Consider the following 130497-nt stretch of genomic DNA (forward strand, 5'->3'; position numbering starts at 1 on the left):
TGTCTGTGGCGGTTCTCCTGGAGCGAGGGGACAGGGCAGAATTAAGTTGTAAGAAGCTTGGGGCCAGGTATGAAAAGATCATCAGGACCATACCTAGAAACTACTCATTTAAACCCCCAGATATGTAAGTAGATCAGGGAATGTCTAGGAAGATGCAATTAGGTTTATCCCTTTTATTTCTTTATCGCTTGTGGACTCCTCTGTGCTAACCCCAAATGCTTGTTTTGCTTGTAATCTTTTAAGCTGGACCTCAAGAACTATTCTTGATGCTTAATCTTTGTATTTGATCTTTTTAAATCTAGCAATAGCCTAAGTTTTCAGATATATTTTCTTCCTTTTGTTTTTTAATAAAATTTTACCTTTTTTTAAGAACAGAATTGGATTGTTGAGTCCTAAGAGGTTTGTGCATATGTTGTTTAATTAGCTAGTGGCAACAGCTGATTTCCTTTGTTTTTCTTTCTCAGCTCTTCCCTGGAGGGGGGCATGAAAGGGCTTGAGGGTATCCCACACAAAGGAATTCCAAAGTGCACCTTCCTGGGTTCTCAAAGGGGTTTTGGGCTTGGGTGATGGCAGCATCTACCAATCCAAGGTCAGAGAAAAGCTGTAACCCTGGGAGCTTAATACAAGCCTGGAGTGACAAGTAATAATTTTTTAGAGTCCTCGTAGGCCCCCACCTTCTGCCCTCGAAGTGGAAGAGTGGGGAATCAGCCTTGACAACAGGGATGGGAGGGATTCTCCTGTCGTTGTTAATGCAACTCCCTGAACGACGATAGGTCGACGAAAGAATTGTGCTGTCTGCAGTGAGGGTTAGGTTAGCTACATCTCTCAGGGATGTGGATTTTTCACATCTCTGAGAGACATAACTATGCCAGTGTAAATTTTCAGTGGAAACTAGCCTTAACTTGATGTGAAGCATCTTGTCAACCGGTGTGGGCATTAGGGTAGCATCAGTTTTGTTTTTCACTTGTGATGTTTTCTACATAAAAGGGAGAGGCTTACTTGTCATGCACATTGTGTAAAGAGTTGTCACTTTGGATGGGCTATCACCAGCAGGAGAGTGAATTTGTGTGGGGGGGTGGAGGGTGAGAAAACCTGGATTTGTGCTGGAAATCACTTTAGATAAGCTATTACCAGCAGGACAGTGGGGTGGGAATAGGTATTGTTTCATATTCTCTGTGTATATATAAAGCCTGCTGCAGTTTCCACGATATGCATCTGAGGAAGTGAGCTGTAGCTCACGAAAGCTTATGCTCTAATAAATTGGTTAGTCTCTAAGGTGCCACAAGTCCTCCTTTTCTTTTTGCGAATACAGACTAACACGGCTGCTACTCTGAAACCTGCTGTTAAAATGACTTTTAAATGCTTTACAGTGCATGAACATGCACTGCTGGCTTCAAACAATTTAATGTAAGAGTCAATGCTTCCCTGTACGGCTACAGTCCAATAAGCAATTATCAGCCATGCAAACTTCATGTTAAACAGGCAAGCTTTACATGCTGGTTTTCTTCTAACAAGCTCAAAGTAATATTAGATGAAATTCAAAATTGGATTGTGAGGATAAAGTAGTGAGGACTGTTGTGGGATCTTTAATACTCAAGGCCTCAAATGAGATCTTAAAGATTAGTGGCTGTCACACAGTCAGCCATAATAGCTGTGAAGGTAGTCTTGGCAGTGCAACAATAATAAACCTTGTAATTGTATAAGTCTTGTAGAATAAATTTCACAGCATTTTGGAGTGAGCCTCCCAGCCCTGTCACTGACTTGAGCTAGTGATGTTTTGGCTAATGCTCTTAAAAATAGCTGTATTGACCATACTTTAAAGTTGTGGCTTGGACTCTAGCCCCACCAGCTCAAGTTTGTCAACCCAGGCTGGGAGCCTCATTCCAGCTTGCTCCAAAGTAGTGTGCTGAGGGGCTGGTCCAGAGCCTGCTGAGCTCCACTAGGAGCCTTTCTTTTGATTTCAGTGGGCTTTGGCTCAGGTCCTTACAGTGTAATATACTGTGGCCTGCATGTTTGAATGAATGCTTGCAAATTGTTATCTGGCTCTTAGTTTTTGCTCAATGTCATACCGTATGTGTGAGAGACAACCCTTCGGACTGGAATAGCTGCCAGTTCTCCACACAATAAGCACCATTCCTTCAAATCCCTTTTTAAAACTCCACTCATTATTCCTCTCTGTGCTGATCTCTGCACCTTCTCAGGGCTGCCCTCTTCTCTCTGGTCATACTGAGGTGATGGAAAGGTCTTTGGGGTGGTATTTTCATGAAAATGTGATCTGCTCAGGCTCTCTTTAAAAATAATAGTGAGCTGCCAGCTCAAGGCCCCAGTACAAAATAGAACTTTCCCAACCTTAGAAATTAACTGAACAAAACACAATTAACTATAAAATGGAAACAGTATATGCCCATTGCTGAGGGCAACACACAGCTGGTGGGTGATAAGTCAGCTCGTGTCCTATTTCCCATTGTCTAACACATAAATTACTAATATGTTTCTAGCCTAGCGGGTGTTGCATTCCCTTTCACTCTAGCACTCTCAGCTTTGGATTTGCTCTGTCACCCATCTGGCTTGACTTGGTGGCACTGGTCTGTAAAGGGACTGATTTGGGGGAGGGGAAGAGATGATGGGAATTGGCAGCACTGGAGTCGTGCTCCTTAATTGAGTGTTTAGGTGTCGGTATTACCAAGCCTGTATCTGTTAGAGAACTGACCCTTTGGTATAGTCCTAGCGTAAGTGCCCATGATGCAATATGTCCACTACAGCTGTGGGGCTTCAGCCTAAGTTTTGTTTGATGTCTATGCTTGTACTGTACTGCAGCATTGCAGCTGCACTGCCCTCTTGGCATCTATTGCACAGTTCCTAGCACAACCCCCTGGGGCTCTTTCCAGATCTGGGGGATTGCAGGAATGTGCCCATCGTCTCCTGGTCCAGCTGTTCCAAACAGTTCATGAGGCTGGTCTTCTCTACATCCCTCCCCAATGGTGCTGTCCAGAAGCACGTCAGGCTGAGGAGGGAGGGAATGTTGTGTGCAGTCCAGCTCTCCCTAAAGGGAGAGGTGTCCTGTGCCAGGCTTGGCCCACTGTTATGGCAGTGATCCTTCAGTCCCGTCATCATTTCAAGATACTACTTGCCACGGCTGGTGCTCTCCTTCCAGACCAGTTATGCTGACACACAATGTGGTTAGAAGCGCAACCCAGAGACTGGCTGCGACACTGTTAGGAATGTGAATGTGTAGCATGTCCTAGACCTGCTGGGGGATCCCAAAGTGCCCAGCACACCATATTTCTCAGGTACAGATATGGCCTATGACCCGTCTTTTGTAAGGAGGATTTTGCTGGTGCTACCTTCTGCTCTTCTTTGGGAAAGATGATGGTTCCCAGCTGTCTGTTACTGCTGCCCTATTTCACAGGATCTCCTCCACCGAAACAGACTCCCTGGCCAGAGCACTTCTTCCAAAAAAGATTTTTCCTCAACCACAACTAAAATAGGGGGGAGAAAAAGGTTCATGTTTCATTCCCTGCAGCACATTTGCTGTGATCACACTGCACACTAATGATAATCCTCAGAAGGGGATTTTCCTGGTACATCTTAATTTAGGGTTTTTTTTAGTGATATGTGGGCAGTGCCCTTCCCCAACCCCACCCCCTGTCCTTAGGTGACTGTGGCTGAGCACCTTTTGGGGAAGGTTGTGAGTTGATTTTGGGCTTGGACCTTCTCTCCTTTTGCCAGGGGGAAATCTGCAAAAGTAATTTTCTGCAGGTGAGAAACAAATTGTTGTAAAAGGGAAATGAGCGCAGAGCCTCAAGGCGATTCAGGGTGGGATTGTGCAAAGGCTATGCAGGACCGGTTTCACCTTAGCTATGTCATGCTTTATGCAGCAGCCCCTATCTCTAGAGTCTTAAATCTGATGAACACTTGCTAACCCCTACCTCCCTTGCTACTAGGGCATCGAAGGAAAAACTGGGTCTTTTTTGCTCCACGGGGGATACGTGTTCAAACAATACATTTGGTTTTGGCTGCACAGATGCTTCCACAGCAAGGCTCATGTGTACGGCTCGACCAAATTCACGGCCATGAAAAATGCATCACAGACCATGAAATCGGATCTTTTGTGTGCTTTTATCTTACATTTATACAGATTTTGTGTGGGGAGACCAGAGTTTCTAAAATTGGGGGTCCTGACCCAAAAGGGAGTTGCAGGGGGGTCACAAGGTTATTTTAGGGGTCACAGTATAGCCATCCTTTCTTCTATGGTGACTTCAGAGCTGGGTGACATACCATACCATGCTACCCTTACTTCTGCGCTGCTGCTGGCAGTGGCTTTGCCTGCAGAGCTGAGCTCCTGGCCAGCAGCCGCCGCTCTCCAGCTGCTCAGCTCTGAAGGCAGCGCTGCCCCCAGCAGCAGCACAGAAGTAAGAGTAGGAGTAACACATACCGCCCCACCCAATAACCTTGTGAGCCCCAACAACTCCCTTTTGGGTCAGGATCCCTACAATTACAACACCGAAATTTCAGATTTAAACAGCTGAAATTATGAAATTTACCATTTTAAAAATCCTATGAACATGAAATTGACAAAAATGGACCATGAATTTGGTAGGGCCCTACTTATGTGGCTCAGTCCTTAGCGCAAACCTGGCTAACACACTGTAACCTACTAACACTGTTCCACCTCGGTTTGCCTGCACAGTACCCATGGAAGAGGTATCACTTTAACATCCTGGTTTAGAGTCACTTTTTGACCACAATAGGCAAGGACCTAGTCCAGGAACCTGCCTTTAAACACGGATTTGAAACACTTGTGTTTTCCACATGGGCCAAGCAAACACTGAGGCCTTGAATACATTACAACAAATGTTTGTGACTGAACATTGCCAGCAATCCGTGTAGCTGACAGTGCTCAACAGGCTTTCACTGTAACTGTAGACAAATCCAAACTCTGTTCACTGCCAGTTCATCTTAAACCAGTTGCCTGGCACCTGTGTTCAGTAACAGTTCTGTTTTTCAGTATAGATAAGGCCTGGTTAAACCAGTTTCAGTGTCAGTGGGGATGGAGCCAGTAGGGAAATGGCAGTGACCAGACCTGAGGGATCTAGTAGTACAAGAGTAGTTACTAGAATTTAATCATAGAAATGTCAGGTTGGATGGGATCTCAAGTTTATCTAGTCCAGCCCCTGTCATGGAGGCAGGACTAAGTAAACCTAGATTATCCCTGACAGGTGTTTAACCTGTTCTTAAACACCTCCAGTGACAGGGATTCCACAATCTCCCTTGGTAACCTGCTCCATTGCTTACCTGTCCTTTATAATCAGAAAGTTTTTCCTAATGTTTACATTCATGTTTTTAGAGAAACCCACCCTTGTGTTACTGCTTCTTCCAGCAGGAAGGCTACAGCCTGCTGCTGTCAAGGGTGACGAAGGAATTTCTAATGAAAGCAGGAGAGGCCAGCGATGGACGCAGCTTTTCTTTAAGCTATGGGTCACCTGCTCTCTTTTTCTGCATGGAGAGAGGGCACTATGTGGCCCCTTGTCAGCAAACAGGCAGGCTGGCAGCATCCTGTTTCCTTAGTAGGATAATGCTTGCGGAGAGCAGTTTTCCTTGAGGCTCTCTTATAGCTTCCAAAGGCTTATTTTTTTCTTTTCCAAAAGTGAGACCTCAGACCAATCATGAGAGGAGCCTGAACATCCCCTATTGCCAGTGGAGTGGGAGGGAGGGAGGACACTTGAGCAGCAGGTCATCATCTTGTTCGGTTGGGCCCAGCAAGTGGTTTACAGCTGCAATGCTGTGAGCTGTCCATCTTATTTACATCTCCCCGCCATGCTCTCATTTATCTTCCTTTAGGCCCCAGCTCCGTCCTCCCCCCCCAACACATATTTCTGTCAGTCAGAAGGAGTCCATAAGTGCTGTATAGTATTACTTTCTGCCTAAAATACATAGCTGTCAGGAAACCTCCTTCCAGAGGACAGCTGATTTCCCAAAACCCGGCTGCGGACACAGAAAGCGTGATGAAGTACTGCTGTTTGAACGCTCTTCATGCCAGCACTGCAAGTGAGGATCATTACAGTAACTGCACAGCACTTCAACGCACTTTAAGAACCCCAACTCACGCTCAGCTTGGCTGGGTTACTATACTTGAAGTCTGCGTGGGAGACATGGTGGGTCAGTATCAACGAAAGATCTAATTAACACTCCTGCCAGGACACAGGATGATACACCAGTGAGGTGGGGAGAAAATGGGAAAAGCCAGCTCTAAACAAGGACACCGATCAAATGTGGTGCCTGCTCTGATGTGTGCTTGGTTAAAGGAGTTGGCACCGGACCCTGTCCCTGCCTCCTCCTCACCCCCAATCCTGGCAGGGTGTGGAAAACCTGGATTTGTGCTGGAAATGGCCCACCTGATGATCACTTTAGATAAGCTATTACCAGCAGGACAGTGGGGTGGGAGGAGGTATTGTTTCATATTCTCTGTGTATATATAACATCTGCTGCAGTTTCCACGGTATGCATCCGATGAAGTGAGCTGTAGCTCACAAAAGCTCATGCTCAAATAAATTGGTTAGTCTCTAAGGTGCCACAAGTACTCCTTTTCTTTCTGCGAATACAGACTAACACGGCTGTTACTCTGAAACCTGATATTTATCAAGACTCCTTATCTCTCTAATAGTAGGGCTTCTCTCTGTTTTTGTATCCCCCACATGGAGGCTGAATCAAGCTGCGACTGTAGTAAAAAAAACTTTAGCAGAACAAAGTCATTGTCACTCATATCTTAGTTCCTCTCAATGGGCTGAGACACAAGAAGGGCCCAGCACTCCTTCTCTAAAGACAAAGCTTTTCTCACGTCTATCAGTGCACTGAAGGCTCTTCCATTCACGCTTGTGTTAACGTTCTTATCCTGGGAAGGTTAAAGTTCACCACTTTCCCAAGAAGCTTCTACACTGACTGTTCCAGCTTGGAACGTCCAAACAATTCTTCCTTAGACACAGCTATTGGACACTGGCAAAGAGGAAGGGAATGCACAAAATTCCCTCCCCCACTCCCTGTATTGAAAGTGAATGGTCTCTCATATGTGCAACCCCCTTCCTAAGAGCCGTCTAATCTTGTTACAAAACAAGCCAGGGCATCATGTACACAAGATAATATGGCCTTCTTTTGTATCAGCTTTTCCACTGCAAATATCAATCCAGCCACCACAAAAAAATGGCTTGTTTAGACTGAGTTTGGGATTGAACAATAACAATGATATTTTCCACCTGAAAAACCTATAGGTATGCTAATCTAAAAGTGCTTTACAAAATTGGGGAAGCATTATTATTCCCATGTTACAGCTGGAGAAACTGAGGCACAGAGCGGTTTAGTGACTTGCCCAAAGTCACAGTGCAAGTAATTTGTTATTAAAATAACAAAATAAAATTGGGTTCTTTAAATAGTCCAAACAGAGTTCTTCATTTGCAGGAAATTTTAGTTGGAAAATATGCTAGACTTTTTTTTCTAACTGTGCTTGTATCCTCAAATACAGAGGGGTGGGGAAGAAAGCTAACCTCTCTGCAGTCAAGTCAAAGGAAGTTTGATCAAACTAAAATACTAGTAAAGCTCTTACTTAATATTGACCATGCAGCCTTAACTCAGTTTGGGGGGCTAACTGAACTATGGCGCTGGTTGCATAGCTGTGACCATACAAGCTGTGTGTAAAATGCTTGTCATAGGACCTGATCCTGCTCTCATTGAACTCAGTAGTAAAACTCCTTTTGACTTCAAGGAGTTTGTTAGGGTTCTTTAGGATCCAAAGTGATTTTTTTAATAATGCACTTGTATGCTCTTTGGCCTAAAGAGGCCTGAGTATAAACAGATCATCCCACTCTGAGCAAAATTCTGTTTGGTATTTGGCCTTAGAAATACCTAGAATGTCAAGTCTGGTGTTTCCTGGAGAACATCTGAGAGGTCTCAGGAATGTTTATTATTAGTGTTAACATCTTAACTGAAGGGAGTCAACATGTTGAATCTATGACAAAGACTTCCTTTATCCAAAATGTGAATTGGTCATTGGACTTAAATAGTTGCCCCCAAACCAAAAACAACAGTTGAAATTGTTGTAACTTAAAGTTGCTTTGTCTTTCTTGATGCTTGTGATATCATTTCACTAGTTCAACAAGACATGAATTTCTAATGTAGAAGAATAAGCCAAAGTCCTTCCCCCTCTTCTTAAAAAACAAAACCAAAAACCCACACCACCTTTCAGCCATATGATTTACAAGAAGCAAAGAACGACCCAAGCCCAGTTTTTAATTTTCTTTTGCAGGTCACCTTTAGGCTTTAGTTCTGTGAAAGCCGCTCTCATGGCCCAAGGGAAAGTGAGGCAAAAGCCCAGCTCCTCTCTCCTTACTGGTGCTAACTATGCTGATCATGCTCAGTGCAGATACAACAGAACAGCAGCTGGGTAGCGTTTTTCCTTGCATTCAAAAGGGTGGTAAGTGGTGTTGGCAGAACAACAGTAACTTATCCTACCCCTACTTTCAGTTTTGCTAAGCAACAACCTGCAATGTCTTATCTCTAAAGGGGCTTAATTGCCCAGTGCTATAAGTAATACCTCCTATAGCAGCTGTAAGGGATAGTAAGAATAAAGTTGCTATGTAGGAGCAGTGGCTGATTTTTCAAGCCCTGACAACTTGTCTGTTTTATGCTCTTCAAATTTGGTACGAACCTGGGCTAAAGGCTAATGGTGACCTTTCAGCACAGGAGCAGACAGCAAACTGCATGAAGTGCACTTAGAGGAGCGTGGCTACTCTAAACTAGTACAGTTGAATCAGCTAGCTAGCTCTGATGAGAGGGACAGCAGCTCTACGCTAGCAGATGTGTGAGCAGCTGGCTGACACCATACTCAACATACGCCAAACTGCTGGATTTATGCACAGGACATCTTCCCTGCAAGAGAAACAAAGCAAATACAATCATACAAGTACATCATGCCCTGAAAGTGTGTGTTAATATCAGCTATTCCACCTGGCTGGTGCTCAGGCTCAGCTGCTCTCACCCCCCCTCCCCCTATTTTGGCCTGAAGTTGGCATCACCTGAGGCCTAGCTCATAATGAAATGTATGTTGATCTCCACCTGCTTTCACTTAAGCTGTATATAGCAATCAGTTAGACTGCTGATGCAATCAGGAATCTCCACTAGGGAAATAGCTTCTAGGGAAAGAATTCAGAAGCAGCAAGGATGCTTTTACTATGAGGGGGTAAATTGCTGGCCAACAAGGAGAGAAGACAGCTAAGGTAGGAGCTGTTTTTTGTTCATGTCTTGCTTGCATGTTCTGTTCTCACTAAAGCAGAAGGAAGCTGAGTGTTTTACCTGAAGCAAACCTGAGGGCAACATCTTTTGAGGTGGCAAACAATTGGGGTGTTTCATGCAGTTACCCTACTGCAGTTCTGCTAACTGTGTTCAACTAACTTGCTGTGCAAGGTGCTTTCTTAGGCAGTAAAAACTCCCTGGAAACCCCTCTAGCTCTGGGTGCTGTGACCCCTCAGCTAAAAAGAAACTGCTGGACCAAGCTGTTCAGGAGAGGGGCTGCCTTTACATTGTGTAGAACGCTGTGCATATTGTTGGTTCTTTAGTAATGGGAGTGATGGGAGCCTGCTGCTTTTTATTACTGTATTTTATAAGTTAGTGACAGTGGTTTTTCTCAAACCTAAACCCATTAGTTAAAGCATATGCTGCTCCCCCCTGACAACCTCTGTACAAGGACTGTTGTGGAACCATTGTGGTCAAGTACCTACTCCCTATTTTTTTTTTTCCTTTTAATCTGAACGTCCTATTCTTACTCTTTTTAGCTCTGTATCCATTTGAAACTAGTCATTACAAAGACAGGTCTGGCTGGCTCAATGTCCTATGTCAGGCAGGATTTGCCATGTATCAGTGAGAATAAGAGACGCGTGTGACTGCCTGTCAGTCTGGAATAGAGAGAGAGTTGGCTGGCTTCCTGGGAGCAGGACGGGGTTCCAGGAACCTGGACTCCTGTAGAGCTCTGTAGTCCCATGAGCTAGCTTGAAGATCCACCGGCTGCTGCGTGTAGGATCCCTAAAGCAGCAACTCTTCAGTTCCCACCTCCTTCCCTCTGGCAATAAGATGCCTGGCCTGGGGAAAGCCTGCTGGTGCTTTCTCTCTCTCGACAGCTACCCAAAAAGCCCAGAAAGCATGTATCTGGCCCTTTAATGTCAGGCAGCACCTGTGCAGTAATTGCCTCTGGCTAGCTCTGGACAGGTTGAAGGGGCCTGTGCCCATCTTGCACCAAGACCATGACCCCTATGCACACTCCTCCTAGTCTAGGGCACCCCAGCTGGGTATTGCTCAGAATCTAGTTCAGCCCTTCATTCCAGGGCTTGGAGAGCTGTGTGGAGGAAGCATGCTCAGATAGCCAGTATAGGAGAAGGTGCTTTCTGCACCTTCCTTTCAGCAGGATTTTATGGCCCTCTGTTGCTGGGTTTTCTGAAGGACTTTCATGTAGGTGACCTTATCTGGAAGGATACTGAACCTGCTACAAGGGAGACAGTAAAGAGGAGGGAAATATTAGTTTGAAATGCAAGAGGTGTAAGGAACTTCTGGCAATAATTAAAATGCAGTGGATGTTCTAGCTAAAAGACTGTAAGGGTATGTCTACATTGCAGTTAGACACCTGTGGCTGGCCTGTGCCAGCTGACTTGAGCTTGTGTCACTGTCTAGTTGCAGTGTAGGCACTCAGGCTGCAGCCTGAGCTCTGGGACCCTCCCATCTCGCAGGGTCACAGAACCCCAGGCTGCAGCCAAAACCTCAACATCTACACTGCAGTTAAACAGCCCCTTAGCCCAAGCCCCATGAGCCTGAGTCAGCTGGCATAAGCCAGCTGCGGATGTCTAATTTCAGTGTAGACCTACCCTAAGCGTGTCATCGCATTCCAGCTATGCAGAGTGATTGTGTGGTGACATAGTACTTATCTCACTGTAAAATCTTACTGGAGACAAGGTACATCATGTAGCTGGAAGAGATCAAAACTATAGCCCTACCCATGATTGAGCTTGCCTAGCTACATGACTGTCAAAACTACAGTCCCTGGTTTCCAGTAGGATTTTACAGGGACGGAGATAGTATGCAATAGTGATCCCATTGTAAAAACATGCTTTTGGCAAAGTGAAGACAAAGCCCAAGTTGAAGACGATGGGGGAACCTTCAGGTTACTGCTGTCTGCTAACTTGTGTGAAAACTACACCTGGCTTTGTCTTCAGTAGGATTTTACCATGTGATAGTTACCTTAAATTAAGAATATACCCTGTCTTTGTAGGAAAGACATCTGCATGGCTAGCTTGGAAGTGCTGAGAGGAGAGACTCAACAGGTTGTCAGTTGAAGTGCCCTAAACAGGGCTATTTGCCAAAACTTAAATTCAGAACCAAAAATCAACTAAATCCATGAGCTACAATTGGGCTCCATCCAGGTGTTCCTGGTATTTCTTGTCCCTTTGGTGGGGCACTGTCAGCTGGGTGGATTGGAGATGCCTGCAGGTTTCTTAGGGCCTGGTCAGGATATCTATGGTTAATAGTTACAGGTGTGAGAGAGCCCAGCCAAAAAATGAATAATATACTGTTGTTCAAACAGAACCCCACCCTCCAAAGCACAGTCTAACTCAGCTCAGTACATTTTATTGTGTACCTGCCCTTTAATTATACTAAAGGCTGCCGTGATGCTACTGGCAGTAGCTTGTGAAGCTGGGAACAAAAGCATGAGTGTTGGCTATTTCTCAGCCTGCATCTCTGAGAACAGATTCATGTATGTGAAAGGAGAACTCCACTCAGTCCCAGTCACACAGCTTACACAGTGAAATGTGTTGCTCGCTGCAAGGGTCCCATGAAACAAAAGTTCACTCTGAAACTATACAGCTTTGTCAATAGTTGTCATTTTGGCGCCTCCTGTTGGTGGCAGCCAGCTTACTAAATAGTGATGCTGTCCAGGTGAAACCAGAAGTTTAACAGTCCAGAACAGTTAAACAAGACGCTTTAAAGTTAGTTTAACAGTCAGAGAAAAGGTAATGATTAACACAGATGGCCAGAAAATGGGCAGTTTACCTGCAGGAATTTTTGAGGGAACAATCCCCTTTTGAAATTTTCCCATCAGGGAAATAACTGTTTTCCTAAAGGAAAACATCATGGGGAAAAGATACTTTTCTCCCACATTTTTACTTTACTTCTCCCCCATCCCCCCCCCATTTTTTGCAGTTGGGGGGAAATTAAATTGGCAGAAAATAGGATTTTTCTCCACTTTTAGTCACTGACTGTTTCCCAACTGAAAAACTTAGTGTTACTTTGTGCCGAAATGAAAGTGGTTTTTAATATACACTGTTAGGTTGTTTTTTTTAATTCTTTTTCCCCCTTTATGGGAATTTTATTTTTGTCAAGTGAGGGTTTTTTTGAGAGGGGAAAAACATCTTTTTTTGACACCGCTCCTCTTTTGGGACAAACTTCTTTTCTGAAAAGCTTTTTAAACATGAGAACTGGTCAAAACATTAAGCGTGACTTTTACTGAAAATGGCCCATTTCAAGCACATTCCTTTCTCTTCTCTGAAAATAGGGTACTATGCAGTTTCACAACCAAATGTGAAATATCCCTTTTGCTGAATGTTTGTTTTGCTGTGAAAGCACTGCACAGCTCTAGTGAAACTTTGTCTCCAGCCTAATGCAGCACCTGGACTTTAACCTTTCAGCCACTTTCCACTCTCCAGGTGTGGGTGATTCCTAGAAACTGCATGTGCTCAGGGGGCTGGGATATTTTGATTGGTTCCTCAGTGTTCTATTTCTGACACATGCTACCAAGGTTGATGGGGTGAACTGCATAGTTACAAATATTTTTGTAACCAATTATCAGCCAAGCCCTTCACTCTAAAGAAGAGAAGATAAATCATGAGACCATTGCAATTGCCTTTCTGCCTACAGAGCTATCCCAAATTAGCACCCAGTTCCCAGATACTGTAGTGATGGGTACATTATAGACTGAAGGGGTTATGTATGTAGGTATTTATAATTTATTTCACTTAATCAAGGAATGACTGGTGGAGATTGCAAAGTATAAAATGCTTTTATGGGATGTCAAGATGAGCCTGAGAGTAGCAGTCATCACAAAACTGGTAATGACCTCATGATCAGAGATGCAGGTAATAGCTTACCCACAGCAAGAGATTCTATAGACAACGTGGTAACCAGGAGGGGTGCTCCAATGCTTGGTGAAACTCTCTGAGCCCTAAGAGGAATATGGTCTTTACTGAGTACCTGTGTTACTTATTTACAGATTAGACAAGATCTTACTTTTTTTTTTTTATTGAAATCATCTACAAAATGTCTGCCTGCATCAATTCTGGCTGAAAGACTTGCTATTAAAGGAGGCTAGTATCTAAAATCACTCATACTTTAGGTTTCATTTCAAGATGGTTACAGTTGTTTGACTAGCCACACTGCAGATGTCAGCTGGCATACAGTACAGGCCCTAGTTGTGGCCCATTGCTCTCCATTCTTGGGTTATAAAATTCAGATCTGGCCTCAGAAGGCTGTCCCTGGCATCAGCAACCTGTAAGGAGCATTTTATTGTTACTATTTATACTGTGGTAGGGCTTAGAAGCCCTGATCAGGGACAAGCAAAACAAAGATAATCCCTGCCCCACAGAGAAGTTGTCATAGTGACTCAGGCTCTGCCTTTCCACAGCCAGCCCTGGGGAACAGCCCATCACTCCATCTCTTTGGTTTCTATGTTAATATGAAACTGTAAGTCTATTCAAGGCACTTCTAGACGTTCTGTGTACCAGGTCTTGGAGCGGGAGGGGGGGGGGCAAATTGTAAGGAAGCCTTCCTCAGAGGGGGAAGTACAAGGGGTGACAAGTGAGGGGGAACGCATGCGCAAGAGAGGATCCCCAAAAGGGCCGCACTACTTATTTTATTCAGTTTTGTGCTGGGAAACTCTGCTATGGGTTTCTCTGGACTGATTATAGTTCATTAATGTGCTACAGTCCTGTTAACTAAAATGCTGGAACAGTCCCTATAGATTTCTCTCTGGCTTTAAAAGCCTCACTCCATACCCACAGTGCCTCCTCACTTAAAAGATTTTCCTGTTAATGGTGATTATTTGTGCTTTAAATTGACTTTTGATTCGATTTTAAACTCTGAAATTTTAGCAGTTCATTCTCTCCCTAGGAAGTAGTCTTTTCCCCAAGCAAATTCTTGAAGGTTTGTATTGCATCACTAAATACTGAAGGAGGCTCTTATGGTCTGTATTGGATAAATACTGTGGATTTTGGAAGTATTTCTAAATACTAGTCACCTGATAGAATAGGAATGTTGTGGAGAAATTGATCTATGGTGTACAAAATAGCCAGCTTTGCTTATGAGAACTTTCATAAAGTGTAAAAAGAAAAGGAGTACTTGTGGCACCTTAGAGACTAACCAATTTATTTGAGCATAGCTACAGCTCACTTCATTGGATGCATTTGTTAGTCTCTAAGGTGCCACAAGTATTCCCTTTTTCTTTTTGCGAATACAGACTAACACACCTGCTATTCATAAAGTGTGAATGCAATGTGAGGAAGGGAAAAGGAACAAGGACAGACCCATGACAATGATCTCGGAGATGCAGAGGCTGCAGGAGCAGGATGGCTAGGTAGTCGGGAAACCGTAGGGGAGGGGCATCTGAAAGGGAAGGAGAAGATCATGTAGGCTGGGAGATGGGATGGGCAGAGATTAAATCAGGTAACATATAGGCCAATTGCATGTAAGCCTACCGAGTGATTGGCAGCTCCCTGATGAGCTCAAACAGGTCAGTCTAGGAATACAGCTCCAGTGAAAGCCTTTACTTAGCTTTTAAACATGACAAATCATATTAAGGTTATGACACAATCCATCAAAAAAAGGCAACGGCCAACAAAGATCAGGGTCAGGATCTATCCTTATCTCTTTGCCTTTGGATTCCACACAAGGCTGGAGCAATAGAGGACTTGGTGTTTAATAGCAGGAGGAGTTGGTGGTGGGGTAGAAGGGCTTATATTTTCTTTAGCTCAATGCATGTCACAATCCTTTTTAATGTTCTTTAAAGCAGCATTTCATCTTTACGATTTGCCCTAGTTGATCTGATGATAAAATAGGTGGGGAATCCTTACCCATTTCTCCCGTTCATACATTTTGGAGGGGAGGGGGACTGCATGAACTTCTGTCTCGTGTCATATAGCTAAGACCCCGGTATGTCTTCATCCTGAGCACAGCATACCTACACCACCATCCCCATATTCCACACCTCTGTCAAAGATGCTTGTGCTACTTATGCAGATAACGAAAGAGATAATTAATTGGTAGAGAATATGACTGTTGGCACAAGAGTGGCTCCAAGCCTGCCAGGAGGTGATACAGACTTACTGAGGGATATTTCTCATTTTCCATTTTTGTAAGCAATTTTTTTTCTTGAGGAGAAATTTGGTTTGTTGTTTTTCCATACTTTGTCGTAACTTTGAGGCGCTGATGGACTGTGTTCAATGCAATGTTGATGGAACAGTCAAAGGGATAAAAGCCCTTGTAAGACGGGAACCCCTGCAGTGTCTCTGGGAAAACTCCAGTGTGGAGAGAGAGAGGCCTAAAGGAAAAAGGCAGGGACAATTTGTTAGCCTCAAGTGATAATCTTAGAAGAAAATGATATGGCCTCCTCTTGGTGAGCCATTTTGGAGAATAAGGTATTTTTAAGGTCTTAAAGCAGATGCATCTCTTCGTCAAAGCTTTTCGAGGTAAGATCCTGGCACAAATCCTCGTTGACCATTCCTTTCTGCTGTCCACCAGCCATCCTCGCCTTCTGCGATGATTGCTATGATGTCCCCTGCACCAATATCCAGTTCATCGGTGTTCTGAAAGGAGAGACCCAACAGAGGGCGTGGAAATCTGGTTAGTCTCAGTACTCAGACTCTTCTGCATGTTGTGTGGGGGATTTTCCTAGCTCCCATGGTCCTAAAGCATATCTGTATGCATGTCACTGTGATAATGAATCTGAAATATCACACTCGCACTCTGTGTGTGGCTCCATTTTTGCTGAGTGGTCATACTGGGGCTATCAACTTTCTTCCCATCTCCAGAGTGGAACAGAAATGTACCCATCCTGCATTCAGTCCCTGTGCAGATTAGATCTTGTATCATAGTCCCTTCTGGCAGAGGTTGTTCCTAAGACCAGGTCTACGGTATAAATTTACACTGGTATAATTATGCCACATGGGGGTGTGAAAAATTCACACCCGTGAGCAATATAGTTATACCAACCTAACCCTCGGTGTAGATGGCGCTATGTCGACAGGAGAGCTTCTCCCACTGACATAGCTAATACTTCTCATGGAGGTGGATTAACTACGCTGATGGGCAGTACTTTAATTTGTAATGAAAGAGGTGCTGGGGTTCAAGCAATTTTTTTACATTCATAACAGACACAGAAAGGCTAGAGGTACCGGGGCTACGAACTGCCAAGCCTAGAGGTGCCAGGGCTCAGCCCTGGCACAAATTAACACTGCTGACGGGAGAAGCTCTCCTATCAGCATCTTCACTAAAGCACTACAGCATCACAGCTGCATGGGTGCAGCTTTTGAAGTACCGACCTGCCCTAAATGCAACTTCCTCCTGAACCAGCCAGTCATGCTCCTTTGTTAAAGCAATACAAGGCTACATGCTCAAGGGAGATAAAAATGATGCCTCCAATAATCGCAGTCTGGGAGAGGTTTCTCATCAGCACAACTGATCTCAGGTGACCTACATTGTAGTGCAGATCCCTGCTGCTGAGCAATAGTGGTCAACAGTGGTATAATGATTATTCATGGAACATGCTATTTCCCCCCAGAGATAGCCAGGCTGACTTGCAGTGATTCTATCAGCCCATTAAGTGATGCTGTCCTGTTTTCTGTGTGATGGGGTATCAGTTCACTGTCCAACGAGCAATGAAATTGAAACAGTGATAGCACAAGCCTCCAAAATTTGCATTCAACAGATCAGATCAATCTAATTTGAATATAGTGCTCAAGTGTGTGGAAGTCTACCCCCAGGTTAGGAATCGTCCATCTTCATGAAAGGAATTTAATAATTCCCCTCAAGGCAAAATGCCATGAATGCTGAGGTACATTAAAATGACCCTGAACAGGCCCTAAAGCAAATATCTCTCCAAACAATGAAAGAGTAGAAAAAAATATTTGAACACCCTGAACTGCATAGGAAATTCTCATCAGCTGCACTGACCTAACCCAACTGTTTGGCTTCAGTTGGAACAAGGGTAGTCTTATTTTATTTTATTTATTTATTTTGTCAAGGTCCAAATGTTTTGGTCAAGGAGTAGTCCAGGTCCAGACTCCAGATAAAATGATGATGATAAATAAGTTTAAACATTTTTTGGGATCTGTTGAAAAGCATCTGGTGGTCTGGATTTGGCCCATGGGCTGCCTATTGACTACCCCGAGTTAGAATCTGACTCATGCTGACCTCTTACGAAGAGTCTCCTAAGTGACACGTTTTCAGTGTGGGTCTCCTAACACAAGAACTAGGGGACTTTCAATGGAGCTTAAAGGTGGCAAATTCAAAACTAATAAAAGGAATTTTTTTTCAAACAACATGTAATTTGACTGTGGAACTCTTTGCCAGAGGATATTGCTGAAGCCAAGAATGAGCAAAATTCAAAGAGACTGGCCATTTGTATGGATAGCAAAATTATCCATAGTTCATGCTAAGGAAAATATTGGATGGGAGGTAAAACCCCGTGTTTTGGGGTGTAAACCTATCTCTTTCTAGTGGGGATTAGGATGAGATCATGGGGGCAGAATATCCCACATCTGCTTCCTGTGGGGCTCTTTGGAACATCAGGCCACTGTCAGAGGCAGGACTGTAGACTAGGTGGACCTGGCCAGTAGGATGACTCCTATACTTCTGTTTCCTGTGTAAGAGCATAAGAGCAGTCATAAGGCGAAAGGCTCTTGGGCTACTTTGGCATTCTAATCTATAAAGTGGAGATATTGTTTACCTCCTTTGTAAAGCAGTCTGAAATCTACAGATGAAAAGGTGCGTGGTGTTAGTAAACTCTTGCTTTAGCAAGTCAGCTTGTCTCTGTTGTGACTTTACTCATGATGTCTAACGGCACTGGGTCTGAAGTCAGGAACATTACAGTTCCCTATTTGAGGACGCAGATTGCTCATCAGCAGTGTCTTCAGATTCAGTAAGCATGTCAACCCCAGCTCCTTGCTATTTGCCCAAGGGGCCTGTGTTGGGACTGGCGCTTGGCAGGAGCGATCAACGGGGCACAGCATATTTACATGGAAAAATGTGAGGGAGGGCTGTGCCGTCTGACTCCATCAGAATATCAATGTGTGTGTTGTATCGGTAGCTTTTTCATTAACATATTTTTTCCTTCTCTTGCATCTGTCTAATAAAGCTGGAATAATACAAGCTCATAGTATTTCCACTATGCAGGAACTAGAGTAGCATGACCAAGCCAGATCTCCTATTGTTGTTTCAGCTCCATTTAAAAAGTGCCTCAGAGGGGTTATTTGTATCCATTTTCCACTTAAATATTTCTATTATAAACCCCACACAAAACCATAACTAAACTGAGGCAAAGGCAGAAGACAGGCTGGGAGTCTGTATCTGGCAATAGTTATGAACAGGAAATCAGTATGACTTGTTCTAAAATCCTTTTGTGCAATGGAGATTGTGTTGGAAGTCTGCCCCTGCTATGGAATACAGACAACACATTAAGGTCTTGGGGTAGGATTCTCCAGATGAGGATGGGGTCAAATGGAGAACAGCTTTTAGATAATATTTGACAGACTCGCTCTCCTGTTTCCAGGCTGAATAAAAGCCAGGGAAGATTTTATAACATGAACTGCAACCATATTCCCTTGGGCCGTAGTCTCAAATTTCACAAGTGAAGTAGAGTCAGAATGACTCGTTACTTGGATGGGAGATCATAAAGGAAAACCCAGGTGCTGTACAAAGTGGTGGTGCCATTCCCTGCTGACCTGCTCTAGATTGTGTCTTAGCACAGCACCCTCAGACACCATACTATGTGGGGTGCTGTTTTCCCATCAGCTGTAAAACCGGGACCTGATCGTTTTGTCAGTAAAGATCCTGTTGTCCTCTTCAGCAAAAACAGTAACAGGGGACTAGTCCTGCTGTACTCCAACTGGAATCTTGGCAGTATATGCATTCATCTACCCTAAACTCCCTCTGCATTTGAAACTGGATACAGTATTCTTCATCATTTCCTGCCCTAAATTGCTATCCAAATGTTCTGGATTCCAATCGTACATCAAGATCCTCTAGTGTGTACCTCTGTAGAGACCCATTGATTCACAGGAGTAGGGGTTTGCACTAGCAAATCTTGATGCTGGATCAGGGCCTTAACTAACTTCTCTTATGTTTTTATTGGGACTATTTTTATACATCTTCTTGTAAAGCCAGGTGGTTCAGTTACCATCAGTCAAAATGTACAAAGCTTCTGTAGTGAATGAGTCTCTCCTATCCCTAAAGAGACAAGGGTTGGGATGGTTTGGCACTGTTACTGATGAAACACATTTAATGTACAGCAAATTGAAATAAACTTTTATATACTGTGTTATCTTGGGGGGCAGTATGGTCTAGTGGCCAGAGCAGAGACCTGCGAGTCACACCTCTTGGCTGCCACAGACTTGCTAGGTGACCTTGGCTAAGTAACTCTGTTCCATTCATTTTCCCATCTATAAAATGAGGATAAAACATAACCCCTAGGGGTGTTGGGAATTAATGGGCTTTTTGAGTCAAAGGTACTATTTTAAGCCTAGTGCATTACAACGTTCATTTTTTAATCCTTTGACTACCTGGGCTGTATAGTCGTAGAGCACTCTGTAATCCTGTGATGGTGTGGTTGCTGCTTGTTCACCCACATTAATAGATGCATAGACTCCATCCACTTTCTCGTCTAGAAAAACAAGGAAACAAAGAGTTCACAGACTTATAAATGCAAGGAAACATTTGCAAGTGTTCACAAACACAAGGGTGTCTATTCTTCTCCCTGTGCACTGGGATGTGTGTGCCTAGAGAAGCTGCTATTGCCTCCAGGTAAAGCTATGCAGAACAATTGCCACTGTCTAGAGGAGTCAGAAACTAGCTTTCGCTCCATACATGGTAAGACTGCAGGGTAAACATTTTCCCTGCTTAAAATATAGTCCCAAATGATCTAAGGAATAATAAAACCAGTTTGTGGTGGGATCTGTGATTTTTCTGAGGGGAAAAATAAAATCTAAAATATAATGCAGGGAAAGAAAGGTTCAGTGAGCCTTAGTAGTAATTTAGATGGTGCCATGATGGAATATATTACTGGAATAGTGGTTTTGCTGAGGTCTAACCTAGTCAGTAAACTGCGCCAGTGAGCTTTTACATGTCCAAATGCACACTCTACCACCATTCTGCACTTGCTCAGCCTATAGTTGAACTGCTCCTTACTACTGGCCAGGGTGCCTGTGTTTGGCTTCATAAGCCATGGCATTAAGGGGTAGGCTAGGTTCCCCAAGGATAACTATAGGCACTTCAACATCCCCCAACAGTTATTTTCTGGTCTGAGAAGTAAGTTCCTTCCTGCAGCTGTTCAAACGGACCAGAGTTCCTGAAGATGCGAGCGTCATGCACCTTTCCTGGCCATCTCCTGTTGATGTCGGTGAAATGTCCCTTGTGATCCACCATTGCTTGCGGTTTACGTACTGGCTGCCAAGGTGGTCTGGTCCCCAGATAGGGGATATGCATTCCATCTATCGCCCCACCACAGTTAGGGAACCCCTTTGCAGCGAAGCCATCCACTAAGACCACATTTCCCAGAGTCCCTACCCTTGATAGCAGCAGCTCAGTGACTGTGTTGGCTACTTGGATCACAGCAGCCCCCACAGTAGATTTGCCCACTCCAAATTTATTCCTGACTGACTGGTAGCTATCTGGTGTTGCAAGCTTCCAGAGGGCTATCGCCACTCGCTTCTCAACTGTGAGGGCTGCTCTCATCTTGGTATTCTTGTGCTTCAGGGCAGGGGAAAGCAAGTCACAAAGTTCCATGAAAGTGCCCTTATGCATGCAAAAGTTTCGCAGCCACTGGGAATCATCCCAGACCCACAACACTGTGGTCCCACCAGTCTGTGCTTGTTTCCCGGACCCAGAATTGGCATTCCATGGCAGGAACCTGCCCCATTACCACCATGATGTCCAAACTGCCAGGGCCCATGCTTTGAGAGAACTCTGTGTCCATGTCCTCATCGCTATCGTGATTGCGCTGTTGTTGCCTCCTCACCTGCTTTTGCAGGTTCTGCACATACTGCAGGATAATGCACGAGGTGTTTACAATGCTCACAATGGCAGCGGTGAGCTGAGCAGGCTCCATGCTTGCCATGGTATGGCATCTGCAAGAGAGCAGAGTTGCAGCAGAAGCAGTGGATGATGAGAGATTCCACGAGAATAGATATTTATAGAGAACAATGAGAGGACCTGCGAGGTGGATTCACGGCACCAGGAGAGCAGAGTTGCAGCAGAAACTGCGGATGACGACAACGGTTAGCAGTCCTACTGCACTGTCTGCTGACAGCAGTATGACATCTGCACGGAAAAAAGGTGCGAAACAATTGCCGCTGTTTTCACAGAGGGAGGGGTGACTGATGACATGTACACAAAACCACCCATGACAATGTTTTTACCCCATCAGGCATTGGGAGCTCAACCCAGAATTCCAATGGGTAGCGGGGACTGTGGGATAGCTACCCACAGTGCAACACTCCAAAAGTCAATGCTAGCCATGGTACTGTGGACGCACTCCGCCGACTTAATGCGCTTAGTGGTGACGCACACAACTGACTTCTATAAATTCAACCTAATTTCATAGTGTAGACAGTCTACACTAGCACTTATACTGGCATAACTATGTTGGTTTAAAAAAAAAATCACACCCTTATCTGCCACAGCTATACCAGTATAATTTTTAAGTGTAGACCTGACCTAAGGATTGCTCAAAAAGAGCTTGATCCTGCATCTCTGCAGCCAATGAGAGTTTTGCCATCAGTCCAAAAACCCCACCAAGGCACTCTTTCAAAAGCATTTAGCGCTGACCTAATTCTGCTCTCATGGAAGTCAATCCTCTTGCTTCATAATAAATAATGGACATTAAGGCAAAAGAAAGAGGCAGTGTTTTAAACAGGCAAATATCACGCTATTGTTAAGATAAAAATCTCACAGTACAAACACTATGACTTTAGGTGTTTGCACTTAGCCAAAATTTGGAACATAATTTAGTCCTGGCTGGTTAAAAGAAGCTTATTCGTAACATTACAGCATTCCTCCACAATGCTGTACTTGCAGGGTCTGTCCTCCTGCTGAGGCATGAGGGAATTTCCCATGTAAACCACCTGTACATCCATGGGGTAACAGAGCCCTTGCAGAGACAGGATCCCTGTAACCCTTCCCACAGTAAATCCTGATCCCACTCCCAACAAGTGATGTGTGGGTTCTTTGATTGGTGTGAGGGGAAAAAAATTGACTTGGATTCTTCAGATGACTGAAAGAACAATGTAGCAGGAAGTGAAGAAGCTGAATGCATGTAGATAACCATGATATGCACAAGCCTCTGAAGGCCTTGTCTTCATTCGGAACAAAGTTGTGTTTTTAACTTGAGTTAATTAACTTGAAATAAAATTTTAAAGTGAAGATCAGGCCGTCTGTAATTTTCACACAAATTGGTAAATCAAGGTAAACCCTAGGCTCCTGCAGAGTTGTGTTATCAGCCTGCAAACTTGTGTGAAAACAAATTGCCTTGTCCTTGGTAGGATTTTACCTCATGTTAATTACCATGTGCTCACTAATATGGGCTAAGAATTCATGTTTTTTTCCTAGTGAAGACACACCCAAAGAGTCTCACGCACACCTGGGCAAACTGCAAGAAGAATGTAGGTACCAAAATCCCATTAGATTACCATACATATTCTCTCTAAATTTAGAGGCATGCTTCTGCTCCCTAGAAGTCCATGCCAAAACTCCCACAGATAGCAGTGGATGCAGGATCTGGCCTCAGCTCATTAAATGAGACCCATTCTGTCAATGGATATGAGCACGGGGTTCCCACAGGCACCCCCAGAATCCATCTGTGTATAGTATTTGGTCCCAAGAGTAGCATCTCGTTTTACAATGAGCCTGCTCTGATCCTTCAACAAAGTCACAATCCACCCTTTGTGACATAATCGCTTCCACAGTAGTAAATTCTGATGACAATAATGATCCGATAGTGGCCTTGATAAATAGCATGATCTAAACTGGCAGAAAGGAGAAGTTTAATATAATGCAGACACACAAACAGCTGTGAGCAGATTGGGGAGGCATTAATTGTGACCAAAGCTGTTCATATGCTACTGTATAGACATGTGGGACCCAATCCTGGGGGGCACCAAATGCCTTCAACTCTCATTCAAGTTGTATTCATAGGGACACCATTGAATTCTATAGAAATAGACGGCACTTAGGCTCCTTTAAAAGTCTGAGCCCAAGTCTCATTGAAAGTCAGTGGAACACAGACTCCTAAATGCCTATTTCACTCTTGAAAATGAGACTGAGGCTCCTAAATCAGTTAGACATTGTAACTCTGAGCAGAGCAACATCTACATAACTTTAAAAACCCAGTCCTCTGCTCCTTGGAGTCTTTAAACCACGATTTGAGGACTTCAATAGCTCAGACATAGGTGAGCAGGTTTTTCGCAGGAGTGGGTGGGCAAGATTCTGTGGCCTGCGTTGTGCAGGAGGTCGGACTAGATGATCCTAATGGTCCTGTCTGACTTTAATATCTATGAATCTAGCCTGCATGAATGGCACTGAAAATTTCCACTGTTCGGGGAGTCAAACAGAGGGGATTTAGGAGAGAAAGTATTCCATTTCTGGGTGGCTGAGTGGACAGGCAGATGTAGTGAAGGATGCATTTTTTTTCATTCGGGGAACATCACAGTTTAAATCTCCTTAGCTGGTTTTAAATTGAGCCAATAAAAATGTCTCAAACCATTATTTCCTGTGCTGTCAAAATATTATGCTTTGGTGCCCTCTAATGAGAGTGACACAAGTGACCTGTGCAGGGCCATCCTTACGCATACCGCTTATGCGGCTGGGCTGTGTAGGGCACCTGAAAATTTGGGGCACCCCTGGGTCTTAGTGTCCACCTTGCCGCCTCTTCCTATCCCTGGTCCCTATTCTGACCCTTCCTGCTAGCTGCAGCAGCCTGGTGAGTCTTCCTCCAGAGGGGATCTAGTACTTAAAAGTGAAAGTGCCTTCCAGCCTGCCAGATCTATTAGCACAAGATTGAAACTATTAAATAACCTTCCAAATGGTAATGAAGTCATTTAACAGGCATTTGCCAACCCCCAGGTATATACTATCAGTTTCTGAATTTACTGACAAAAGCAGTTGTGCATTACTGTAATATTTACTCAGAACATGTTAGTCTACAGGACCTTAGCTTTAAAAATATTTCATTAGTGTTGCAAAAATTACATCTTTAAAAAATCCTTGCATAGATTTTTTTTTTTTTTTTTTTTTTTAGATGCACAATCTGAGTATTCATCTTTAGCCTTAAATGCTTGGATCTTCAGACACAGTTTTTAAAATAAATCCTTCAAAAGACCACCCTTATCTAAAATACACATGTGAACCTGGGCTGAGGCACAGGGGCACCAGTTTAATATTACTGCATAGGGCCCCATAAATCCTAAGAACGGCCCTGGACATGGGATTGGTAAGGCAACATAACATTTGAAGCAGAATGGATGCCTGTGTTCCTAGCGAGACCAGGCTGGGCCACTGGAAGGCTTGGGAAGGATTCCCCATGCTCTACGTAAGTAGAGGAAAAAACTGTGTTCCTAGACCTTGAGGTCTCAGTCAGAATTTAAACTTCACACATCCACAGGACTTCTTAAGAATAGTACAGCTCCTATTAGTCCCCATGGTGGGGGAAGCTGCTTGCTACATGTTTGTGCCATACTGATGTCTAGATTATAGTCTCATGCTAGCTCATAAGATAGATAACATGTTAATGTCTTATCACATAGTTTATTCTCCATGCAACATGCATGTAAATGATTGATTAATAGGACCAGATACATTTTTTGATTTACATTTGGTAAAACCTACCAAAAGGAGGGGCTGTGGGAATGATGGTTTCACTGGAGTTTCTGCTATTTCCATGTAGCAATCCGGAGAATCTGTGGAACCAAAAGAAGCTGGTGATGGAATGTACAGAATATGTTGTATATTCCTCAAACTTCCAGAGCGCTAGTCCACTGCCATGTAATCTTCCTCATTCCTCCCATTTGTCACCAACTTTTTTGGCCAAAGGTTTCCTCTTCGGAACCTTTTTGTTTGTTTTGCACTACAGCAAACCCATTTAATTTTCATTTAAAACAAACCCTGGCAAACTAGTAAATCTTTTGAAATTTGCCAATCACTAAACTGTACACAAAATATATTATACATTTATTATTTTGTGATAGTTTTATCTTATAGACAATTCAAGATATAAAGACACATGAAGCAAAGCTTAAACCATCCCATCGTGACAACATGATAGATCTGTTGACTGGTCAATTGCAAGGGGTGACATCCTTTTCTTTCCTCCTCATGATAACACACTTGAATGTAGAAAATGCTGGCTTTTGGAATGTTGTAGAATATAATACAGTTTTAAAATATAGTGAACTATTTATATTTTTTTTTTCCCTGGATGTTTCCCCAACCAGCATAAACTGTACTGGTATAAGCAATCTTCTACCGATATAATTGGGTCCACATTAGGGCTTTCATCGGTATAAATATTCCTGTATAAATCTCATCCTTAACCAACAAGGCTAGACTACTGAAACTTTTAAGAGCAGATCAGGCTTAAAGCTATTTGCTAATCTGTGGCACGGTAGTGCACTATGGTTTAGCACAGAAGGTATTGCTGGAAAAGACAACTCTGTCTGTCCCCTTCTCCCCACTTAAGTTGTTTTTGTCACTATATGTCCTGGTGCTATCACAAACCAGAATTAAGTGTACCCCAATTACTTGCTGGCTGGTCAGTTTCTTTTAAAGTTGTCCCTTCCCCTCCCTCCCTTCCCGCCAGCAACAATGTGAATAGCTAATCTTGCTCCACTTTAAATTCTGTTAAATTAATTGTTGGTATATGTATATGATATCACATATGCCTTTCACCACGATTAAGGAAACAATTACTTTCAAGATCCAGATTTGTCACTTGCATGTATGTAACCATATATTGCTTTATACACAGAAAAGCATTTCCACAAGGAACCAATATACTCACCTTTTCATCATCCCACAAGACTGGACTGGGCTGTTGCTACATCTAGGAGATTCCCTGGCATAATAATTCTCATATCCTATTGGAACTACAATGGGATAATTGTTAAAAGCAAGGGTGTAAAGAGGCAGAAGGTACCAATTTTTCCCCTCTACCAGCAATGCAATTGATTTGTTTCCATAGCATGGTGGTTAGTCTTCTAGAGCAGGAGTGGCCAATGGAATTCTGCAGTGTAACCACTCTCCTCTTTAATATATAGGTGCAGACCTGTGAGCTCATCTACACTAGGAAAACTACTGATGACAGATATCAGTAATGGGTACTGCTGAGCTGATGCTTAATACAGTTCTGCTGCAAGTACAGACCCATCCACACCACATTCAGCACCATTTCAATAGTTATGTTCCAATTCTAATCAAGATGGCTGCTGCCTCAATAATAGGACTTGTGCCATCTTGTCATCCCATCTTTGTTTAAGGAGCAAAAGCTAATCACCCTGCAGCTCTCCGCTACTAACTGGGGATGATGACACAGTCAGCTCTTCTGGGTTTTTTAAATGTATAGACAGAGATTCAGGAATTCCAGCCACATCTGGGGAATTTTTTGGCCCTACTGTCAGATGCTGTAAAGTAGGTATTTCCTGGTCTCCATTTGTACATAACTATCAGCCTACCTCTCTCGTCCCCAAAGAGAGAGAGAGAATTTGCTATTGACCCATAAATACTTATTCTTTTTCAAGTAGTGTCCCTATGGGTGCTCCACTTTAGGTGTCTGTGTGCCTCTGCACCTCTGATCAGAGATTTTTGGTAGCAGTGTCCCACTGAGCCCGCACATGTGCTCTCCCTCCCTCGGGGTCTGCCTCAAGGCTATTTAGCACTGCACGGGCAAATCCGCATCAGGTCCTTCTCTACCGCCTTTGGCCTCTGAGGGAAGGAGCAGTTGTCCCTTCCTTATCTGTGTCATTAGCATAAGTAGTGTTTGTTTTGTTACCTTTGTTCTCCCTAAAAGTACTCAGGCTAGTGTTTTTTGTTTGTTTTATTCCTTTGGTTTAAAAAGAAAAGAGAAAATGGAAAAGAACTTCACTTTCCTTCCCTGTCTGGTGGCATTCCCCTCTCTTTTCCCCCCCCCCCATCTAGTAGACTCATAATTATTTTCTTTCAGTTTAAAAAAAAAAAGTAAAGACGCTGTTCTTCTGCATATTCCTCCCTGCTAGAGCATGACACCCCCTGCCAAGGGGCTTGCCTGGCTCTCTCTGCTCCAAGTGGTGCCTCTCCTGCCAGGAGTCAGTTCCTGTAATGGCCAGACACTCACTGTGCCTGGGAGACCCTCACAGACGTGCTTTACCTGCCACACCTAAAACTGCAGCCTCACAGGAGCTGGGAGCTGAAGTAAAAATTCCTCCTATAGAGAAAACACTTCAGTCTGCAGGGGCCTCCCGTGGGTGTTGACCCCGGATCATCCCCGGAGCCTTCACTTCAAAAGGGGTCGAGTGGTGAAGAGGAGAAAGAAGAAGCCACCAGCAGACTCCCCCCAGAAAGGCTCCTCCCAGCAACTGGCCAGCCAGAGGGGTGTTCCCCAGGGCGGCTGTCTTGGCCCCGATCCCCGAGTAGCTGGCCAGCCAGTGGGACTCCCCAGAGCGGCCACCTCGGTGGGACAATACCAGCAGAGGAACCTCCTGCTGTGAGCTCAGCTGCCGCTGGGCTCTGCTCGGGGTGGGCACTGGAGCTCTGGAAGCTGAAACCTGAGAAGGGGCTTCCTGCTCTGGGCTCTGCCCTGCTCTGAGCTCCGCTCCCGGCACCCCAGAGGGCAGTTACCCTACCATCTCTAAAAGAGCAGCATAGAGAAACCCTTTGGTACCAGATGCAACAAAACTCCCATCTAGGAAGTGTTCTGCCCCTTCCTAGCCATTGATACTGACTACAGACACTCCTCTGGGGTTCCAGAGGAGCCCATGGTAACAGGTGCTCTGATACTCTGGAGACCTGTGGCCTCAGTACCCAGGGAGAGACAATTACCATACCGTCTCTAAAAAAGTGGCACCAACAAACTTTTTGTACTGGGCAAAACTCTCATTTAGGGAGTGCTCTGCCCAACTATCGGTACTGACAATGTACCACGGACCCTCCTCTGTGGTACCAAATGAACCCATGGTACTGCATAAGCTCTGGTACCCTGGAGACCTGATGACTGGGGAAGAACCACAATCCCCATTACTTGGGACCAGGACCCCGGTATCGAGCGCATCCAGAATCGCTCTTAGCACTGGGCTGTATACTGCCAATACCCCAGCCAGCGGCACCCTTTCCCACTGACGAATCTGACACTGGCCAGGAGGAGATCATTCCCTGGTCCCTCAAGGTGGCCCACCACCACACTACAAGGGTCATCCCCAATTCCATCATGCCAGCTGCTCGTGCCTGCCTTCCTGCCTCTCCCTCCCTAGGCCATATTGTAACTCTTCAGGTACATATACACACACACACACACACAGCACGACTGTCTCTGGTGTCTCTCAGGGAAAGTCCACCAGATGGTTTGCTACAGCCTGGCATCTGAGCCAGAGCAAGAGCACCTGAGCCAGGACAGGAGAGAGCTTTTCAGAACAGGAAAGAAGGGGGGGGGGGGGAAACACACCTGAAGAGGAAGCTACCTCTTCAGCACACTTCTCCTCATCTGGGAGAGATGAGGAGACTGTGCTGCCCACCCCTCATAACTAGGTGAAGATTTTAGAACTTTCTGGATTTTATCAAGAGGGTGGCAGACAAGCTGCAGATCCACATCACAAGTTGGTGGAAATTCTGCACGCTACTTCTCATCTAGAACTGTCCTCCCAATTAATGAGCTGATTCTAGATCCCACCAAAATCATCTGGCAAAGCCAGCCTCCATCACACCAACCAGCAACAGAGTGTAAACAAAAACAATCCTACATCTCTACCCAAAGAGGCAGACTTTGTTTTCAACATCCGCAACCCAACTCCATCATAGTGGATGTGGTTAATGCATGAAGCAGGCAACATAATGCCAAGTCAACTCCATATGCTCAGGCTTCGCAAGATGACGTATTTATCGACAACATTACTGTTTAGAGTCATAAATTACCAAACTGTCATGACCAAAACAATTTTGTTAATCTTGGGGAAACCCAGGATGTTTCTGAAACATTACTGGAAACACAAAAAGAACAGATTCAGACCATTCTTAGAGAAGGTCAGTTAATAGCCAGACTGGTCTGAGAGACACCACTGGATGTACCTGTTACAGCTGCCCGCCCAGTCTCCATGACAGTGCTACTGAGGTGGCTTGTGGGTTTTTGTTTTTTTTTTTGTTTTGTTCGCTACACTTCTCTAGATTGCCCAAAGAGCTACAGACTTCCAATTTGAAGGGCCAAACTCTTTGAAGAGAAGACAGATTTTCTCTCCATCTCCTGAAGGATTCTTGGACCACACTACACTCCTTAGGAATCTACACTGTGGAACAGAGAGAAGATGTACCTCTCTACCACACCACAGATCACAATCTTCTCAATACTCACCATCTCTGTGCTCTTTTGAGCCACAGTGTAAGAGTCCCAGGGCTCAAAAGTGAAAACAGTCTGCACCCCAGTCCATGACCTCTCAAACTGCCTCTTATAGGCACTTTGATGAGCTGGTAGGGGGCCTGAACAATGATACCTTACAGCATCAGCTGCCATCTGTGCACCTGTCACACCACTCAGAAGTCACCTTACCTTACTTCACAGCAGTTAGGCAGAGCAAAGAGATTGATTTCTAGCCCTGAACTTACAGGGTGCCTACTTCCATATCTCAATACAACCATCGTACAGGAGATTTCCTACTGCTTACCTCTGGGGCAGGATCATTATAGGTACAGACTGCTCCACACAGGGTAGTCTCCAAGGTTCACTTCATTGTAGTGGCATACTAGCCCCGGTACAGTGACTGGACTTTATCAGCACCAACCTGATGCAGTATAAGCGAGAGTGCTCCTTTCACTACCCACATTCACCACCCTGGGACACATGTCTCCCTAATATGCTGGGGAGCTCACCTACACAGCAACAAGGTTCAGGACAAATGGCCTTCCACAGAAATGACCTTCCATATCACTCTTTTGGGGCTAGAGGCTGTCAGGAGTGCCTGTGCACAAACTCTGCCTTTCATCAAAAACAACACACAACGGTTATGATGGACTTAATGTGACCTGTATATTTTGTATAAACTGCCAAGGAGCTGCCAGATCTCCCTCCCTCTGCAAGACAGCATTCAACCTTTGAACTGATGCACCCATCACAATGTGCTCCTCTCAGCTGTCTGTCTACAAGGGATACAGAACAGGACAACCAACAGTCTCAGTTGGAATTTTCTCACGACAATGAGTGTATACTGAATTCACAGGTGCTTCAAAATATAGCCACCCTTTGGGGAAACATTCACTGGCAGTTGCCCTCTCCTTCCCAGCGGACAGGGCCCACTTGTAGGTCTTTTCCCAGTTTCCTACCCTATCCAAGATTCTGTTGAAAATTCAATGAACCAAAGCAAGAGTTATTGTGATTGCCCCTCTTGACTATGACAGGTCTGGCTCCCTTACCTGACGCAGATGGCAATATGCCCTCCTGTTCCTCTGAAGTCAGCCCATTCCTCACCCACGCTCTCAAAACAACGGGCTGACCCTTCACCCCAACCCATGGGTCCTCCACCTCCAGGCTTGCATCTTTCTTTGTTCCAAGGCTTAGAAGCAGAATGCTCTGACAAGCTGAAACACATGTTGCAACACAGCCACAAGTTGACCACTCCACATACCTATCTACAGAATGGAAACAACTCCAAGTTTGTACCATTCCAGATGGACAGACCCAACCTCATCTTTCCTCCCTCTGATTTTGTACTACATTTTAAACTCTCCCTCAGCTTCCTTAAGGTACATCTCATGGCGAACATGGCTTCCCACTTGGAGTTTGCTCAACCACTAATGCGTAGACTCTTTAAGGTCATTGGGACTCTCTTCCCCCATGTGACACCACCCGCTCCAGCCTGGGACTTTAATCTAGTTCTCAGGGCTCAGACTAGACCTCCCTCCGAGTCCAAGGCAACTTATTCTCTCCGATACCTGTCCATGACGACAGCATTTCTAATTGCCATCACCTCAGCTAAGCACATAGGAGTAACAGTGGCCCTGATGGCACACCCATCATTCACAGCCTTTGTCTTAAAAAAAACCAAACCAAACCAAAAAAAAAAAAACCAACCCACCACCACTCTAAGGCCATATCCCAAGTTTCACCCTATTTTTTCTGCACTTTCCATATGAATCAACAGATCCATCTCCCTGTTTTTTCCCAAAACCACATTGTGACAACTGGGAGACAATTGTGCATATGCTAGATATTAGAAGGACATTAGCATTCTACTTGGACAGGACTAAGGACTTCAGGGAATCCCCTAAATTCTTCCTTTCATCCACAGAAAGATTGAAAAGCTCTGTGATATCTCCTCACAGATTATCCAAATGGGTCTCTAGCTGCATTAATCACTTAGCAAGGGCACAACTTGCTTCTGTCCATACACACTCCGTGAGATCAGTTCCTACCTCAATCACATTCCATAGGGATGCCCCTATCTCCCCAATCTATAGAGCAATGATTGGGGCCTCTGTCCATACTTTCGCAGAACATTATGCGATCACTGAAGATTTGGCTGCTGACACCATCTTCGACTCCACAATATTCTCTGTAGTAAAAGACTCTGCTCTGAAGTCACCTAAAGTGGAGCACCCATAGGGACACTACTCGAAGAAGAAGAAGAGGAAGTTACTCACCTTGTGATGGAAATGATGGTTCTTCGAGATGTGTGTCCCTATGGGTGCTCCACAACCCGCCCTCCTCCCCTCTACTTCAGAGTTCTCTATAGGGCTCTGTGGTAGAGAAGGAAGTGAAGGGAGTTTGCTCGTGCAGTGCTAAATAGCCTCGAGGCAGACCACGAGGGAAGGAGAGCACATGCGTGGACTCAACAGGACACTGCTACCAAAAATCTCTGATTAGAGGTGCAGGGGCACACAGACTCCTAAAGTGGAGCACCCGTAGGGACACACATCTCCAAGAACCATCGTTACTGCACAAGGTGAGTAACTTCCTTTTCATTCCCCCTTACTTCTCACTGTCCACCAGGGGGCTAGTCAGGGCTCAGACTGAGAACATTTCAAGATCTAGCTTCTTAATTATTATTATTATTTTTTTTTTTTTATGGCCTGCTTTTTTTTCCCCCCAGACCTGCTGCATGCTCTCAGCTCCTGCTGGAGTCAGTTGTGGTCCGTAATTAGGGTGTTCCTTGACTGTGTTGAAAGGTGTCCCTCTTTCACCTCTGTAAACTGTTACCTCACAAGACTTCACACTCACAACTCACATCTGAGTTAGTTTGAAAAGAGAATGTTTGTTTATTTTTAACAGCGAAGTCCTCGTCTCTGCAATGGGGTTACCTGTAAAAAGAAAAGGAGTACTAGTGGCACCTTAGAGACTAACCAATTTATTTGAGCATAAGCTTTCGTGAGCTACAGCACACTTCATTGGATGCATCTGATGAAGTGAGCTGTAGCTCACGAAAGCTTATGCTCAAATAAATTGGTTAGTCTCTAAGGTGCCACTAGTACTCCTTTTCTTTTTGCGAATACAGACTAACACGGCTGTTACTCTGAAGCCTGAGGTTACCTGTGGTTCTCTTACATAACATCATGCATGTGGTCGCCTCTGTGTCTTGTACTTTAAAATACTACAGCTTGCAGGCTGGAAACTTGCAACAAGCTATGCTGAGAAGTAATGAGCCACAACAGAGGGTGAAGAGTACCATTCATACTGAGAAACTGCTGACATGTAGAGGTAAAGAAACATGCCTCTGTGCCTCTCTGTGTCTCTTTTCTCTATAATGTTTAAAGGAGGTCTGAAATCTTTATATATATAGAGAGAGAGAGAGAGAGACAGTCAGTCTCTCTATCTATCTATCTATCTATCTACATCAGGGGTGGGCAAACTACGGCCCACAGGCCACATCTGGCTCTCCAGCTGGTTTAATCCAGCCCTCGAGCTCCTGCTGGGGAGCAGGGTCGGAGGCCACTCTGTGTGTTTGGCGAGGCTTGTAGAAGCAGCCGCATGTCCCCCTTCCGGCTCCGAAGCTTACGGGCAGACAGGGGGCTGCGTGGGCTGCCTCCACCCCAAGCACCACCCCTGCAGCTCCCATTGGCCGGGAACTGCGGCTAATGGCAGTTGCAGGGGCAGCGCCTGCAGACGGGGCAGTGCACAGAACAGCCTGGCTGCACCTCCTCATAGGAGCCAGAGGGGGGACATGCCACTGCTTCCAGGAGCTGCTTCAGGTAAGCACCACCCGGAGCCTGCACCTCTGACCCCCTCCCCTACCCCAGCTCTGATCCTTCTCCTGCACTCCAACCCCGTGCCCCAGCCCGGAGCCCCTTCCTGCACCCTGAACTCCTCATTTCTGGCCCCCCCCATGCCCCAACCCCCTGCTCCAGCCCTGATTTCCCCCTCCCACCCTCCAAACCCCTTGGTCCTAACCTGGAGCACCCTCCTACACCTAAATCCCTCATCCCCAGCCCCCACCCCAGAGCCTGCACCTCCAGCTGGAGTCCTCCCCCTCACCTGCTCCTACACCCCAACCCCAATTTTTTGATCATTCATGGCCCACCCATACCCATTTCCATACCCAGATGTGGCCCTCAGGCCAAAAAGTTTGCCCACCCTGTTCTACACTGTTTTTCATAGAAGACTGACAGCTGGAAAGCTTATTCATCAGAAATACTAACGCCAGCCAAACCTAACTGAGAGGGGAAGCTTAATTTTACTCAGGGCTTGTCTAAACACAAAAGTTGTAACAGTTTAACCTATACCAGTGTAGATAAAGTAGTACAACACTTTTTGTGCTGAGTCTGTACAGTACCTAGCACAATGGAATCCTGGTGCACAACTAGAGCATCTAGGTGCTATGATAATAAAATAAATATCAATAATAAAAGTGTGCACGGTTATAGCAGTGTAAATATACCACTATAGCTTGTTTCCCTATGAGAAGAGGAATAAGCTACAGTAGAACCTCAGAGTTACAAACACCTTGGGAATGGAGGTTGTTTGTAACTCTGAAATGTTCGTAACTCTGAACAAAATTATGATTGTTCTTTCAAAAGCTTATAACTGAATACGGACTTAATACAGCTTTGAAACTTTATTATGCAGAAGAAAAACGCTGCTTTCGCCTTTATATTTTTTAGTAGGATTGTTCCATTTTACCACTGCTGTCAGTTCCACTCCACATGTCATCACCAAAGTCCTGATCAAACGCTCATTGAAATCAATGGCAAGACTCCCTTAGACTTCAGTGGGTGTCAGTGGGCAGCCCCGCCCCCACCCCCCGAGTTGTAGGACTGTATCTATATTCTGGCTCTCTCCAGCTGAGGAAATCTTCCAATGTCTTTGATGATAGGATCTAGCGATGTGCCTCTTCAAAGCCTTCCATAAACACCATCTATTTAAGCTGCCTACTTTCCTTGTGAGGTCCGTACGTATTATTCCCATTTTACAGAGGGGAGAGAACGAGGAACAGAAATTTAAGTGACTTTCCAAGGCCACAATTAGAGAGGCAGCATTTCTGTCATGGGGACTTTACTTCTAATTGGTAACAAGGCCAAAAAAAACCTTTGAGGTTTATTACCTGGTGGATCTGTTCCTGTCATTTTATTCTTAATGAAGTAATCCATGTCTGATTCTACGTTACAGTTCTCTAGGCTCAGTCGAACCTCTTCATACATCTGCAAAACAGAAAAGAAAGATTTTAAGTTTCAGCTTTTTGTGATGAGCTCTTAACACAGAATCCTCCGCTAGTATTTCTCTCCTTCTTAAAGGGACACTGTCCATTTTAATCACGTTGTGTATATAAACAGCTTTCTCTACTTATACTGTGGACAACACCTTAGAATATGAGGAAGTTGGGAGACCAGGTTTAAAAGCTTCTAAACCCTGGTACTAAAGTGTTCTTTTAATCCACTGGAAAGAGGCATCACAAGAACCAATGATTGGAAGTTAAAGCCAGACAAACTAAAACTAGAAAGAAGATAAATGTTTTTAACAGTGAGAATGATTAGAACAAAGGAAGTGGTGGAATCTCCATCTTGAAGTCTTCAAATCAAGGCTGGTTGCCTTTTGAGAAGGAAGGCTTGAGCTCAGTAACTTGTGCTGACTAAATACAGGGGTAACTGGGCCTGTGTTAGAAAGGGGTCAGACTAGATCATCACACGGTCCCTTCTGGCCTTGAAATCTGTTAATCAGTTTCAGCAATTTGTTATTTCCAAAGAACCAGGTCTCCCCCACTGAAGTCAGTAGAGCTCTGCGGCTGTGCAGACCTGTGTAGGATTCCACCCAGATGGATGCGGGAGTGGGGGAGGAAAAGATTACTGATTTTTCCCACACTCTTAAGAAAACTGTATAATGCAAAAAAATTCCACGGGACATGCCTGAAATTTCTCATCCAAAAAACTCATGGGAGCAGGAGAAGAGAGGAGACAGTAGTTTGATGGGTCACACGCATGTAAAGATTTTCATTATTAAAATGGAAGTCGTCAATTTTTCCCTATATAAAAGGAATAACAATAAAAAAATCCTTATTTAAAGCTGACTTGGAGATTTGAGATTCTACCCCATAGCTTGGGGAGAGGGGACAGAAGCTTGGTGGCACCAAGTTTGCTATAGAATCTCAGAGTCTGTGCCGGCCTAAATATTCATTTTTAATTCATTGGGGAGGGCAAACCTGGCTGGTAGCTTCTTGCCCTGGCCAAGTGTGGTAAAATGGACATCACTATTGCTGGAGTCATTTGATGAGTGTGGAGAGGGGTGAGCCAGTATGGGGGCTTTAGAGGACATATTTTTGTCCATGCACAAGGACTGGGATTTCTTGGGGAAAAGTTTGTACCTCATCATCCTTCACACACTGCATGGACAGCTGGTTACAGTGAACCCAAAGGGAGTTCCGGAGGATGGTGATACGATCACATTCCTGGAGCTGAAAGGCCTAAATCCAAAAGAAGAGATGTCAAGCATCATGGTTGTTATTATTTATTATGTGCAATGCGGTAGCACCAAGAAGCCCAAGTCATGGATCAGGATCCCACTGTGCAATGTTTGTACACCTGCAAACCTTTCTGAAACACGCTACAGTCAGGATGCACTATCAACTATAGAAAATAATCTTAAAATAAATCTACTTTTACGTTTAGTCACTCAAATTGCAAACAGCACGAGGGGTTTTTACCTTTTCTAAATTCACTCTGAGTATCTTTCCCAGACCTGAACACGAGCTCTGTGTAAGCTCAGAAGGTTGTCTCTTTCATCAACAGAAGTTAGTCCAATACAAAATATTATCTCACCTTTCACTAAATTAAGGATTGTTATCCCTTTTGACCCAAGTGGCTAGCTAAATATTCAGGGTCTTATAAGTTGCAAGTTGGGAAGAAGAAACGATGGTGGCATTAGATACCTTAATGACGCAGTCCTGTTTCCCTGAACACAAGAGGAACGAAACAGGAGATAATATCCTTGCTCCAAACCTCTTTTAGCCAGCACCCAGCCCAAAAGGCCCCTCTCTCGTCTGTTCTAGGACCACACATACTGTGCTTGATTAGGCTGTGTTTGACTTTCTGCTCCTTCTCTGAGCTGGTCAATACTACACAAGCTTTGTTGGCATAGCTATGCCAGCAGAGTTCCCTAGTGGAGGTGCAGCATAAACCGTCAGAAGAAGTTCTGATGAGATATACACACCGCCTCCCTGAATGATACTAGCTAAGCAGACAGAAGCACTCTTTGTCGTCATAGTTGCGTGTACTCCATGGGTTTCAGCTGCATAGCTATACCAGCAAAACTCTGTAGTGCAGACTATGGCCATGTCTACACTACCGGCTAAATCAGCACCACTGCAATCAATGCAGTGGTGTCGATTTAGTGGGTCTGGTAAAAACCCACTAAGCCAATGGGAGAGCACTCTCCCGTCGACATCTGTACTCCACCTCCCTGAGAGGCAGAAGTTATGTCAACAGGAGAGCATCTCCCGCCAACATAGCGCCATGAAGACACTCCTGTAAGTCGATCTAAGTTATGTTGACTTCAGTTATGTAATTTACATAACTGAACTGGCATAACTTGGATTGATTTACAGCATTAGTGTAAACTAGCCCTAAGCCTCTATGGTTGTTTCTGTGCTGTCTTGCGTGTGTCTCTGTCACATGTACCCCTTACCCAAAACAATATCCAGCAAACCTCTCTACCCATATAGCTCAAATTCCTGAATGGCCTTTGTGGCATTACACCCCATATTCTTCATTGTAATATTATTATGATGTATGTTGTGCAAGATGGGTCATGTGAGGTATCATTGAAAAGGTCATGATTATGATTATCCTATTTGTATGTAGGTGGTATTTTTGTATCTGAAGTTATGAATATTGTCTATTGCATCTATTACAAATGTGTTTACACCTGGGGAATGCCCACTAGACAGAATGCAATCAGTCTAGATGGCTAGCTGCGAAGGGCCACTAGGGAGAACAATAGGTCTTAGAAGATGCTAATCTCCCACGAGGGAACCTTCCTGGGGACACTGAAAACAGCCTCTGAGTCATGGCTGCAGTGGCCCTACAGAGACATGTGACCAAGTCACCTGGTACTGGACTCCATCATAATGCCAGTGTTTTTCCACTAGCTGGGGGTGGAAATCACACTGGGAGTCAAAGGGTTCTTGCCTATGCTAAAACTATTTAAGGCAGGGAGTGACATTGTGGTTCGTTCTTCACTGACTCCCCACCCAAGAAAGAAGGCTGCTGGAAACACCTGAGAAACAAAAAGACTGAGTTGGGGGAGAAGAGCTGAACCCAGGCTAGAGCCTGTGAAAGGAATAACTGGAGTTTTAAGCTGCAAGCAAGTGGAGCTTGCCTTCAAGAATCTCTACAATCTACTTAAAACAACATTTAGGGTGAGAATTTGCTACACATATGCAATTTCTTTGGTATATTAAGCTTAGTTGGTGTGTGTTTTATTTGCTAGGTAATCTGTTTTGATCTGTTTGCTTTCCTTTATAATCACTTAAAATCTATCTTTATGTAGTTAATAAACTTGTTTTTTTTGGTCTAAAATCAGTGTGTGTGGAAATCATAATTTGGGGCAGAAAGCTGTGTATATTCCTCTCCACACTGAGGGAGGGGGTGAATTTCATGAGCTTGCGCTGCACAGAATTCTGTCCAGTGCAAGATGGTATAATTTTGGGTTTACCCTCTAGAGGAGGGTGTGCACTTGAGTACCGGGCAGTTCCTCAGCTGAGCCTTCCCATGCAGAGCTGATCTCAGCATCTGTGTGAAGCTGCAGCTGGATATGTCCCAACCTTTATGTGTGCTAGTAAAGTGCATTCGAAAGCCTGAGGGAGGGCTTGGCAGGTATGCACAGCAATACAGAGTAAAAGGATCCCAGGTGAGCTCAGTGCTACCCCAGTTCCAGATGGCACCCTGAGGTGGGGGACCCATCACAGCCTTAGGTGTGCCTTTGGTGTGGGCGGTGTCACATGCCTATATTTTGATTTGGAGACTGCTGTTATTTCACAAAGGAGCTTAACTGTTCCCGCTATCTTTAATGAAGGGTAGTGGGTTACACTCACAAGCTTCAAGAAAGTTTAACCCAACCTTTAACAATATGTTTCCCTGACAAAAAATAAAGGGGGAAAGAGGAGAAGGGGACAGCACTGTGATTTGAATAGCAAATGATCCCAAGGATTTAGAACCCAGAATCCTGTTGTAACGGGGGGGGGGGGGGGAAACAAGCTTTTTGGATTTATAATACAGGTAATCCCCGAATGGAAAGCTTTGGGAAAATACTCTATGTAGAAACTGTTGGATTCATGCATTGTTGTTTCTAAGGCTATTTGTGTAGTAGAACAGAATTTTTGTTTCTTCAAAGTTCACTTGCTCCTCTCTTCCTCTGCTTGAAATACTAATACTTTAGCAGAGCTATTGTTGGGGGGTGGGGTGGCTTTTGGTGTGAATTCAAGAGGAGAAACGGGCAGGTGAATTTTTTAAAACTATTTTTACAGCAGTCAGAAATAAAATTGATCTCCAAGCTGAAGTGTTCTTCTAAATAGAATGTGCTTATCTGTTTTCCGTAAGGTGTGGAAAGCTTGAACTCTTCTAGCCATCTGCTCCCCTCTTCTTTTGTTACTATTTGCATCCATACAACCACAAAAGTACATGTAATGTTTTACAAAATATTGAGCAAGATACATTCCCTGTCTTCTAAAGATCTCATCATGTAAGAAATAAGGAATGGCACAACAATTGAGGGAGGGTGTGGAGAAACCAGATGGTGAAAAGAAAAGGGTAGGAAGCATTTCTGGGAGAAGTAGCTTTTAAGGAGAGATTGAAAGAGATGAGAGAAAGTATTTCATTTGGGGCAGCAACTCAGCAAAGTACTTAAGCATATGGCTAAAGTTAAGCACTATAGGGACTTCTGAACACAGGAAGCCATTTGCAGTGCATAACTACCATTCTATTGCTCACAAGTGCGTCAGTTCATTAAAACAGACACTATTATTCTGTTGTAGATGGTGAACGTAACATGCCAACTACATATGCACATGTCCACATACTGGTTTTTATACATTTTTATAATTTTCATAAATTGCTAGCTTAGAACCCCCTTAGAAATTCAGTAGTCCTAGATTTAGCTACAAGCACATCTAGAAGGGACTCAATAACTCCATTCACTGAAGGGTGATAAATCTGTATTAACTGCAGTGGGCAGGCTCTGGCAGGGTTCTGAAGAGCACTTCCAGTCTGGGGTATGTATTGTGGTGATGGAAAGGGGGGAGGGGAGGAAATCTGAATCTTAGGGGAAACTTCAGATTTTTTACACCATTTCTGTAGAATGGTTGCCATGCCAGCTATGGGACAATAACAGAAAGTGAAAGCTACAGGGAGGCAGGCATGATGTAAAAATACCTGGCAAGCATACAGAAGCAGACCACAAACAGATTTTCTGTGGGCTAAGACGAGTTGGAAGCTCCTGGACTTAAACTGGTGTTCAGGCACTTTTAAAATGTGCACTTCTAACCAGTCACTTGGGAAATAGGTTTAACTTGGCTTTGATTTAAATAAGGCAGCCCTAAAACTATCAGGATTTTGTATTCCACCCTGGGTTAGATCCTCAGCTGGGGAAAATGGGCAGCGTACTGCTGTAACTATGCCAATTTAAACCAGTTGAGGATCTGGTCGCCTAAATTTAAGGGCAAGCAAGAAAAGCATAAGCAAGTCAGAAAGCTAACAGCTATACTTTAAATCCATGGTAGTGTCAAGTGTACTCTTGCAGCCGTCATCTCTGGATCTAGCTCATCACAGACCATCAGAAGTATGTTTCAGATCCCCTCAGTGCTAACACTGCATCTGGGACTGAGATCTGTGAGTGAGTAAAATAAGAAAAATGCACAAACAAATGGTTACAAAGGTCAAAATATTTACCTCACAGGTGCTGATATGTTCCTTCTCCCACTCCATTCTGGCCTTATCCAGCTGTTCTATATACTGCTTGTACATCCTCTCTGTAAATAGAGACGTGAAACAGAAACTTCCCGACTGAGACAAGATAATGCAGGGCCTCACATCTCCTCCTGTTAAGTATGGTGTGACTTTACTTTGGTAAAACATAGCCCTAACCTATATCCTACAGAATATAGTACAGTAGAACCTGGTTAAGTAGAACAATGACTGGGTTAGCTCATGGTATTTTTACTGGAGAAAATGATCTCTCTGACTTGCCACAGGTACACCACAAGCATCTCAACTGGACAATGTGTATGTTGATAGCAATAATGGGCTCTTAGTCTTGAGTGATATTTTAGGATTGCATTGTCCAAAGTAAACAAGGTGCCCAAGGACACAGAAGGACCCACCCAACTGGCAGAGGGAATTTCTTGAGGGCTTGGGGGTGGAATGCTCTATTTCACAGTCCCAGAGTGTATGCAAGTTTACTGTGTTTCTCATAAGGATGTGTATACATGGCAGCGGGGAAGTATGACTCCCAGCTTGAGACAAACACGGGAAAGCTCTGCTTGATTTAGCATGCTAAAAATCACACTGTGGCCACGGTGCAACAGGCAACAGCTCAGGCTATCTGCCCAAGTACAATCCAACCTGGCTCCTTGGGTATGTACTTGGGCAGCTAGCCCAAGCTGCCACCCATGCCACTTCAGCTACGCTGCTATTTGTAGGCTGAGCTAGCGCACATCCATCTCCTGAACTGGGAATTATACCTCCCTGCTGCAGGGTAGATGTACCCTCCCTGAGTTTGGGCTCATAGCCGGATCCGGAGAACATCGCCGTACTAGCTTGCCCACATGTAAGAGTGCATGCCTACGTCTTCCTTGCCCTGGGTTAGGGTGGCGAGGACCCAAACAATGTTAAAGAGCAAACAGAAAAGAAGCCCCAATATTAAAGTGTTTTAAATAAATTGTAGAATACATAAAGGGGATCCCCTAAGTATATGCAGCATCAGATTTATCTTCCTTTAGTGGAATGTAAATTTGGGGCGGGGGGTCTAAGGTAGCTGACAGTTGCCTTTAACGGCACTTCCATTAGTTTAGGAGTCTTTAGGAATCTGCACTTCTATATGTGTGGAGTTTTTTTCCCTCTTGATAGCATGCCGTTAAATCAACTGGGTGTTAGACTTTACGTGGAATGGTACCTGCTTCATTTGCTGTGTCTTTGCATTGTTTGGCTTTGTTCTGACTCTGAAATATAAAAAGAAAACATTGAAATTAAGCCCTTTCCATTTTCATATTTTTTTCCTTAGGTCACAATCCCCCTAGTAAAATATTAAGTGTCTGTCTCTGCAAAGAATTGCTACCTAGTTTATTGCTATGAATCATCCCATTGACTTTGCATTATTCAAAATAGGGGCCAGATCCACAGCTCTGTAAATAGTCATTGCTCCATTGACTTCAATATAGCTATGACAGTTTGCACAAGGGGAGGCCCTGGTCCTACGTACTGCACTTGCAAAGACCCTGCTTTCTTATTTTGTTTTTAAAATCTGTGTTTGCAGTGTCTGGCCCCATGTTTGTTCCCACTGATCTAAACCTTCTATAAAAGTTATCTATATACTGCTGTGTAACTTGGAAGTTTTATAAATAGAAATAAATGGCAATTGAAATTCTTTATCTCCTCAGGTACCATTCAGAGATAAGTAACCAGACTTTTTAAAGGAACACTGTCAAACTTTTACAATATGTTGTGAACGCTAATGTTTCCTGGCTGTTTCCAATAACACATTCATGATTTCAAGGCCAGAAGGGCCCGCTGTGATCATCTAGTCTGACTTCCTGTATAACACAGGCTAAGAACTTCCCCCCAAAACTTCTTAGAGCAGATCGCTTAGAGAAAAACATCCAATCTTGATTTTAAAATGGCCGGTGATGGAGAATCCACTATGACCCTTGGGAAACCTAAAAGCAAAATAGAAGCTCTTCTCTTACAGCTTTTAAAAATTGTAAATCTGGGCAGCCTATTAATATCCTGGGACTTCCTGGCTTGCCTGGTGATGACAACACATTAATGCCCTGAGCTTGAAGGATGTCTAACATGCTCTCCCATTCAGTCCTTCAAGGTAGTTTTCAGATTACAGATTCTTCTAACCATACTCCTCAGGGCTGCTGGATAGAAAATGCATAATGTGTTGGGAGCACCGTATCTTCCTTCTTAGTCATTTCCTGTCCTAAACTGTTTGCTGTTGCTCTGCAGAGTTAAACAGCGGATGTGTTCCACCCGGGGTGTGTGTGTGTGTGTGTGTGTGTGTGTGTGTGTGTGTGTGTGTGTAAGTAATCACCCTAAACTGTTCTGGGTGAAATCCTGACCCCATTCAAGTCAATGGGAGTTTTGTCATTGACTTCAATGGGGCCAGGATTTCACCCACTGTAAATAAGATCTAATTTGTTACTCATGGAAGACTTTTGGAACACCGTGGGTATAAAATGTATATTTCCGAAATTCATTTTTAGATTGCTCCTCCCCTCTCCCCTGCAAAAAAGATGATTTTGGATCTCTGCTTTTGCTGTGCTGAATTTATGGAGAAAAAGAGAGTTAGTTTATTTTTTTTCTCCATCTGCTTCATTGTAAAATGTTCTCATGAAAGGTTAGTAGGTTGTCAGCTAAACATGTAAGATGATGCAATGAGGGATTGAAATGCCTTGCTTTTCAATTATTTATTTTTAAGTTTGTAAATTTGATGAAACTAAACTACCTACCAGGAGAAAGATTGATAAAGAAAGGGCATTTAATGTAAGGTACTGTACCTACTTTGGTTAACATGGGATCCAAAGGTGGAAACAGCGGATTAATACGGTTCAGACTTTTTCTTTCATTTTTATGAATAATCTGAGGCTTAAAAAAAACCTATTCAGTTTTGCCTTAGGATTCAGTAAGAAACTGAATTTGCATTCTAATGATAGGCCATACCAATTGCCTCACTAAATCTCTCCGCCTCCCATGCTTTTTAAAAACACAGGCAACTATGAACTTGTTCCAATTCTATTGATTCCTTTGTGGAGGAAAATTTCCTACTGAATTTTACAATGTTTATTAGAACAGAGAGCAGCCTCTGAAATGTGCAAACTCTGATGCAAAGTGGATTGTCCAGGAAAACTACAGAACTCTCTGCTACCATGGCTTAAATAGCACAATGGTCTCATATACCTTTTCTGTTTGCTTTTGGTTGCCGGAAGCACTTATCCTCTTGAAGGCCTGCTCAGCCTCATCCGCATCCTTGCACTTTTGCTCGTAGGTCTTCTTTGACTGCATTAAAATAAATTCAATAGAATGTTTTCTTTTTGGGCTAGATAACCCTTTTTTGGGGGTGGGGTTGGGGAGGGGACTAGATAACCCAGTCTCTTCTGCAGGCAAGGGGAACAAATCAGGCATTAGGTTAGAACAATTTACATTTTAAAAACTTTTAAAAATTAATTTAAATTTTAAAATTGAATAGGGAACAATTTTAAATGGATATAAGAATGGCCATACTGGGTCAGACCAAAGGTCCAGGTGCCCCAGAGGGAATGAACAGAACAGGTAATCATCAAGTGATCCATTCCCTGTCGCTCATTCCCAGCTTCTGGCAAACAGAGGCTAGGGACACCTTCCCTGCCCATCCTGGCTAATAGCCATTGATGGACCTATCCGCCATGAATTTATCTAGTTCTTTTTTGAACCCTGTTATAGTCTTGGCCTTCACAACATCCTCTGGCAAAGAGTTCCACAGACTGACTGCATTGTGTGAAGAAATACTTCCTTTTGTTTGTTTTAAACCCGCTGCCTATTAATTTCATTTCGTGACCCCTAGTTCTTGTATTATGAGGAGGAGTAAATAACACTTCCTTATTTACTTTCTCCACACCAATCATGATTTTATAGACCTCAGTCATAGCTCCCCTTAGTCATCTCTTGTCCAAGCTGAAAAGTCCCAGTCTTATTAATCTCTCCTCTTACGGAAGCCATTCCAGACCCCTAATCATTTTTGTTGCCCACCTAATCACAGATGGACATAAAAGAGAGAAGAAAAAGCAACCTGGATGCTGACATATCAAATTAGCAGCACACTAAGCAACCCTCTCCAGCATCCCCACATATGGTACTGCCACTAGTCACTGTAATTATTTATTTTATGACAGGATGCCTTGATGCCCTATTGAACAGAGCATTGTACAGCCACATAGCTCTTCAGGGCAGGGATTGTTTCTCATTAAATGTCTAAATACTAGAGCAGGATGGGAACTAGATTTTCCATTTCTTGGGAAATTCTGCAATTTTGGGGGGGAAAGTTCCATTCCAAAATGGAAAAAAAACAAAAAAAAATTTAAATTTCGGGCAAAAGAATATTCAGGGGGAGGGAGAATATTGTTTTGGGTTGATAGAAATGTTTCTTTTTGATCAAATTGGAACATTTTATTGTAAATTTAATTTTTTAAAATATTTTAAATATAAATTAAATTTCTAAATGAAACACTGAAACACACCATTCCAAAGCTATCAAAAGGAAACGCTTAAAAAAAGGCATTTTGATAAGGTCAAAGTTTCATTTAAACTATAAAGCTTCGTTTTTGAAGAATCAGCATTTTCCAACAGAAAAACATTCCATCTGAAAACTTCCAGTCAGCACTACTGAACACACAAAACAGACGAAGAGTAGGAGGGGAAATGACTTGCCCTAAGCCCACACCAGGTGAGTATTAGAACCAGAACCCGGGTCTCCTGAGTCCCAGTGACCAGTGCCCTATCCAGTAGACCACACTGCCTCCCAGGCATTCCACAGGGTTGACCATGACCAGCTTAACACATTTTTAAACATGACTTGCCCTGTCCACATTAGGTGCAAAGTCTTGTTTAAAATGGTTGGTGGTTATTTGCCTTACAGTAGCATCTAGGTGCCCTACTCACAGAGCAGGACTCCATTGTGCTAGGTGCTGTACAAACACAAAACAAAAAGGCAGTTCTTCCTCCTGCCCCCCAGGACCTTACAATTTAGGTAACAAGAAACACCAGGTGGGTATAACAAAGATGCGGAAGCCTAACAAAACAATACTAGTCAGCATGGTAGGCAGTGGCCTCAAAACACCAGCTGCCTGTCTGTCATCAAGTTTTTTGTGGCATCATGGAAAAGGAGAGTTGTAAGAAGGGATCTGAAGGAGAATAAGGAGTTAATTCTATGGATTTGAAAAGGAGCACCTCCCATGGATAGAGGCAGCATGGGAGAAAGCACAAAGGTGCGTGTTTTGAAAACTGAACGAGTGGGTCATGGCAGCTGGCATCATTATCAGATTGGAGGTTAAAACATGACCATTTTTCTAGTTCTAGACATGGCACTACTTAATCAACAGAGCTGCTCTCCGTGATTATCCGAGTTATAGATGCCAACCTCAGCCACAAAAATAGGTTTTCCCTGCTTGTCACTCTAGTTAGCCCTCCAAAGTTAACAACTCCAGCAGAGGGTGCTAAATTCCATTGTTGCCCATGCATCATCATCATCATCATCGTTGCCATCTAAGTTCAACAGCTGAGGCAAATTCTCCAATCATTTATACCATTGGAGTTGCACAAGTGATCCTCAGGTCGCATCTGGCGATCATTGATGGTGATGATGCATGAGACCGTAGGAATTCACTTGACTTTCAGATCCCCAGGCTGAATGGCAGAAAAAAAAAATCTTAGCCTGTAAGCTGTTGAAAACAGAAATAGGGCTGGCACTAACTCTAAGTTAACCCTCAAGGTGCTGTCAGAAACCTTTAACTGGGCGTGGCAGGGAAAACATGCTTCCATGTGTTAACGTCATGGCTTGGAAACACATACGCTTTTTACTTTATTTCATCATGTTCTTGACATCCCTTTAAGATATTGTCTGCGATGAAAATTTCACCCTCCCATTGTTGGTGAATTGTCCACCATTTGCAACTGGATGAATGTATTATTAAACCACAAAACTTACCTCCATTGTTTTCTTATAAAGGGACACCTTGCTCTTTTGCGCACGTTCCATTGCAATCTCGTACTGTAAGAAACACACAGGACGAAGCATTTCTCCTTTTAGTGTCAGAACTAGAAGAGCAATGGTTGCACCATTTCTAAGAAACACGTTCCTGTGCGGAAAATGCCTTGACATTGCTTTTGTAACTGATGCCCTTCTAAATAACACAGAGGGCAACAGTGCAAAGCTAGGAAAAATTAATCCAAGACAATTTTGCTTCAGTGGCTTCCATTAATAGCCAAGAGGATGTGTCTTCATTTTCTCTCCTTATCTTAAGAAGCTTAAATAGCATAACACCCAGTCACGCTGTACATAAGCTTTGCCAGCCGAGTTCTGTGTAACAGCACAAGCCCTGGGATAGGATCTTGTGCTGCTGCTGTGTTTGTGCAGTGCCCCACCTTGCTGAGTAAGGACTTCTATCCATTACAAATATGAGCAGATCCACTGTGATTAATAACAGATCCCTTTACCTCTGTCAAGTGATTATATTCTACCTAATTTCCATGGGCATCAGCAGGTTAGCTTGAAAGGGCATTGGCCCAGCCTCTTCTTCAATTTGACATGGTTTGAAATACCCAGCTCCAAGCTTAAAAACGAGAGCCTTTCCTATTCAGCAGCCAGACATGACTCTGATCCCATGACACAGTTTTTTTTAACAGAGCTTGATCTGAACACAGCTGGCTTTGTTTCAGATTATGAAAATTCAATATGTGTAATGCTTCTCTCCCAACATCCTTGGCTGATCACCAGAGATCCTAGTTTTCCATGATAAAAAAACCGCAAAATTCTCTGATTTAAAAAAAAAAAACCACCATAAAAATACACATTTTTCTGCGCTTAAAATGAAACGCTGAACTTTAGTTTCCCTAGCCACAATATATACGAGTATCAGCTGAACACAGTGCTTTATTGATATACAGTAGAAACCCGTTTATCTGAGCCTCCATTATCCGGTTCTCCACATTAACGGAACCAGCAGCTGCCCGGGGCTGACAGCGACAGAGCTCGGGCAGTCAGCTTCAGATGGCTGGGGATCTGGCCGTCAGCGACGCGTGAGGCTAACTGCCCAAGCCTCCCCTCCCCTATCTTAAAATAAGGGATAGAAAGGTCTTTGTAAATTCTCCTGATTATCCCAATTTTTGATTATCTGATCTGGCCCCAGTCCCAGTTAATCAGATAAATGGGGTTCCACTGTAAATTTGAAGCACATTCAAAAATCAACAACAAGAGGGGGAGATTGCATGCACTCAGTAAGTGACGCTGGTACTTTTAGTAAAATGTAGTTAATTTTTAATATGTTTTTATTTTTTCACAAAATTTAAAAACTATAACGATGCTCTGTAAAAATGCAAATTCTGCATTTTTCCGTGGGAAACAGATTTCTAGGGTCCCTGCTGATTACTGCTGTAAGTGTTTAATCCCTTTTTTTAACTTTGGCTAAGAGGGCTGCTTCTATAACATCCTGCCGGAGCACTAAAATATACCGCAAATGAAGTAGTAGCAAAGAGTTTGAGCCTTGTGTTGAACTCAATGCCTAGATCATCTCATCTGTGATGTTGGGGAAATGCTGGGAATCAGGGTTTCTTCCCTGGAGAAGATGGTGGGGAGAGGGGCATGGACGGTGGGTGTCGAAGGCCGGGGAAGGCTGAGCCTCCCAAAACAGTCTTGCATGGCCCTGCCCATGCTCCATCCCCAGGGCCCTTCCTGCTTCCCGGCACTGTGCTGTGGGGGGCTCTTTCCCCTGTGGCCGGAGCTAATGGGGGCTAGCCTGTGCTCCAGGGTTAGGAGGAGGGGTGCTGGTGGCCGTGTAGGGGGGACCCTCTGGGCTTCAGCAGGCCGGGTGGGGCCTCTGGCAGAAGGGGCGGGCCGTGCTGGAGGCTAGCCTCCCCAAGCTCAGGGTTCACCCACTGCCCATGGGGAGGGGAGTCTAATTCTGCCGTCTTTAGACCTTATTCAAGCAAATCTCCCCCTGGTGCCAACAGAAGTGTTGCCTGAGTAAGGGCCAAATGGTGCAGTCCAGAATGCTGCTGTTGCAGGGCTAGCACAATGCACAAAGACACACACTGCTGTGTTTTGGGAGCTCACCGGAAATGCTGGCACGGTTTGCTCTAGTGCTACTTTCTCGGCAGCCAGCCACATGGGCGACTGAAAGAAAAACCTGCAACAGACACGGAGAATCCAGAAGAGGTCTCTGCCTTGCTCCCAACTCCCAGTAAAGGTTTCTCTTGAAGGCTTCAAATGTAGAACTATTGCAAGAAGATACAGCCCCTGTTTCCATGCAGCTCTCCAAGTAGTAAATGGGATGGTAGAGGAGATAAATACTGATTCAAATATGAAACAGACACGGAATTGTCTCTAAATTGAATGTGCTTCATGAAGCAGCTGCGGAGCTTGAAAATCAGACAACAGCACTGTCAGAAACAGGATTGTTTTTACTCACCCTGAAATCCTGGAGTGTTTCATTGGCTGGGTTCCCATCTGTCTTGTGCTATTGAGATGGTGAGGCTGGTGCACTTGGAACTACCTGGATCTGTTCTGTTTTGTTTTAAAGGGGCATGGGATGTGGAAATTTTGCATGGCTGTCAAAAATCATGGTTGTTTTAGGTGACAAGTAGCCAAGCCCTTTACTTATTCCCAGATAGAACCAGAGAGGGTGTAAAACATTAACATTAACTCAATTAGCAGATACCTTGTTCAAAGGATGCTGAATTTGGGAGGATCAAATGGGATGATAGCTGGTTTGAACATAGTTGTTTTTTTTAATACAACACCTCTGGTGAATACTAGATTAATATAATTTATATTAATATAATTTATCCCGGGGATTTCCAACACCCTCATCATCTTATTACTTAGGCTTCAAGTTCAACACAATGCACAAACCTTTGTTACCACTTCAATTTCGGTGTATTGCAATGCTCTTACAGGATATTTACTGAAGCAACTTGCTTAGCAAGAATTTTGAAAAGGGATGAAATACTTACAGGAATAAGAAAAGCATCTGCAGTTATATTAGCTAGAAAGTGAAAGCGACAAGGGCTCTGAGTCTTCATAGTTCAGAGCATTATCTCATCACAAGGTGGGATCACAGAGAAACAGAGAGATTCTGCCCAGGATCAAGTTAGCTAGGAACTTGGAGGAAGGAGGGCAATTGTCGTGCTCTGAACCATCCACAGCACACTGCTGGAGACAACCTATCAGAATAAATGGGCCATTGGTCTGACAATTCTTATCTTTCCTCACCTTTTTTCGTTGCTCCTTCTGTCTTTCTCTGAACTCCTCTATTCCTTTCAGTTCATCCTTCAGCATCAATGCCAGTTGGATATGGGAGTTTCCAACATTTTCAATTTCTAAGGCAGATGAGAATTTATAGACAGTCAATGAAAAGGCCTCTAATAAAGACAAAGTCGGGTTTTTCAGCAGGTATTTACTGGGAGGTGGCATGAATGTATTACTTACATGCACCTGGCAGTCTCAGAAACTTAAGGAGGGCTTTTTTTATTCAGATCATTGTATTATCTCATTAATTAAAGGAGGATAGGACTCATCCCAATCCCCTTGATGTCTGCAACATACATGTGGCCAGAACTGCTGCTGTTTGTGACATGCCAAGATTATGCATGGCAGGAGAATGTAAATAGAAATACTTTTATCTGGCCCCCTTTCACATCTTCATATTCCCACCATGCACCTCCAAACTTTCCCCTTTCTTTTTAAGGGCTCTCTCTCTTCCCCCTCCATGCCTACGTTTAGACCTCCTTATTGACCCCAGGTTTCTTATCCACATTGTGATCACCTTCCCGCCCATCACGCTTCTTGACATCAATCTCTCTTGCCAGCCACTTCCCAATTACAGTCAGGCTTGTCCCAGCACTACCATCCAATGAGGGAGGCTGAAAATGGGTAGGGTTCAGTAAAGATAGAAAATATCTTACTCTTGAGTCTAAATTTAAAATGTCTGGCCAACATTTTCAAAAGTATTTAGTGATTTTGGGGTGCCCAACTTTGAGATGCCTTGAAAAGGGCCTGTTTTTCAGAAAGTGCTGAGCAACCATCTCTCTGAAAAGCAGGCCCCTTCAAACCAGGAATGATCTTAAATCTCTAGCCACATTTGAAAATCTTGACCTCTTTATCTAAACTGTAGGCAGTGTGTGCAACTGCACCGCCCCATTGTATACTAGGTAACTATGCTATTACATCCTAGGTGTGTAAACATTTTAGCATTTAGCCCTTGGTGCACAAGAGAATGCATATCCCGCTGTCTTGATGAGCCTGGGGCTTAGATGAGGGTTAGTCATCTGTGACTCAAACCAGATAAGACTGAGCAAGTATTGGGGAAGATGCCCAAAAAGTTGGCAAAAATTCCATTATTACCCCTAACTAGGGAAGCGTGGCCACTGTCTGTAGCACAGATGGACAATCTGGGTGTGTTAGACTCTGGGGCGTCTCTGAGTGTCCAGGTTGTGACCATGGCGAAGAGTAATTTCTGCCGACTGTGCTGGTGAGATGGGTGTGCTTTTGCTTACTGTCATTCATCTGGGGGGATTTGAAGCACTTTACAACTGTAGGGGTATATGACAGCCCCCATTTTACAGATGAGTGAACTGAGGCATAGAAAACTAAACATCCTGATTGCCGGAGATGCTGCCTTAAATAATTTGGCCACGGTCACACACAAAATTAGTCTGCTAGGCGTCACTCATTGGCCAGCTGGTCCTTTTTGATTTTGTTTCAGCCATGTGTGGTCAACTCATTGGTGCGGGGTTGGGATCCTGTTACCAAAAAGAGGAGGAAATCCCTTTCCTTATTAAGGGGTTGGGCTGGGAGGGGAAGCATAGTTCCCAGTGCAGAGACCTGAGGATCTAAACTGGAGACAGTTTTAAGGCTCTTTGGTTTCTTAGGAACTCAGGAGGAAGGAGGGTTAGCAAAGGCACTGCGATGGCAGCTTGGCTGTTCCTCTGCTAGTGGATTATAGTGGGTACAGTGAATGCTATTGGGGAAAGGGAATTTGGATTAAATGTGGAGCTATTGAGGAGGAATGTGACCCCTGTGGATTAGAGTTGTAAAGAGTGTAAATAATGGGCAGTAAAACACTTGGAATAGAAAATCTGTCTTCTGCAGTGATGGGTTGGCCCCAGGACAAATCAGCCATCAATGAAAGGATTCCAACAGGGATGGGAAGAAGGATACAAACTTACGTTGCTTTAGGACCTCGAATGCTGCCTTCAGAGTGCTGAGAAAACAAACACATACTTATTGGTATAGTGTCCTAATGACAGACTGTGAATCTAAAAAAAAAAAAAGTCCACTACCGGACTTTTACCCTCAAAGAAACACAAAAATAAATAAAACCTTTAATAGCCCAATCCAAAAATAATTGACCATGCAAATGGGAGAGAGATTACATTTATAGGTTTCATTAGGCCATGCAATCAAATGCTTCATGAAGCAGGGAATTAAAGACTTCCAAACTCCTGGTGCACTGGACTCTTTAACCCCTCGGTATTAGTTATTACACGTGTTAATATAAACTTGTCTGTACCAATGTCTTGGTGAGAACATGAATACAGGGAAATACAAATGACCAATATAACTGATGTTTGGAATAGTAGTCGAAAAGGGGAGATCTCTGAGGACAGAGATAGGCAAGACCTCTGTAGTCAGAGATCAGTGCTGTACAGTATATCTTGTTTTTTCCTCCTTAATAATCCTCATAGCAGGAGCAATGCATTGGCTGTGTAACATTACCTCCCTCCTGCACTTCTGTAGCACCCCCTTGTGGTACTGTCTCCAAATTCTTTAAAGACACCAAATTAAGACCAATGGTTTTCAGAGCCATACACTCTAGGGGTCTGAAACGATGGACCACAGTGGCTATTCACAGTTACACAGTGCAGTATGAATAAGCTCTGCCACCAGACGGAGCCCTCAGCACCAGGCCATGAAATACAGGTGAGACTAGCAAGACAAAACGTTACACTGGTCAGTATGAGAAGTCAGATGGAGCTGGATCAAAGTAAAAGATGGGGTCTTATAATGGTGTTTCACAGGGGGCTGGTAAAGGGCAGTAGTATATTGTCTGTTGTTGTGCTGGGTTGAGTAAATGATAATCAGTCAGGCAGATGAATAGGGAACAAGCTGCAAACGTTTTAATGAAGCAGCAGAAAGAACAGCAAAGAGGTAGAGGAGTAATTCAGAGAGAGATGCCAAAAACCCCACTTTCCCATTCTGTTGCAGCATTGCTGCTCCAATTGCACCCAGTTCTGAAGAGCCTGGGCATCAGTGGTTTTACTGGGGGCTGTACTGTGAATTGAGAAGGTAATCTTTCCGGGACACCGACTGTGCGACCTCCCAAAGGTCTGTCCAGGGGCTTGATAAAGAGAGAGCCTGATATGGCTCATGAGAGGGGAAGGAATATTCAGCCAAGCCCGTGAGTGGCACTTCTGAAATACTCAATGGCTAAAGGCATAAAGTTTGGCCACGCATGGAGTGGGGAGGGATGTGTGTCCCTGCCAACCCCTGGGGGACAGAGATCTGTGAGGAAATTATGTGCATCCTGGGCCACCCAAGGAGGCCAGAGACACACATACTGGAGCGCACATTCTCTGTGGTACTTTGGGTGAGGTGCAGCCTCCTGATGGCAGCCTGGCTTCCAAAGGAGCGGGCCTGCAGGCACCTGGCTCAAAACCCACACTTTGTACCCTGTCTGGTGCAGCCTCCTACCCTCTCCAATACTGATGCTTCCTGGGGGAATTCCAGGTGCTATTCCTTTGGCTGCGACTTGGAGCTGTGTTTAAAAACATTCTAGGCATGGCCTTCCCATCAGTTTTAACGACAAAGCAAATCCCTGGCTTCTGCCTTGCTGTACTCCGGTTTCATATTAAAAACAGCACCACCACCACATGCAATCTTGGCAGAGCTGGTGCTGAACTAGCCAAGTGGTCGCCCTTATTCTTCCATGTCAGCATCTCCAGTGTCTTTAGCATTGACCTCTTTGAACACGTAATCCAGCCCTGGAGCAGAGGAGTTGCCATTTTCAGTCCTTGGGTGGACTGTACTTGTTAACACCATTTGAAGGCAGCTATCGCCACCAGGGCAACAATTAGGTTTACTTCATCACATATACCTTCATTCTGCTCTTGGATGCATGCATGCAGCTCTCATTGACTTCAGTAGAGCACAGATCCAAGGGCAGAAACTTGGCCTGCTATTGGAGAATTTCCCTTAGTACAATCTGCCTGTGCTACTGGACCTGATGCTGTCATCTTTAAAGATGTGCTGCCTCCCCATTCTTCGTGGCACATGCTTAGCCAGAAGGGCAAGAAGTATGGTCTATATACCTTATGCCCTTCCAGATGGGCCTGTTTAGGGTTTAAATTGGACATAAAGCAGCAAAGAGAAATAGGACCCTTTTTCAGGTCTTGAAGCACCTTGTGGACTCTTAGGGGAGAAATATAAAGGGAAGTGGACACCATCATGCAGGCCCCAAAGAACATCACGAAAACCTGGAGTCTTGATTCAAAATTTGCTAGCACGGCTACCTGTAAAATGTGTGACCAAAAAGCCTTTCAGCCATAAATGATCAATATACATCTTATTTTCAGACTGTTTCAGCTTTTTGTGTATAAACCAACAAAATAGTTTCCCTGAAATGAGTTATGAATAACTGATGGCGCTAAACAAAAAGATTATTTAAAGGCTTGAGTTGGTGCTCTTAAAATCCTCTGCTGTAAAAGCGGGCTCCAAGCCGGCCTGTAAAAGCCTGTGAATCTCCTTGGATCACTAGGATATAGCATAAAAGATTGAATGTATTTTAAGATATGCGTCTTTGTTGTTTTGAAGGTGCCCTTGCATTTCATTTTATCCCTGTGTTCCCAAACATGTATAACTTGGCTGGTGTAAACTTTTGATGCAAACTTAAACTTGGAGCATAAGGTCTCAGAAATGAAGGAGTCTTTTTAACCAAATTTGAAATCAAATAAGCCACCCACTGTACTAAATTTATTATCCATTTTTGTTCTAGATGACATGATAGGGATTTTTTAAAAAAGTAAATATAACTTACAATACATATTGGCCCTTGCTTTTGTATATATCTTACAGTGAGGGTGGGGCACTTTATTAGATACCTCATCAGAGTAACATACAAATATTGAAATAAAAAACAAACCCAGGACATTTACTGTTTGCACAGCATGTTGATCTATCATTTCCAGAGTTTTTTTCCTCCAGCCTGAGGTGTCAGTTCCTTGCTTTTGTATATATCTTACAGTGAGGGTGGGGCACTTTATTAGATACCTCATCAGAGTAACATACAAATATTGAAATAAAAAACAAACCCAGGGCATTTACTGTTTGCACAGCATGTTGATCTATCATTTCCAGAGTTTTTTTCCTCGAGCCTGAGATGTCAGTTTCTGCCAGATGTAGTTAAATTGCCATATTGGATACTGAAGAAAGATACATTCTCAATACAAGGGGAAAAGGAGTTTACTCTCTTTAGTTTTGAAGTGGTCTATGCTATCAGAGTGGTTTACGAAAGGAAGCCAGATGTTGTGATTTACTTTCTTCTACGGTCCCTTTGAGTGGAGGAGGGTTAGTCTGTCTTCCAGTAGGCTGTAATAATGCCCCTGGCTACAAGCAGGTGGGAGTAATTGAATCTAACCTTTTTTGTGGGGTTTGGGGGAATAGACATGCACATAAACATTGTAAACAGATAGGAGGGAGAATAGGCAGGTCAAATTTTAGGCCTAAGAACCTTCAAATATCTCTTTAATCACTTGAGTGCTGCACAATATACCAGGTACAGCCCCATGTATCAGCTATGTATCACCTTCCGAAGCTCTGACATGGATGGAACATCTCATTCCAGTACATCGGGGTATAGCTGTGTGGGTGAAGGAAAGTATCCCATTTGGTAGAGATGTATGTGTGAGATGCTTGTAATTTAATTTTGCTAGTACGCTTGAATGAATGGTGACTAAATAAAGCATCTCATTTCAGAGTCCCTCTCTATGTGGGTGTGATTTCCTATTGAGATTTGTAATGTTTTTGTTCTGATGTCTGTGGGTGTGGGGATGCCTCAGTTTTAGGCCATTTGAACAAAATTCATTGTCCCCACACTCACGTTTTTAAGGAGGGGAGGAGGAAGTACCACTATTTCAAGTCGGGAGGGTTGTTAAACTAAGTTACAGGCAAAGTATCAGCCTTCACCTTGAACCTCCCCACAGCAAGCCTGCTTGCTAGCATCCGTGTGAAATGTCTATAGAAATGTATTGTGTGTAATTAAAGTCTTGCACTTCGTAAAGCATGGATTTAAAGACCGAGTTTTCATATGAAACTTTGGCAGAGAAATGAAGGACCTGTACTTGGGGTTAGAGTCAAGGGAGCTCTGGCAGATTGATCAATAACCAAGCACCAACTTCAGGTGATTTTTGCCATCTAGTGGCTGAAACCTTTTCCTGTTAACCAGGCTACAGACATGTACTAGAGATTTCATTCCTTGCAGTATTTTTAAGAAAAGGAGTACTTGTGGCACCTTAGAGACTAACCAATTTCTTTGAGCAATGTCATGCACATTGTAGGGAGAGTGGTCACTTTGGATAAGCTATTACCAGCAGGAGAGTGAGTTTGTGTGTGTGGTTTTTGGAGGGGGGTGAGGGAGTGAGAGAACCTGGATTTGTGCAGGAAATGGCCCACCTTGATTATCATACACATTGTGAAGAGAGTGGTCACTTTGGATGGGCTATTACCAGTAGGAGAGTGAGTCTGTGGGGGGGCGGAGGGGGGCGGAGGGTGAGAAAACCTGGATTTGTGCTGGAAATGGCCCAACTTGATGATCACTTTAGATATGCTATTACCAGCAGGACAGTGGGGTGGGAGGAGGTATTGTTTCATGGTCTCTGTGTGTATATAATGTCTTCTGCAGTTTCCACGGTATGCATCCGATGAAGTGAGCTGTAGCTCACGAAAGCTCATGCTCAAAGAAATTGGTTAGTCTCTAAGGTGCCACAAGTACTCCTTTTCTTTTTGCGAAGACAGACTAACACGGCTGTTATTCTGAAACCAGTATTTTTAAGACTTTTAAAAAATTCAGCACACGGTTGAAAGAAGTAAGTGTTTCCTGAAATATTTTGAAATGAGCATTAAAAAAGGAGCATTGCTTTTCCTGGGTACTTGCTCAGGAAGCAATCACCATATGCGTTTCTTTCCTAAATGAGCTTATACCTTGTGTGGAAATATGAAGATGCGGGATATGGACTTTCACTATAATTTATAATAATACCTGGCTCTTATATAGTGCTTGTCATCAAAGCGCTTTACAAAGAAATGAAGTGACTTGCCCACGGTCACACAGCAGATCAGTGGCTGAACCAGGAATAGAACCTAGGTCTCCTGAGTCCCACTCCAGTATTTTATACACTAAACAACACTGCTTCCCCTTGTAGCTTTCTTGACTGTATAGACATTGCAGGGATTGATCACTTGAAAACTGACCCTGGTTTTCTTCCATCAGGGCCTGTTCTCTTTGCTGTCCCCCCTTTCAAGGGTGGCCCTTGTTTGGTGACTAATTTCCCATGGACCACATGGAACTGCTGAGAAGAATTGGATCAGATTATAAATCTGTTTTCAAGCACTGATCATGCAAAGTATCCATCGATCAGAAGCAGGATTTTGTACTGGGATGTGGGATGGCGATCCTTAAAACTAAGCTCTGTCCCTTATTTGTCATATAGATGTCCTTTGTTTCCTTGAAGGTCAGGTGGCTGCTCTGCAGCCCTTCTACTCTCGTCCTTTTGCCTTATCTGCTGTTAAGCAGGGAGAGAGAGAGAATGCTTTATAGACCTAGCCTGCACTAGCAAAAGTGCAGCTGCACCAGCGCTAGCAGCAATGTGCTTTCGAGGGGACTCAGGATGCTTTCACCACTGTGTCATGAAAGCCTGGCTTCATGATAGAGTGGGTAAAATCGCCTGCATCCTGTCAGTGCTGGTGTTTGCACCCTTGTTAGTACCAGTGCACGCTGCTGTGAAACAGCTACAAAACCTTCTAGTGTATACTAGACGCACTTCCTGTCGCTAGCAACCCATCTCTCTGCTTAGCTTCTCCCGAAGCTGCAACCTCTCACTCTTTCTGCTCCACATTCTTTTCTCTATATCCACTAACAGTTTTTGTCTGTGTTGTGTTTTACCCCTGCCTGCCCACTGAAGTGTGTTCAGCTGCATGTGAATCAACTGTGGCTCAAAGCCCCAGTTCCCTTCCTCACTTGTTAAAGGAACAGAATATCTCAAGAAATGCTGGATTCAGACGTGGTTTCAACTGAAAAGTGTAATGTTTGCTGCGTCAGTTTGAGTTTTTCTGAATGTCTTGTCCCCTCCCTGAAGCTCAGAATAGTCTAACTCAGTAATTTATGAAGTCCCTTTACTACTGATGTACAGGAAGATACGAGTGACTCTTCTGACAGGAAAACCACAGCTTATTTTTTCCTTCGCTTAGCAAATAGGCGTGGAAAATACCACCATCTCAATCTTATTTCTTATAAATAACAGTAACACAATGCACCATGTTCTCTTTATAAAAAGTGTGACCTTTTTAAAATGGAGAGTGAGAGACTATGGCCTCTACTATGCACTCTTCAGCCCTAAGGAGAACACTCCCCACTGGCTGTGTGTACTCTCTGCCCCGGGGTGAAAGTAACTTCACAGATTTACCAGTACACAGAGCAGCCGGGGTCCTGGGCAAGGTGGGGGGGGGGGCAGCTCTGGGCCGAAGGGGCAGGTCTGGGGCCAGACTCCCCAAGCCAGCCCTTCAGCGCTGCCCAGCCCGCGACGCCTGGGGTCCAGTGGCAATTTAAAGGGCCCGGGACTCTGGCCGCTGCTGAGAGCCCTGGGCCCTTTTAATCGCCGAGACCCAGGGCAGCTGCCCCTTTTGCCCCCTCACCCCCCAACAGCAGCCCTGCCGGTACAGTCGGCTGTGTACCAGCAGCCACCTTTCTTACCAGTATGCCGTACTGGACCATAGCGGCTTACTTTTACCTCTGTGTCCCAGGTGAATTAGTCCCACCTACATATCTGGAGACCAGTTAAACATCAATCCCCTCTCTTCCTTCCATGGCCATGGTTAACATCTGGCTTGGTTCTAAACTACCAGTATTTGGACTAAACTAGGTTTTAATTCATAGATTCCAAGGCCAGAAGCTGTAACCTCCCGTATAACACAGGCCATAGAACTTCCCCAAAATAATTCCTAGAGCAGATCTTTTAGAAAACATGCAGTCTTTATTTTAAAATTGCCAGTGATGGAGAATCCACCATGATCCTTGGTAAATTGTTCCAGTGGTTAATTACCCTCCCTGTTAAAAATCTATGCAGTATTTCCAGTCTGAATTTGTCAAGCATCCGGCCAATGGATCATTTTGTTCTTTTCTCTGCTAGACTGAAGACCTATTTTTAAATATTTTTTCCCCATGTAGGTACTTATAAACTGTGATCAAATCACTCCTTAGCCTTCTCTTTGTTAAGCTCAGTAGAACGAGTTCTTTGAGGCTATCACTATAAAGCACGTTTTCTAACCTTTTAATCATTCTCTTGGCTCTTCTCTAAACCCTCTCCAGTTTACCAACATCCTTCTTGAATTGTGGATGCCAGAACTGGACACAGTATTCCAGCAGCAGTTGCACCAATATCAAATTAAGAGGTAAAATAACCTCTCCACTCCCATTTAAGATTTCCCTGTTTTATCCCTCCAAGGACTGCATTATCTTTTTGGTCACAGCATCACACTGGGAGCTTGCATTCAGCTGATTATCCACCACAACCCCAAAATCTTTTTCAGAGTCACTCTCACCAGAATAGAGTCCCTCATCATGTAAGTGTGGTCTACAATCTTTGTTCCTAGGGGTATAAATTTAGCCATATTAAAATATATCACTTGCTTGGGCCCAGCTTACTGAGCAATCCAGATTGCTCTGTGTCAGTGACCTGTCCTTGTCCTTATTTACCAGTCCCCAATTTTTGTGTCATCTGCAACGTTTATCCAGCAGATTCTCATGGCTGTGTTGTAGCAGAAGTGGTGAGTAGAATGGACTTTCACTTTGAATGGTTCCTAACAAGTTGTCTTCCCTCAACAAAAGTCAGTAATGGGACAATTTAGGTTTCTTGAACCCCTCAAAATTGCATCTTCCAATCTCATTTATGGTCGGCCTCATGCTCTACTTCCGTCAACATCAGCTGTATAAGTCTCCTGTAAAAATGTAGCTTCTTCTGCATGTTGGATGTGACCCCACCATTGTAGTCATCTTGGTCTCAACTGCTGCAAGACTATCTAAGTATCTCATCATTTGTCATTAAATCAAACCAATGGATGTTAAGAATATTCTGTAACTTTTGACATTGAAAACTATTTAGTTCCCTCTCCAACCATGTTTCTGCTCCATATAATAGAGTTTTCATCTCTACTGCACTGAACATTCATATATTAGTTGTCACACAAACATCCCACCCAATGCTTAATTTGTGCCAGGGCTGAGCCCTGGCATCTCTTGGCTTGGCAGTTCATAGCCTTTCACCTCCAGGCTTGCCGCATCAATTATGAAAGTAAAAAAAACTGCTTGAGCCCCAGCACCTAAATGCTTTGAGCCCTGGCACCTCTTTCATTACAAATTAAGCACTGATCCCACCACCCAAACAGAGGCCTGTGAAGATGCTGCAATGCCACTGACGCAAAACCAATCCGATGTGCGACTTTTTTGGGTAAGGAAGTCCTGCTGTCAAATAACTATCCAGATAGATAATGACATTGAATGGGTGAATAGTTTTGCAAGTTATATGCAGCATTGGCAGGTTATTGGTTTCTGTTTTATAGGAGGCATGCATAACTTGGTTTTATCACCACTGAACTTAAGTCCCATAGATTCTGCAGTTTTTCGCAACTCTTCCAACATTAGCTGTTGTTGGTCAATAGTCCCTCCAAGTAAAGCATCATCATCTGCATACTCGAGATCCTCTAAAGATGAATCTTTAAATTTCATGCCTCCTACTTTGGCCTGAGTCAGCTTTGTAATCAGATAGTTGATCTTTATCAGTGATGATTTTAAGTTTTCTTCCAGGTAACTGATGAAAATGTTAAATAGTAACATTTAACAGCAGCTGACAAGAATGACCCTCATTTGTGTGACTTCATTGAAACTCCAAGAACCGATCCTTGCTGGACCCAGCTGGAAACACACCTGTTCAGTGATGATTCCCTGTTTACAGTTACATTTTGAGACCTATCAGTTAGCCAATTTTTTAATCCATTTAATATGTGCCATGTTAATTTGATATTGGTCTACTCTTTTAATCAGAATACCATGAGATACCAAGTCAAATCCCTTACAGAAGTCTATAAGTTTATTATTATATCACTTCAACACTATTATCTTTAATCAAACTTATAATCTCATAAAAAATCATTAGTTTGACAGGATCTATTTTCCATAAATCCATTTTGACTGGTATTAATTGTATTACTCAACTTTAATTCTTTATTAATCGAGTCCAATATCAACAGTACATTATCTTGCCTGCAATCAATGTCAGATTGACAGACCTATAATTATCCAGGACATGCCATTTACCCTTTTTTAAATACTGCTACAAAATTAGCTTTTTTCCAATATTCTGGAACTTCCCTAGTGTTCCTAGACTTGTTGAAAATCAATGTTAGCCATCCAGAAAGTTCCTCAGATAATTCCTTTAAAAAGTCTTGGATATAAACTACCTGGGCCTGCTGACTTAAAAATGTCTGACTTCAGTATCTGCTGTTTAACATCCTCACGAGATACTAGTGAAATGGAAGGAGTGATAGCCTCATCGTATGGTATGACTACAACATTCATTTTTTCTTCAATAAATATTTCTGTTTTGTATTTAACATTTCTGCCTCTTCTGAATTATTATTGATAATTCTACCATTTCCATCTAGTAATGAACCAATACCATTGTTAAGATTCTTTCTGTTTCTAATACACTTTAAAAACTCCTCCTAAATGTCTCTAACTCCGCTGGCAATAGATATTGCCTTGAGTCCCTTTGCTTCCCTTATCAATTTTTTACAATTCCTAGCTTCTGATTTATATTCATTACTATCACCTTCCCCTTTCTTCCATTTTTATTTATTTATTTATTATAACTGCCTTCACTTCCCCTCTAAAGCAGGTCAGTTTTTAAACCAATACAGCCTTCTTCCTTGATTGTGGGATTGTGGCTTTTGGGGCCTCTAGTAAAGTGTTCTTAAACAATTCCCAACTATCATTTACATTTTTCTGGTTAAACTCTTCCCCTGCAGCTGAAGTGTTTTCAGGATTGTGAAACTGGCCCTCTTAAAGCCCCAAGTACATATGTTACTGGTCTGGACTTTATTCTGTTTGCACTTTACAAATGTGATCAAGTCATGATCAACTGTACCTAAGCTACCATTTTTAGTTCTGTGATCAATTCCTCCTTATCTGTCAAAAGAAGGTCAAATATAGAATTTTCTTAAGAAACTATCATCTATAATATTTAGAAATTCCAAGGATGTTTTAATACTGGCAGCATTTGACTTCCAACATATGTCATTCAAACTGAAGTCCCCCTTGATCATGCAGCTTTTGTTCCTACCCATTATAAATAGGTGCACAAGGAAGTGGTCATCCTGTTCCCTAGTGTAGTTTGGTGGTCTGTAGCAGACAACAACTAATACCCCATCTTGTGCTTTATTTATTAGGACATTGATCCATATTTGGTCAAGGTCATTTCTTTGTGAGTTGCCAGTGACTCGGAAACAGGTAATGCCATTTTTGACATAGTGCCACTCCCCCCCCCCCCTTTTTCCGACATGATCCTTCCTAAATAGGTTATAACCGTTGATTTTAACATTCCAGTCATGTAACTCATCCCACCAGGTTTCAGTAACACCAGGTAAATCAAATTTGTGCTCATAAATAAGCAAATCCAATTCCTTTTGTTTGTTACCCAGGATCTTGCAATTGGCTTACATAGACAATTAAAGAATTTTTTCGCTTCATATCCTTCAGTTCCTTGGCTTAATTTTGTTCTCAACAGTCATGGTATTCTTTTGCAAAGTCTAATGCTGTAGCATGGTTTGGGAAATGAGTTAAAAGGCTGTTTGTTTTGTCCTATGTATTATGAATCTGGAGCTATGTCTACACTGCAAAAAGAGGTGTGTTTTTACCTAGTAATAGTTATCTTGAGGTCAGGTCTACACTTTTTCTGGTATAATAATGTCAGGGGTGTGATTATTTGTATGCAATTTTTATATCCGCAAAAGCCTTAACATACAGCCAAATATACCAGCAAAACCCTCTTTTGATGCTACACCTCAGGAAACTGGTATAAGCACAGTTCTGCCAGTATAAGCTGTGTTTATACTAAGAGGGTTTCCCAGTGTAGCTGTTACTAGCAAACCTTTTCTAGTGTACACTAGATCCTACTGGGGACAAGGCACAGAAAACTTTTATTTCCGTGCAGCTAGTTGAGGTCAACCCTATATCCCGCACCTGGGATTGACCAAGCTACGCCAGGTTAAAAACTATGTTGGGGGAATGCAACTAGGCCCCCAATAGGGGAGCTTAGTCAGGACCAAATCTGATGTCAGGTTAGAACAGGGGTAGGCAACCTATGGCATGCGTGCCAAAGGCGACACGTGAGCTGATTTTCAGTGGCACTCAAACTGCCCGGGTCCTGGCCACCGGTCCTGGGTGCTCTGCATTTTAATTTCATTTTAAATGAAGCTTCTTAAACATTTTAAAAACCTTATTTTACTTTACATACCACAATAGTTTAGTTCTATATTACAGACTTATAGAGAGAGACCTTCTAAAAACGTTAAAATGTATTACCGGCACGCGAAACCTTAAATTAGAGTGAATCAATGAAGACTCGGCCCACCACGTCTGAAAGGTTGCCGACCCCTGGGTTAGAACATACAATTAAAAAATGTGGAGACCAAATTTGCTAGTTCCTTTAGGTGTATTATGATCCATCATAAATTTAGCAAAGACTTTGCTTCTGATGCCATGATGCTTAGTTGTATGCGAACTATAAGAAAATACAAACACCCTCAGAATCACTTATAACATTTGTATCATAAAGTTGAAAACAAAATAAAGCAAGTAACATAATGGCTTTAAACATATAACTAAGGTTTTTAACTCATTTTTATTTAGGTAGGTGGTAAATCCATTCATCAAACCCATAATGAGAGCCATGAAAATATAGGTTAGTTGAAAGTCCACAACTTTTCAACAGGTAACTGTGACTGAAAAAGTACACTTCATTCCTTAGTCTCTCCAACAAGACCCATATTCCTACACCAGCCTAACAAAATCTAAACTACAAAGGGACCTACGCAGTATAACCACTTCTGCCCTCTATCGTCTGACAGCTTCTCACTGCCTCATTTCATGTCAATTCTAATCTAGTTATAGATCCTATAATGGGATCCATGTGCATGGTCCCTTACTCTTTCATAGAGTCTTGCTGACTTCAAAGTACAATGTGCAGACACTTTCAAAGATCAGGGCCTTAGAGTGGAGAACAAGAGCTCTGCTGTAAAGTGACCATGCAGGAAAGCAACTTTTCAAATCATTTGAGCAGCAAATCAAAGAGCAACTTGTTGATGTGCACAATACAGAAAAATTCAACATGACCTGTACTGTTCTATATGTATGTTCTTATACTGTGCTTATCAACGAAGTATCTGAGCTCCTTCCTTTATTCACCATGTATAAATATAGCACATCTTTCAAAGTCTGTTATGAATTTTGCTTTGTATTTGAGAGACTCGAGTATATGCTCAGTGCAGGACTCTCAGTATTTTAAGCACTGCAGAGAAATGCATGGCAGATGTGGGTTTGCAGAAGAGGATGGCAGAATGGGACGGGGGGAGGAAAAAAGAGGGGAGATAGCGTACATGAGAAGAGACAAGGAAAGGAGAAGCAGAGGCAGGCAAAGAATAAAAAGAAAATAAGCTAACCTGCTAGAAAAGGCAGGGCTTAACCCGCTTCTGCTGCTTCTTTATTACAGGACAACTCCCCACTTTAGCTGGAGTTGTGAATGCTCAGCACATCTGAAAATCAGGCTCTCCAACTCATTTGCTGAGTGTAACTCTGTGGTCCTGAGGAGCCGGGGAATACTCCTGAGTTCAAGCATGGATCCACTTTGCAGCACAAAAGGACTGTTTCCCTTAAACCTCAAAGGGCACATGTTTGGCTGTGAATCAGCCATAACGTGCCAAGGCACCATCACTGTGCACGTCACCCAACCAGGACAAGGGCAATCTAGCCTGGTGGTCGTGGTGAGCGTCAGGAATCAAGGACTAGGGTCAGAAGCTGGAGCCAAGGGTCAAGCAGTAGGTCAGGAGCTAGATACCAGAGTCGAGTCTATCAAGCTGGAGTCAGTAATCAGAGCCAAGGGTCAAACCAGAGGTCAGGAACTGGAGCAAGCAGAGTAGCAGGCAAGGAGGATTCAAGGCAGAGGAAGGACAGAAGCAAGGCTGGATGCAAGCATCTAGGACCAGGTAACACAGGAGCAGGCACAGTGGTGGGCATGAGCATTGAGCAGCCAGCAAGCTGCTGCTGATTTACAAGCTGGCCTGCTGGCCCTTCTAGCCAATCAGGTAGCCTGCAGCAGGCCAGCTGTAGTGATGAGGCTGCCTGGAGACTAGCTCTACTGCACGCCCTGAGTCCTAACAGCAAACCACCATTCAGCACTTGCAAACTCAGTGTAGCTTGTTATTCAGTTGAAAAGCCTTGCTGTTTTTAAAAACCTTTGGGGACATCCTTTCCCACTTGTGTGAAACGTACGGATGTTTTTCATATCTTTGCCACTTTTGCCCAAATATGACAATCTGGTCTCTCAGGCTTCAGAGCGATGTTCAAGTCCAAAGCCTGGAGAAAGTTAAAAGTCCTAAACCTGTCCTCTCTCCTCCCCAATCTAACATTCATGCAGATGAGACTTTGACTACAATTTTAGGTTGCAGCCATGCAAATATCTCAAGCTTTATTTTAATTAAAAGCTCTGAAAACCTTGACCATACTTGCACTGATATACCCTACTCCTCCCTTTGAAGTTCTTGTCTGGTGGCCTCTTTTTCCAGTTCTTTCACTAGGGCCTCCCAAACCCCTGCATCCCAAATGCACCAATGATGGGAGGTCCCAAAGTACACTAGAGGATAAAGGTGATTAAAATATAAGGGGAGGCCAGCCAGTCTCTCCACTCCTTCCCTGTCATAAGACCCAAGGTGGACAGTTGGGATTCTAGGGTGAACATGCTTGGAGAAAAGCCCATTGTAAGGGAGATGGGCTCAGTCTTCTGTTTCCTTTAATGTGTTGTAACAAATTAGCCAGTGCCCTGGCTAAAGCCCCCACCCAACCAATGAGTTAAATTTGGACTACAAGGCTAGAGAGGGATACACTCACTCCACCCCAAATCGGAAGTAGCTTCCACAGCTGCAGAGCTCCAAGAACAAGCAGCTACAGTGCCTAAATTTGCCTGGATCAGGCTATCTGTATAAAATAACTTTGTGCAGCTGAACATTAGCCAACAGTTTGAGAGGCTACTTATTATTTTTAAGAAGGAAACTGGACTGTTTGCTTGCTATTACCATGGTAACCAGCAGCAACTTCTCTTATACTAGGAAATGGAATTGCCACAGCAGAGCCCCCTCAGATCTCTGACTGCGAGAGGCTTCACGATTAGTGTAGGCCAGACATGGCCATCTTCAGTACCAGTTCACAAAGAGTGATTGGCACTTCCTGGAGCGCATTCCCACATAGGCCAAGTCTCAACTGTGCTTTCTGAACTAGTGTTGAAAATGTTTTTGTTTGTCCTTCATTGACATAAATACTGAAGTCAGTACCAGAACAGGATAATCTACTGATAAAAGCCACTGTTCAGGGTGCTACTGCCAATGGGATAAAGATGGAGACACCATGTTTTCATCTTCTTGTTGCTTAACCGGTTTTGTTACTAAAATCCTGTTTAGCTCACTGAGTGCCTGTAGTCAGATCTCATTCAACATTGATGCTTTATTATATGGTTGCCCCCCTGCCAATCAGTAGCAGATGTTTGGGAGCGGGGGAGGAGGAGGGGAGAGAGGCTTACAGATCAGTTTCCCAATGGAGGAGAAATCAGTGATGTGGAGTCTGGGGAAATTCTAAATATGGCTTGTCTTATTGAGACATATACACCAGCCCTGGGACAGAAGTGGTCACAAACTGTATGCAGGTTCTCTCTTCTTCCAGGGATCATTTTAACGCCAATGCCAAGGTCCCAGGGAGTAACTGCCACAAGAATTAATTCTAATCAGATACCAATGCAGTGAGTACTCTTTGCTGCTGGCACAGCTGCTTCTACCTAGAATCTTGTGTTACCAAAACTAACAATGCACAGCATGTCTTCTTAAGACAGAACATCTGCTCTCACGCTAAGACACAAAACGTGGAAGACTGTATAACAGCACCACTTGGCGATAACTGCCCTAATAACGTATTTGGGTACACACAAAGCAGTGGGAAAAGCTGCAGGGTTGTGGTTGTATTTGAATAGATGGCTACACCTTCTCTTGGAGTCATGGAGCAGCAAGTGGCTGGTACACAAGTAGAAATAATTGGAGAGGGAAGCCAGACAGAGATTAGGGATGCAGGTTGCTAGGCCACTGGAAGAAAAGGACAATAATCTAGTTGAATAATAGCAGGGAGTGTTTAAAAAAGGGAATGATCTACAAGCAAATTCTTCTCTTCTGTTGATAACAGATCTACATTATTATGATTTATGTTCTTTCAGAGGTTTTGTACCTTTGTACAATTTTTATCATTTTGTTTAATTATTTCTACTACTGAAAATATAATAGCTTTAAAAAGTTGGTAAAATTGATCTGACAATTGTCACTATAATTCTTAACACGTGCACAGTGCTTTTAATCTTCAAAGGGCTTTCCCATCTCCACTGCACCCCTCTGAGCAGCAGGGAGGGGTCAGTGGGCCAGCAGGCCAAGTACTGATTTAAAGTTGTGGGGACCACAGAGAAAATGGCAGGTTTGCTAGGGAGGGGTGAGGTACTGTTATATTCCCGGCTTCGATTGCCAGCCCCTTGGGGGCAGAGGTAAGGTTGTGCAGGGAGCATCAGCGTGACTCTGTGTTCCCAGCTTTTCAAACTGTTCTGTTCTGGAAGGGTAAGTGGAGCACAGAGCGCTGCTGAGTACCTGCAACTTTAACTCCATGTTAATGATGGTTTTCGTGGGTAAATTAGATTAGAACTTGTGTGGGAAAGGGTTAGAACTTGTGTGGGAAAGGATTAGAACTTGGCATTTCCTGACTCCTATTGCCTGTGTTCAGACAGCATTCTTCTCCGGATTCATTTATAAATAATATTTTTGAACTAAAATGACATTTAAAAAGCTAATACTTTTTTTTAAAAATCATCATACTTTCTGGCCTTGGTTATGGTAACTTTTCTGTTGTACAAATGGTGCCATTGAGTTATTAGTAATAACTCAACTAAGTTTCAGAGTAGCAGCCGTGTTAGTCTGTATTCGCAAAAAGAAAAGGAGGACTTGTGGCACCTTAGAGACTAACCAATTTATTTGAGCATGAGCTTTCGTGAGCTACAGCTCCGATGAAGTGAGCTGTAGCTCACGAAAGCTCATGCTCAAATAAATTGGTTAGTCTCTAAGGTGCCACAAGTACTCCTTTTCTTTCAACTAAGTTTATGTCAAAATTCCTCTTCCTACCATTTCCCCAAACATGGCTGCTTTCCTCATTGTACAGCCTTAGAATCCCCACTCAAGCCTTCTCACTGGCCAAGTAATTTGTTTGTGGTGAACCTGAAACAGCTATGATATTGAGTATCTAAGAAACCATTAGTTGTTACTTGTGATGCAGACTCCTGAACGAATACTGCTGCTAAACTCAGGCAAAAATGATTGAATGGGGTATTAGAAGGCAAGAACGTCTCCATTATCACTGGAGGCCAGGCCTTCGTTGTGTTGGATCCAATTTAGGAGAGGGGAACCTTTTAATTTTACCAGGGAATTATCACAGCAGACTGTCCTAGGCATGTGATGCACAGGCAGGCTGGTTTGGATAAAATACGAGTAACTTCATCCAAAACTTTACTGGAGGCTTGAAAGAGTTTGGTTACCCCTTAAGAGCTAGCCTTGAGTCTCTTCCTTTGGGGCTGAGTCTCTTCCTTTGGGGCCCAGTCTCTGCATGAATCTTTGGTTCTAAGGATCCATCTCTTGGCTGCTTGGTCCTCCCTCAAGCCTGAACTGGACAGCCAGCCATTTGACCAGTGAGTTGCCAGCCCTCCGCTCTCCCCTCTCCATGGCACACAACAGTTAGCTGCAGGCTGTACACCTAACAACCCAAGGTAGCTGTTGTAGAGAAGAGGCAGCTAGCTCATAAAGGTGAATCCTGGTGGCTGCTCCCTCTTGCCGGTGTTCACTGGTGCTGCTTAGTCTCCTGGCCTTACTCCTTTCCCGTCCCAGCTGGGCTGAGGTGAAGACCTGATCAGGCTTTCCTGTACTGCAGCTAGTTTATTCTTGCAGCTCTTCTTTAGTTCCCAGGCCACTTCTCCAGGTAGAGTGGACGTTAGAGAAGATCCCAGTCTCTAAGCTCCCTTGGGGGCAAGAAATGTGAAGTGCCCAGTGGCAACAATTGACTGTGAAGTTGGGCAGAACTGGTAGAATCGTAGAATCATCGATTTTAAGGTCAGAAGGGACCATTATGATCATCTAGTCTGACCTCCTGCACAATGCAGGCCACAGAATCTTACCCACCAACTCCTGTAACAACCCCCTAACTTATGTCTGAGCTATTGAAGTCCTCAAATTGTGGTTTAAAGACTTCAAGGTGCAGAGAATCCTCCAGCAAGTGACCCGTGCCCCACACTGCAGAGGAAGGCGAAAAACCCCAATGGCCTCTGCCAATCTGCCCTGGAGGAAAATTCCTTCCCAACCCCAAATATGGCAATGAGCTAAACCCTGACCATGTGGGCAAGACTCACCAACCAGACACCCAGGAAAGAATTCTCTGTAATAACTCAGATCCCACCCCATCTAACATCCCATCGCAGGTCACTGGGCATATCCAGTGATGAGCTGCCAGAAGCTGAAGAACCAGTTCCTTCAGTCGCTCCAAGCCTTCGGCGGCACTTCGGTGGCATGTCCTCCAGTCGCTCCGGGTCAGACCCACCGCCGAAGTGCCACCGAAGGCCTAGAGCGAGTGAGTAAAAATTCACAGGAGAGCCTCCCAAGCCGACAGCTCAGGTGGGACGGACAGGACAGTCTGGTGGGCCGCATGTGGCCCGTGGGCCGGAGTTTGCACACCCCTTTAACAACTGGTTCTAAACCGGCTTCAAAATTTAACAACCGGTTCACATGAACCAGTGCAAACCAGCTCCAGCTCACCACTGGGCATATCTACCGCTAACAGCTGAAGATCAATTAATTGCCAAAATTAGGCTATCCCATCCTATCATCTCCTCCATAAACTTATCAAGCTTAGTCTTGAAGCCAGATATGTCTTTTGTCCCCACTGCTTCCCTTGGAAGGCCGTTCCAGAACTTCACTCCTCTGATGGTTAGAAACCTTTGTCTAATTTCAAGTCTAAACTTCCTGATGGCCAGTTTATATCCATTTGTTCTTGTGTCCACATTGGTACTGAGCTTAAATAATTCTTCTCCCTCCATGGTATTTATCCCTCTGATATATTTATAGATAGCAATCATATCTCCTCTCAGCCTTCTTTTGGTTAGGCTAAACAAGCCAAGCTCTTTGAGTCTCCTTTCATAAGATAGGTTTTCCATTCTTCTGATCATCCTAGTTCACACTGGCATGGGCATTTGGGGGTCTATTAGGCTGTTTGCTGCATGTCACAGTTCTGCTTCTGTGATTTGGCAGATGCAATTGTGTCTGGGAGGAAGGTTCCCTTGGCTGCTTTTCTGTCTGCAGTGTAGGTCTGCCAGTGGTTCTTTGTCAGTAGGCCAACTGTTCTTGGACTGGGGCTGTGTAGGTTTTATGCCCCTTTTGCCTTCCTGCTTCATTTCATGTAAGTTCTTCAGAGAATCACTGTGACTTGTGGGAGCCATGGGGGTATTTTTCAACTAGTTCATCAGTCACTTCAGTCAGCAGTTGTTGGTAATGTTCCATCAGATTTAACATCTTGGCCTTGCCATTGTTTGTCTGGGGCGTTCTGGATGTTCTCTGGGATTGGGTATTTATGGGGTTAAATTTTCCTCCCTTGTACCAACCTAAAAAACTAGGAGTAATGGGATGAAATTAAGAGAGGGAACTCTTAGGCTGAGTATCTGGAAAAGCTTCCTGACATTGATCTCTACTGGAATATGAAATAATCTCCCAAGAGAAGTGATGGAAAGCCCCTTCCCTAGAGACATTTAAAACTGGACTGGATAAAAGACTAGGGCACAATCTTGTTCTGGCAGGAAGATAGACTGAGTGACCTGTGATGGGTTTTTGGTTTGGTTTTTTTTTTTTTTTCCATCTCTAGCTTTTATGATTCTATATATGGCATGACACAGGAAGTTCACTGAAGTGCTCTGCAAGAAAAACTGAAGCTGTTTTTCCTGCTAATTGTTGAATATGAGTCACAAATTCAAATGCTTAGCAAAATCCTTAGGTTACATTTCAGATTTACTGTTGCCCAGATGCAGCTTCAAAAGCTGCATTTGAACACGCCGAGACATTTTATTCCTGGTTCAGTCTAAATTTTGGAATACTATTGGGCGTGACCGGATGACACTATTTCAAATAGATTTAAAAGTTTTGTTTCATTTAATGGCTAGGCAATTAGAATGTGGAATGTGAGGTTAGTTGTGGTGCAGTTCTTTTAGAAACTTTTTGACTATCACTAGTATGTTTGTTTGCTCTCTGAGTCTCTCTGACTCTGTCTCAGCTTCTTAGGTGCAGAATTGCTGTCTCCAGCATATATCCAGGCAAGCAAACAAAAACATGACATGGTGTCAAAATATAGGCTATAAAAACTGTATATTATATTTTCATTAGTCATGCCATTATGTGCCATGCTTAGATCTCAGTTTTGTCTGGTTTATACCCCAATATCCTGAACAAGAGTCCCTTCTCAGTCAATCTGTGTAGCTCTTTAAACAATCAGAGAGGATACTGAGTGATGAAAGGTACTTTCTCTCCTTCTCAACACCAATATACCACTACATTGAGACATCTGGGACAATATGCATCATAGAGAAGAGGATCACTACCACTAGGCTGGCCATGGTTTTATAGAAACATTCCTCTTTAAACGAGCTTTTCAACACATTGTGCCAGTGTATTCACCTCTTTGTCCATGACAAAGTAGTATAAATACCAGTGTAAAGTAGAGATGGGCCTGAACCCAAGCCCTGGATATGAACATCCCCAAACTTTAGGGAAATTCAGATTCATATCCCAGTGCTGAAGCCTGGGCCCTATCTTTAGATCAAATTTCCATAGGTTATCTACTGAAGTTGTAGAACAGCAGCCAAAGCCCTCCATTTCTCTATGCACGATCTCTGCTGGCCCTACTTTGCCAGGAAGGAAATTTTGAAGAAATTTTCTTGTAAGTCCTGCACTTTTAAAAGGCATACAGATTTACTGGAGACGAAACAGTCCATCATTAATCCACTCTCTCAATTCTGAAACCACTAGTCTTTTTTTTTTCTTTTTTCATTTTCACTCTATGAAATGAACCATCAGAATGTTTAAAACCATCTTCAACGGAAATTGCAAGAAACTGATTTTCCCAGCCAAAAGAATTCTTCCATATTCCTTTTAACTTACTGGATTTTCTTACAGACCCACAGCAAAGGAAAGGGAGAGCATGTGAAGAAAAATAATGCCAGACATGTCCCTTAGTATGAGCCTCAAATCTTTCCGCAGCTTTTTACTGGGCTCATCTAAGAGTTCAAATTAATGGCCAGAGTCAAATTCAGCATTTCCCCATAGGCCCTTTAATCTGGGATATGTCACAGCATATGAGGGCCAGTGAAACAGGTGATTGATTGGTACTTGCATGCTGTGATGGTGCCCAGGAAATAATCCATGGGTTTGAGGTCAGATTTTTCATTAAAAACTAACAGAAATTCATATGCACATTGAGGGAAGTGAGTGATAAATTGACCAAACCAGTAGGATGCAATTAAGAAATCAGATCTGGGCTGGAGGGGGTGAGTGACCCTGGGGATCTTTAATGCAGGTTTGTATAGATTGGAGTCCACTCTTTCAGCCCTAACTACTGTGACCCCAAATCTTCATCCTCTTCCACCTTAATACGCCATTACTACTACTTATTACTTATGGCTGTAATGACAGGATGTCTCATTACTGCCGCGTCAATCAGTAATAGCATCAGTCTTGCAGCACTGTTTAGGAAGTAGAATTCCCTGCCGACGCATACCTCTCCTCCTTCCCCGCATCTTATACATACTGTCAGCAAACAGTAGAGGGCATGGAGAAGCACCATGTGTTGTTTTAGCATGCTGCAGTACATTAATTAATAGATCTGAAGCGTGAAAGCCTTTCAAGTGGCTCTAGAACTTGGCCTATATTTTTAATATAAGCTTTACCAAGATTTCTAGATCTGCCCAAGTCCCAATCTCTCTTCCCTTTCATTCCTTCACAGACCAGTTGCAGAGGTCAGTAATACTGAAAAAAAACTTGTTCAGGAAACTCCCAGTAACAACTGCCATTTTATTACCAAGCTGCCAAGAGGGGCCAAATGGAGAAAGAATGTTTCATGAGATGAACTGAGCTTTACTAGATAATAAGGCTTCCCAATCCAACTGAAACGTTCGCTTAGTTCAGTGTGAAATGCACGTTCCTGACCCTTTCTACAGTGAAGCCATGTATCTGATATATCGAACAGGAGGCACTTTAATGCAACGAACTTGAAAAAGACTTACTTGATTTCGGTTTGTCCCCCTGCTTTTCGGGCAATTTGAACCAGCTCTTTCCCATATCTCTCTTCTGCTTGTGCCCTGTTAACAAAATTCCTTAGTTATTTTCTTGATTGATTCTTGATTGATTGAAACATTGATTCTATTAACAACTCCTGTAAGTCCCCTCCATCTTATCAGTAGTCTTGGTCAACCTATGCATAGATCCAGCACTCACCCCAGCCCCCAAAACCATGAGGTTTAAAAAAAATGCATTTTGCCCTCTGATTTTAGGACCTTTAAAGGTTCAAATTCTGTGCAACTTTCATTAAAAAAACATGCATCTGAAGAAGTGGGTTTTTTACCCATGAAAACTTATGCCCAAATAATTCTTTAGTCCTTAAGGTGCCACCGGACTCGTCATTTTTTAAAAAAAAACACTTAGAAACCCAAGTTGCTTTTGGAAATGGGACTGAGGCTCCTAAGTCAATTGGGCACTTTTGAAAGTTATCTCCTTTATCCAAAAGGAATTCCCAGACAAGTGTATGGCTATTTGGCCTAACAGGCCCCATTAATCTTAGCCTCATTTCCCTGATTTGTCACTCTGTCCTTTGTTGTTTATCTGGCACAAGTAGTACACCAGGTGTTCTCCATATGGATTCAGACAAGTCCCTGCCACAATAAGATTATTTGATTGATTGTGTCTTTAAAGACACCTAGTTGCCTTTCAAATACTTCTCTGTACATACTTGCTGTGATAGGCCTTATTTTACAACCTGCTGCACTCGATTTCAGATTTTGAAAACATTATTCTGCTGACATTTCACATCTTTACCAATGCCTTCTATGGTCTGCCCGTTTATTGCTGCAGTCCACCCCAAAGGTGAATGCCCTTTCAAAGTGGTGGTTGATGGGCACACGCAGCTGCGTATGTGCAAGTGGTTTTGGATCCTCTGGGACAAAAGGGAACTAAATATCAAGTATGGTCCCAGCAGCACTTCACTACCTTTGTTTAACAGGGTAGATTTGCAAGAGATGCCTTCAAAGTGAAACTGACTAGACTACTTTAATTGGATAAAGTGAGAGGAAATGCAGAGTAAAGAGTGAAAAGTAAATTCATTTTTTATTTCTCTTTTAAAAATAAGAGATGGTGTCATTGCCCTAGATAAGGACTTCGGCTCCAATCCTCACCTGCGTTTGGGCCTTTTGCTCCACTGGAGCAGCAGCATAAAGCAGCCCCACAGCCAATGTATCCAGCCCTGGGATGATCACCCAAGTGTAGGCGAATCCTCAGGTAGCATAAAACTTGCATAGGGGCTCTATGCCAGAGGCCCCTCCTTGCATCTGGGGGAGGGGCATGGCTAGGGAAAAGGGTTGTAGCCAGGGCTCCCCAGTAATTCTCCACCTGCTGCAATGGCCCCTCGGGGCTAGACCTGCACAGGATCAGGGGAGTGTACAGCCATCTTTCTGCACATGCACCCTGGATGCACTGTGTGTTTTATGGCCCCAAATGAGGACTGGAGCCACTTTATTATTTTTTAAGATATTAATTTTAACCTGGCCGTCTCTCTTTTTTAAATACAGAAAATATCTAAGTTTTCATTTGTAATTGCTGCCTTAATTCCACATACAGGAAATTGGCTCAAGCAAATGTGTATATTACACACACTCCTTGTGTTTTAAACTTTTGCAAAGCAAAAACCACAGCACAGTGCATTGCAAAACTACGAGTGCTTATGCAACTACTAGAGGCCCTTGGCAGTAATGCCATGTCAGTTTTCAAAAGAGGGTGATGCCTGGACTACCAAAAGCATTTTAAGTGAGAACTGGAGTTGCTAAGGAAGTATTGAAAACAGACATCTAAGAGCTTTGAGCCTTTACTGTTTGAAGTGGGATCTTATCATACATTAGCTTATTGTGTCCCCTTGTATATGTGCAGCTCAGAGAGCAGATAATTTTTTTACATGGTGACAAGAGTCTTATTCTCTTCTCTCTAATAATGTTCTTAGAAGCCAGTTGGCTTATGATTTGTATGCAATACATGTCTGTTCTGAAGAAGGGGACTGTGTTTGAATAATAATAGTTGTACAGCAAGGAGCAGACAATTAGACAGTTTATAGTTCTCCTCCCTGCACATAGGAAAAGAGTGATTCATCTTTGTTCTGTTAAAACATTCTGATTCTTCTGTGATTATAGGCAAGAAAAACTAGATAATCATCCATGAACAAAAACTGCATGGTAAATTGGGGGGTTTGTGATAGGGCTCTTTGTTTGTTTTGAATTGGAGATGGGGAATCTTTTAAACTCAGGTGGTGCTATGGTGACCAAAGAGTTTTGCCAGCTCTCATGATACTGCTGTTTTTCCGAAAGCCCCAGGTCCTGCAGTTGGGTGATTTGCATGAGACTCTCAGCTTACGTTTTTTTAATGAAAGTTGCACAGAATGTGAACCTTTAAAGGTCCTAAAATCAGAGGGCAAAATGCATTTTTTTTAAACCTCATGGTTTTGCGGGCCGGGGTGAAGGAATGACTTATGACTTTTGAATTTCCATGTTTGACAGTGCTGGATCTATGCATAGGTTGACCAAGACTACTGATAAGATGGAGGGGACTTACAGGAGTTGTTAATAGAATCAATGTTTGGGCCCCATAAAGGAGAACTGCAGTTCTCATTTAAAACAAAGGGTAGGTTTCTAAGCCTTTGTGAAGAGAGCCTGAAAACATAACCAGACTGAAAGGAACAGGGATGGAAGGACCTAACAATCTTACATGCATAGCATTTATGTAAAATGAGTGAGTTATATTTGCTGTTTGTCCCAAAGAAACATTGTCCTAATCCTCCCCATAACCTTATGCCATCCTTGTGCATAGAACAGAATGTGAACAGAATTTGTTTGCATTTGAAATAGGTGGCAAAATTGCACCCGTTGTTGGTGTCAACAAGGCCCTTTCAACAGCTGCTGTGATGAAATCACTGACTATGACTCATGTGGCTTCCAAGAGTAAAGGTTTGGTTTGTCCCATCCCTCTTCTGTCCTTCTTACCAACATGCACTTGCATCACTCTTGGGAGAGGCAGCTTCAATGCATCTCTAGCCAAAAGTAGAGAGATTCTGACAGCTGCCGCAAGTGCACACATACTTACACATACAGGACTATGGGTAAGAGGAGTGGGTTGGAGGAGGGTGAGAATTCATGGAAACAACAATTCTGACAGATTTCTTCAGCTACTTGTTTCAGAATGGCTTTGAGATCAATCTTTCTCCTCCTTTGTGGAAAGTCCTTTTTGCACATACTGCAAGCCATGGTTAGGCTTATCCTGCAAATGATGGAAACCCCCCACCTCCACCCCTCCATAATCTCAATCACATATTATAATTCCTAGCTACTGCAGACACATGCAAGAAAGGGTTTGATCTCCAGAAGTTTAATGAGCCACAAAAGTCACTTTAAATGGGTACAGTTCACCTAATGCCGTTATGAGACTGCTGCGGGATTGTGTGACACAGTAAAAGACGCTTCCATTACTGATCAAGGAAATCAACCTAAACCACTTAAATGTTTGTGGGAGACTATTTACATTTCAGTGAGTTAACAGCCTTTGGGGTAGCATGATACAGCGTATGTGGTGGCTTCAAGATGTTAAATACAGCCAATTAAAACTGGAACCAAATACTGAACAGAACTTTTCTAAGTCTCAGCTAAAGATGAAGGAGAAAAATGAGACTGAAGAGTGGCCTCTGTTTCTGTGTATTTTCTAAACCAAGAACCTAATGGCAACTACCACACGTTTCTGTGGGACAACCTGTGAGAAACAGGCTGCAGATGGACACACATGTGCACAGTACGTTCAAAGAGGGTCTAGGAACAAGGATCTAGTCCTGAAAAGATGGATGAATAATATGGTCAATCCCAGAATGCCTGGGAAAGGTCTACGCAGAGCTACCATACATACCCCTGGTTACACCAAAAGAAAGATCAATTTTCAGTAATTATAGGAAATTGACCCACTGAGGCTAATAGCATATTATAATATGTGTAAGCACTGGCTTTCTGTGAACGAGGGAAAACAGTGATGTTTCGCTTCTGGATGTTAATAAAGAGGATTGATGCTTTAGTCAATAAATTGGGCGTGTGCAGTTAAGTATGTATTTACAAACACAGAACTGATTAGAGATGGGTCTGAGTGGAACTCAGGATGAAAAGTCCTTCCAAACCTCCTCCTATTGCACCCACCTCAAAAAAAATCTTGGGGAAAATTTGGATCTTAACTTTGAAACTCAGGTCTATCTCTACGTATAGTGCAACGGGAAAAATCCTGCATTGGTAGAGAGGGCTAGATGACTTAGTCTTTCCTCTTGCTCATGTCTATGATTCCTCCTGCAAACATTGTTTAACTGCATGACAAGGTGTAATTCTGACATTGTTTATTTTCATTCATTTCATTTTTGGAAATATGTCTTAAATTAGCTATGCGGAGTGTGGGGGAGGGGGATGGGTCATCATTCAAATGATTCATATGCCAGCGTGGTATCTGACTTTGCTGCTAAGAACTCGTTGGCTCTCAGATCATTTCTGTACAGACTTCTCTATTAAAAACATGTATGACTCTACTCTCCAAATCAAATTCTGAAGTGACCCGCAGAATCCTCCTGCAGCTCCTGCAAGAGTGATCAGGAATAGGCGAGATGAGTTCATAAATAGTTTTTCATACCTCCTTCACCATCACTTCTTACCTCTGTTTGAGCAAGTCCTCCACATCTTTTGCCATCTTTCTCCCATCCAACACTCGCTGGAGAAGCACCTCATAGCCCGAGTGTACAGTGAATTCCTTGCACTGAAATCACAAAGGCAAACAGTTGTGTAAGTTGATTAGCAGACACCATTCTCAAGTGCACTCGAAACCTACTGTAAGTAGTGCTAAGCAAATCAGTTTGGAAAAAATAAGAACTAACTTTAACCTCTGCCCAGAGTGTAAATCAACAGAACTTAAACAAAGTAACTTTTCAAAAATTATTTTTCTTACTGCCTCTCCATATAACGTTCTCACAAAAGGTGGGTGTGCTAACTTAGTACGAGAGAGCCTATTCTTATGTTATTGTTGCTCTCCTGCACAGCAGCAGCAGATGTCCCCAGGGTCTTGCAGGTCAGTTTCGAAGTGGTGGAGAAATTAGTGACATGGTGTTTGTTTTATTTACACACATATATCAGTCCTGGAACAAACATGGTCAAAAGGCATGTAGGCAATTTCTTCTTTCAAGAATCTCAGCCCAACACCAATGCGTAGTTCCCAGGGAGCAACTCTACTCTAAGAATTGCCGCTAATTATAGACCAAGTCAGAGAGCAAACTCTCCTGCTGCTCACAATGTTCAAATATAACAATACACAGCATGTCTTTCCAAGACTGAACATTTGCTCGTACTCTAAGAAAGAACTTGGAAGACTAAATGTAAGAGTGTCACTTGGTGACACCTGCCATAACATGACATCCCAACCCATCCAGATGCAACAAGTACTGAAATATCCTAAAGGGAGGTAGTGCATCAGATCTCCAGCCCAATTTAGCTGAATGAAAAGGTCTGACAAGACCAGAATCTGAGATGTTTCTGAAATGTTGGCATTTATCAGAAAGGGAGAAATGGTTTTGAGCACAGATCTGAAAGTCAATAGTTCCTCTGTCCTATCTCTTACACAGACACCTGTTGTAACCTTCAACTGGTCATTTAACATCTTTGCCTCTGTTTCACCACATGTAAGATAATTCTTAGGTTCCTTCCAGGGCTTTTGTGTGAACTTTCTCTGGTTGTCAGATAAGAGTTGAAGCTACAAAGTGCTATATAGAAGTTAAGCATTAATATCTGAATTTCCAAACATTCAGAGGCTCACCCTTCAGTATCTATAAGGAATGCACATTAGAAGCTACATAAATAGAATTTTCAGGAAAATATGATTATTTTAGTCCTTATCACAGTCTGTGATGATGGCACATAAGAACGGCAATACTGGGTCAGACAAATGGTCCATCTAGCCTTGTATCCTGTCTTCTGACAGTGGCTGGTGCCAGATGCTTTTAGAGGGAATGCACAGAAGAGGGCAATTATAGAGTAATCCACCCCCTGTTGTCCAAGCCCAGGTTCTAGCAGTCAGAGGTTTATTGTCCAAAGTCAACTGGATTTTTTTCTAAAGCTTACCAATGGATTAGAGAGCTTAATTATCCAGCCTAACTCAGATGATCAACCAAGTTTATCGAATAAAATATTGAATTATTTTAAAGCAAAGATGTAATATAAAAATGAACCTAGTAATAGCTCCACTAACAAGCAAATAATGCCTTTTTGTGTTTGTTTTTGGTTTCTACTCTAGCTTCATGGGGCAGGTTTTATTCTGGAAATCTGTCAGTTCTGACCCTTAGCCCTTTGGAAAAGGACTTCATGATTTGTCCTCATTCAATAATACTGTAGTCTAAAACTTCCATCAGCTAAGCCAAGAAAGTGATATACAAACACTTTCTCCAAATCAGCATTATACCTGTGTTTTAAACATTAAGGGTGAAATCCTGGCTCCATTGAAGTCAATGACAAAACTCCCATTGACTTCAGCAGGGCCAGGATTCCACCCTAGCTATGTAGTCAGAATTTCATAACCTTTAAGTATATTTGGAGTTAATTTTTATGCCAGCTATATAAGGTATTTCATTTGTACCTCGGCACATTAGATGTACTATTAGGGTGTTTTTCCTCCTTTTGAATACGTAATTTAATTATTTGGACGTTGATTTTGTGTTTGTTCCAATACAACCTCAAGCTGTTTGTCATCAGAGTATTGGTGGCATGAGAACCCATGGCATTTCCCTGTCTCTCTCCAGGAGGTCTCAGATATGCTGAAAAGGTGGAGAGACTATACTGATCACTGGTGGGTTACATTTTGAGTACTCTTGTGGAAGAGGAGCTAATGCGCACATCAGTTCTCTGAGAAGAACAGACAAAGGCATACCACTCCCAGACGATCCACTCCTGCCAGGGCTTCCCTGCAAGACAGCAACATTCTGTAATGCACTTTGTCTATAGAAAATTGATAGTCCAGTTGTAAAAGCCTGAAGAACTTGTTTCACAGCCATGAGGTTGCACTAGTGATTTTGGCCCATCTTAGTTTTTGCATGGGAGGCTCCATAACATACCATTAAAGCCTACACAGGAGAACAGCTGAAGTATTTTATCATCATCCCAACGTATCAGCTACTCTGTTTGAGCAATTCCAAAGATAATGCACAAGCTGTGAAGAATCTTCCCATCCCTAAATCCATCTCTCGCTAAAGTAGATGTGGCATCATAGGCTCTAAAAAGTTGCTGTGATGCATGGCTATGCAGTGAAATTGTAAGTGTGCACAGGGAACCTATGGAGTATTAAATTGGTCTGAAGCACTGAAAGTAGCTACCAAGAACCAGCTATTCCTTCACTGTTGCATGCAGTGATTATTTTATTTTGCATTTTTTAATTGGAGGCTTTGTAGTACCAGGGTCATTTTTACTTGCATTTGGCCACTTCTTACTGACTTGCAGATTTGTATGGAAGTGTCAATGGGGAATTAGATTCACAAAGATATGGAGGGCCACCAAGCTAGGGAAAGTCCAGAAACCAAAAAAATGTGGGAGGGAAACGGGGTCTATAAAACTGTCAAATGCTTAGAGCATAGCCCTGGGAGCCAGGACTCCTGGGTTCTGTTTCCTGGTTCTGCCACTGACTCATATTCTGGGCCCCATTTTAACTTTGAGTACTTTGGTTTATCTATCTCTAGAATGGCTATAGTATAAAAATAGGGTGCCATACACTACATGAGTATTACAATAATTAAATAGTAGTATTGCATTATGTAGCATATAAAAGCTTAAATGAGCTGGTGTACAAGCACATACAGGACATTACAGGCCCATCCCCAAATTGCTTACTGTCCAACATTAAGTTTGCAAAAGTATTCATTACCAAGGTGACCATATTTCCCTATGCTGAATACGGGGCACCTGGTAAAATTACTCGTATTCAAGCGAGTTCAACGGCAATCAATCAGAGCTATGCAGTACAAACATTTAAATTAACATCAAGTTGACTGAGCCCCATTAAAAAGATATACTGTGTAGTTGGATTCTTTTTATTTACCTTCTTATCTTTAAGGCTTTAGGGGTAAGCCCTAAGGATGCATTGTGCACCAGGGCCCAGGGGGCGGCTCAGCAGGGGAGGGTACCTAGGGGATGGAGCAGCCCTGCACTACCTGGGGGCAGGACCCAGGATGAGGGGGGTGGGTGAAGAGGGAAGCCCCTGCCTGGGGGCTGCTGTGGAGCCTGCAGGGTCAGGGCGTGAACAGGCTGGAAATCGCTTCCCCCTTTGCCCCCCGCTGCCACCACCGCCACTCCAGAGCTGAGCTGAGGGGCAGAGAAGCTTCCCCGTGCCAGCGCTCTGCGGGGCTTTGACACATGCCGGGCTCGGCTCCTCCTGGTCAGCACCCTAGGCCAGAGGGTCTTCGGCTTTCCTGGGGCGCCAGCCCAGCCAGAGGCAGGGGGGAAGGAAGGAGCCCGCCTAACAACCAGGCTGTCGGTGAGCTGCGTGCTCCAATCAGTGGCTGGGAGTAGGATGTAGGGTGACCAGACAGCAAGTGTGAAAAATCGGGACAGGGGTGGGGGGTAATAGGAGCCTATATAAGAAAAAGACCCAAAAATCGGGACTGTCCCTATAAAATCAGGACATCTGGTCACCCTAGTGAGATGTGCCCCACTGGAGGGGATATGGAGGAGCAGCGGGGCTGGGGTGGTGAAGGGGCAAAGCAGGGAGAAATCAGTGAGAGGGGGAGCACCCACTGGGTGGACAGCAGAGGCAACACGTAACTGCACTCACCAGCCACCGCAGCGCATAGCCAGCACCAGCCAGAAACAGTATGGGGGCAGGCCCTGCTGGCCAAGACCCGGCACACAACAGGGGCTACATTGACAGACCAGCAGTGGGTGTGGCTGGCCCCACGAGCTGTATCCTCACTTCGCCACCAGCCTTACACACCCACACCCATCGTTGGCCACTGGACTCCCCGCCCCACTCACCACTGGTGGGTGGGCAGCTGGTGAGTGGGATGCAGCCAGCAGCAGGACCCACCAGTACTGATGCAGGGTGAGCCAGAAAATACAGGACAATTTGCTCGTTTTTATGAAAAAGTCAGGACATCTGCAGGAGGGCTTAAATACAGGACTGTCCCTTTAGAAGCGAGACATCTGGTCATCCTATTCATTACTCTTTTAGTTCATCATCTATTCACAGACCTCAAAGGATTTATCATTTTATAAATGCCTTGACGTATTGCCTTCCTACCAGAACTACCAAGAACTAGGTCCCTTTGGCAAGACTTGAGACTCTGGAGGAACCATCTGGCAACTAACAGCCAGATTCTTACGTTTCATTTTAAAGCAAATATACAGAGGCTTCAGCTACTGACTTTAAGAGAAGGGAATTGAGCATCCTTCAGGAATGAACATCACAGACTGATTACTGGCTTGTAGCCTTGTGCAGCTGCTGTTATGCTTCTAAACTAAGGACTCTGGGTTTCAGTGGTTCTGAGCAGCATGTGGCTCCATGGATTCGGAAGCTTTTATTTCCCCCAGTGCTAAGTTTAACTTCTGTGGTTAATCTTTTGCTATCACTTGCACATTTACAAGCTTCCAATGCCACAGCTTCCTGACAGCGGCAGCTCCTTCCTCTCTAATGGAAACTTACAGTGAGCCCCGGGGTTAAGCGAAGGAGAGGAGGAGGAGAATGGCCCATACTAGTCCTAGACAAATGCCTCTACCAGCAAAATACACATCCTATAGAAACTGAGGCAAAACAACAACTTACATAGAAGATGCTGGGAAGGGGATGGTGAATCCATCCATGCCACTGGTGTAACCACAGGAAACTGATATTGTTAAAGATGCCCATCTGATCCTTGCCAGCAAGCTACACCCGCCCACACACTAGCATTATTTCTGTTCTGCTGTTGTGGAAATATGTTTAACACCTCACATCTATTGAGTAGATAAAATCCTGAGCCATTGTCCCACTTATTAAAATAAAGAACAAAAAACAAACCTACACTTGCCATTTGAGGACCGAAGTAGGAGAGATACCTAGTAACCCCACTGACAGCTGATTGCCACCTGCTTTCGTGCAATGTCTTGAGAATTCAGGTCCTGATGGAAGCTTTTTTGCTGCTGTTGTGATAGAATCTCATTTATCCTTCCCCTGGTCTATGTCTGATAGCAATTGCTTCAGTCATATACTCCATACACAAGTCATAGCCCACAGCTGATTGAATTTTTCCAGGGAAGTTCCATCATATTCTGGAGGAGCCTTTCTAGGTGGGTTTTTTCTCTCCATTTAGTTTTGTTGCAAGCTGCTCATTCTAGTGTGGTCTTAGGGCTAGTCTACAGTCACTATACAGGCTCTGCCGAAACAGCTACACTTACACAGCTATTTGTGACATAGCCCAGCATCTGGTGACAGATGGATTTTTTCTGCTGGTAGAGTAACACCACCTCCCCAAAAGACATTAGCTATGCCGACCACAGCACTCTTCTGTCAGCATAGCAGCGTCTACCCTGGGGGTTTGCCTGCATAGCCATGTTGACTAGGAGGTGGGGTCCCTAACAGGCATAGCTGTGCTGACAAAATTTTCTAGTGTGCATTGGCCTTCAAATTGCCGCTGGAGCCCCGGGCAGCGTGGGCCAGGCAGCGCGGAAGGGCTGACTGGGGGACACTGACCCCTCCCCCAGCCCCGCCCCTTCTGCCCAAGGCCCTGGCCCTTCTGGGGGTGCTCGAGTTTTCAATTTTACTTTCATCCCTGGCATACTGATTGTCTGGCTTCACCCACATAGTTTCTATTGGGCCATTTAGTGCACGGGAGGACTTACACAACATGTTGTGCTAGACATGTGTAGGAACCATGGATCTTGAAAGGTGTGTTGTGGGGGAAGTGTTGATCATTGTACCAGTGGTGATATGTATACAGACATTCTATAATTGTTCATTCCATAATTGTCTGGAAGCACCTGACAATAGTCACTGCTAGACATGAGATACCAGACGAGCTGGCCCACTGCTCTAGTAATAATAAGGCAATGTCTACATTCTCTGCACTGGGTCCCTTTTGTCTCATTATGAGGTCTGTGCAGACCACTGGAAAACGTGGCAAGCACAGCCTGCTCCGGACTAGCCACCTCTCAATGGCTAGCTGTGCTCCTGGACACAGGACATTATGGGTCAAGTTCAGTGCTATCCACAGGAAAGGGAGTATCCTTACTCGGCAAGAAAGTGAGAAATTCAACATCTGCTGTACACCAAGCCAGGGTATACTAGGTACCAGGTAACCAGGATTGCACACAATGGGAAATTTGGGCACACTCGTTTATCTCTCTGTAGTATTTCCTTAATCTTCCAAGGCTGACATTCAACACTTAATACCATCTCTAATGCTGGAAATGCAGTTAGAAATGCTGGGTAGCAGTGCGTTGTTAAAAAGCCCAAAGAAGACCCAAAGCTCCCTTTCATGCCCAAGAAAAGCTGCGCAGAGGAAATTAAACAAATTGCACACATGGTGCATCCCCCCGTGGAGCAACACACAATGCTGCAAATTGCAATAAGAACTTAAAAATGCAAGAAAGAAAACTTGGGAAAATAAAGCCAGATCTTTAACCCAATAGTTAACACTCATAACAGCTGCCAAAATATTCTATAATAAATTCCCAGGCCAAGTGCCAGAGAGAATGTGGGCTTGTCTACATGGTGCATTAGTCCTCACCAGAGCGGTGTAAATTTTAGATCCTGCTGGCACATGCTCAAAGTTCCCTTTGTGCGCATTAATGTCGTCCCATTTCAAGCAGACTGAGGAGCCACAGCAGTGGTTCTAGCAAATGTGCCTATCCTTCAACTGCTAGAAGTCATTCAAGTATTTAGTTGTAATGGAGTGATTGTTCTAATGTCTAATAAATGTAAGAAAAAAGTGATACTATATTCAAGACTAAATCATGATGCTCTCTGCACGAGTAATCTAGATTCTTGGCAACAAGAGGGAGCCATGAGTTTCTGCAGCACATCTACCCAAGAGGCAGGCAAAGGTTCCCTGAAGAACTATGCGGCTTCAGGTGGCAGGGCTGGTCCATTTAGGGGCATGGCTATGGCACTGCTTGGCATTCTTGCTGGAGTCCCTCAGGTGGTAATGGGACTAGCACACAATATTATTTTTAATAGCAGTGAGAGTGGACAGCTCGCAGTGATTCCTGAAGGGCTCTGGGCTACACCTGGTCCCCTCCTTATTCCCCTGCCTCAGTACCCGTCCGAGTGCAAACACCGGAATTCAGCCCTTAATGTCTGCAGGAATATCATCAGTAATTGAATTTGTATGGTTCTGTCTACATTCCTACCTAACAGCATGTGGAGGGGATGCCTTTGTCATTCACTTCTTTTGGAAAGTGAGTATGTACAGTGAGGATCTCAACGGATCTGCTTCCTGTTTGTTTCTTACTGACTTTACTGACAAAAAATGACGTTTTTACACATAGGCTGCTCTGGCTCTGCAGTGCTGTGGGAGAATGAGCTGGCTTCTGTTCTGCTTCACGCATCAGTTATTATCTGTCAAATACTGACCTCTGTTCTTTCAGTCTCTTAAGAGTCCCCACCCTGATTTTCAGATGTTAAGTTTAATTTTGCTGGGCTGACAATTAGAAGAAATATCTTTTAACTTTCAAATACAGTAAATTTGACATTGAAGCTAAATCACTAACGAATGGGGGAAGGGGAGAAGCAATTATGATTTCAAGTTATTTATTAATAAAGTGGCACCCTTGCAAGGTGCTCAGAATTCACATATTACATTTTATAATGTTCTATATAAAAATAAATTCTAAAAATAATTTCCCCAATGAAATAAAGTATATATTAGATCAAACTCTCTTACTAATTTCCTACATTAACTCCAGTTTCTGACCGCATACCAGAAGACACAACAATATATACATATTTGAATGATAAATTGTGGTTCTTCATTACAAATTTTGAAGGTCACTGCTAACGTTATTAGTTTCTTGTGAGATGACTTGGAAGTATATTTGTATTTAAAAGTGACAAAACAATTAAGCCATTTAATTTTTAAATATTAGGAGAATAAATAATATGAGTGCTAGATTTTGTCACAAACAGTATTTAACAGCTGTCTGAAATAAGAAGAGATGTCCATCTGTAAAGTCACTGGGATAATTTTATGTCTGTTTGCCAGGAAAGAGATTCCAATTAGGTGAAATTTAGAGGAACACAAAAGAGGATTTGCCCATAGTCATGTCACCAGAAAGGAGTATCTAATCTACCTTGTCCAGCAGATCTTAAATCTCTAACAAGAAACTGCTTGACAATTTTAGTGTAACTGAGATAATGGGTTTGCTGTAGCCCATGAAAGCTTATGCTCAACTAAATTTGTTAGTCTCTAAGGAGCCACAAGTCCTCCTTTTCTTTTTTTGAGATATTTGGGTATTGCTTTGAGCTTTTTCCATTACTAGTTTGAATCCATCTTGGTCTATGATCTAAAGCCAAAGGTTACCAAACTTTTTTCATGGGGTGGACCGCACCTTGAGTTAGACACAGTCCTGGCACCACCTTCCACTCCCATTCGTGATTGCTGAAACTTCCACCTCTCTCATTCATCATCTTTGTGGCAAAGTCAGCAATTGCTTACATGAGAAAGCACATATGGGGAAAGACTTGATGTCTTTTCCCCTTCCCTTCAGCTAAAAGTGAAGAGAGAGGGGAGCCAGAACAATGTGACCAGATGGTTCTCTGTGGACCAGCATCAAGTGCTCCACAGTGCACAGCCTGGGAATCTCTCATTTAGAGGTTGTTGTTAAAGGCTAAGTCCTCCAAGGAGCTCTGCCCTCTGACCCCAATCCAGCAAAGCACTCATAAGAACATTCTGGATCTGACCAATGGTCCATCTAGCTCAGTGTCCCATCTCTGATAGTGGCCAGCGCCAAATGCTTCAGAGCCTGGGAATGAAGAGAACAAAGCAATATTGAATGATCCATCCCGTTGTCCAATCCCAGCTTCGGGCACTTGGAGGTTTAGGGACACCTGGAGCATGGGGTTGCATCCCTGATCATCTTGGCTAATAGCCATTGATAGACCTATTCTTTTTGAACTTGCACACCATCCCATGGCGACAAGTTCCACTCAAACCATGAGACTACCCACACGCCTAAATTTAAGCACATGCTTAAGTGCTTTAAGGATTGCAGGACTGAGCCTTAAGAGGGTATTTTGTGAAGTTTATTGCCTGCTCTGGGGATTCTTACTATATCTTCAATTTGGACCTCCCTGGAAAGTATTGTTGCTAACACTAAGTGCTGCATACACCTATATCAGCTGAGCTACTAGGTAGAAGCATAACTGTGACATTGCAGGTTTCTGCAGTACAAAGGAGATCATAACACAGGAAGAAAATTGAGAATAGTAGTTCAATATTTGTCCCCAATAATTTTAAATTTCAAGGTGGTATCAGCCTGTACATTGCTAAATAATACTTACTAAAGCATCCATCTGGTAAAGAATAAGCTTGATTAGAGCTCATCAGATAATGAAAAAGTTAATTCATTTCATTTGACTGGAAAAAAAAATCAAAATTCATCCAATAGATTAGTTGTAATGGTTCATTTAACCAGTGTATCCCTCTGGCTGCTGTGTTATGATCCCACTCAGAGCTCAATGTACAAAGGAGCCAAGGCTGTTACAACCCTACTACAAAGCTTGGGTTTTGACTCAATCTGTAGATGTTCTGGCGGCATTTGGTTCTGTTCCCTGTGTGTTGGCTAGGATGGCTGCTATCACATAAATGAGGCATTGTTCAAGATTCAAACTTCTGTGAGCCTTAGATGCTCAGGATAAGCTTCCTCTGTCCAATGGAAGTGTCTAGCCCACTGTGCAGTTTGTTACACGTGATCCACAGAGCATGTGAGTCTGCTCAGCTACAGAGGCTAGTTCTTTAGCTCAAGCTGTCCAGACTTGTGTTTGTTACACCGCAGTGGTTTCAGAACAGCTCTTCTCTGACACTAACACACTAACGTGGGGTTTGGAAGATGATGTGAGGCTTTTTGGTGTTGTTTTTTTTCTCCCCTGCAGCTTTGACCAATGCCACTTTTGGAACTGAGTGAAAAGCTTTTAACTTGCTGTCATAAATATAAAGGGAAGGGTAACAACATTTATGTATGCAGTAACACAAAATCCCTCCTGGCCAGAGGTACAGAATCACTTTACCTGGAAAAGGTTAAGAAGCTCAAATAACCTGGTTGGCACCTGACCGGAAGGACCAATGGGGAAAGAGGATACTTTCAAATCTGGGGGTGGGGGGAGAGGTTTTGTTTGTGCTCTCTTTGTTTGTTCCCTCTCTGGATGGAGAGAGAGACCAGGCAGGTAAAGCATCTTCTGAAAACATACCTGAAATGATACATCTAAAATTACAGAAATTTTAAGTAAAGGCAAGGAAATGTGTTAGATTATCTTTTGTTTTAGCTTGTGAATTTTCCCTATGCTAAGAGGGAGTTTTATTCCTGTTTTTGTAACTTTGAAGCTGAGCCTAGAGGGGAATCCTCTGTGTTTAAAATCTTTTTATTTACCCTGCAAAGTTACCTTCCACCCTGATTTTGCAGGTGTGATTCTTTTACTTTTTTTTTAAATAAAATTTTTCTTTTAAGAACCTGGTTGATTTTCAGTGTCCTAAAAACCCAGGGGTTTCATCTGTGCTCACTTTGTAACCAATTGGTTAGTATATTATTCTCAAGTCTCCCCAGGAAAGGGGGTGTGGGGGCTTGGGGGAATATTTTGGAGAAATAGGGACTCCAAGAGGCCATTTTCCTGAATTCTGGTCTAAATCACTTGGTGGTGGCATCAATATCATCCAAGGACAAGGAAAGGATTTGTGCCTTGGGGAAGTTTTAACCTAAGCTGGTAGAAATAAGCTTAGGGGTCTTTCATGCAGGTCCCCACATCTGTACCCCAGAGTTCAGAGTGCTGAGGGAACCCTGACACTTGACAATGCCTGGATTTGTGGTCCTACATTTCTCTTGCAACATCTCTCTCGTGTATTTCAGGTGGGATTTTCAAAGAGACCTAAGGGAGTGTAGGCACCCAAATCCCAGCCTAAAACAATGAGAAATGGGTCCATGCTACACAATCTGGATCTGAACTTCCTGACAGGTTGAGAGGTTGGATCCGGGGTTTGGGTTTAAGGGGGAGAGTGGCAGGAAACTCCACACAATTATCCTCAGAGTTTTCGGATAATCATCTCCTCAGGGTGGTGGTGCAAAAGTCAAGGGGTGATGAAGTGGGCAAGTTGGAATATATTTTCTTATTGCTGTTTTCTCTCCCACCTCCTTCCCCAGTGCTCTGTAGGTACCTCTCCTCATGCAATAAGGCTTTAAAAAGGGAACTGAGTAGCTGAAAAGTGTGGTTTTTCTAGTAGGTAGAAGTTTCTCCATAATAAATAACTTGGGTAAATGTCAGGACTGATTTGAGAACAATAACTCATAACTGGGTGTGTTTCACATAATGATTCACGTGGTGATTGGTGGCTGAGCTGTGGGAATTTGGATTATATAAAGAATCAGAGGAACCTGTGGGCAGAGCACCTTCTGTAGTTTCAATTCTCTACCCCTTTAGCAGGAATAAAGTGGTATCTGAGTGCTAAAACAGTGAATGTCTGGTCTCTTATCTCCTCTTAAAGGCTCTTGCTGAAGGTCCTTGCAGTGGTAATGCTTATGTCCTTACACCTAAGCAAATAAACCTAATGACTAATACAGTCCCTGTACCCTGTCAGTCTTGCATTAAAAATTTAAAAAAGAAGACAGCTTGGAACAACTTGAAATTCCAGTGTTTCTATATATCACTGCACCAGAACAAAGCTCCTAGACAGAAACAACTAATTTACAAAAAGAAAAGGAGTACTTGTGGCACCTTAGAAACTAACCAATTTATTTGAGCATGAGCGCTCATGCTCAAATAAATTGGTTAGTCTCTAAGGTGCCACAAGTACTCCTTTTCTTTATGCGAATACAGACTAACACGGCTGTTACTCTGAAACTAATTTACAGCTGCTTAGAAGGAGGAGTGTTTTTGCAGGGCAGTGGGCCAGCATCAAACCTTTAGCACTGAGTTGTTAACAGGTAGTTCGGTAGCTCATCTCTGTATTGCAGAGACTAGGGGTAGTGGACTGGAGCACAGTAGAGGGGGGCTGGAAGTTAAGGGGGAGCATTTTTCAAGTTTGTTCCTTTATATTTTCAAGTGATGAAATCCTACTGGAAGAGGACAAAACTGTGACAAAACTAAAAAAATCTCAACCAGTTAATCAGAGCTTAGCTTTGGACAATGAACCTCTGCAAAATCCCCCACTAACTCCTTCAGTAAGAGGATCCTATATAGCCAGTCTTGTGTCTGAATACATATTCTAATGAGATATGCCCTTGCTTATCTAACCCTGTATAGAGACATTTAGGCCTGGTCTACACTAGGAAATCAGGTTGGTTATAACTATGTCGCTCAAGGGTATGAAAAACCCAGACCCCTGAGCAACGCAGTTAAACTGACCCAACCAACGGCATGGACAGTGCTAGGTCAACGGGTGTGAGAAGCAAAGATGAACAGTGCAGATAGAAAAGGCACCCCAGGAGTGTGACCATCACCCCCACAAACACACACCAGTTCAACTCCTCTCCAGAATACAAGGAATCAGCCCAGCCTGGGTCTGGTGTTGTTTTAACATCTGATTAATGACCTAGATGTAGGAATAGAGAGCACACTGATCAAATTTGCAGATGACACAAAGCTGTGGGGGGTGGGGCGGGGAATTGCCAATGCTTGGGAGGATAGAGCTAAAATTCAGAGGGATCTTAATAAATTGGAGAACTGGGCTGTAGACAACAAAATGAAATTCAACAAAGACAAATGTAAGGTGCTACACTTAGGGAAGAAAAACCAAATGCACAAATACAGAATGGAGGGTAACTGGCTTGGCAGCAGCACTGCTGAGAAGGATCTGGGGGTAGTGGTAGATAACAACTTGAACATGAGTCAGCAATGCAATGCTGTTGCAAAAAAAAGCAAATGCAGTTTTAGGTTGCATTAATAGAGGCATAGCTTGCAAGTCATGGGTGGTGATAGCACTGTTCTATTCGGCACTGATTAGGCCTCAGCTGGAGTACTGTGTCCAATTTTGGTCACCAGTGTATAGAAAGGATGTAGAAAAACTGAAAAGGATCCAGAGGCAAGTGACAAAGATGATCAAAGGGATGGAATGCAAGCCATATGAGCAGAGGCTAGAGTAACTGGGTATGTTTTTTCAGTTGGAGATTAAGGGGGGGACATGATAGCGGTATTCAAATACTTGAAAGGCTCCATTAAAAAGATGGAGAAAAGTTATTCTCTCTTGCTACAGAGGGCAGGACAAGAGACAATGGGTTCAAACTACTGCACAGCAGATTTAGAGTAAATCTCAGGAAAAAACTTCGTAACTGTAAGAACAGTAGGACAATGGAACAGAATGCCTAGGAACTTTGTGGAAGTTTCTTCACTGGAGGTTTTCAAAAGGAGGCTGGATAGCCACCTGTCTTGGATAGTTTAGCCACAACAAGTCCTCCATCTTGGCAGAGGGTTAGCCTAGATCAGTGGTTCCCAAACTGGGGTTCACGAAATGTTACAGGGGGTTCTTGGAAAAAATTCCCTAATGGCAGATAGAGCTGTCTCTAGGGAGCCCCTGGACTTCCAAGAGCTAAGCAGATCAAAGCAAGCATATCTATCACACTGAGGAGATTTAAACTTCAAGACTCCTTATAAGAAATGGAAACGGAGGTGGATATTTTTTGCTGTCTTTAAAATTAAATAGGCAGCTAGTATTGGTTTTAAAATTATTACGAAGAACAAGTTTAACCTTTGTTGTAATGTGCGTTGTTTGCCTGGACTGCTCAAGACCTGAATGCTTGTGTAGGAGGAACTCTCTGAGTTGGCTTCTTAAATCGCTTCATGCTGTTCCTCATCTGATACTCCTTGATGAAACCTAGGAGCCTTGTCTTATAACAGGCTTATTCAAAGTGATACAAGCTATGAAAGTGAGATCCTGGAAGAGTGTAGCTGTTTTCATAATGTAATAAAAATACTGTAATGATAAATAATAATAAATAGTTTATAATAAGCATGTCATAAGAACAAATTTTATATTTCCAAGAGCACTGTTTTTATAATTTATACTCAGGTAAAGGAGACAATCCCTGGAAATATTCAATTTGGCCGGGGGCGGGGGGGCAGTTTGTGAGACTTGACATTTTAGTGAAAGTGGTTCACAGGTGGTTAAAGTTTGGGAACCACTGACCTAGCTGACCCTTGCGGTCCCTTCTAACCCTATGATTCTAAATGCACAAAGCAAACTAACTACGCAGAACCTCAGAGTTACAAACACCTCAGGAACAGAGGTTGATTGTAACTCAGAAATGTTTGTAACTGAACAAAACGTTATGGTGGTTCTTTCAAAAGTTTACAACTGAACTTTGATTTAATGCAGCTTTGAAACTTTACTTTGTGGGGAAAAATGCTGCTTTTAACCATCTTAATTTAAATGAAAAAGCTCAGAAACAGTTTCCTTACCTTGTCAAATCTTTTTTTAAACTTTTCCTTTATTTTTTTAGTAGTTTACGTTTAACACAGCACTGTACTCTATTTGCTTTTTCTGTCTTTGCTGGTGCCTGATTGCATTCTTCCGGTTCCAAATGAGGTGTGTGATTGACCAGTCAGTTCATAACTCTGGTGTTTGTAACTCTGAGGTTCTAGTCTACAAAAATCAAGACTTTTTTGCCAACTTCTTTTGTTTAGAATGAGTTTAGGGGATTACTTACAGCTACGGTTTGTGCAAAATGTTGAGATAAGTGAGATTTTCAAGGTAGTGGTGTTTCTGTCATCAGATGACTTATGCCTCAGTTTAATCAACAAAGCAAGGGTGTCCCTTGCTGGATAATCTAAGGACAGAGAAATCTGACTCAGTCACTTCCATCTATTTGTTATGGAGTGAGGCCAAAGAGTAATGTTGTTTTTCTGAGGGCATTTTGGTTTCTGGTAAATAAGGCTAGGTCAAAGGTTCTTCCAGCATATTATTAGATAATATTTATTTAATCACACGAGAGAAACTGAAAATAAAATTTGGGGACGACTCTTGGTCTCAGTCTAATTTCTGTTAATAGTTAATATGCAGATATTACAAAACTCATGCCAAAAATCTTCCCCGCGTTTATGTATCTGTTCCTCCCTGTTTTATTTCCAGTCTGTCTTCTTAGAAAAAAAATCTCCTGTCTTCAGATACATGTTCGGCTCCATCCTGAGCTGCAGCTGGGGGCAGAGCAGCATGAAGCAGTCAGACAGTTCTGAGCAGCTCAGATGTGGAGCAAAGGTGAATCTAAGCCATCTTTTTAAACCTCCCTCAGTGGTCAGCCTGAGCAGATACCAAACTGTCCCTCAATGTCATTTAAAGCATCCTGGTCCTTATGTAAAATAGATAATAGACTTTCAGAGATCCATAAATATATTATTATTAAGTAGCCAGCCAGTGCCACTGTTGTGGGACAAAAAGATACCCCTTTGGAGGTGAAATTTTCTGTTTCCATAGTGCTTCAAGCACTTCCTGGCTTGAGGAGCAAGAGAGAGTCAAGGGTTTGAACTAAGGAGTCCCCAGTTAGCGTGATAACAGTTCTGAGACAGCATGCTGGCTGCTGTAGTGGTTTGGAGATGTGAGACATCATCAACTGAGGACTAAAACTGAGACCACTCAATTCCCTTGAATTTACAACCTAAGCAGGATTTGATCCCAGATCTATAAAAGTTATGGAAAATATGTTAACCCACTACAACAGGTACATGCCTCCTTTCTCCTCACTAACAAACTTTTTCTGTCAATTCTTCTTGCAGAGCTTTTAAGTACAAACTGCTTCTTCATATTGATTCACTTACTCCTTCCTGAACTTGTTTCACTTTAAAGTCACACAGCCATTCTCTAGGCCTTTTCTCCATCTGAGCCTCAATTTTCTCAGTGAGAGATCTGTGTGTGGTAGATCTCCAGAATATGAAAGGACACATATTTAGGAAATTTTCTCCATTCCTTGTTGTATATGAGAATGAATTCAAGGATTTCCTCTGGCTCCTAGCAGAGATATCCACATGGCTAGATAGTCCTCTCAAACCACAAAATCTACATTTAACTTCAAAGATCTTGATCTTCCAAATGATTTTCAACACATCCTGTTACTCAGTATGATGCAACGTGTCAACTCAATCTATCAGGATGGTATGTCACAAAACCTGAAAAATTGTGCAATCTGACAACAAAAAGAAACTCCACACAACTAACAAGTGTTTCATGAAAAAATGGAACATTCCACTGGTACAACTTTGCTTTTTCAGGCAGAACCTGCCTACTATCCACACACAAATTGTGTTACATTGCTTATCCCAGAATAACTAAATTGCTTAGGAATGGACAGCTCTATTTTAGTAGGAAGTTTCATATGGACACATCCCCATTCTGATACAAGCTATGATATAAACACTTTCATATCAACATAACTGCATCCAGATTAGTGATTACACTGTATTGGTTTGAACAGCAAAAACTATTGTTTAGATCAGCCCTTACTAGCAGGCATAGTGGCATTGTGAATAGCTTCAGCTAACTAGAATGAAATGCCTGTTCAACTGGAAGAGAAAACCAGACAGCGCTGATCCTTAGGAAACTTTCTCTTTCGTCATAAGCCTTTCTGATATAAAACAAACTGATGCTGTAACTGGTCAGTCCTGTCCATTCCATTGTATGTCATGCTGTAAAGAACTGTAAGATTGTCTCACTGCTCATAGGCGCCGACTTCCCCTCTTTCCCATGGGTGCTCGACCCCCCCCTTTCCCTCAGCCCCACCCCCACTCCACCCCTTCCATGAGTTCCCGCCCCATGCCAACTCCTTCCCCAAAGTCCCCGCCCCAACTCCTCCCCTTCCCTGCCCCTATTCCAACTCCTTCCCCAAATCCCCACCCAGCCTCTTCCCCGCCTCCTCCCCTGAGAGTTCCCACTCCTCCCGGAGTGTGCTAATGCTGCCAAACAGCTTTTTGGCGGCGGCTGGGCAGGAAGAGCTGGTAGGCAGAGGAGTGGGGATGCCGTGCACTCAGGGAGAGGGGAGGAAGTGGGGCGGGGGGGAGCTTCACTGCCAGTGGGTGTAGAGCATCCACTAATTTTTCCCCATGGGTGCTCCAACCCTGGAGCACCCACAGAGTCAGCGCCTATCTCACTGCTCTCCATGTGACAGCCACATTTCATGTTGGTCAATTTCCTGAGGCTATCTCTCTGAGCACACTCTACTCACTGAGTAACCCCTCCCTGTGACCAAGTCTCACTTGGTTATTACCTCTTTGGTCTAATTTCAGTTGTTGGGTTTAGCGTGTAGGTGCTGAGTGGGGCTGGTGTTCTGTGATATACAGTCAATCAGGCGAGAGGATCTGGTGGTCCCTTCTGGCCTTAACCTCTATGACTCTCCTATTGTTCCCTGAGGCACTCGGAATTGTGATTATAGGATGGAACTATGTAACCAAGGGCTTGATTTTTGCTGCATTGAAGTCTCTAGGAGTTTTTATTGTTTGTATCACAGGAGTGACTAGAACCCCCCAATCAAGGTTGAGAGCAAGATTAGACTCCAAGTTTGTATTTGTCCTTTGTTCCTTTTTGTTAAAGAGAGCCTAGCTGAGAATTCCAATCATTGTTTTACATGTGAGGCCTCCTTGAGGTTTTCAGAATGGAATGAAAACACAACTCAGAGCAGAAAGAAAACATTTTGTCAACAACAAATTATGTCATACGAACCTAACAGCTTTCTTTGAGAGGGTAACAAGCCTTATGGGGGACGGGGAGTGGTAGATGTGGTATATATTGACTTTTGTAAGGCTTTTGATACTGTCCCACATGACCTTCTCATAAACAAGGTAGGGAAATACAGCCTAGATGGAGCTACTATAAGGTGGGTGCATAACTGCTTGGAAAACCATTCCCAAAGAGTAGTTATCAGTGGTTCATAGTCAAGCTGGAAGGGTGTAATGAGTGGCGTTCTGCAGAGGATTGGTCCTGGGTCAATATCTTCATAAATTATTTAGATAATGGGATAGAGTGTACACTTACTCCAACGAGAAACTGCTGAGCTTGAATTAATATGCAAACTAGATACCATTAACTTGGGTTTGATAAGAGACTGGGAGAGGCTGGGTCATTACACATATTGAATCTATTTCCCCATGTTAAGTATCCTCACACCTTCTTGTCAACTGTCTAAATGGGCCATCTTGATTATCACTACAAAAGTCTTTTTTCTCCTGCAGATAATAGCTCATCTTAATTAATTAGCCTCTTACAGTTTGTATGGCAACTTCCACCTTCTCTGTATATATATATATATATATATCTTCTTACTATATGTTCCATTCTATGCATCCGACGAAGTGGGCTGTAGCCCACGAAAGCTTATGCTCTAATAAATTTTTTAGTCTCTAAGGTGCCACAAGTACTCCTGTTCTTTTTATAAAGTTTGCAGATGATACCAAGATGGGACGTGTTGGATTAAAATTCAAAATGATCTGGCAAACTGGAGAAATGGTCTGAAGTAGAATCATAGAATATCAGGGTTGGAAGGGACCTCAGAAGGTCATCTAGTCCAACCTCCTGCTCAAAGCAGGACCAATCCCCAATTTTTGCCCCAGATCCCTAAATGGCCCCCCTCAAGGGTTGAACTCACAACCCTGGGTTTAGCAGGCCAATGCTCAAACCACTGAGCTATCCCTCCCCCCATAAAGTAAATAGGATGAAATTCAATACAGACAAATGCAAAGTACTATGCTTAGGAATGAACAATCAATTGTATGCATACAAAATGGGAAATGACTACCTAGGAAGGAATACTGTGGAAAGAGATCTGGGGGTTATAGTGGATCAGAAGCTAAATATTAGTCAACAGTGTAACACGGTTGCAAAAATAGCAAACAACATTTTGATGTGTATTAGCAGAAGTGTTGTAAGCAAGATACAAGAAGTAATTCTTCCACTCTATTCCGCACTGATAAGGCCTCAACTGGAGTATTGTGTCCATTTCTGTGTGCCATATTTCAGGAAAGATGTGGACAAATTGGAGAAAGTCTAGAGGAGAGCAACAAAAATGATTAAAGGTCTAGAGATATAACTATGAGGAAAGATTGAAAAAATTGGGTTAGTTTAGTGTGCCCTTAAGTGTCCAGCCCTCTCCTGGACAGCTCAGTGAAATAATAAGGGTCATTTGTTCCTCTAAAGACACAAAAATACATCCCAGCTTATCAATGTAGCGGGGGTGAATACATTCTTCCCTTGAAACACCTCACTGAGTTGGTTTATAATAAAATAAAACAAATTTATTTACATAGAACATAGATTAAGTGATGCTAAGTAGAAGAAATAAAGTTAGAAAGGGTTACAAGTAGGGCTGTCAAGCAATTAAAAAAATTAATCAAGCAATTAAAAATTAAAAAATGATTTAAAAAATCGTGCAAAAATCGCACTGTTAAACAGAATACCATTTATTTAAATATTTGTGGATGTTTTCTACACATTCAAATATATTGATTTCAATTACAACACAGAATACAAAGTTTACAGTGCTCACTTTATATTTATTTTTGATTACAAATATTTGGACTGCAAAAAACAAAACAAATAGTATTTTTCAATTCACCTAATACAAGTACTGTAGTGTAATCTCTTTATCATGAAAGTTGAACTTACAAATGTAGAATTATGTACAAAAACAAACTGCATTCAAAAATTAAACAATGTAAAACTTTAGAGCCTACAAGTCCAATCAGTCCTACTTCTTGTTCAGCCAATCGCTCAGACAAACATGTTTATTTACATTTGCAGAAGATAATGCTGCCTGCTTCTTGTTTACAATGTTACCTGAAAGTGAGAACAGGCGTTTGCATGGCACTGTTGTAGCCAGTGTTGCAAGATATTTACATGCCAGATGTGCTAAAGATTCATATGTCCCTTGATGTTTCAACCACCATTCCAGAGGACATGTGTCCCTGCTGATGACGGGTTCTGCTTGATAACTATCCAAAGCAGTGGGGATCGACGCATGTTCATTTTCATTTCATCATCTGAGTCAGATGCCACCAGCAGAAGGTTGATTTTTCTTTTTTGGTGGTTTGGGTTCTGTTGTTTATACACTGGAGCGTTGCTCTTTTAAGACTTCTGAAAGCATGCTCCACACCTCATGCCTTTCAGATTTTGGAGGGCACTTCAGATTCTTAAATCTTGGGTCAAGTGCTGTAGCTATCTTTAGAAATTTCATATTGGTAGCTTCTTTGCATTTTGTCAAATTTGCAGTGAAAGTGTTCTTAAAATGAACAACATGGCTGGGTCACCATCCGAGACTGCTATAACATGAAATATGTGGCAGAATGCGGGCAAAACAGAGCAGGAGACATATAAATCTCCCCCAAGGAGTTCAGTCACAAATTTAATTAACATATTATTTTTTAATGAGGCATATGAATCTTTAGCACATCTGGCACATAGATATCTTGCAACGCCAGCTACAAAAGTGCCATGCGAACACCTGTTCTCACATTCAGATGACATTGTAATTAAGAAGTGGGCCGCATTATCTCCCATAAATGTAAACAAACTTGTTTCTCTTAGTGATTGGCTGAACAAGAAGTAGGACTGAGCGGACTTGTAGGCTCCAAAGTTTTATGTTATTTTGTTTTTGAGTGCAGTTATGTAACAAAAAACCCCTACATTTGTAAGTTGCACTTTCATGATAAAGAGATTGCACTACAGTACTTGTATGAGGTGAATTGAAAAATACTATTTCTTTTGTTTATCATTTTTACAGTGCAAATATTTATAATAAAAAATAATATAAAGTGAGCACTGTACATGCTGTATTTTGTGTTGTAATTGAAATTGATATATTTGAAATTGTAGAAAAACATCCAAAATATTTCATAAATTTCAGTTGGTATTCTAGTGTTTAACAGTGCAATTAATCACAATTAATTTTTTTGAGTTAATCATGTGAGTTAACTGCGATTAATCGACAGCCCTAGGTACAAGCAGATAAAAGTGAAAACATCTAAAAGTCTAAAACTTAATCTAGCAAGTTTTGGTTCAAGGGTTTGCTTAGGATGGTCTTTCTCACCCACAGTCTTCCAGCAAGATGGTGCCTGACTTTTTCTTTGGTCAGGATCTCTCCTAGAGGCCCAAGGGTGCTGGTGCCTTTGTCTTCATAGGGGAAAGAGAGAGAACTTGAAGTTCTCTGCCCCTTTCCTTTAGAGTCCAGTAGGCCTTTAAAGTGAATTCTTCTGAGGGTTATCCTTCAAAGTAAAGTTAATTCATGCAATAAAGAAGGTGACCTGGAGTCTGGTGGTGAAGGAGGTGCCATAGTTTTCTTTCCCCATGTATTTTTGCTGAAATCCAAATTGATCTGTTTCCTGCCAACCCTCCCGCTGCTGTCTTGAGGACCCTGTTTAATACTTATATGTAAATTGAGAGAAACACATATTTCTTTGTTTAGGATAGACCGTTTAACAACTTTTGCCTAGAAAGGGCTGTCTGCTTTTGAACATGTGCTAATAACATCATACAGGGAGAATTCATAACTGCACATATGATGTTGCTACATACATTTCACTATGATATTATTGACCAGCAAGTTACTAGTTTTACTAGTTACAAGTCACCAGGCATGTTTTATACAAAGAGTATTACAATGGTATATAGGGTGTGAATACAGGGGTGCTTTAGGTCACCACCAGCCAACCTGCCCAAAGGTTTGAAAAAGCTGTTACTTTACAAATCTTTTTTTTTATTTGCTCTTGCCTCTATATAGAGGAACAAGAACCGATGTCTCTAAGCCCTCTTTTAACTCTTGCTCTGAATAGCTCTTTGCTACTGAGTTTGCTAAGGCATTATAGCAATTTGCTCCTGTTTTCCTTCAAGACAAAGATAAAGATGCTTCAAGACTGCTCAGCTGCAGCCATGGAACTTTTCAATTTCTGAGACTTGTTCAGTGAGGTTTCTTAACACATGGAAGCAGAACTGAATTCCATTTCTAGTAAAACGGTAACTTTTTAAGGCACTGAGAAACTGCTGGAACTTGGATGCATATTTTCAACATTATTTTTTCTTATCCTGGACCTCTAAAGTAACACAGAATGATTACAGTGCTGCGTTATGTATCTTCAGTGTTTGATTCAGCCCAGATGGAATCCTGAAGTCCTGTCGAAATAGTATTGTCAGCTTTATGTTATTTGACTGTAGTTGCTGAGAAATGTTTTACAACAAAAAACAGATGAGCCGCCTGAGATTAAACAAGTGTATTACATACCATCTGACAGGCAGAATCCACCTTGCTGCACTATGGCATGAAAGTAAAACCAAAAAATGACATTGGTGAAATAAAGACAGAGGACGGAACCAAAAATCTGCTGTTTCCTAAGCAACCTGATGTGCCATCCATACAAATGCCCAGTGAGTGTCAAAGACCATTCCACAGCATCTTCAAAGCAGCACAAGGGAACATACCCCTTAAGTTAGGTGATGCAATACATTTTCTCGCTACTTCGCTTGAATCATTGCAAACTTCAATGAAGCAGGTATGTGGCTGTGCTACTATGATCCAATCCTGGCAAAGTGAGACATGAGGTGGGGAGGAGAAGCTTAATGATGCAGTCCACAGTGGGGGGAAAACTTAAGAGATTAGATCTTTGAATCTAATTGATTTTACTATATAAGAGAACAAGTTTTCCAGCTGTGGGTCAGCGGCATTTGTACAAAGCTATGCCAGCCTAATAATAATTGAATTTGGATGTGAAGAGAATGTAGGAAGCACGAGTAAAGAAAATATATTGCCCATTTGTGCCCAATAAAGTGTAGAATTGAGACAGGGTTGTCATTTTGAGTGCCGGGACCAACTGCACAAGTTGTTTGTGACAACTAGAAGGTCTGAGTGGTGGTGGCTGAAATGGTAGTGGTTAAACAGCATTGAATAAGAGCTCCATGACTCTTGCTCTGAACTTGAATATTCTTATGATAAGACACTCTTTCTTGTTGCAAAACACTGAAAATACTGTTTTAATTTGAAGTAACTCTTTCTGTTACTGTCGCAGTCTCTGTCCTGCTACATTCGTTTAAACGATTTAAAAACCTTTCTGTGTAGATGTCAAATAATGTTAAAAATTCTTATGTTAAACTTCCAAACTGGGTTTACAGTCTCATCCTCTGGGTTCTTCTTCTTCTTGAATCATTGAGGTCACTTTTGAGCAAGATAGTGGTTCTCCAGATTAAGCTCAGGAAGCAGGAGCAGTATTATTGTAGACTGTATTCTCACCAGTACCTGCACTTTTTATGCATGAACTCACTTTTGCGGTAGAGATGTTGGTCAGAAAAGGAACCATTAGCTCCATTCTATGTTTAACAGTTGGTGTTGACTGTCTGTTATTTCTCTTCAAAATTAACTATCCCCAAAATAACTTGAGTACTAGTCTCATATGACAAGATCATTTGTTCTGATAAGTTTGCTTATCAAAGGGATCCTGCAGACTATAGAACACAGCACTTTAGCACCTTTTCTGTTGGCCAACATACAGTACAACCCCAGATGTATACCATCAGAGTAGTTCCATTTCTCAGTTTTGTATTCCAAAAGCATAGACAATGTGTCCCACCATTTTCCTGGCTTTCAAGATTTTTCTTTTTATGGAGTCCGGACACCCACAGCAAAGCCATTCTTCATTAGTTCAACGTTTCCCTTTCAAAGCTTTCATAATGCTGCTTCTGAAAATTGGCGGATGGCCCTTTTCATTTGTTGATTGCTCCATGTATATTTTTTTTATTTCACTCCCTTTAGAAAGGCCCAGACTCCTCTTAAATTGCTTTGGGTACTCACTATCTAGTCAAAAAGTGGGGCTCCCCAGTTTGCAATAATATTTCTGTGCTAATGAAATGTTTCTGTTCCCCTTGGACCTAACTCGAGTCTGCTGAAACTCTGGCTGTATTGAATTACTATGCTGTATCTACAAATATTAAAGCTCGTAAGGCCACTGTGAAATGGACAAGTGCTATGCTTGTTTTCCAGACGAGTAAACTGAGACTAAGTGACTTGCCTCCAAGATCACAAAGCGAATCTATAGCAAAAATAGGAAAGAGACCCAAGAGTCCTGACTCCCAGATGCCTGCTCTAAACACTGGCCTGCACTACACTTCCAGATGCTTTATTCTAATAGTTTTCACCAAAAGAAATCAAAACAATATTAGACTGAACTAACCTGTTCTTCTAGTGGCAGGAGGAATAAGCTTATAGGAGCCAACAAGCTCTAACTGTTGCATGTAAAATCCAGTGCACTGAAAATGTACTACTAACCTAGTCCATTGTGATGAAATAAAGCTAATATAGCTAGACTATCCTGGGATGGAGATCTGCACAACCATTCACTTCGTTCTTCTGCGCAGGAAGGGCCACAGATCCTATTCAATGGGTTTCTAGCCTCTCCCTTGCTGCTGTGGAAACAAATTAAACTCTGCAAACTGTGGCTGTCTTTGCCGGGGGGTGAGGGAGGGAGAGTGTGTTTTTACAGAGATAGCTACTGCAATGTAAAATCCTAGTGGAATCAAGCCACAGGTAGCTTTTACTTCAGTGTAGAGAGTCTAAATCAATACCAGGTGGACATTCATGTAGCTACATCAAGGTATTTGAATCATTCCTACACATAAATGCAATCTTTTCCAGCTCTTTATTATTATTATTATTATTTATTATTACAGGAAAGTAGGCAAACATCTTGAGTGTCAAATGGTTTCACCATGTAAAAAGAGCCTCCTTGTAAAATAAAATATCAATCAGAACAGTGTGTACTAAGTATTGTGTATGCTAAGTCTCTCAAACAGTTTTCATTATGCCTGCGGAAACGTTGAAGTCTTAGGTTTATTTCTGCGCCTGCATATCACGGGCCACAGGCTCATTAGAAATGAAAACTTTTACTTTAGCCATCTGTGTACAAATAGCATACCTATGTGCAGAAATATTGAGAGCCACCACAATGCCAAAGTAATGTTTGAGGTTCACCTAAGCAGTAGATTTTGCAGTGTATCTTGCACAGAATGTATTTAAAGTTATGAGAGAGAGAAATCAGCTTGTTTGCCAGTAACACTTGCTAATACTTTTCACTCTGAACAACCAGAAATTGAGAGTGCTGTGTTCAGTCCAGGGTTGAGAAGCAAGAACCTCATGTTGCTGGTCAAATTTTCAATAGCGCCTGAATGATTTAAAACTAGGTCCCACATTTAGGAACCTCAATTCTAGTGACTATCAATGAGATTTAGATTCCCCAGGGACTGATTCAAACCCCGCTGAAGTCAATAGGAAGTCTTTCTATTGACATTAGTGAACTTTGGATCATGCCCTAAGTGCCTAAGTCGCTTGAAAATGAGACCGAGGCTCCTAAGTCACGTAAATGTTTTTGAAAATTATACTCTGTCTTCCAAGATGATTAAGGAACAGCATTGAATGGTGCCAGTAAAAGCCGTATCCAGTTCCTGGCCAGAGTTAGCTGCACTGCAAGGCTTTGATGGTGGGGATGAGCAAGTCAAAAGAAAAGGAAATAGGGCCTGCTTCTGCTCCATTGCAGTCAGTGGCAAAGCCCCAAGTGATTTTAATGGATCAGCATCAAACGGGTGAGGACGAAAAGGTGACCCTCAGGATTCCTAGCAGTGAAAAAACAATGGAAGGAAATCCTGAATTTGTACACTTAATTGTGCGTATCTTATTGTATGTATCTCTGCCCACTAATGTAACTCTACAGAAATGAAATTCAGCTGGTACCATGCAGGCGCAACAGCTAACACAAAGTTATCTTCTACTCTGTGTGTGCTGGTGAGATGGAGAGAGAATGGCACTGCTACCTTGGTATTACATAGTAATTATAAAGCATTCACCTGCTAGTAAATGCTACACTTGAGTTAGCAAAATGGTTTTATAAGTAAGTGCCTATTTTCTCACCCTCAAAACATCCCAAATGGTGTTACTCTATAGATTGGAGCATGGGACACTTCAGCCAAAAAAGCAAATTTTACTGAGCATTTGACCAAATTCACTTCAGCTGTTGTTGAGTTTGTAGACAATTTTAAAAATACTCTGCATTTAAAAAAAATTCTATTGACTTTTGTTTTCCCCAAGTCCAGTTTACAGCAAAAATGGCTGAAGCGTGAAATTTAGCAAAGTAATTTCTGTGCTAAATTTTCCATATGTTTGATTGTGGGGAGGAAATGAAAAATTAAACCAGTTGTAATGATTCACTTTCCGGAAAGAGGGCTCAGCTTTAAAAGTACTTAGGCAACACTTAGGAGGCAGGGTGAACTGCGTGTTTTCTCTGCCCAGGCCTATAGACAAAGATCTGCTGCTCTCAGGACACGTATTCACTGCAAAAGTGTGTATGAGTGGACATTCTGTAATATAACGCAAAAAGAAAAGGAGGACTTGTGGCACCTTAGAGACTAACAAATTTATTTGAGCATAAGCATTCGTGAACTACAGCATCCGATGAAGTGAGCTGGTTTTTAAGGCGCTATCTTAAGATAGCTACCATGAGGTAAAAACCACCTTGTTTTATCATGTAGACATAGTCACAGCTGTTGGCGCCAGTTGAATGTGGGAGATGAATCTCTCATTGAAAGAGACACAGCAAATCTCTTCCAAAACCTGTCTTGCTTTTGGACATAGCAGAAACTCATGGATGGGAAATTAACTGCTGATCTTGTGATTTATAGTGCCTAACTGTGAAGTGTTCACATATTGTGCAACATCCTGTACATTCTAAGTTTTTGTTTTAGTTTTTTTCATTGTGAAGATACAGCCACCGGATGCGTTTCTACCTTATTAACTAAGCCCTGCAAAAAAACTCTTTGTAGCCAAACAATAGCAAAAACAAAGGTATGTTCACTTTAAGGAGGTGTAAACTTCAAAGCCTAGTAGGAATTATTCAAATACTAACATTCCAAAATACAGGCAATGGGCTTTTACTGGGAAAAAACACAACCAAAACCTTGCTAGGGCCAGATTATCAACTGGCGTAAATTAGCATAGCTCCATGGACTTCCACAGAGCAATACTGATTTACTCCAACTGAGGATCTGGCCCCTAGAAAGTACATGCAAAAAAAAGTAGTATACAAATTTTAAATTGCACAGTTTAAAAAGAAGTCTCAAAATGCAGAAGCTGAAGTTCCTACAGTAGCGTGACTAGCTACATTTCCCAACCCTGAATATTACACTGTACGTTTACCAACCTTAACAGAAAAACAGGCCTGGAAAATCTATCCTAGGTGCACCCACGGCTGTGTTAGCATTATGATAGGAACTTTAATTTTTGTATTTTGGGGTTCTATTTTATCTGCTCAAAACTCCTCCTGTGGGAAACCCTCTGGAGATGATCAAAGGGAGGAAAGCTCACCCAGGGAAACCACTGGCACTTACCCCAGGAAAGAGCCCAGTGGCTGGCCTGCAGAACTGTGGATTCTCCAATAGTCATTGGAGATCAGGGTCATCAGTGCAGAAGGCCTGTGCTTCAACAACAGCTCCAGTCAGGGCCTGCTGTGTGCCCCTTCTCCAGTAACCAGGCTTTGCAACTCCCGCAGAGATAAGTTGCTAAGGAGTTGGACTCCCTTTCAGGAGCGTAATGGCGGGGAAATGCAGGGAAATGGAGTTTACCTACTTTGCATTTGGGGAATATGGAGTTTAGTTCAGGTTAGCCATTTCTATTTTTTTACCTCTACACCACTTCTCCTTTTTCCTTATCTCCCCTACTCAACCCTACCCTACCCTCTCCATTTCTCCCACAGGGGGTACAATGTGCTGTGGGTGTGGTATGAAAGTTAATACAGCATCAGGATTGAATTAAATTTTATGTGGATTCTCCTCAGGCTTGGTGAGGGGATGATGGGGGTAGTGCACTCATCTTCACTCCCTTCAAAAATGTAGATTCCCGATCCTTTGCAGGTGCTTTCCAGGCCTGGGGGATAGGCGAGGAGGGAAAGAGGGGTGGGGAAGAACTGTCATTTTCAGCCTGTAAAGTCATACAGCATTAGTTGTTTTTCTTAAAGCACCAGCTTCTGCAGTCACGGGATTACTTACAAATCTCAGCTTTCATTTAAAAAAACAAATGGTTTCTAATCCTTGTGTTTGCAGAGAAAAGATTGAAAACATGACAACGAAAGGCTCGGAAATCAAAAGGAAAATTAATACACCCCACCCGCACAAGTTATTATTTCTGAAATTCTCATGATTTTAAGTCCATCTCCATTTAAAAAAGGGGGGGGGAGACCTTGACGCATGATCTCATGGTTTGGGATACTGAGCCCCTTAATGCAACATGAATGACCTTCTGCAGGTCTAAGTTAGATATACAAACAGCAGGTGGGTGCATCGCAAGGTTCTGTGTGGGGCTGCTAGTTTGGCTGAGGCTTCAAAAATTCTGAAAGCAAGTATTAGAGAAATCATAATATCATTAGCAACAGTTCACCTGCTCAGAGTAGCAACTCCCTAACTCCAACAACTCACTACAAGCAAGTGCTCTTGGGGCTGCATGACAAACTAAGCCTTGTTCCTTTCAAAAGGGTTTGAGTACTTAGTTTAGAAATAAAGCATCAGAACTGTACCTGTCATATAGTCCAAGTCGACCATAACGCTTTACAACGTGTCTTTCTTTCAAAGGTTAAATGGTTATCATAGCAAACAGTGTGTTTGGGCCCGGGGGGGGGGGGGGACTTAATCTGCTTCTAAACTCAGTTTGAAGAGTGAACCATTAATAAATTAATAGAAAATCTCTTTAGATATATAAATGAAGCGATAACACAGGAAATATAGAGGAACTGCACACTTACCCAAAATGCATCTTTGAACTGCAGCTGTGTCATGCCTATTGATTTATGGAGGGGGGGAAAATCCTTGAACTGGTTTGCTCTGAGAGCAGAGTAGCAGCGGCACTCAGCTTTGCTGCTGTTACTATACACCAGCTAAAGCAGAAAGTGAAACACTTCCACAGTCCTGTCTCTTTCAAAATGAAAAACAGCACTGGGCAGTTTGAGGAAGCTCCATCTGCTACTGTGAAGAGAAAAAAACTCACTAACAAAAAAAAAACCCAGAAAAACAGCCTAGCTCCAAACCTGTTTCTCTTCTGGTAAACAGTTAATATTGAAATGAGGAAGCAGAGGGATGTCAAATGATGTCAGTCTGCTCCTCGCCGTGTGTGCATGTGAGCTACAGGCAAAAAAAAAAAAAAAAAAGGTGATCACAGGATCTGATCAACTACACAAAGAGAGAATACAATAAAAAATAATAAGGAAACCAGCATAATAGAAAGAGACAAACCAGGTAGGAAATCAGATTAAAATAGTCACTTGCTGAGGAGGCATTGCAGAAAAAATCATGCACCACATTTCTTCATAATCTTTTTGGCAGAAGTTCGTACCCACACACGCACAGGAAGTGTAGCTGCAAAGTTACATTTTGCAGCCCCTTAGCAGGACTGAGGAAATCACAATGTCTTCATTGCAAATATATATATTTCTCTGATTTGCAAACTGGCTTCATACAGATGTCTTTGTGACTATAAAAAAAATAAAATATAGCATGCACACTGCCATTGGAATGCGAATCTGGAGCTTTCTCCTGACATCATTGTGTAAGAAATTTTAAAATGTGATGATTCAGTAAAATGAGTGTTAGCAATGCACCCTGTGTGATCTGTCAAGTTATTTGCATATAAAATATTAAGGGAGACACTGTCTCATTTACTAAGAAGCTGGATAAGTGAGATCTAGAGGTAAACTCCAAACTCTTTAAAAAGTGAGGAGTGAGTGAGAGGTTAGTTGGAGTTACCAACTAACCAGCACAGAGGTAACAACTTACCAGCACAGAGGTCTGAAGTTGTTAACCATTTTGAAGAGCAGACATCAAGTTGCAGTGGGGGAGGTTTAGATTGGATATTAGGAAAAACTTTTTCACTTTGAGGGTGGTGAAACACTGGAATGCGTTACCTAGGGAGTTGGTAGAATCTCCTTCCTTAGAGGTTTTTAAGGTCAGGCTTGACAAAGCCCTGGCTGGGATGATTTAACTGGGAATTGGTCCTGCTTCGAGCAGGGGGTTGGACTAGATGACCTTCTGGGGTCCCTTCCAACCCTGATATTCTATGACTCTATGATCTAATCTAGCAGTGTACAGAACACCTTGCCCACTGAAGCACTGAAATGCAGTGTTTAAAACAAGTAGCTAAATCGGATGTTTTAGATATGTTTATAGGCCTGGAAATAATTGGTACTAACGTGATACTTTTCTTTATTTGAAACTATGACTTGATTCTGCTTTCCTCTTTACTCTACAATTGATGCAATTTGTCTATCAGTCCCTTTCAATATTTTTGAGGGTTTTTTATTTTAAAGTTCTGACTGGAATTTGAACAAGGAGCCTTTTGAATGTGGGGGTACGGAATAGCCCATACAAAGCTCTGGAAATCTGGGTTTCCCAGCAGCATACTATCCACTTCCAAACCTGGCCCACTATATGTTCATTTCAAATGTCTGAGGTACGCTCAATTAATTTTTAAATCTGATCTATTGGAACAGCACTTAGAATTGGTCTCTTTCTTTGAAGGATCTCAAAGCATTTTGCAGAGGTTTCCTCTGATCCTACAGTCAGTTCTGCACAGGTAGATCTTGTGGCCACACAGAGCCCTGTTGACCTCACTGGGCCTCCCCGTGGACATAAGTGTCTGCTTACAGTGATCTATTTGTAGGATTCGGTCTGCAATTATTGTTACGAGACATGCACATAGTGATGCAAATGTAACATAAAATTGACATGTTCCCTCGCCCCTGAAGTTTACAATCTGAGAGACTAGTCACAGGACAACTGGTCAGATCAAGAAAGATGAGCAGAGGGTATTGATGAGGAGAACAAGGTGGAAAGGATTTGTGGAAGTAGTGGGATTTCCGAAGAGGGAGGGCACTTGGTGGACTAGGCATATGAGACTGTTCAAAAGAAAGAGGCACGGAACCATGAACGGCAAGGAGAAGACTAAGGGCTCAGTCATGCAAGGTGCTGAGTACACTAGTCCTGATCAAGCACAGCCCTTGAGCAAATGCTTCACTTCAAGCATGAGAGTTGTCCCACTGCCTTCCATGGTTCTGCTTGCTGGCCTCAATCCAGCAAAGGATTTAAGCATAAATACTCAGCATCTTGCACTGTCAAACCCTAAGGGAATAAGAAGGAGAGAACATTGGGAGAAGCATAGAGAGTGTATAAAAGGGCATTAGAAGGAAATGAGAGCAGAGAGGTACAAGGACATTTTATCCTCAAATTGAGCCTCCCTTCTCCTATGAGAAACAGAAGTATTATCTCCATTTTAGAGACACAGCCTCCCTGTGCTTCAGTTTCTCTCTGGCTTACAGTCACAAAAGACAGAGCCAGAGGAGGAGCCTTGGAGCCAGGATTCCTGGGTTCTATTCCTGGCTCGAACTACATATTCTAGTTTATAATGATCCACAGCTGCACATATATTGTTTCTCCTTTTTGATCAGAGTAACTAGTTGAAGTTCAGGGCTCTATGGGTGTTCCAGTGGGGTATAGAAATTGGTGGTAGCCAGGTATTTCTTTGATGTAGTTTTGTTTATTTACAAGGAACGTACAAAGTCTTGTGTCTCTGAACACAGAAGGAACCAAGAACAAAAAGGAGCAGTTTCTTGTCTTACCAGTCCCCCAACCCGCCGTCTTCTTTGAGCCAACACCAAACCCAAAAACTCTCTCTCTACCTCTCTGTTCTTGTCTGTGACCTCAGTAGGTGTGTGTTCTCTCTCACACACACCTACCCAAAACAATACTCAGCTCAAAAGCTCCTAGTCCGGTTCACATACACTTTTGTCTGTGGGGCTTGTTTCCAGTTATGTTAATTGAGGGATGAGTTCACACCTATCAACCTCAACAGGGGTTTTAACCCAGCTCAACAAGGTTTCTTTCACCCAGCTCATTATTAAAACAAACACCCGCCTCCAAAAAAACCAAAAAACAAAAACCAACCCAAACCACTACTATTGTCAACTAGCCACATATCTACAGCACCAGGGTTAGAAATCCTGGCTTCTCTCATACAGATTACTTCCTCATTAACTAGGGGCTCGACCCTGCATTGTGTTGAGGATTATAGTGGCCCAAACTGAAGCCTAGTGAACTATTCACATGCTTATACTGTTAAGTACTTGTTGATGTGTTTTGCTGGATTGGAACCAGAGAGCTCAGAACCTTGCAAGATGGCGTCCTAAGGGAACAGTTCTACTGTCTCAGCTGTTAGAGAGCTGTTAGCTACATATGGATAAATAGATTTGACATACTCCATCCAGCAGAAAGCAGTCTTACATAGCACAACTACAAGGATGAAATATCTGGAAAAGTATTGCTTAGACTGGCAGATGACTCATATAGATAAACATAGTACATATTGACAGGTTTCAGAGTAGCAGCCGTGTTAGTCTGTATTCACAAAAAGAAAAGGAGTACTTGTGGCACCTTAGAGACTAACAAATTTATCTGAGCATAAGCTTTCGTGAGCTACAGCTCACTTCATTGGATGCATTCAGTGGAAAATACATTGGGGATATTTATATACATAGAGAACATGAAACAATGGGTATTACCATACACACTGTAACCAGAGTGATCACTTAAGGTGAGCTATTACCAGCGGGGTGGCGGGGGGGTGGGGGGGACCTTTTGTAGTGATAATCAAGATGGGCCATTTCCAGCAGTTGACAAGAACATCTGAGGAACAGTGGGAGGGGGTGGGATAAACATGGGGAAATAGTTTTACTTTGTGTAATGACCCATCCACTCCCAGTCTCTATTCAAGCCTAAGTTAATTGTATCCATTTTGCAAATTAATTCCAATTCAGCAGTCTCTCTTTGGAGTCTGTTTTTGAAGTTTTTTTGTTGAAGTATTGCTACTTTTAGGTCTGTAATCGAGTGACCAGAGAGATTGAAGTGTTCTCCAACTGGTTTTTGAATGTTATCATTCTTGACGTCTGATTTGTATCCATTTATTCTTTTACGTAGAGACTGTCCAGTTTGACCAATGTACATGGCAGAGGGCCATTGCTGGCACATGAGGGCATATATCACATTGGTAGATGTGCAGGTGAACGAGCCTCTGATATTGTGGCTGAAGTGATTAGGCCCTATGATGGTGTCCCCTGAATAGATATGTGGACACAGTTGGCAATGGGCTTTGTTGCAAGGGTAGGTTCCTGGGTTAGTGGTTCTGTTGTGTGGCGTGTGGTTGTTAGTGAGTATTTGCTTCAGGTTGGGGGGCTGTCTGTAAGCAAGGACTGGCCTGTCTCCCAAGATCTGTGAGAGTGATGGGTCGTCCTTCAGGATAGGTTGTAGATCCTTGATGCATTGGAGAGGTTTTAGTTGGCGACTGAAGGTGACGGCTAGGGGCGTTCTGTTATTTTCTTTGTTGGGCCTGTCCTGTAGTAGGTGACTTCTGGGTACTCTTCTGGCTCTGTCAATCTGTTTCTTCACTTCAGCAGGTGGGTATTGTAGCTGTAAGAATGCTTGATAGAGATTGTGTAGGTGTTTGTCTCTGTCTGAGGGGTTGGAGCAAATGCGATTGTATGATAGAGCTTGGCTGTAGACAATGGATCATGTGGTGTGGTCTGGATGAAAGCTGGAGGCATGTAGGTAGGAATAGTGGTCAGTAGGTTTCTGGTATAGGGTGCTGTTTATGTGACCATCGCTTATTAGCACCGTAGTGTCCAGGAAGTGGATCTCTTGTGTGGACTGGTCCAGGCTGACGTTGATGGTGGGATGGAAATTGTTGAAATCATGGTGGAATTCCTCAAGGGCTTGTTTTCCATGGGTCCAGATGATGAAGATGTCATCAATGTAGCGCAAGTAGAGTAGGGGCATAAGGGGACGAGAGCTGAGGCAGCATTGTTCTAAGTCAGCCATAAAAATGTTGGTGTACTGTGGGGCCATGCGGGTACCCATATCAGTGCTGCTGATCTGAAGGTATACATTGTCCCCAAATGTAAAATAGTTATGGGTAAGGACAAAGTCACAAAGTTCAGCCACCAGATTAGCCATGACATTATCAGGGATAGTGTTCCTGACGGCTTGTAGTCCATCTTTGTGTGGAATGTTGGTGTAGAGGGCTTCTGCATCCATAGTGGCCAGGATGGTGTTTTAATCCAGACCACACCACACGATCCATTGTGTACAGCCAAGCTCTATGATACAACCACATTTGCTCCAACCCCTCAGACAGAGACAAACACCTACAAGATCTCTATCAAGCATTCTTACAACTACAATACCCACCTGCTGAAGTGAAGAAACAGATTGACAGAGCCAGAAGAGTACCCAGAAGTCACCTACTACAGGACAGGCCCAACAAAGAAAATAACAGAACGCCCCTAGCCGTCACCTTCAGCCCCCAACTAAAACCTCTCCAATGCATCAAGGATCTACAACCTATCCTGAAGGACGACCCATCACTCTCACAGATCTTGGGAGACAGGCCAGTCCTTGCTTACAGACAGCCCCCCAACCTGAAGCAAATACTCACCAACAACCACACACCACACAACAGAACCACTAACCCAGGAACCTACCCTTGCAACAAAGCCCATTGCCAACTGTGTCCACATATCTATTCAGGGGACACCATCATAGGGCCTAATCACATCAGCCACACTATCAGAGGCTCGTTCACCTGCACATCTACCAATGTGATATATGCCCTCATGTGCCAGCAATGGCCCTCTGCCATGTACATTGGTCAAACTGGACAGTCTCTACATAGAAGAATAAATGGACACAAATCAGACGTCAAGAATGATAACATTCAAAAACCAGTTGGAGAACACTTCAATCTCTCTGGTCACTTGATTACAAACCTAAAAGTAGCAATACTTCAACAAAAAAACTTCAAAAACAGACTCCAATGAGAGACTGCTGAATTGGAATTAATTTGCAAAATGGATACAATTAACTTAGGCTTGAATAGAGACTGGGAGTAGATGGGTCATTGCACAAAGTAAAACTATTTCCCCATGTTTATCCCCACCCCCACCCCCACTGTTCCTCAGACGTTCTTGTCAACTGCTGGAAATGGCCCATCTTGATTATCACTACAAAAGGTTCCCCTCCCAACCCCGCTGGTAATAGCTCACCTTAAGTGATCACTCTGGTTACAGTGTGTATGGTTTCAGAGTAACAGCCGTGTTAGTCTGTATTCGCAAAAAGAAAAGGAGGACTTGTGGCACCTTAGAGACTAACCAATTTATTTGAGCATGAGCTTTCACGAAAGCTCATGCTCAAATAAATTGGTTAGTCTCTAAGGTGCCACAAGTACTCCTTTTCTTTTTAGTGTGTATGGTAACACCCATTGTTTCATGTTCTCTATGTATATAAATCTCCCCACTGTATTTTCCACTGAATGCATCCGATGAAGTGAGCTGTTGTTCACGAAAGCTTATGCTCAAATAAATTTGTTATTCTCTGATGTGCCACAAGTACTCCTTTTCATAGTACATATAGGCTTTGCTATGCAAGGAAGCGATAGATGCATTTCACTGTCACATTAGCAACAATTTTAGAAAGCTATTAACTGTAGACTCTTCAGTTTCTCATTTAAACTTATGTGCTGTGCTATTATAATGGATATTTAGATTGAGGCTACTGTGTAATGAGGTTAAATAGCATTCCTAGTCTGAGGCTCTTGAAAACTACACGAAGTAGTGCTGAAGTGCATTATGTGAAATGGTTTAAGCAAATTATTATGCACTCCACTTCCAAGGAACTTGTCTTGTATAAATAATTGTTTGTAGCTGTTGAAAAGTAAATTGAGAGCAGGTTTCTAATCTCAGAAAGACAGCAAGTGTCGATTAACTCTGCTAGTGCAGATGCAAGCCCAGGCTGGGTAGCAGATTTCTCAAACTCCTTAGGCGAAACAAGCTAAAATAAAAATCTGGCCATCCAAAAGTTTCCATTTAACATCCTTAAATATATGAAGGGACAGCAACTCCTTTCTATTTAGCATTTTCTCAGAAGAGGGATGAGAAGTAATAGTGGAGGAACAATAATCTACCTAAGCTTTGGGGAATAAAATATCTTTTAAAAAACAAACCAGAATCATACCACCGTAATGGATTTTTTACTATAACAATTGCATTTCAACAGTAAAGACAATGAGAATGTATGCCTCTCTGAAACCTCTTGATCACCGCTCTTTGACCACAAGATAGATCTCAGTACAGCATGTGTGTATACATGCTGCTAGGCAGGATCTAAAGTCATTCTATTTCTGCAAAACATTTTAACTCATTCTGCAGTATTATTTTTAATCTGCACCAACGTGCTTCACAGCTCTGTCCCTTTGCTTTCATGGTAGCAGCAGGGACTGGAATGACAGAAGGAGAAAAATGGAAATATAATATGTCCATTGCAATTGGCATCTGCTGTGCTTGAATCCCTTCATTAGCAACGTGTTACTTGGCCTTCAGAGGGCTGTGCTTTAAAGGTGGACTTCTCACATTATTAAATAGATCAAGATGGTTCCAGTGTCATTTTTAGAGAGAAGTTATTTAAGATGGCAACATGCAGTTGTGGAGGGAGGACATCAGTTCAAAATTACACCTGTCTGGAATTTCACTGGGGGTGATTGGAAGTGAAGATTGTTTGCTGAAAAAGGCTGAAATGGTCACCGTCTGACAGGGACTCTGTCACTGGTGTGCTAGTGGCAGGGAAGAAGGAAAGGACCACATGGTTTAGATTTTAAGAAGGCCACAACTTTATCAGTCAAAAATTACATCCAAGTTTCCTGTCAGGAGACAGCCCAGTGTAGTCATTTTTAGCCCACCAATTCTTTGTGTGATCTCATCACAGGGGTAGCTAATCATAACACTAGGAGGTTTTCTGGGTGCCTCCACTCACCTGCTAGTATCCCTCCCCTTTCAGGGGTTGACGTGAGAGGGGACCTTTGACAGGTCCCCTCACCAGCACTGCTATAAAATACATTGACAGGGACAGTCCCCCCAGATAGTGTCCTGGACCCTGGCTCACATTTGCCCCCAGGAGGCTAGACATATTGCCCCCATCTCATAAGGAGATGCCCTCAGGCTGGCCACCATGTTACTTTTTTGGGATCTGGAGCCTAAATGAGTGATTTCCTGCACTGGGCACCTGCCGAAACGTGACAACTAAATAACTCTCACATAGGTCAAACTGTGGCCTCTGGGAGCGGGACGATCCCAGCCCTCTTGTTGGATTTTGCTGTCAGAAAGGTGAAAAAACTCTGCTCAGCCTCAGCCAATCTGGTGTTATGAGGGAAAAATTCCTTCCCATACCCAAAGCAGCAACTAGCATAGCCTTCAGTGATCCGAGTAGGGGAGCAGGCTGTGGAAGCGACCAAACTCACCTTTTGCTGGGCTCAGCGCCCCGTCTATACACTCCTTTGGTATAATTCACTATTTTTTCAGCTTGCCTCAATGGAGTCTTGTTGCTCTCCCAGCCTTTTTTTTTTTTAATTGAAATACTGTTTTTCATTTCATCACAGGCCTGTGATGGGTTTTTAGATGGGGTAAGATCCAAGTTACCCGGGAAAGAATTTTCTGTAGTATCTGGCTGATGAATCTTGCCCATATGCTCAGGGTTTAGCTGATTGCCATATTTGGGGTCGGGAAGGAATTTTCCTCCAGGGCAGATTGGAAGGCCCTGGAGGTTTTTCGCCTTCCTCTGTAGCATGGGGCACGGGTCACTTGCTGGAGGATTCTCTGCTCCTTGAGGTCTTCAAACTACAATTTGAGGACTTCAATAGCACAGATATAGGTGTGAGGTCTTTTTTAGGAGTGGTGGGTGAAATTCTGTGGCCTGCATTGTGCAGGAGGTCAGACTAGATGATCATAATGGTCCCTTCTGGCCTAAATATCTATGAATCTATGAATCTATAAGTACCATAGGTGTGAACACTTGGTATTTCTTATCATTAATAAGGGGATGTGCACACATGCACACACACACACTTGCAAAGCTACAGCCTGCCATGTATGGAGTACAATACTGTAGATCCACAACCCTAGTATTTTTTGTCCTTTTGATTTACATATACACTATGTAGGAAGTTCGTCCTGAAGCACTTAATCAGGGAAAATGCATTAAAAGACACATGTTAAATAGAAATGGCATTGAATATAATGTTATAAGCAACCAGAATGAAAGTAAGGGCTTGTCTATGCTTAAGAACATAAGAATGGCCATAATGGGTCAGACCAAAGGTCCATCCAGCCCAGTATCCTGTCTACCGACAGTGGCCAATGCCAGGTGCCCCAGAAGGAGTGAACCTAACAGATAATGATCAAATTATCTCCCTCCTGCCATCCATCTCCATCCTCTGACAAACAGAGGCTAGGGACACCATTCCTTGCCCATCCTGGCTAATAGCCATTAATGGACTTAACCTCCCTGAATTTATCCAGTGGTGTCACTGTAGCGCTTCAGTGCAGACAGTACCTATGCGAACAGGAGAGATTCGTAGGTAATCTGCCTCTCTGAGAGGTTATAGCTAGTTTGACAGAAGAATTCTTCCATCAACCTAATGCTGTCTACACGGGGACTTAACTACGCTGCTCAGAGGTGTGGATTTTTCACACCTCTGAGCAATTTAGTTATGCCAACCTGATTTTCTAGTGTAGACCAGGCCTCAGGACGTAGTAACTGTATGCAGAGAGTCATTAAGAGTATTGTGTGGGTTTAACCACTCTCCTTTGCCTGGAAGTTAAAGCTCTGAGATACCTTTGTATTGTAAAGCAGCTCTGGAAAAGGATGGTAAATGGCTAGGCAATCTGTCCAGACCATGTGGTCTGATGGTGTTCCTTGGGCTGGATTTACCCAGTTGAAAAACTCAGGGACTAGACTAGACAGCACTTGGAATGTCCTACTGTAAGCAGAGACATGTGTGAGACCTGGCCTGGAGAAAGCCAAGGCAGTTTCTTCTGGGGACAGAGGGAAGGGATGTCTTACCTAAGATCTCTGCGAGAGTTGCCTGTAGGCTGGTACCATCTCTTTTCAAGTAAACAGGACTTTGGTGTAATTTGTAAATAAACAAATTTTACCAAGAAAATAACTGTCTCCATCTTACCAGTTTCTGCTCAGCTCCAGGGACAACGATATCTATAAAACTAATCATTCATGAGACTTTTTCAATTAGTCAGAAATGTCACTGATATTAACCCCAGGGTAATCACATATAGAATTCCTTCCAAATGAATTGAGTCAATTATGAGGATGAGAGTGTATTAAATTTATTGGACTTCATCATTCATTCAGGCTCCCCGCCCCCCCTTCAGTCACATTTACCATGTAAATTGCATTTCAATGTATGTCCGTAACTTTCGTAAGATGAATAGAAAAGATTGTGGGAAGAAAGATTTCTGTTTATATTTTTTAAAAGCTGTACTGTGAAACGTACCTACAGTGAACTTTAGAGAAACTCTACTATTAGTGAATAGAATGAAAGTCTCAAATCATGTCTGGACTTGTAGATGTGCATATTTATTTGTTTTTCCTAAAGTTAATTAAGTATTTTAAGAACATTTGTCATAGCAGCCACCAGCAAGAGTTGGTGGCTGCACTCTGAGGCCACCAAAATTTTATTGTGAGAACCGTGGATCTAAGTGTGAATGTGTATTGAAGGATATTATATGTTGTTACAAACTCAGATAAAAATGTTCCTGCTGTAAGTTTGGGGTTGTTTTAATAAGAAAACACAAAGAAACAGAACATAAGAGAAAAGATGGTTTGGATGGTCTGTAACCTAGTCTCTTCTGTCTGATAAGCAGCAATAATTCTCATTAGAATGTGGATGGGGAGAGCAGTGCCATAAGTTAGTTTCAAGACCTTTATGAAGAGCTTGTTGCTGAAAGGTGCAATTGTAGCTATTTGTAGTAACAGCGAGTTATTACTGTATACTGCAGGTTTGTGATCATGCTGGGTTTAGTACAGATTCCAACTGTAAATGCTGGAAAGGTTCAGATTTCAAACCCTTGAGTTTGGGATGGTTCAGACCAGAGTTCTGGTGTTTTGGTTCTGGCCACTTTAATGATACGGAGTTGAGAGTTAGTTTTTTATTTGGTCTCATCCTTAAAATATCAGCGCAGGGGGTGGAGATTGTACACATCCAGTATTTCAAACATGGCGGTTTTTAGTGTTATGTTAAAAGAAAAGGAGTACTTGTGGCACCTTAGAGACTAACCAATTTATTTGAGCATGAGCTTTATTTGAGCTTTATTTGAGCATGAGCATCCGATGAAGTGAGCTGTAGCTCACGAAAGCTCATGCTCAAATAAATTGGTTAGTCTCTAAGGTGCCACAAGTACTCCTTTTCTTTTTGCGAATACAGACTAACACGGCTGTTACTCTGAAACCAGTGTTATGTTAATGATTTCTAGTTTTCTGATAATAAAGACAATATACTTTCTCTTCTAGATAGAGATTTGGTGGGGGGGTTCTATAGATGGAAATTAGAAAAAGAGGCATATAATTAGATAGCAATACTTCAGACTGTGTGGGTATCTAGTTAATGCACATGTCAAGTCTCCTTGGATAAATCACTGTGTTTGTGAAATGGAAAATAGTAGGAAACTATCTCTGTCAGATCTAAAGCACCTATCACAATAATATAAGGCACCCATCTTTAACAGGCTTATATTATGTTAAAAAATAAAACTATACAGACTCTATACAACAATACAGAGCCTATTGGGTGTTAAAGTCTATAGACACTGATAACAGCGAAACAGCACAATTTTCATCTCCCAGTGGGAAATCATAGCTAAAACTTCTAAGAGTTCTAACTGGTTATCTGGAAGCTGCCATTTCTATTTCCATGGAAACGGATGTCATATTTTCAATGAGGTGCTTTGAAACTATCCTCAATTCTGTCGATTTACAATTATTTTACACCACCTTATCCTCTGTGACAAGCCAATCTCTGTTTCCATGGAAACAGCAATTGCAGCCAGCAGGCCTCTGAGTGATTTGTTAGATCCCTTTTAAAGTTCAGCTCGTGCTGCTGGCTGAAAGCTAAATGTAAACCAGCAAAGTTTAGTATTCAGTGTTCTCAAAAACTCTGCGACATTAACCATGGGGAGGAAAGTTAATGTTTTTCTAGCGTATTTATGGGGCCTTATTAAACTGCCTTGATGCAAACCCACTGTTTGTTATAATACAGAATGTCTCTTTAATTGGTGTTTTGCTTTAATTGAATTTACATTTAACATGAAAATGAATCTCAGAACCCTAAAAATTCATGAAAGGCAAACCCATATTGAATTTTTGATTATAATTAATACCTGGCTCTTATATAGTGCTGTTCACTTGTAGATCTCAAGGTGCTTTGCCAAGGATCTCAAGCTTGTTATCTCCATTTTACTAAAGGAGAAACAGGAATAGAGAGAAGTGACTTTCCCCAGATCATCCAGCTGGCCAGGGTCAGAGCCAGGAATAGAAACTAAGCTCCCACATATACCAGTCCAGTGCTCTATTCACTAGGACATGTATGTTCCAGCAATGATGCAATTTTAGGAATTAACAATACCTGTTCACCCCCCAGGACACAGACCAATGCATTTATCAGTATATTTGTATTTTCTTTTTTGACCTGACTCAGGTCCCACTGAAGTCAGCATCAGTTTTTCCATTGACTTCATGGCCAGTTGGAAAAGAGCCATGATTAAATCATAGAATATCAGGATTGGAAGGGACCTCAGGAGGTCATCTAGTCCAACCCCCTGCTCAAAGCAGGGCCAATCCCCAATTTTTGCCCCACATCCGTAAATGGTCCCCTCAAGGATTGAACTCACAACCCTGGGTTTAGCAGGCCAATGCTCAAACCACTGAGCTATCCCTCATGATGTTTGAAGTGTGCACTCAGCAGATCTATTAGTTTTGCCTACCAATTATGAGATTTATAAATGGATTCAGTACTGCATTAAAATTATCCCATTTAGTATTTCCCCCCAAATGATTGTGAGTATTTCAGTAGCCAAGTGAGGTGGGGGCCCTAGTGTGCTAGGTGCTGCTCTAATATGTGGTAAGAGACAGTCCCTGCCCCAAAGAGTTTACAATGTAAATGGACAAAGGGTGAGAGGGGAAACAGGTGAAAAGACTGGCCTAGGGTCACTCAGCAGGTCAGTGATAGAACCTAGGTATCCTTAGTCCCAGTCCTGTGTCCTATCCCCTGTACCTCACTTCTTCTCTATATGATCTTTTCATCTAAGGCTGTTGATAGGAGATCTATCATTCTTTTAGAAATGGGACTTCCCTGTCCTTCCAGTGCTGCAGATTCATCAGAGTAGAAGAAATCCAAAAGTGATTTTTTTTCTTGTTAATTCTTAATGTTAAGGGCCCCAGTGCTTGTCTTTCCCTGATAACCTATCGTGGTATTTGGGCCATTCATAATGTTCAGGCAGCAAATGCCACACTAGTTTGTTTTATGGGGAATAAAGTGGCTGATACAATTTCAGCAGAGACTGGTAGCCTGCGTTCTAACTTGCTGAGAGGGTCCTGTTATACTAAAAGATTGGATAAGGCACCAGTGCTCTAACCTAAACTCATTGGTATGTTCCACCAGCATTGACTGATGTGACTGAACTACTGGTGGTTCTTTGTACTTGTGTTAGAGACAAGCTGTAAGTGGCTTGCAGTGGAAAAAATAGAAAGATTTCTGTTTCTGTAAGTGCATTCCATCTCCCTCACTTATCACAGCTTTGGGTAAAGATACTTTTTATCACATTGCTGCCCTTTGCACATTCTACTGACAAAGTCTTCATGGTTGTTCATCTCTATAGTACATTGCATTCAATGAAATCCAGAGTAACTATGTAATTGCTAGCTAAGTAGGCAGCATGTGCAGAGTTTAAGAGGTTTGTTTCCTAGATGGGACTCTTTGAATACTGTACTATCTTACACTTTGCAATGAGACCATATAAATGTTTTCCAACTTAAATTGATGTAAAAACTACATACAGAGATTGTTTTCTCTGCCATGGAAAAGCAGTCACCTCTGAGGTAAAATGTGGCGGCTGTTTAACAGCTCACAAAAAAACTAACCAACAGATTAGGACAAAAAATGAAAAATATCTTATCTGACTGAAACTACAGGGGGAATGTAGGAAGATAACTATTACCCAAGTTGGAGTTTACAAAGACTCCTAAATCTTGTGAAAAATACACAGTATCTTTAACTGATCACAAGACATGAAGTCCTTATTCAAAATATGCCACCTCCAGCAGTCAGTGTCTTGTGCCTAATACATTACTGCTTAGCACTAGGAGAGGCATTAGTTTGCTGCTGACTTGGAGTACCTCTGCTCTGCAGCTAGGAAGTGTAATTCCCAGCTCCAGTAGACAGACACGTGCTAGCTCTGATCGAGCTAGTAAGCAATAGCAGTGTGGCCGCAGTCACATGGGCAGTGGGTTGTGGTAGCCACACGAATGCAACCTCATCCAAAACCCTAGGGCCATACTCAGGCTGTACTAGCCTGAACTGCCTTTTATGCCGCTGCAGCCACGCTGCAGGGTAGCTCCAACTGAGCTAGTGTACGTACGTCTACCCAAGCAGTGAATCGTCCTCCCCGCAGCAGCAGTGTAAATGTACCTTTGGAGGGAAGAGAGAGACTTTACCTAATCACCAGCACCACTTCCTGAAGCCTCCATATGTTCCTTGAGTTTACCCCTCTACCCTCTAGCCTTACATTATTCCCCTTGTAGGATCACAACACATGTGGCATGCATAGCCTGTGGCACTAGAGCACTTTTCATAGTGGGGATGATGAAAGCCATCCAGAAGCCGTGGTCCCCAAACTTTTTGCTGCACACCTCCCTTCCCTGGTCTGTGCTCTCCACCTCCCAGAGCCAGGGATATGGACAGGGTCAAGGGGGCCAAGGCTGGGGCCACAGCTGGGGGTGGGTGCAGGGCCAGCAGCCGGGATCCTGGATGCACGGCCAGGAGCGAAGCCCCAGGAGCTGGGGCAGGGAGCAGAGCAGTAGAAGTAACTTTAAAAGATTGCATCAGTGCTTGATATTCAAATAGTTTATGTGCAAGCTATTTGTCCTCACCTTCACGATCTACCTAAAATTTTATTTCTAGGTCTCCAGTATAGCAGGAACAATTCATTTCCTTTCTACTTACCATCCATGTAAATTAGTGACTCCTCGTTCAACATTCCTCATGATCCTAAAGTCTAGTACAGATTGATGCTCTGTCCCTGTCTAGGAATGATTTGTTTCTGGGCTTCAAATGCCCTTATCCTTGGTCTCGTTACCCCAAACCTTATGTTCTCAGCTGGTGCTGTTAATTCACTGGTATTATAAATAAATTAGATTTGTCTCCTCTGACTCTACCTCATATACACTCTGAGGGGAGGGCTCTGAAGTCCAGATAAAGGTGGAAAACTCATCAGTGGACCCACCTAGATGGTGTCAGAAACCAAGCTGCAAAAACATTTATAAAAATCAGTTAACACATCCCAGTTTACTCATAATTAAAGAATTCCTTTGTTCTTAAAACAAACCTTCTTTAGAAGAAAGTTCAGTCTCTAGTGGGTAAGATAGAGGGAATCAAATTCTGTAACCTGGCTCAGCCTGTGCATAAAAGGGGGGTCCTTTCCCTCTCAAATGAAGACAGGACATCTGGTTTACTTTCATGCTTTGAAAACTTCCTTAGAGGTACAAGAGGCAGCAACAGAAATGGACACATTCATCCCTGGTGGAATTCCAACATGTTCAGTGCACAGAAGATCAACTGCTACGGATGCATATTCTAAGCATGCGAGATTTTCACCTTTTCTAGAACATTCCCAATTTTTTCACCGACAGCTATAAGAAAGAAAAGATTGCAGAACTTTCTCAGGCACATATTGTCTTTGGATGGTGGACAGCTGCACTTCCCCAGCTCATCTGTATGCTGGGTGAGAATTAAAACTAAATATAAAATACTTAGAAGCAAATATTGAGCCAGATCATCTGCTGGTGGAAATCAGCATAACTTCTTTGGCTCTAATCAAGTTGCACCAGTTTACACCATCTGAAAATCTGGCCCATTTTAAAAACTATTTATTTATTTAGGGAGTTTTAACAGGTTGATCTCAGAGATAAAACAATAATAATTACAACAGTGAGCTTTTGTTTAGAGAAACATGTATACAGTAATATAATCATTGGATCTCTCTATTTAACAGGCTGTTACCATATTACTGAATGAGCATCTTTATACGACACATGACATGTTGTTTCTAGAGATTTTTTACTATATTGAGTGAAATCTCTGATTACAAATATTTAATAAGAATCTGGCCCATACTTAATGGAGCAAATCCCAAAGGGCACTGAGCTCCTGCAGTTCCCACTGACATCCATGTACCAAGGTCTCAGTAAATCCAAAAGAACATGTAGGTTGTAGGTAATTAAAGTGTAATCGAGATTGCAAAATGAATGCAAAAATTCCAACTGTTACTCTTGCTGGACATAAAAATACTGTAGGATGTGCTATGCCACATTATCTCAGATTTGTTACTTTTACTTAAATGTAACTGTTTCACGTACTATCTTAGGTACTTATATGGCCCCCATTTCTGATGTCTCTGAGCACTTCACAGGTTTTAATGTATTTATCTTCTCTCACCCATGTGAGACGGGGCAGTGCTATTATTGTACAGATGAGGAATTGGGGCACAGATAGTGTAGACATGGCTTTAGCCTATCATTTATGTTGGCAAAACTTATGTCGCTCAGGGGTGTGAAAAAAACACACCCCAGATCAACATAAGTTATGCCGGCATAAGTGTTAGTGTGCTCAGTACTATGTTAGCAGGAGAAGCTACGACTGCTCCTTGGGGTGGTTTAGTTATGTCAACTGGAGAGCTCCCTCCGATCATCATAGAGCGGCTACACCAGAGATCTTACAGCGGCACAGCTGTGCTGTTGTAAGCTCTCTAGTATAAACAGAGCCTAAGTGACTTGCCAAAGGTCACATAGGAAGTCTGTGGCAGAGCAGGGAATGAAATCAAGGTCTCTTGAGTCCCACGCTAACTATTGGACCAAACTTCCTGGCTAATAAACCAGTCAATAATATATTTATTACTACTGTAAGAAGAATTCTCTACAGTGTCTACTGTAGAAGTAGAATCATAGACCCACTTCCCTTATATAAAGGAAACAATAAGAATAGAAAATATAATCAGACCCCATATCATTATGAGCTATCCTGCAGAACTCATGTTTATCAATCAATCATTTCTGAGCAAACATTTTCTCTGATTTGAAAAATGGTTGAATTGGGAGTCACTTTTTCCCTGTATGTTACATTACATCACATAGGAGATCATTCAGTTTGTTATAAGATCAGTATTATTACATAGCATTAGCTGCAATATAGCATGTGCAAATATCACTTGTCCCAGCCACATGGGAAGAAAGATAAGCTGGATTAATTAGGCCGCACTGTATTTATTAATCGCTCTCATTTATTTCATCTCTCTTGTCAATTGCTAATTTAAAATAGTATTCAGTGACTGAAAAATATAAATAATATCTGTGAATTGATTCTCTGCTAAAAGTGGTATCTAGAATAATCCTTGGATACTCAACAGGAATTTTTGGAATTGTACAGTGTACTTCCTGCATTAGAATTTTCCTCTATGATGCTATGGAAAATGCACAAACTAAACTATTATAAATATTAGGTCAGGTTACTTTGGCATTTTTAGGCAAACATAAATATTCTAACAATTGTGTTCACTTAAGGGGGCAGGTTTTTTTTTTTTTATAAATGCCTGATTTTATGCTGTCTGAGTAGAACAGAAAAACTGTAGGGATGTAGCAAGTCACAAGATAAAGTATTTGGATTAAAAAACAGGGAAAACCAAACCAATCTGCTTTATTTTTTTAAAAAGGTAAATAATTATAGACTGCTTATTATTTGTAAACTTTCTCCATTTACAGAACAGTTTTCTTGACTTTCAGATAAAGGCACAATAACTTAAATGCATCACACTTCAGACACTGACTAGCTGTTTAGTCTCAGAACAAATCAGTTAATTAAATTTCTCCACATGTTTGACAATATATTCACAGAGATATTTTGTCATGCAAACATACCCTTAAATATATAAAGCACCAGAAAAAGTAACAGTTGTTTCCACCATCATATGGTAAAAGTATTTGTAGTATTTGGGCACCAACGACTATTCTTTTTGCAAACTATGAATGCTAGAAATGTTGATCAGGTTGAATCATACTTCAGATGTTTAAGTAATTAGAGCTGGTTTTTCCATCAGTGCTGCTCTTTCTTGTCTCATTCTCCCTTAATAATAATAGTGGTAGAGAGATTCCTAGCTACCTTACAACTTTTTAAATATACACATTTGTTACTTTAAATAAAGCACTTGTAGATTAATTTTGTCACCTGCAATTTTTTTATCTTAAAATATGGATTTCCTGTCCCCTTCAAAAATACAGTTTTCCCAGCCTTGGGCCTCCCCCCCTAAATATCACAATTGTGATACATATGTTTTGTCAGTACTGATTTGTTAGGTAAAACTCAGTACAGTTAAAGACCATTTATGAAGAATGCAATTACTGCAGGATAGAATCCCCATAAAGGGAATTAAAGAAAAAATGGACAAATTATTTGAATGCTAACAGTGTCTTAGGACACAACATTAGATACTTAGCTATGGTGTTTCTTCCTCACATGCAGAATTGAACAGATTGCCAGATTTGGGGTTGGGCAAGAATGGTCCCAGGTGTCACAGTCAGATACCTGCTGCTTCACAAATCATCCACAGGCATCGTCCATTAGAATCAGATATTTGTCTCACACAGTCAATTTCCCCAAACTGTCAGATGCATTGGCAAATTTCTGCCCTTCCTACTGTTCATCTCTCTGGTGCTTTAATCTATATAAAGCACTAATTTAGTATAATAAATAAGCAGCATATGCTGCTGGGAAGCCATTGCTACTGAAAACATTGCTTGATTGCATTAAGTAAAAACAACATAATGGATAAAGTAGACAGTGAGGATGCTAGGGAATGAAAATTAGTTGACACAACGAACAAATTATTTAAGTGCCATTTCTGATGGTATTTCTCTATTAGTGTCTTGAGCATCAACCATATAGAAGCAGATAGCAGTGTCCTTTGAGAGATTATCTTGATTTTTTTTTAAACAATATGAAATGAAGATGGAAATATTCTTTTGTACACATATCCTCAAACATGCTGCTATGTTCCTTCATCACTTTGCTCCACATATGTTGGAAAGCACCTAAAAGGAGCTAGGTGGATCCCCTTGTAGTCAGTATACCTTGTACAGGAAGCAATTGCAATGAAATCACAGCCTGTGTAGGAAAAGCTATGCTCTGATAAAAATACAGATCCTAAAATCCTTAAGTATAAATCACTTGGAACCTTCCAGCGTTTGAGACCACTTTTCTCCTCTTGAACACAACTGATGTTGGTGTGACATCAAAGCTCTCAAGCTGGATCCCCGTTGAAGTGGGTTGTAGCCCACGAAAGCTTATGCTCTAATAAATGTGTTAGTCTCTAAGATGCCACAAGTCCTCCTGTTCTTTTTGCAGATACAGACTAACACGGCTGCTACTCTGAAACTTCGATTTAGGATTCATGGAGCTAGTGACAGAGCACATGAACAACCTCCCACTCCAGTCCATTAGCAGCATTCAGGATGCTCTGACATACCTACTTGTGTGCAGGTGGATTTTGATAGGAGTGAGTTCTGCATGGGGGAAGGGGGAGGCTGTGTGTGTTCTGCTCACTGTAGGGTGGAGGCTGCTATTTTATTTTATTTTTGTTCTTGTAATTTGTGGCCTGGTGCCTAGGGCCTTCGATAACTGTCCCCTTTTTTAGTTGTGTAAATCTAGAGAAATAATATTACTAGCCCATACATTGTGACAAAAGTAACTTCAAAGTTAATGAAATTCAGCTCAGTTTCCATGAAGTCTGATCAGAGAGAGAGCTCTTGCACTGTTGCTGCTGGCAGACTCTGGTACATGCAGACAGGTGAGGAATGGACAGCTTGAGATGGGAAACTATAAAAATAGTATTTTTATAAGATACAAAAATAGGCAGAACTTTCCCTATCCTTTGTCTAGACAGGTCAGTTTACAGATGCTCCTTGTTCGTCCTCCTCTACGTATGTAAGAGGTATTCTGTATTGTTCAACAGAAGCATCAGCTCTTCTGTTCTATCCTGTACTGTTTCTTCCTGTCCTCTTCTACAGACTATTTGAGCACCTACCAGTAGTATATTAAGTGATGTGAATCATATCTGTCATGTGTGGTTTATTCTGTTTCTTGTCATCTCTCCAGAATTGTGGGTGCCGTATAGTGTGTTGTTTTGGTAGGTTTAAAATGTCATGCTGCTCTGTGCTCTGGCAAACGAAGTCAGATTTCACAAACCTTAGCTCCATAAAATGAATGTTTCAGTTGCTGTCATATTACATTACTCCTCACCTGGTACATTTCTAAATATTGTGTTCATTCAGAGGTCCTGCATGCTGAGAGGAGTTGCACAGATCTTTGAGTCAATGGACGGATTTCAGAACAAGCCGAGGAATTTTTTCCTGTTCATCACATTTTAGCAAGTCATTTAGGCACTGGAGCTGGACTTTCTGCAGGTCCCTCACGTGCAGGTTTGTCCAGGGAATGATCTCTGTACAGTGCAGCATGACTCCTGGGAGATGTAGGCACAGGCCTTGTCTAGCCGGCAACACTCAGAAAAGTTAATCTGCATTAACTCAAGGGGTGAATTGAAAGTGGATTAGTTAAACTGCATTAAACCCCTACATGGACACTCTCATTCAAAATTAAGGGGCCTTAATTCATGTTAGTTTAATTCACTTTGTAAGTGAAGATTAAGCTAAACCAAATTAAGGCCACCTTAATTCTGAACGAGGCCTGGTCTACACTTTAAAAATTAGATTAAAAAAAAATATCATGCCCTGAGCACCATATTTAGGTCAACCTAATGCCCAGCGTAGACACAACTAGGTCAACTGAAGGAGTCTTCTGTCCTAGTTACTGTGTTTTGGGGAGATTGATTACCTACACTGATGGAAAAATCCCATCCGTTGACTTAGAATGTGTCTACACTATGGGCTAGTTTACACTGGGAACTTACATTGGAATACCTATGTCTCTCAGGGGTGTGAGAAATCCACACCCCATAGAAATTTAGCTATGTTGATCTAACCCCCTATAGACAGTGCTAGGTCAATGGAATTTTGTAGCGTAGACTTCCCCTAAGCTGTAAAAGTGGACAGACACCTGGTTGAAAGCTGCCAGAGATAAGTTTTCCAAAAAAAATTTCAAACAAATTGACTGAAGCTAAAACTTTAGGCTAACAATTAAAAGAAGTCGTCTTTAAAAAGTACACTCTCATATATTAGATACAGTCTCCAACTCAAAAAACTAAATTACTATTTTGGTGGGGAATGTCCTGAGAATTGTAAGTATTTTTTGTTAAATGTGTCATCAACACTATATTAAAAAGCCCTTTTACATTTGCTTTGCTAATAGAGTTAGCAAATCAAGGGACCACATGCTAAAACCACCTGATTGTTTTGGCATGGATTGTTCTGAAAATCATTAATGCTATTAACAAGCAAACTTAAAACAAAACAATGCATGCTTTTACTCAAGAATAAAGAGGAGGAGGACTGGGAGGAAAGAAAAACACTAGGAAAGTACAACACAAGCAACAATAGTATGTTTGTAAGAGGGCTTTAATAAATATTCATAGAAAAAATTAAATATCTCTTTCAGCAGTTTACGGTGCTTAGTTTTGCTATTACCCAAATAGCTGATTTTGTTCTGTTGCTGACTCTAGTTTATGATGTAGAACAGTCAGCTGTTGAAGAGCCAAAAACCAAACAAGTACTTCTCTTGGAAATCATCTTTACTCGATTTTATTCCTGCTCCCAAATAAAACTTGGGGATTTTCAATATGCAGTTAACAACTGCATGTAGCTCTTAAATTAAACTATAGTGGCTGTCTATTGCATCAATCTTTGTGCAAAAAATGATGGTTTTGAGCTGTTACAGGTTGCTGCATCAAATTAATGTTCTGAAAAGTATATGTGCTGCATAAATTAACTCAGATCTGTTACATCAATGGAATAGGCCACACTATGCTGTGTTCCAAAATATAAATTTCATCATGAACATTTTCATGTGGGCATGTAGGTTTAGCAGAGAGAACTGAGTGATTATCAAGTGAATTTTTTTTTCTGAATACCAATTAAAAAAAACACTCTGCTACTCAAACTATTTAAATAGAAGTTATACCTTTTAACTAAAAAGTCAGCAGACAGAGTTCATGATATTTCCAAGAAAAAGAAACGGTGTGTATGAGGATGGTTG

The 130497-nt window shown here is 42.5% G+C and overlaps 1 protein-coding gene across 1 annotated transcript; it reads right to left on the minus strand.

The window, feature by feature from the left end:
- Window positions 1-14480: 14480 nt before the first annotated feature.
- PSTPIP1 (proline-serine-threonine phosphatase interacting protein 1) lies at window positions 14481-108016 on the minus strand. The gene is made up of 15 exons (XM_084640957.1): window positions 107891-108016; window positions 78600-78700; window positions 73894-73968; window positions 52135-52169; window positions 50180-50286; window positions 46898-46960; window positions 44116-44214; window positions 42110-42155; window positions 40888-40967; window positions 36309-36407; window positions 35055-35151; window positions 26348-26432; window positions 25177-25247; window positions 19860-19960; window positions 14481-15887 (listed from the first exon to the last, which is right to left on the minus strand). Exons 1-15 carry the CDS (start codon window positions 107921-107923, stop codon window positions 15756-15758), a joined length of 1224 nt encoding a protein of 407 aa, XP_084497083.1. The 5' UTR covers window positions 107924-108016; the 3' UTR covers window positions 14481-15755.
- Between the last annotated feature and the right edge of the window lie 22481 nt (window positions 108017-130497).

The sequence above is a fragment of the Lepidochelys olivacea genome, assembly GCF_965140295.1.
Source record: "Lepidochelys olivacea isolate rLepOli2 genome assembly, chromosome: 10".
Lineage (NCBI taxonomy): Eukaryota > Metazoa > Chordata > Testudines > Cheloniidae > Lepidochelys > Lepidochelys olivacea.

Excerpts from the sequence above, each read along its gene's own strand:
- PSTPIP1 (XM_084640957.1), bottom strand. The coding sequence starts at position 107,923 with ATGACACAGCTGCAGTTCAAAGATGCATTTTGG. Across the intron at positions 46,961-50,179 it reads AGAAGGAGCAACGAAAAAAG|TACGAGATTGCAATGGAACG; the intron begins GTGAGGAAAGAT and ends TGTTTCTTACAG. Across the intron at positions 40,968-42,109 it reads AGACACAGCAAATGAAGCAG|AGAGGATGTACAAGCAGTAT; the intron begins GTACCATTCCAC and ends CTCTATTTACAG.